We start from the raw sequence: 144,179 nt of genomic DNA on the forward strand, positions 1-144,179 counted from the left end.
GGGTTTTTGACTTTACAATATCAAGTTAGACTTCCATAATACATACAGAAATGGAGTTCTAACGGAGTCTTGTCAGATCTGAAGTTGCCTCCAGACTCAGGTTTGTCTCTGGATTTAAACTGATAATGTAAAACAGTACAAAAGTTCAAAAACACAGTGCCCCATTTATTGATCACCTGAAATACTATACTCAGTTTAGTAGTCAACTTTCTAACATAGATACTGTGTGATTGAATCCTTCCCTTAAAAGGCAATTCAAAAGTGGAGATCTAATCTCTGGGATTTATTTGCTGATGTCACTATAAATTCAAGCATAATGGTCTTACATGACCTTTTCTCTGAGGAATTGTAGTGCTACTGGTAAATAACATTGACTGTGGTTAGTGTCAGGTTATGTAAACTAATAATATCAGACACAATACCAATCTCGATGAAAAGACTGCTTGTTTATTTTATGCCATTACAGTATCTTAAATTCAACTTAAGTTCTCTGTCATTCACAAATTGTTTTCAAGGCCATAGATGCACAGCCACTGTGAATGCCTGGGGCTGCTAAACACATTGTGCACGTGCTGGAAAGAACTGTGGATAGCTGGACAATAATCCTCTGCCGTCTATTGAGCCTCTCCACAGTACCATATTGCACCACATGGATCATTCCTCACATTTAGTGTCTCACGCTGATACGACTTTAGTTATCTCAAATTGGCAACTAAAGTGGAATGTGTTAAGATGGTTAAATGGATCAAATGGACTCTTGGGAATTTATATTTCAAGACTAATTCATCAAAGACAATACATTGTAATTGCCTAATAACTGAAAATTTGAAGGATATTGTACATCTGTCAAGAAAAATGTCAACAACAACACATTTTCATTAATATACTGTCCTTCACATTGGGGGGGACATCCCAAGGAGATGAAAAGTTTAGACTTTGCACCTTGCTATGTAAATCTAATTGCAGAATGTAAAAGTATATCAATTAAACAACAACAGAATTACATTTGTAAACATTCACATCAGGAGGACGCCCCAAGGTGCTGAACAGTCAGGGATCAGGACCCGAGTGTGGGGTGGGGGGCAGAGTTGGGATGAGGAAGGGCAGAGAGTTAGGAGGGCAGCTGAAGGCACATTGAAAAGGCGAGTCTTGAGTTACATGTTGAAGACGGCAAGGGAGGGAGCAAGGCGAAGGGATTGTGAGATGGAGTTCCAAAGGATGGAGGAAGAGAGGCTGAAAGCCCGGCCGCTGATGGTCGGGTGGGTTGGGCGGGAAACATGGAGCAGACCAGAGCCTGCTGAATGGAGAGAGCAGACAGGTTGATAGGGGGTTAGCAGGTCAGAGAGGTAGGAGGGAGCAAGGCCGTGGAGGACCTTGAAAGTGAGGATGAGGATTTTGAATTCTATCCTCTGTGGGATGGGGAGCCAGCAGAGCCGGGCAAGGGTGGGAGCGATGGGGTCACAGAGCCTGGTGTGGGAGAGGACACGAGCTGCAGAGTTCGGGATGATCTGCAGCTTGTGGAGGGAAGAGTTGCAAAGGCTGACAAAGAGGGAGTTTCCGTAGTTGAGCCTTGAGGTGACGAATTAGTGGTTGAGGGTTTCAGTGGCCTGAGAAGTGAGGCAGTGGCGGAGTCAGGCAATGTTGCAGAGGGTGCTAGACATAGAGTGCAGTCGTTTTTCAGCGACCACCAACCTCTTTCCACTATCATTGGTGGTTGAGCTTCAAGTTATTATTCCCCTAACCTCTGGAACTCCCTTGCTCCCCGTCTCCATCTCATCACCCTCTCTATTTTTAAGTCCCACCTTAAAACTTCTCTTCAACCACACCTATGGTTTAATCCCCTCACCCTCAGGGTGCACCTTTGTTATTATGAAGTACTCTGAGACATTCTGCTATGTAAAGGGTGCTATATAAATGCAAGTACAGGTAGTTGTTGTTTACATTTGCACCATTAAAAAGTTAATACTAATTAGTGCTGCTTGCGGATATGATTATTGGCATATGCATAACGTTCCTGAAGTCTCGGAGAAAACAATTGATAGAAATAAATATGCATCCAGCTTCCTGCTCTGAATCACTTCATTGCTGCAATCAATGTCAGAGGATAAGAAACAATAAAAATAGTCACAGGAAAACAATGAATTAAACATAAATTAACAAAAGTTACATTTGTGAGATTTTCCTTATAAACAGGAAGGAACAAAGTTTTTAATCAAACTCAAAACTTGCCTGATGTTTTAGTGAGTAAAGTCAAAGACTCATCACCCAGTAATAAGCATATTGGCCAGGTTTGAATTCTGAACTGTGTTGAGTTAGCTGAGACAGCATTTGGAGCACTATATAGTGTGCTGTGCTGTAAAATTCTATAATTCTATAAAAATGAAAAATCGCAGGGCTATGAGGTAAGAGCGGAACAGTGGGACGAGTTGGTAACCCTTTCAAAGAGTTGACATAGGTACATTGTGCCAATTGGCCTCCTTCTGTGCTGTAAAATTCTATCATTCTACAGATTAGTCAGTGCCCCTGGATTAGGGAGGATATTTTCACTCCGGAGACCATACGAATTATGTGTGCGTGTATATCTGGTAAAGGTTTGAATAGGTTTGGCTGTGATGTCCCAAACACCAAACATTTACCATCAAATCTCACACATAAGTAATGGCCACTTAGTTGAGGTACTGGAACTAATATTGCTATAAATCTATGACAAGCAGGGCATATCGATATTGCCTTTAATGGCTATTTGTTCATTTTTAAATTTCACTTTCTTAATGAGATGCCAGTGAGCAGATGATGTTTCTGGGCTTCCAGGCTTCTGCTAATGTATTCATCACCACAAGACAGCAGATGCAGGGTTCAGTTCAGTTCATCTGATAATCTCTTGCTCCTTTTCTTTTAATTCTTTGAAGACATGTTGGATGAAATTTTAGAAGGTTATGCTTGAAGGCTTATTTGATAGAAGGTTATGCTTGAAGGCTTAGTTGAGGAAGGGCAGGAGGAGGCTAATATGGAGCATAAACACCGAGATAGACCAGTTGGGGCAAATGACCTGTTTCTGTGCTGCATGTTCTAATGTATTTTAATATAAATTTAGCTAGTTGGTGAAATTTCTGCATAAGATTCCCATTATATGCTTCCCATAATAATGGCAGCATAACTTTACCAACCAGCAGCATTTCTCTTTGTTTATTTTTCTTGCACATCAAACCAACAACTATCGCCTCTTACTTATCTCATATTTTCTCAACTCATATTTCTTCATCAGGAGATCACAAGAGAGGTTCAGATGTCCCTTTAGTCCATTTAATCTCATCCTTCCAGAATTCAGTTCATCTTCCCATTACAACAAGCTATTTATTAAATGAGCTAAGCATCCTGGCATCAATCACCCTTCCTGGTAATCTGTTCCAGCTGTTGGTTATCTACAAGTGGAAATTCTTGGTCCCAAATGAAACTCTGAGATCTCCTCCTTTGCTACAGATGTTTCCAGGAACCTCTAATTCTTCTATTAACTTTTAACTCTTTATATTTTAACTTTTAACTCTTTTTATGGGTGATTCATGACAAATCAGTTGATAGCCTGTACAATTCCTTCAAATCTTTCTCTCTTCCTAGCATCAAAGTCACGTTCACACTATAACTGTCCCTCGCTCCATCCTGGCTGCATTTCTACTGGAAAAAATAATCCTTTTAAAAAGGCAATTAAACCATCAATAAATTAATGCAAACATCTTCCGAGATGACTTGTAGCAGATCTAAAAGGAAGTTTGGGAGGAATTTCTTCAAGGAAATGTGGACGAGACTATAGAACTGTTAACACTGTGGTTGAAGTAAACAGCATTAATATATTTAAGACAAAGCATACAAAGGGAGACAGGAATAGATGAGAGGGGATTAGGAGGCAACATTTAGAGTATTAATACCAACATTGACTAGTTGAACCAAATAGCCTATTTCTATGCTATAACATTGTATGTAATACAGAGTAAAGGGATAAAAACCACCAGCAGGTGCACAAGAGTAAGCAGGGCAGATCCATCCTAAAATTTGACAGGTTTCAGTTTTTTGTTTACATTTGTATTAGACATGTTTCAGTTTCTGTTTACATTTATATTGGTCATGTTTCAGATTTTTGTTTACAAATACGCAATATATTCTATAAATTACAATGAAGCACATCATTGTTCTATCTGCGAATGACATCATGATAACAAAGATGATGTGCTAATAGTCTGGGTCTTCTTGCACTGCAAATAAAAAAGTGTTTAATATAATTTTTTTTATACGACTGTGTCCCTTTAATAAAACTATTCCTACAATTTCATTGAAAGAATGGATTACCTGGGAGTTATGAGCAACTTTAATTTATTATAATTTAAGTCTGACTGTGCGCTAATGACGGTGCAGCAATTTGATTAATTAATGAAGTACTGTCACAGGGGATTATCTGAAGTATGTGGTTGCTCCAGAATTGGTATGAAATACGACAAAATAAACAGCCAAATGTATCAACGTATTTTGTGGCCTCTTATCACTAGATAATAAAATAATTATTGGCTCCAGGAACTAACGTTTTTCGATAGAGTTTATTTAACGCAGTTTGATTTTGCATACAACTGATGACATTATTTAAAAAAAAGTGTCTCCTGGTGTCTTGGCAACTTCTTCTAGATTAATTGGTCATTCATTTTATGACTACTTGTGGGACCTGTTGGTGCAAATTGTTGCCATATTTGTCCACAAAAACAGCAATTATCTGTGAAACACTTTAAGCCCTTTTGATATGATAAGGCGCAATAAAAATTCATGTTCTTTCTTACCGAAACCAATTGGATTTTAAAATAAATAAAAATCTTATATATAAACAAAGGCTAATGCTGCAGTGTCTTCATAATTACATGAACAGTATTGTAATCAGGAAATGATTTCTGGTATCTCATTCTTTCTCTTAAATTTCTATCTTTATCCCAACTCTATTATTTAGAATCATATACTGCTCGGATCCCTGCCTTTGGACGTCTTCCTGACATGAAAGGCCCTTTACAAATGTAATTTGTTTATCTGTAGCTTTACTCCTGTTATTTATTGCTTTATTGTTTTCAACAGAAACTTCTCCCACTTGATGACGCTTTCTCTTTAATGTTATATCAACCCTTAAAATGAGCTGGATAAGTAAGTTATTACTAACAGTCATGTAAGTTATAGGTTTAGATAATCACATACTCTTTCACGGTTATGTGTCCAGATTGGAATAATGTAAAGTTATCAATCAACCAGAGTAGAATTAAGCAGTGTTAAATAGATAGCCTGGATTTCTTTCTTTGATTATCTCCAGTAGTAGACAAAATGCACTGTGTGCAATGATTTTTAAAATTCTGACCTGGCATTAGTCACTTCCCACAAGAGATTAAATAAATTCCAAAAAATGACCATATAATGTTCAATATGTTCTTTGTATAATGGAGGGTATACAAGTTCCAGAAATACAGTTGATCAAAACAGTCAAAAGCATTCAACCATTACTGAACCAAACATTCTAGGGGACTATAATGAGTTGTGGTTGAGTATTATTATTTAGAATCATATACTGTACAAGAATATACAGTCAATTCACTTAACTGTATATTCTGTGAAGCTCTTTGAGATGTCTCGAAGACATGATTTGGTGCTATATCAAGTGCAAGGATTATTATTAAAAAAAATTGCGCTAGTTGGAGCAGAAATTCAAGAAAGGTAGGAAATAGGAGATGATTGAAGAGCGATGAGTGAAAGCATGGTTGAAGGGGAAAATCTTGGGAAGGGTTTTGAAAGCAGAGGGAGGTTGTGAAGCAGAGAGATTTTGGGAGGCAATTTCAGACAGTTGAGGGGCTGCGGTAGCTGCTGAAAGCTTCGCTGCGAATAGTGGGCCCAAATGTAATCTTCGTTTATATTTTTCTCTCTATATATAATCCAAGTGTCTAATGATTCATAAATACTTGTTTTATAAATTTCAGAGAGTAAGTCATGAAATGTTTGCAGTGATAATAAGTAGATTCTGATGATTTAGCGATGTTTGATAATCAGTTTATGTTAACAAACATAATCATACAGGGGAGGAAAACAACCACAAGATTACATTTGTATAGCGCTGGACAGAATACAGCATTTCAGACCCGAGCTGGAGTCAGTGGGGGGAGAAGGGAGGGGAGGGGAAGAGGGGTGGCCGATGGCATGGTCGAAGAGGAGGGTCTTGAGGCGGGATTTGAAGGAGGCTAAGGAGGGGACGAGGTGGAGTGATTAGGGATAGAATTCCAGAGGTTGGGGGCAGAGTGGCTGAAGGCTCTCCCGCCAATGGTGGGGCGGGTGGGTCGGGGGACGTGGAGCAGGCTGGAGCCGGCTGAGCGGAAGGAGTGGGTAGGTTGGTGGGGGTTAGGAAGAGACATGAAGACTCTTCAGTAGAATGGCCAAATGGAGAGAACATCACTTGTGGCGAAAATAACAAAACAAACAACATACTTTAAATAGCTGCAGATAAAGAGAGGAGATTTAAGAGATAATTGAATGAGTTTAATAATAATAATGCTTGCATTTGATATAACGCCTTATCACGTCTTCAAGACGCCTCAAAGTGCTTCACAGGATATACTGTAAAATAATAATAATAATAATCCTTGCATTTGATATAGCGCTTTTCACGTCGGGAGGACGTCCCAAAGCGCTTCACAGAAGACACTGTAAAGTGCAGTGACTGTGTGTTTTGTGGGCGAAATGCAGCAGCCAATTGCACACAGCAGTGTCCCATAAACAGTCATGAATTGAGTGATCATATTTTTTTCTTTTGGAGGGATTATTACAACAACAACAACAAAATTACATTTGTAAAGCACCTTTCACATCAGGAGGATTTCCCAAGTCGCTGAACAGCCAGGGATCAGGACTCGAGCATTGGGGGAGGGGGGGGCAGGGTTGGGATGAGGGAGGGCAGAGAGGTAGGAGGGCAGCTGAAGGTATGGTCAAAAAGAAGGGTCTTGAGTCATGCATTGATGGAGGCAAGGGAGGGAGCAAAGCGAAGGGAGTGTGGGATGGAGTTGGGGAAGAGAGGCTGAAAGCCCGGCCACTGATGGTAGGGTGGGTTGGACGGGAGATATGGAGCAGGACGGACCCTACCGAGCAGAGGGAGTGGACAGGTTGATAGGGGGTCAGCAGATCAGAGATGTAGGAGGGAGCAAGGCCATGGAGGGCCTTGAAAGTGAGGATGAGGATTTTGAGTTCTATTCTCTGAGGAATGGGGAGCCAGTGAAGCCGGGTGAGGGTGGAGGTGATGGCGTCATGGAGCCTTGTGTGGGAGACGACACGAGCTGCAGAGTTGTGGATGATCTGCAGGTTGTGGAGGGAAGAGTTGGGGAGGCCGACAAGGAGGGAGTTTCCGTAATTGAGCCCTGAGGAACACTGCATGAGACTGTCCTGATATGGAAGAGAAGACGTTGGCGGAGATAAAGTGGAGACGGTGTGCGAGATAAGACCTCAACCTTCAAGGACAGAACCTTGAAGATTGAGAAGGAGAGGCGGTACAGGAGGATGGAGTTGTCCACGGTATCGAAGGCAGCAAAGAGGAAGGGGAGGACTAGGAGGCAGAGGGAGCCCTGTTCACAGATAGACAGGATGTCGTTTGTGATCCCGACCAGAACAGTTTCGGAGCTGTGAGCAGCGCGGAAACCCGATTGGAGGGGCTCGCGAAGGGAGTGGCAGGAGAGGAAAGAGCGAAGCTGGGAAGCAGCGACTCTTCCCCTGAATTAAGAATAAATTTTGAATTAATGATGAATTAAGAGTAAATTTTCGATTGGAATGTCGTTACATTTGATTCCGAAGACATCTGTAACATTGGCAATGTTGACAACAACAACAACTTAGATTTATAGAGCGCCCTCCACGCCGGACGGCGTCTCAGAGCGCTTCAGTTTGTTTATTGTGACATTTTTTGTTTACGGAGAACACTTTGTTGGTTACAACAGCGAATAAACACTGCAGTGCAAATGGGAACAGGATTCCCACTCCAGCTCGTGACTGACAGTCCACTCGCCCCGCCCACAAATCTGGATGCCTGTCTACCGTCACCACGGCTTTCCCCGCCCACCACCTGTCAATCCACCGCGATGCTCCGCCCCACTCCTCACCAAGCTGCGCCTGGAGGGGCGGGGTCCGGGTCGATGGGCGGAGAGGACTGTTGACTGACAACACTGTCGACCAACCGACCGCGTCTTCTGATGATGTCACGCGCCAAAGAGACCAACAGGATTCGTTGCCGCGGAGAGCAATAGGAGCGGGCGGGGGGGGGGCGGGGGAAATGTTAAAGAACTGCGTGTGATTGGTAGTGGAAGGAAAGAGGGGCGGGGCGGAGGCGTGGCAGATCGCTCCACCCCTCAGTCAAGCTCCGCCCACTGCACCAGCCAGCCCTGCCCCCCCCCCCACACTCCTCAGTCAGTCAGTCAGCCGACTAACTCCGCCCCCTCTCCGCCCCGCCCTTCGCTAGTCCCCGCCCCGAGCCCCGCGATCAGGGACTGACTGTTTAACGCGCGCTGGAGGAGAGTTTTGAAGCTGAGAGCGCGCGGCGTGTTCGCAACTGTCACGGCGGCGGCGGCGGCGGCGGGAGGAGGAGGAGGAGGAGGGGGAGAACGGGGCAGAAGAGAGCACGGACGGGGCTCAGAGAGCAGGTAAATAACGCCGTGTTTACACGCCTGCAGGATGCCGTGCCGTGCCCAGCCTGTGGCTTGTCTGTCTGCCCCCCGAGGGTCCCCCTGGTCGCTCTCTCTCTCTCTCTCTCTCCGGGGGCTCCGCTCCTGCTGTTTATCTCTGGCGGGGGAGGGAGGGAGGGAGGGAGGAGGAGGAGGCAGCGCCATTTTGGGTTGTGATCCGTGATTTTTGCCCTTTTTTTTTAAAAAAAATTTTTTTGAGGGGGGGAAATGCGTCAGTTTGGTTTTTAAAGGGCTCGGGGGCTCGTCTCCAAACAAAAAAAAAACGGATGCATCGCCGGCAAAGTGAAAATGTATTTGTGTTCTTGTTTGTGCTGAGGGGGTGGGGGGGAGAGAGGGAGAGAGAGAAATAACTCCGCAGAGCATTTGTCTTTCACATGTTGTTGTTGTGTGTGTGTGTGTGTGGGGGGGGGGTTGAAAAAAGTTATCGCATGTTGTTGTTGTTGTTATCTGCTGCTCTCTCACTCACTCTCTCTCTCTCTCGTCCCCTTGCCTTTCCTCTCTCGCTGTGTAACGGTCCCTTGTTGAGTAGGGACGAGAAACTCGTCGGGAGGAGAGAAGGGGTGAGAGAAACAAACCACCGCTGTGCTTTGCAGCTGTGTTTTTAAAGACCCGCGTCTTCTTTTTGCCTCGCCCACAATCCACGTTGACTTACAAGAATCGTCTATCATCTTCTCCCCCTCCACCATCCCCTCCCACCCTCTCCTCTCTCTCTCTCTCTCTCTCCCCTTCCCTCCCTCTCTCCCCTTCCCTCCCTCCCTCCCTCCCTCCCGTTAAACCGAGAAATACATCACTTCTCCTTCGATTTTGTTTGGCCGGGTTTTCAAAACCGAGGAAGAAAGGGGAAAAAAAGTCATCCCGTTATATATCATTAGAAAGGTTTTTTTTTCTCCCCCCCCCCCCCCCCGTGTGTTTTTTTTACACGCGCAAGAGAAGTTTTTTTTTAAAAGAAATTTATATATATATATATGTGTGTGTATAAAAGAGAAGCTCGGAATGTATAGTTTTTTTTAAAAAAAAAGATTTCGTTTCTTTTTCTTTTGCTTTGTCGGCTTCTTTTCTTTACGGCAAGAAGAGCGGAAGATTGGTTGCTCTCCGAGGTGTGGAAGTGTCGTGTTCGTTGCGTTGCTCGTGGAGTTGGTGCAACAACTCGCACGTTTTGTGCAGTGTGTGTGTGTATGTATGTGTGTGTGTGTGTGTGTGTGTTGAAGCGCTGGTGTGTATAAACGCCGAGCCGCCGTGCCGTGTCGCAACCCCTCATACCACAGTTCGGATTATTTCCACGAGGGTTTTGACTACTGCGTTTATTTTCGGTGACGTTAAATTGAACGAGTTCACAACCGGGTCTGCCCTCTCGGTGCGGATGATTGGAGAGACATGTACACCGGCCGCTGAGACGCCACAGACGGTCTTTGCTCGGCGCCGCCGCGCTGTTGGTTATCTGTTGTGCTGTTGTTATACTGCATATGTTAAGTGTTTTTAGTAATTATTTTTTTTTGGGGGGTGGGGGGGGGGAGGGGGCTTCTTGCGACTTTGGGAAATCGCCGGTCAGAAATCAAAGGTGGAAAGCAGCGCCCACCCACGTGTCCATTTATCACCTTCAGTGAGCAATTCTTTTCAAAGATTGTCCGAATAGCAAAATGTGTATTGCAATATTAAGTTTCTCCCACTTTTTAATTCATGTATGTGCATTTCTCTTGCGTTTTACAGAACATAAGGTTGTAAATTAGCATTATAAATTTTGTAAATCCAGTGTTAGGCACTGCATATACAGTAATGCAACAACAAGTTGCATTGTATAGCGCCTTTCATGTTGGGAAGACACCCCAAGGCGTTGGACAATCAAGGGTTTGCACCCGAGCTGGCGGTTGAATTTGAGAGGGGTGGGGCTATGTGAGGAGTGGGAAGACGGCCGAAGGAACAGTCAAAGAGCAATGCCTTGAGAGGGATCTCGAAAGAGGTGAGGCGATGGGGTTCCGGAGAATGGAGGCAGAAAGATTGATGGCCTGATTGGCGATGGTGGGGCGGGCAAGGCAGGGGCATGAAGCAGACCAGTGGCCGCTGAACGCAGGGAGCAAATGGATGATCTATTGTCTGATTTAATAATAATAATAATAATCCTTGCATTTGATATAGCGCTTTTCACGTCAGGAGGACGTCCCAAAGCGCTTCACAGAACACACTGTAAAGTGAATTGACTGTATATTTGTGGGCGAACGCGGCAGCCAATTGCGCACAGCAATGCCCCACAAACAGTCGTAGATTGAAAATGACCAATTTAATTATTGTTTTTGTTTTTTTTGGAGGGATTATTATTAGGCTCTGTGTGGAGTAAGGAAACTTGCCCAAGGTTTCGCCCTCTGCCTGGAATTGAACTCAGGTCTCTCACTTGCAAAGCGAGTGCTCTAACCACTGAGCTACAGGACTCCATTAATTAATTAATGTAATTATATTAATGTTTCTAGTAAGTGGGTACCACAGATTCATTTACAACTATTTCCCATCTCTATTTGGAAGAAACTGTAGTTCCAAAGTATAAAGCAGTAGTAAAGCAAACATTTTGGAACTGTAATTCCAAAATGATTTGCTTTAAGTTGTGTTGCTCTTAGTAAAACAAATGTGAACAAATATTTCCCTCAAGGCACTCTTTTCTGCTGTTATATGTAATCTCTCTCGGTAGCTCATCTATCTAGACTTCTAGACAAGTGATTCAAGTACCAGTAAAATGAAAGGTGAATTATACCTAATCTAGTGTAGTCCTACTAAATGACAACATAAGGATTTGTTGTGCTTTATCTTCTATTTTGCCAGCCGTGTGTCATGCAGAAACCCATTACGGTGTTTAAGAGTATCAAAACCAAACCCATCTAAACATTGGAAATTCCAGCGATGTTTAATGGAATGTCCTGTCTCTTCTTGGAGGCCCGCATCCTGCTAATCTAATTCCGGAAAGTATTAGCCACAGGTTATAACAATATAGTAATATAATCCTTGCATTTGATATAGTGCGATGTCACATCTTTGAGATGTCTCAAAGCGCTTTGCAGAATATACTACAAAGTGAATTGACTGTATATTTGGCGGTGAAAAATATACGGATGGCAAGAGCCAAGGCTTGGGGACTCCAGAGTGTGCATTTTGGGTACTGCTGGAATCTTAACCATTCAAAACTGCTTTGAGAGCATTGCCTGGCAAACTTCCCACTGCTTGCTCAGCAAGGACTACCCTACTCGTTAAGGCTATCACTTACAGGGCTAATGGGAGCTGAGGACGAAGAGTTCCTGCGGCCAGTGACTGGTCCTCTTTGATAGGAAGATGTACATAATGTGCAGATGAAGCTGAATTGCTTAGTGTTTTTGTAGTGTTTATTATTTGAACAGATGTTCAAATTTGGGCAGACGTGACATGATGTGACGTGATTTACTACAAAGCAGAATGGTTACATTTTACTGTAGGAAGTGAAAAGGTTGCTCTGTAATTTTTACCTTGCTTTTTGAAAATATAAAAGTTGTGGTTTTGTGTTTTGGAAAGTTTTAACTTAAACAAACCAGTCTGATTTGTTTGCTATAAACTGCTAATATTTCTTGCAGACTCAGTAGTTTAAATTATCTGCAGTTGTTAGCTATGTCCCAGAAATGGTTCATATATTACTTCACTTAAGTGTTTCTAAGTGTTTTTCACTATTGGGCCAGCCAGACCAACAACACTGCTATATTACACCATGAATGGATATTACTTTTCTTAGTAAATTTGAACTTTCAAAATTAACTACTTTCTGCAGCAGGTGGACATTTTGTACAGAATATCTTGTCAAGCCATTTCTGAATTGTCTTATTAACAGTTCCAGTTGTACCAATGCTTATATGAACTACTGTATGATTGTCCTACTACATGTATTCAATTTGTAGGTCAACATTTTTTCTGATCTTCTCTAATTCCGTATTTCGTACATTGTCATCCCTTTGGGAGTGGGGCAGCGGGTTATCTAGTTTACTACCGATTACTGTTCACCTGTATGCACTTGTGAGTCCCAGATTATTGTGATGTCACTTTTGTTGGTTGATGTTCACACCAGTTGATGTTTACATCAATATCAAAGTGTTTACAGATTGTCCAATGGATATACTTAGCTACATTGTGTCGATTCAGGTATTCTAGTGGCCCTATGGCTGGACTTGATGACAATATGTGGTCTACTGTTTGTGGTGCTTGAAGGCATATTTGGCATTTCGGATCAGTGTTTTTTCTTCAAGATCTTTTCATAATAACGGGCAGTATTATCTGCAATTGGCTGCCGTGTTTCGCCTACAAAATGTCAAGTCAATCCTCTTTACAGTATATTCTGCGAAGTGCTTTGAGACATCTCAATGACTTGATACAATATTATTAATATTATCAGAGATAAGCAACTGTTAGTGTGACTGTTTTCAGATTCAAACCAGAAAAAAAGAACTAATGGCTGGATTTACTCTGAAAAAGTTTGTGTTTTTAATTTAGAAATTGTAAAATAAATTTATATGGGAATAGTAATCCTGATGAATTCCAGCCTGAATTGAACATCATTGTGGCCAATCAGAAAGAAGTTACTCACAGGTTACTGTCAATGACCAGTTATTGGCATCAAGAACATGTCTAGATGTATTTTAACTCTGATTTCAGTAGGAAAATATGGTGAAAACATGAACCCCAACACAAATGGAGGTGCTGAAGATGAGGGGCTAATGACCTGAGAGCGAGGCATCTCTGAGTGGGCACAGATTATAATAGTGGGGGCTGTTGTGGAGCTTCATTGATCTGTCTTTCTTGTATGGCTGGCCGCATTGATAGAAGAGGCATCAGAAGAGAAGCCAAGAAAGTCAAAATCAGTGGGTGAATGTGGTCAGCCCTACCAAACGGAAGTGCTTTATAATGTATGTGTTTACTAATGGGGAAAGTGTCATTTTATTAGTGTCTTCTTCCAATGTGATTTCTCACATATGTAAATGTTCAGCTGAGTCATCACACAGGCCAAGGATGCTGAGAAACTTGCCTTGTGAATGTCAGAACTCACCTTGTGAATGTCAGTTTCCCTAAATATTGTACTTTGTTATTTTGGAGGAAGGTCAAAGAAAGTGAGGTGTAGAGAAATGCTTTTTGAGGAGAGGAAGCTCACTGTGGAGGAGATGCTTCTTCCCCTGATCTACGATGAGCTCTCTGGGACTGAAGGGGAAGAAATGGGTATGTCGCAAATGAAAATGCTTTGTTGAAAATCACAAAACGCTCATGTTGTGATAAAAGTTTTGTCATGTTTTGTTGTGGTGAGCATTAATACAGATATCTGATTTATGAATGGTACTAAAGTAATATTTTTAGGGTAACTTTCTTTAGTTGAACATCAACAAGACCGAGGCCCTCCTAATTGGCTCCTGTCAAAGCTCCACACCTCAGGGGCTGACAACACCACCATCCATGGATGCACACTCCACCTTACTAAGCTTGACTACGCAAACTCCTTGCTTGTCGGCCTCCCCAACTCCTCCCTCAATAGGCTGCAGATCATCCAGAACTCTGCAGTCTGTGTCCCGCACCAGGCTCCGTGACCCTATCACCCCCATCCTTGCCCGACTCCACTGGCTTCCCATCACTCAGAGATCCTGGTCCTCACCTTCAAAGCCCTTCATGGCCTTGCTCCCCCTTACCTCTGCGACCTCTTAACCCCCTACCATCCTGCCCACTCCCTCCGCTCAGCGGGCTCCGGCCTGCTTCATATCCCCCACATTGCCTGCTCCACTTTTGGTGGGTGGGCCTTCTGCCACCTGCCCCTGCCCTCTGGAACTCCATCCTGCAGTCCCTCTACCTCGCCCCCTCCCTTGTCTCCTTCAAGACTCATCTCAAGACTCCTCTTCAACCGTGCCTTTGATCACCCTCCTCCCACCCCCAGCCAGGCTGATACATATGGAGGACTGTGGGTCAGGACATTGGGATGAAACACCCTTCGCTTGAGCAGTGCCGTGGGATCTTTAACATCCATCTACTATTTATCTGAAGAATGGCACCTCAGACAATGCAACGGTTTCACATTCTGCGTTGAAGTGAGGGTCTGAACTTTCTGAGGCAAATGCTACTAACCGCGATAAATTAACAATTGATAACACAGGAATTTTGCCATTGTCGGTTGTATTTCCTAAATTTTTATTATTAGCAACCGAGGACAGCAAATATGCATCCATTGGAGTCCTGTAGTTCAGTGGTTAGAACATTCGCTTTGCAAGTGAGAGACCTGAGTTCAATTCCAGGCAGAGGGCGAAACCTTGGGCAAGTTTCCTTACTCCACACAGAGCCTAATAATAATCCCTCCAAAAACCCAAAACAATAATAAATTGGTCATTTTCAATCTACGACTGTTTGTGGGACATTGCTGTGCGCAATTGGCTGCCGCGTTTGCCCACAAATATACAGTCAATTCACGTTACTGTATATTCTGTGACGCACTTTGGGATGTCCTCCTGACGTGAAAAGCGCTATATCAAATGCAAGGATTATTATTATTATTATTCATTGCCTTCAAGTCGCGTTATCCAGGATATCACCTTCCCAGTAACCACTGGTACTATAATGAAATGAAAATAGTCCTCCATCCTTACAAAGGTTGGCCATGGTTTACACAAATTGTTTGTTATTTCATCCTTTTAATGCAAAGAAAGCAATTTTGTCTCATCTAATTATACTCACCTCAGAAACTCTGGCAACATCACTGCCCACAAGACGATCTCCAAATTTGCCTTGGGACAAACGTGTCTGATTTGAAAGCTTCAATGGAAGTCTCCTACTTCAAAATTAATTTAACTTCACCGAATGATGAGACAGTATGGATTCCTGCTCTAGAAGCCTTGAGAGACTGCTTTTAGACCACATTTCACCAGACAGTTCCCCCATGGCTAAATATCTTTTCCCAAAAATGTGAATTGGCAGAAAATCAACTGGAATGTGAAAGAAACAAGCAATATCTCTTCAGGGACAAAGGATAAGACCAAATTCATGCTGGATATTAAGCAATGGTTGTAACGTACACCTGAAGACAATATATACTATAATGAAATGGAAATAGTCTATCCTTACAAAGGATGGTCATGGTTTACACAAATCTAATGCAACAGATCAAAAATAAAACAACAAGGAAATGTAGCTCATTGCACAGGCTAAGTTCAGGGCAATAGATTAAGATGAGTAACTATTTATTGCCTCGCTCCCTCCAGCCCCCCCCCCCCCCCCCCCCCCCCCCCCGAGTTTGGGTAAATAATAGGATTGATAAGGATTAGGAGTTCGACACGTGACACATTTGCCCACAAAATATACAGTTCTACTTTATCTTGTGAAGCATTAAGATATATCAGTGATGAAAGGCACAATTGCAAGAATTATTATTTTTATTAATTGGTAGTGCATTATTGAAAATCTGCTTTATACTTTATCAGACCCTGGAGAAGCTTCCAGCCTCCTCTAATGTAATCTGGAGTTGCATGTTGTCTGGCAATTTCTGTATAATACTATAGGAGATTGATTCCTTCAATAATATTGCCATCCATGTTAATCCACTTCATTGCCCACTGACACTCTGTGGATGCCCTGTGATTGACTTCTGTGATACATATTGGAATGTCTCACGTTATCCATGGTTTGTCTGGAAAAAATACTTTAGACATATTCTTCCTTCTGGTGTGAGGATTTGCAGAACATTCTTGATCTTATTATTGAACAATCCAAGAAATTGTGATAATTCTGTTGTCTCCAAAAAAAATTTATTCAGATCCTAAAGTAGAAAAGACCTATTGCCAAATAATAACACATAAAGCTCTTCAGAACAATGTGATCATCTAACTGCATCATTGGTTGGTTTTAATTTTTTTTCATATGAATAACATATGCATTGCTTGTTAAACTACTGGGATATTATTTGAGCTGAATTATTTAGGGGTTGCACTGAGTATTGTGAGTAGGTCACTCATACATGCTGGATGTTTTGGTTAGATTTTAGTGATATGTAGATCAGTAGATATGGAATCAATGGGATATTCAAAACTGAGATGGACAGATATTTGGGTAGTAGAGATGTTAAAGGGATTCAAACCCCATCACAAGGATTTTAAGCTCTTAGTGTACTCTGACATGCAACTCCAGATCAATCCTATTACTTACCTAGCCTCCTGGAGGAATGCACTTTACTCCAATGCTGCATTGAAGGAACGTGCCATCCATAGGATGAGACTTTTAAACCAAGGTCACGTGTACCTGTTCAGATGGATGTAAGATTTAAGTTTTTCTTGGTGTCCTGGCCAATAATCCTCCAGTTAAATTGGTTTTCTACCTATGATCTTTAATTGGAAAATTGATTTGCAGGGGTTGAAGTGAAATGAACAGAGGAGCTGATCTGGGTTATTATGCAGGGTATATACGAAGAGGAATCTAGGTTCCAAAGGAAACCAGAAGAACCTTGAGGCATTTCAAAGTGATAGGGTGCAATGTCAACTACAAGGATTTTTTTTAACGTTTGGAAATCGGAAATCAAGCTGAGCCCTGTAGCTGAAAGATGTCCAAAGAGGTGCAAAGTTATTTTGAATATTTTGCCTACAAAATACAGTCAATCCACTTTACAGTATATCTTGTGAAGCACTTAGCAACGTCTTGATGACATGATAAAGCACTATATTCAACTCAAAGATTATTAATAATAAATTGTCAAAACAACAAATTGTCAAAACACTCCCATTTGTATACAGTTAAGGAATTGTGTTTTGCTGTTGACTCAGAAAATATTTTGGTGCTTCATGAACACAATAGGACAGATTCCTTTTAATTTCTTACCCATGCAGCATCAAACAATGCTCATTCATGATAACCAATATATGAATTACCAATTGTAAATATTCTTTTAAAAAAGTCTTATTCAAAACGTAAGTAACTTGGTTATCAATAGATTACCTTGCATTCTATTAATTCACAGTGAAATTGATAACTTGCCACGGGGATAAGTTGTCGACACATAACTTATCACTTGCTCAATATCCTGGCTATTTCCCATAAGAAATCTTAATTATGATCCTTTAATAACTAGTCACCCTGGATATCTTGTAACTTGTCAGGTTTTCACTTTAAAGACAGTGTTTGCTCATAAAATACCTCTGATAACTGGTCAATGGAAAAAGCAAATCTGCAGTTGCAACAAGGTATAAAGTACCCAGGATTACACTTAATGATTAGATGGGAAACTAAGATAAGGTCATTTTATCTCTTCTTGGCCAACACTTGGCCTGCTTGCAGTTTATGTATCCATGTAGTAATATATCAATTATTGCTCAGTATCCTGTATGTGTCTTATTCAGTTGTTTGCGTCCATCCGTGTATGAGCTAAATGTCTTAAAAGACTTATGTGAGCATTTTGAATAAAGAAATTTAGAAACTTCTTTCTTGCGTCAATTTTGAATACCCGCTTGTGCATTTGGTAGTGGATACTGATACCTAATTTTATATTCAGTTAAATATCTTATGTGGTTGTATTGGGTAATAAAATCAATGTCTTCACTGGTAATACTCTACTCGTGCATATTGCATGATAAAATGCTTATGTATCAGTGTCCATGCTAATTTTAAATAAAACAGCCAAATACAGTATGGCTAATAACAATGGTACTTTGGATAACTTGTCAGCTCTATTAAGTTTATTTGGGGTGAGGGGTTATCAGGGTTTTGCAACCTCAGTGTTAATTATGGGAAGGATACCCATCATTAAATACATTTCCAGCAAGTATTTTAAAACTGAGACTTACAATAAAATTTGTTGGCTCATTTCATAGCACTTTCAACTGGGTCAGAAAGTTGTGAGTTCAAGACCCATACCTAGGCTGATATATCCAGTGCAATGCATCGTTGGTAGTGCCTTCTTTTAGATGAAGCATATTTCAGTCTGGTTTCTCATGGTGTCAGAGCCAACAATCCTCTAGATTATTTTTTATCATTCACCTCATAGCTGTTTGCTGGGCCTCGTTGGTGCAAATGGAAGCCACATTTGCCCTAAAAAAAGGTAACTATTTGAAAACCTAAGAATAATTAGAAGTTCTTTCTTTTAACGTTTACACAGATCTACACAGTACCAGAGCTACACTTCATTAATCCTAAGTAAAACATTCTAGTCAGGCAATTAGTGTAGTGCACAGAGTTCAATAAATGCATTTAGTGTATTTAATTGAAATAAAGTTCATGGTTGACTGATCACATTACTGCAGATGGTTAAGAAATACTCGACGGAGCATCCATTTAAATCTGATTGAACACCAATCACCTTTTCAGTTGCGTACTCCACATACTATAGCAATAGCTAAATGAAATATTTATTGGCTTCCCTTTCCTCATTTCATTCCGCTCTAATACATCAATATTTCTTCCACAAAAAAGCAAATCAGGAAGTCTACATCCTTCTATAAGGACAGCAGTGGTCCTGGAGTCAAGGGTGGAGGCAGAGAGATACAGTTGGGTGTCATCTGCATACTGTGGAAGTTGACCCCATGTCTGTGGATGATGTCATCAAGAGGGAGCATATAGATATTGAGGAGGAGGGGCCCAAGGACAGAGCCCTGAGGAACGCCCCATGAGATGGTGTGGGGGCTAGAGGAGAAACCGTTTTGAGGAGATGAAGTGCAGGCGGTGTGAGATACGATCTGAACCAGTCAAGGACAGCGCCGTTGAGGTGAGAGGAGAGGTGGTGGGTGAGGATAGAATGGTCACCGATGTCGAAAGCAGCAGAGAGGTCGAGTAGGACAAGGAGGCAGAGGGAGCCCTGGTTGCAGATGGACAAAATGTCATTTGTCACTTTGACCAGGGCTGTTTCTGTACTGTGGGCGGCACAGAAATCCGATTGTCCTGCATATTCCATTTTTCTGATTATCCTGCCTATTCTGTTTTTGTAGAAAATTATTCCTTCAGCAATACTGCCATCCACACGTTCATCCATAACTCATGGCTGTTTCAAAGCAATTCATAAAGTTTGTGATGTTAAGTGACTGCACATGTACAGGGGAACGCAGAAGTCAATATACAGCTTTCCCTTTGAACTTGCTTACTGTCACCTCCCTCCTCATGGTTTGGCTTCAGGCTCTGCCAATGCTCAGCACTCTGAGATGGTACCCCACATGAAGGGCACTATATAAATGCCAGTTGTTGGACATAGCCAGTTGGGTGTGGCTCAGTATCACGTCTTATAATGATCGTGGCATTTGATATAGAGCTTTATATCGTTCTGTATAGTGGAGTCCTGTAGCTTAGTGGTTAGAGCACTCGCCTCCTCGCAAGCCAGACGACCTGGGTTAGATTCCTGGCAGGGCGAAATGTTGGGCAAGTTTCTTTATTCCACATGCCTGTGTTCACCTAGCAGTAAGTAGGAGCCAGGTTGTTAGTCAGTTGGCGGATAGCTTTTCCGGGGGTAATAATCTCTCCAATAAATAAATAATAATAGTTTGGTCACTCAATCCACAACTGTTTGTGGGACACTGCTGTACGCAATTGGCAGCCGGGTTTCGCCCACAAAATATACAGTCAATTCACTTCACAGTATATTTTGTGAAGCGCTTTGGGACGTCCTCCCGACGTGATAAGGTGCTATATCAAATGCAAGAATTATTATTATCATTTTGCTGAGACATCTCGTAGTGCTTCACATGATTTACTGGAAAAAATAGTGACTATTTTGTGGGCACATGCAGTAGCCAATTTGTGCACAGCAATAGCCCACAAACGGCCATGGAGTCAATGACCAATCTTATTGGGGATTGTTTGCCGGGCAACCAGGAAAAACTCTTTTTTTTCAAATAGTGCCATGGGATATGTAAAGTCCACCTGAGCAGGCGGCCGGGAGTTTGGTTTAACGTCCGAAGTACGCCATCTCCGACATTACCCAGCATTACATTGGTAAGAGTGCTACCAAATGAGTCAGGATGATGCACAAATCTTGAGATGCGTTTACATTGCAAAATAAAATACTATATAAATTTACATTTATAAAATGCCTTTCATGTCAGGATGACATCCCCAAAGTGCTTAAGAATCCTGGCTTGAGGGAAGGATGGGAGGAGAAAGATGATACAGTGTGGGTCAAGAGGTAGGTGTTGAGACAGACCTTGAAAGAGTTGAGCGAAGGAGAAAGTCGGACTCGGGGATGGAGTTCCAAAGAATGGGGGCAGAAGGGCTGACAGCCAGGCGGCCAAGACTGGGATGGGTAGGACAGGGGTCATGAAGCAATCTGGTGATTCAGCTTGCTGAATGAAGGTAGCAGTCAGATCGGTTTGGTTTGAGGGTGTCCCAGAGGTAGGGTGGGGGAAAACCATGGAAGGATTTAAAAGTGAGTCTTGAATGTGATCCACAAAGAGTTCTGGAGCCGAACAAGATTGGGTGAGAGGCACCTGGAGTTGAGTGCAGGGAAGTTGCGAACTGCAGAGTTCTGGATAGTCTGCAGCTTGTCTAGGGAAGAACTAGATGTAATTGAACTTGGATATTCTAAGTAGATGGGTGAGAGTCTTGATGTCCAAGGGATGATGTAGTGGCAGAAGCAGGTGATATTTTGGTTGTGGAGGAAAACTGAGCTGGTCAGCACGAATGTAGAGTTTAAAAAATAGTTGTGACTCAAACAAGCAACTAGGTTCTGCACCAGCTCCACAAAGTGGACTATGCTTTACCAACTGAAATTTTCTGGATGATTTTTAATTGATTTTTAATTTAGTTTTTTCCATGTTAATGTACGTGTCATTATGTTTTCTTTTTGAAGTTTTCACTTTCATTAGGTTGGTTCGAAAACATTTCATCTCAAAGTACTAGTAACTTTTTTTTTAATGACACCTCATTTGTTGACCATGGTTGGATATGAACTTTGGTATCCGTATCATTTAGTCTTTTTTAAAATTCATTACAGTTTTATATTTTATAGGGGAGCATAGAATGAGTTTATGAGATCGGAATGTTTTTTCTAATGCCCTTTATTTCATGGAAAATGCTACATTCAAATAAATCAAACTTTCGCAATTCTGTCTTGAGGTTCTCCAGCAAATGGTCTGGGCCATTTAATTCCAGCTGTATTTCTATTGAACAAGGCTTCGCCTTTTGAGTTCAGATTTTCTTTGATGGAGAAGCCAACATTAGTAATGCTATTTATCTAAACCGTTCGAGAAACGCCCCTTTGTGGAGAAATGGTTGCTTGTTATTTCCATTCTTGTACTACATTATTCTGTTTTGGCTTAGTTGACTAGTCAGTTCTAGCATTTAGAAAAAATAATTCTTACTCTGATTACTTGTCAGCATCCTGTAAATATTCTAGTAATAATAATAATTATCCTTTCATATAGCACCTTATCATGTCATCACTGTCTCAAATTGCTTCACAGTATTTTACTATGAAGTGTCATCACTGTATTTCTAGGTGAGTGTAATGGCCAATTTGCCCACAGTAATGCCTAACAGATATGAAGTGGTTGATCAATTTTTAATCTGGGGGATTTATGGCCATGATATTGGGAGGAACATTCTTCTATTTTCAAGTATTGGACGACATCTCAAAGGGCTTCACAGGATGTACTGTAAAGTGATCGGGTGTGTGTTTTCTGGGCGAACACAGCAACCATTTGCAGTGACGTAAAGCAATGTCCCTCAAATGCTCATGAAGGGAGTAACCAATTTTGTTTGAGGAATTGTTGGCCAGCACACCAGGAGAAACACCCTTCTCTTAAACTTTTTATTTTGGTCAGCTGGGTATTTGACACATGTGGAAACACCACTATGCTTAAGAGTATCGAAACAGGATATGCACAAGTTCATTTTGATTTATTTGAATGTAGCATTTTTCCATGGGATCCTTTACCATTGTAGGTTGAACCACAGAGTTCAACTGAACTGGCAAAGGATCACCGAGGGGCTTGAACCTACAACTTTCTGACTCTTAGGCGAGAATGCTTAGAACTCCTTTATCCCAGACAGCAATATTTGTGTCTGCTCTATGGTGCATGCTGAATATAATATTTTCAAGATACAATTTACTTCCCAGGTTTTTCTGGAAGCACAGATTTTAATTGTATTTAAATCCAATAATTAAATCTAATAACTTAAGTTTTATTCCAGTTTAATTTGTAGTATCTTTTAATTACCTCATCTTATATTCATGGAAAACATCTGATGTGGAAGAAAATTGATTTGATGCCATCTGACAGTAATTCAAATCAATGTTGTCAGATGGATAGAAGGGTTACATAAGCAAGCATTTCCTGTCAAATGCAGCTTTGTTAGTAGTTCTCATCACTGTACTTGTTTGGGCTGTCTGTTTAGGCAGAAGAATTGAGCATTTGTTAGGTTGTGATTGTATTTGTGTAATTGAATTATGCAACCTTTCAAAAATCTTCATTGAAAGCCATTTATCTGAAAAGTAGTGTCATATATTTATGATATGTTTGCATATACTTTTGCTATCTGTACTCAATTTTTACATTGGATCAGAAAAATTGTATTTAATCTGTGGGTGTTATACAATTACATGTGTGATTCTTCCCATTCCCCAATGAATTTCTGGCTGGCTACAGTTCCAGGTTGCATTTTGCCATACGTATATTTTACTGCTAATAAAAGGTACACTTCTTTTCATAATTAAAACTTTGATTAATTTTATAATTTGTATTGCTACATTGTTAAAAACATTAGCTATGTGATTTTAATAAGTTACTTTTTATTAACACATTTTTCTTAAAATCTTGGGTGGGGGTCGGGGAAAGAGGAGATTATGTTGTAGAAGAACATTAGTTTCATAGCCAAAGTCCAGCTCAGCCAGTGTAGTGCTTGCACAAGGACCCCTTCCAAGCATAAATTGGTTATCCAGATCACTCCAGAATGGGCCATCTAGGAAGGCAAGATGCTTAACCTCCATAAATTATTGGTTAACACCAATATTGTATTGCATCTAGTTTTGGTCAACTGTCTTCAGGAAGGATATCAGTGCCTTAGTAAGGATATAGAAAAGATTTACTGAAATGATACCAGGGCTGAGTGATTTGAGCTATGAGCAGAAACTGGACCTATTTTTATTTTCATCCGTCTTTCAGATAAGATGTTAAACTGAGGTCCCATCTGCCTGTTCGGGTGGAAATTAAAAATCCCACGGCACTATTTGAAATGAGAAGGGAGTTTCTCTCGGTCTCCTGGCCAGCAATCCAACAAATAAAAGAATTAGTTATTCATTTCTTCACTGTTTTTAGGACATTACTGTGTGCAATTGTGCTGCCTGGTTTTCACTCCATTTGGCAGTAAATCCTGTGAATTGTCCTTCCAACGTGATAAGGTAATATAGCAAATGTAACGATTATTATTATTGGGAGGGAAAAGGTTGATGTGGCACCTGATAGACGTCTTTAAAATTATGAGGGGTTTTAATAGCGTATATGGGGAGAAATTATTTCCATAGTCAGTGACTGGAGTGTATTAATTTAAGATATTTGGCAATGGGTAGATTGAGTTTTTTTAAAATATATGTAGAGATACAGTGGAAGTCGCTTTAACCGGGCACCAGTTAAGCTTGGACACCAGGTAAATTGCATAAAACACCCGGTCCCGATTCAATTGTATTGTTATCTGTTTTAAATATGTTAATTCGTACAACAATCTGGTTGATTCAGACAAAATGCTGTACTGGTCGCTGCTGAATGTATTCACTCGCGTCTTCTGTTTCTCGAGTTTCCCATTCATTCACAAAGTGCTCCAAGGCTGTCAATCACCTTGGAGTCACTGCTAATTGGTCCCCTTTCTGTCCAATGGGAGCGGCAATGGTTGGGAGTAGGCACTGCGCCTCTGCTGGACAGGAAGAAGTAATGGAACTTTGGTTAACCTCGGATGCCGATTAGTCCGACAAATGGCCCCGATGTGTCCATCTTAACTGGCTTCCACTGTAGTTAGAAATAGAATGTCCTGCAGTGCCCAAAAGTGATTGGAGCAGAATCCATATTAGCTTTCCAGAGGGACTTAGATCGATATCTTAAAAAGAATTACTTGGTAGGGCGGGGGCTATGAGGAGAAGGCAGATAAATGAGATTAAATGGATTGGTCTTAAAGAGCCAGTTTAGACGGGATGGGATAAATGGTCGCCTTCTGTGCTATACATGTGTATTTCAATGTTTTCTACATGTCACAAAAGGCATGCTGAGGATTGAGACTTAAATGAACTTCCAGGCCATGTCAAAATTTTTCAATGTCAGAAGTTTTCTGGTAAAGTTTGAAACTTTTATATGGCATTGAAATAAGTCCTCAGATGATACGTACGGTGGATCAACTACCTGTCCTAGACCATTCTTCTAAACCCCATCTTAGATTAAAACTTCAAGAAAATCATCACATGAGATTTTTAAAAAGAGATAATTCGTTATAAAACTATTACATTTTGGTTGCAGGGCATTTAAAGGAAAAATGGCACCCTAAATATTTTATTTGGCTCAAATAAGTGTATGACACATGAGGAAATCCATCGCTGTGCTTAAGAGTATCTTAATACTTAACATATCATATGTATGGAATCCATATTGTATGGAAATTTCCTTTTGTTGGGAATGGAGTGCGCACTCACTCCCCAGAGGGATGTACCTTGCTTTCCAAACAACAAACTGGTTAACGAGTTAAAATTACATATCTTACCATCGTGAATATTGTCTAGAAAGTTTCCCACGGCTTGTTCAGCTAGGACCATCCTACTCATTACAGCTTTGGCTTGCAGGGTTAACAGTCCAGCTGAGTGGGAAGAATCCCTTGTCTGTGCCTGTAAGTGTTCTTAATGAGCTGGGCTGCCTGATCTGTGATCAAGTGCCTTGCAGAATTATGGACCTGTCTGACTCAGGGTCTAGAAATATCGAGACAGCCACAGAATACCAACTCGGTTCTGATATTTGATTGTTGAGCACAGCAACTTGCAGCCAGCTCTGTCCCAAGTCCGCTCTACTTGTCTTCTCTTAGCCAACTAACCCAAACCCCTCCTCCGCACCCCCACTCCCGTATCCGAATATAGTCAACTGTTGACTTTCACGTTTTCCTGACATGAAAGGCACCTTACAAATGTAATTTTGTATTATATTGGACTTTAGACATCTGACAAGTGCATTTTGAGGGTGAAGATGACCGTAGGCATGGACCTGAGGATGGGGAAGGAAGGGGAAAGACGGAGGGATACAGGAAGAGTGTTCCAGAGTTTCAGGGCGTAGTGCTGAAAGCGCGGCCACTGATGGTGGAGCAGAGGGCACGAGGGACATGCAGAAGGCCGGAAGCAGCGAGCAGTAGGTTAGGGACTAAGCAGGTTGGAGAGGTAGGGAAGTACCAGTGATTAAAGGGATTTGAAAGTATATTGTAATAGTCTTTTCGTTTGATATACTGCCATCACATTGTCAAAGTCTTATGTATTTAAAACAAATACAGCAGGCAGTTTTTGTACAGCAATGTCCCTCAAAAAGTTATGAAGTAAATGAGTAGTTTTATATGGGAGATTGTTGGACAGGACACCGAGTGAAGCTCCCATCTCTTTTTAAATAGTGTTGTGGGATCTTTAACATCCATCTGAACAGACAGATGGGACAAACAAACTTAACCTATATTGGGACTTTGTTGTCATTGAAGGAATATGAAAAGGAGTGTTCTTTGTCCTTTCTCAACATGATCCCAAAGGGCACGTGAAAGCAAAAGTTAACGTTCACCACAAACACCCGATATTGATGACAATTAAATGTTTAGATGGATGCTACTTGTAACTTCCATTCGATATCTTCAAGGTCACCTACCAGGCGGTGCAAAACCATAATGCCACACTTGGGGGCACCTACCATTGGGTCCAAATGAGTGACCCAGTGCTCAAGATGGTGAGTGCAGCACACACAATCCTCTGGTGAGTCTGCCAACATAATATTATTTTAATTCTTTAGGAACTGCCTAGAAAAGAACCAAGCCTGTCCCTCTAATGTCATCTATCATTGATGAGTGCATTGGATAGAATGGGTGACCATGTACAATCTTGCCTTACTCCCTTTTGAGAAAGAAAGACCCTAAATAATTGTTGCCACATCTGTTATAAAACCAAACCTTTTCATTTTCTCTTTGAATCCCAACAAAATATTGGGACCAAAAACAATATTCCTAACTGTAAGGACCACTTCTAGGGATGTAGTTTTGTACATACAGAAGATAGAAATAGTTATAATGAACTTTTATTTCAATATTTATCTTACTGCTGTAAGTGGCTAGCTATGAGTTTTGGCATGAATAAAGTTATTTAAGCAGTGCTGGATTTAAGCAGATGAAGCCTGACAATTCTGTCTGTATGAAACCAGATGTTTACCAGCTCAGATGTGAAATCCTGGGTGTGACTTTAAAATGGACTTGAAACTTAGCTGTGAGGTCAACCAGCTGAATCTAACTCCAAAAATTCCTTTTTGCATTGCTGACGATTTCATAGAAAAAGAGAAAACAGTCTGTCCTTTAACAAGAAACAGATGCTTGGTGGGAGGTGTCATAGGGATTTGAATCAGAGGAAGTTATTTGTAAACTAGATGGAATGTGTTCCCTTGTTTAATGAAAACTAAGGAATAACTTCACCAGTACTAGTGTCAAATTTCCTCTATCTGAAACTACTAGTCCTCCAAAACCTTAGAAACATAGTGTACAGGATTGAATAACACCATTGTCGCCCATCTAGAAGCCGATTAGAAGTGTTCGATATAATATAGTGCAAGTCTTATTTATGTACATCCATCTGAATCCCATTCAGCTTGGTGGTTAGAACAGTCGCCTGGCAGGTGAGATGACCTGGGTTTGATTCCCGGCAGGGCAAAACGTTGGGCAAGTTTCCTTGCTCCACACGCCTCTGTTCACCTAGCAGTAAGAAGCCGGTTGTTAGTTGATTAGCGGATCACTTTTCTGGGGGTAGTAATCCCTCCCCAAAAAATAATAATTCGGGCACTCAATTCACGACTGTTTGTGCGCAATTGGCTGCCGTGTTTCACCCACAAAATATAGTCAATTCACTTTACAGTATATTCTGTGAAGCACTTTGAGGTGTCTCGAAGACATGATAAGGTGCTATATCAAATGCAAAGATTATTATTATTCAGTTTCCTAACAAAACTGCTTAAGATTTCTTTGTACTAGTCGAATCAATCATCTCCTAACTCGTAACTCCGCTCCCTTATCCTTTATTTACCCGCTTACCCGCTGCATTGAATTGCATACTGTTGACGCATGGGGACTTACCGGCCAGCTGCATTGAATTGCGGAAAGCGTTGGCTATATCCATCAACGCATGCGCAGAAGAACCTCATATCCCATGATTCAATGTGATTCCAACACTTGACAGTAAGTGCGCACTTACGGGCTGCAGCGACGAAGTTCCACATGCGGCTCACATTCCAGCTGCAGTGAAGAAGTACCGCATGCACACTTATCGGCTACATTGAACTATGCTTGCGAGGTGTAGATTATTGATCGAATTTATACCACTCATACAAGTTTGCATAGAAGGCAATTTTAACTTCTTGTAAATCATATTAAATGTTATGGTCACGAAAGATATGAGTTTTACCGTAATATAATTTTTGCATTTGGTATAGCTCCTTTCATTTCAGGAGGACATCCCAAACTGCTTCACAGGATACACTAAAGTGGAATAACTGTTTTGTGGGGGAACACGGCAGCTAATTTACATATAGCAGGCTCCTAGAAACAGCCATGAATTGAAAGACCAATTTTTTGGTGGGGGGAGATTGTTGGCCAGGATACCAGCTGAGCTTGATTTTTGCTCTGATCTGACTGTCCTGACCTTGCATATTTTCAAGGAGGTATAATTTAAATTCAATACAAAATTTAAACATTTAATGTGCAAATAAACTATCTATTGCAATTGCAGATTAACTATTGACTAAAAAAAAAGAATTATGTATTGGAATTTTACTTCTATGAAAGTACATTTGGAGTCCTGTAGCTCAGTGGTTAAAGCACTCGCTTTGCAAGTGAGAGACCTGAGTTCAATTCCAGGCAGAGGGCGAAACCTTGGGCAAGTTTCCTTACTCCACACAGAGCCTAATAATAATCCCTCCAAAACCAAAAACAATAATAATTTTCAATCTACGACTGTTTGTGGGACATTGCTGTGCGCAATTGGCTGCCGCGTTCGCCCACAGATATACAGTCAATTCACTTTACAGTATATTCTGTGAAGCGCTTTGGGACGTCCTCCCGACGTGAAAAGCGCTATATCAAATGCAAGGATTATTATTATTATTATTATTATTATTACATCAAACCTACAGTCCCTTTCCTTCCTTCCTGGCTCGGCGCAAAGCTCCCCCATTCTAAAGCACTCCCGAGAATGTATCCAGAGGATAGAGTTCAAAGTCCTCGCCTTCAAGGCCCTCCACGGCTTTGCCCCACCCTACCTCTGTGAAATGCTGACCCCATATCAGCCTGTCCGCTCCCTCCACTCAGCAGGCTCTGGTCTGCTGCACGCCCCCCCCCCCCCCCCCCCCCCGGCCTGTCCTACCATTGGTGGTCGGGCCTTCAGCCTTTCTGCCCCCCCCACCGTATGGAACTCCATTCCACATTCCCTTTGCCTCCCTCCCTTGCCTCCTTCAAGGCACGCATCAAAACCCTCCTTTTCGGCCACCCTCCCGGCCCTCCACCCTCCCCGAACCCGACTGCCAGTTTGGGTCCAAATCCCTGACTGTCCAGCACCTTGGAACGTCTTCCCATCGTGAAAGGCACTACACAAATGTTATTTTGTGTGAAGGGTGCTGTGGTTGTAAATGATGTACTCCTGCATTGTATCAGCCGAAGGATTCCAAAGCCTATATGGAAAATAATCTATAGGTTTTTAAAGGAAAGAAAAAATAAATGTTAACATCTCGCTTTTAAAATCCACAATATAGCTTTGGAATGGAAACTTAATAAAGGTGGTCTCAAATGGGGTCCATCTTTGTGGTTCTTTATAAACTGGTTTCCTGAAGTTGAAAATTGAGTTGATAGAAATTAAACATCTGTTGTTTACACAACTATATAAGTAAGCCCTACGAAATTGTTCTAAGGTGGTTTTATTACAACAGAATCATGACTGGAATTATAACTTTATAATATTTGGCATAAATGGCAGATGTTTTTGTGAGTCATTGTGTGATCACACTTCAGTTACTAAGGAAATACAATATGAGGGAAAATTTTATTTTGTCCAAAATCTTAGAAATTGTTGATTGGGAGCATTCCAGAAGTTACAATTTTCTGTGCCACAATGAAGTTTAAAAAAGGAAACATTTCCCTTTTAACGGGATACGTAAAGAATTAAAAGAGCGGCAGAATTAAAAGAGTGGTAATTGGAATGCAGAATTTTCTGCCTCAAACTTTTGAGACAAAATCCATAAATTATTTAAAAAGGGAATTAGATGGTTGAAAGATAATAATATGAAAGAGTTGAGGAAATGAGCAACAGAGTAGGATTAGATTAGGTGGCAAATGCACATAATACTTGTGAACCCAATTTCTGTACTTAAGACTTTCCAATTCTAGGATCACTTAAACTATCCAATCTTCTAAAGATTTACCACTTCTAATTTTGCTGATGAGGGATACCATAATTCCTGTAAGAAAACACAATTTAATGTAATGCTAAGTTTTTCTAAAATGCTATTGTGAAATTTATTCTGTGAAAAGACTACTCATCTCTGCCACTTTGCATGCCTTATTTGTACAGTGTCTGTCAGTGCTTGGTTGGAATAGCATTCTTCAGTAGCCTATTTGTTATATTTCTTGGAATTCCAGTGTTCATCTTGTGGTGGATGGGATGGTGCCAGATTTAACAACAAATTTTATCTTCCTTCAGTAGTTCTTAATTTCATTGGTAGTTTATGGCAGTTTAAGGATTAGTTTGTTATATAGGGCTAAAGTTAAGGATTATTGTAAAATGTAGGGTTTATAGTTTTTTGCCTGGATCAATTTTCATGTAGTTACAGTGCAATTATTAGTGTTGTGGTCAATATTGTCTATCCAGCCACTACAAAAGAGGATTTGAAAGCATAAGAGAATTTTAATTGCTGGGTCTGGTGGGCTTGTCAGTGATGGGGATGATTATGTTTTGTGACGTGTTTTGTAGTTCTCTATCTAAAATAATGCAAGATCTGCAATATCTCAATTCTGCTTACTACACACAGGTCAGTGCTTGTTTGTTGTGCAAATACAGACGGACCAGTAAAGTTGCATTGTTCAGCTGTAACTTGCTAAAATTGTATATTTTGAATGCTTTCAGGGATGCTGTCAGCTTTCTTATAGGCGTGAAGAAAGGTGACTACATAATTAAGAGACAGAAACTTTGTCAATGTTCGTGAAGTGAATGACTAATTTTATCTGAGGGATTGTTGGCAAGGAACCCGGGAGAAACTCCATCTTCTTTTCGAGTAGTACTATAGGATCTTTATTGTCCGTCTGATCAGGTTGAACCTCAATTTAAAGTCTCATCTGAAGCACTGCACTGCATTGGCGTGTCAGTCTACCTTGAACCTATAAGCTCAGAAGCATAAGTATTGCAAGGTGAGCCAAGCTGACACTTGACAAATATGACCTTATACTAAATGGCAGATATTTACTCTGCCACAAGTTTGTGTTAAGTACTGTGAAACTATTTAATCCTTCCTGGATTTGCACTTTAAAGATGTATGTTCTATAGTGTTTACTAGAAATAATTGATTTTATTTCTCAGCTGAGAGAACTTGAAAATATTCATGGGACAAAATTAGTTATTCAATTTGAATATAGTAACTATTAAACAGTCCCCGCCAAAAGTTGCCTAATGTTGGACATTAGAGTACTTGCCTGATTGATGCTGGTAATCTATACTCTGTGCTTAATGAATAAGAAAGCTCTCTGGTTGGGGAGGTAAACAGTATGTTTTTTTAAAATAAAAACCCTACAAACCAGCTGGTAGGGGAGGTAAACAGTATTTTTTAAAAATAAAAGATAGCTAAGGGTTACTAAACCTGTGTCCCTTGCCATGTTATAGTAGTTAGAGTTTACTCCATGTATGTTTTATATCAGGATGTTCCAACCTTTTGGCTGCCGCGGGCCGGATTCTCTATTTGAGTTTTTGTGGGGTTTTTTTAGACAGATTGGTGAAATGGACAGACACATGGCAGATGAAGTTTAATGCAGAGAAGTGTGAGGTGACGCATTTTGGGAGGAAGAATGGGGAGAGGCAATATACACTAAATGGTTCAGTTTTAAAAGGGGTTCAGGAGCAGAGAGACCTGGGGGTTCACAATACACGTCTTTGAAAGTGACAAGACAGGTTAATAGAGATGGTAAAAATGCGTATGGGATCCTTGGCTTTATAAATAGAGACATAAAATACAAAAGCATGGAAGTTCTGCTAAACCTTTATAAGTCACTGGTTACTCCAGAATTGAACACAATACTCAATTGTGTCCAATTCTGGGCATCACACTTCAGGAAGGATATTAAGACCTTGGAGAGGGTGCAGAGAGATTTACCAGAATGGTACCAGGGATGAGGGCCTTCAGTTATGTGGAGAGACTAGAGAAGCTGAGAAGATTGTTCTCTTTAGCGCAGAGAAGGTTAAGGGAAGATTTAATAGAGGTGTTCAAAATTATGAGGGGTTTTGATAGAACAGAACAGATAGGGAGAAACTGTTTCCACTGGCAGGTAGATCGATAACCATAGATGTAGATTCAAGATAACTGGCAAAAGAACCAGAGGGGAGATGAAACAAATTTTTATTACATAGAGTTGTTAAAACTGCCTGAAAGGATGGTGGAAAGAGATACAATAACAATTTTCAAAAGAGAATTCGATAGGTCTTGAGAAGTAAAACACGCAAGAATATGGGGAAAGAGCGGGGGAATGGGACTGATTGGGTAGCTCTTCCAAAGAGGCTCGATCAGCTGAAGGGCCTCCTGTAATATTCTATGATTCCTTTCCAGAAAGATAACATTTAAACAGTAGCTTTTTATGTTGGAAACGCGTCTCACAGCGCTCAACACTCACCCACACACTCTCTCACTCCCCATCTCTCCCACACACACTCTGCATCCCCTCTCACACTCTTTCAATCACTCTCTGCTCTCTCGTTCTCCCTTTATTTGATTCTTTCTCTCCCCTCTCCCTCACATTCTTTCTCAATCTCTCCCACTCCCATCTCTCACTCGAACTCTCATACTCTCCCCTCTCTCTGAATCACTCTCTTCCCCCCCTCCACATTCTCGCTCTCTCACACACTTTCTCTCTCTCCCCCTCCTCTTGAAGTCTCTCTCTGCTCCCTCCCTCTCTGAATCACGCTCTCTCCCGTTCTCTCTCTCTCTCTCTCTCTCTCTCTCTCTCACTCTCTCACACAGTCTCTTTCCCATTTCTCAACAACAACAACAACAACTTGCATTTATATAGCGCCCTTCACATGGGATAGCGTCCCGGAGCGCTTCTCAACTCCCTTTCACACACACAGACACACACTCTCTCATTAAATCACTCTTGCCCCACCACCCCTCGCCCACCCTCCCTCTCGTGCCGCCCCTCCCTCTCGCCCTCCTCCTCCCTCTTGCCACCCCCTCCCTCTCGGCCCCCCCCTCACTCTCGCACCCCCCCCCTCCCTCTCGCCGCCCCCCTTCCCTCTCTCTCCCCCCCTCCCTCTGACACCCCCCTCCCTCTGGCCCTCCCCCTCCCTCTGCCCCCCCCCCCCCCCTCCCTCTGGCCCTGCCTTCCTCTGGAAGTCGCAATATTGCAAGTGGCCTTGGGATGGATAAAATCACCTGGCAGGCCGCGGGCCAGACCACGCTGTTTTATATGATGCAAGCCAGCAGTACAATTGGATTCCACAATAACATACCCCGTTGTAGAATGCTTGTAGCACAGCCATACTCTGGATGCACAATACACCGACTAGCTGGCTTCCCGAAGCACACAAAAAACCTCTCAGTGTCTCGTTATTTATTAGTTACCACTAAAAATGCTGGAGAAAACACTTGTCAGCAGCAAATTGACGAAACAGAAGTCCTGACGAGTGCCCTGATGTAATGGAGTGTAGCCTGGTGGCAAAGAGCAAATGTGAAGCATATTGGAGTGCTTATATTGATCATCATAGTTCTCCACAAGGGCTTTACCCCTCACCCCCCACAATTTCAGGGTATTGAGCCTAAGGAAAGAAATACTTGCAATGAATAAGTTGAACATTTTAAAACAGTATTATGGTGCAGTTTTCCTGTCAGCAGTACTTTGAAGGTACAGTAATATATTCTGTGAGGAATAATGTGAAGAGAGGCCACAAATCTATTTTAAATTTTACAGCATTTTTCAAATTAAAGTGCAGATCTTTTGATTTGGTCAGCTGTATTGAAAAAAAGACATTATGACAGGTAATCTGATCATTTCTGTTCTCCAAGAAGGGTGGGGAGACAACTCTTGGTGTTTCACCCTCACCCGACTCCACTGGCTCCCCATCCCCCAGAGGATTGAATTCAAGATTCTCGTCCTCACCTTTAAGGCCCCCTCCTACCTCTCTGACCTGCTGACTCCCTACCATCCTGCCCACTCCCTCCGTTCAGCAGGCTCTGGTCTGCTCCATGTCTCCCGCCTGACCCGCCTTACCATCGGTGGCCGGGCTTTCAGCCTCTCTGCCCCCACACTCTGGAACTCCATTGTCCCATCGCCTCGCTGGTCTCAAGACCCTTCTCTTCGATCGTGCCTTTGGTCGCCCTCCCACCTCTCTGCCTTCCCTCACCCCTATACCATCCCTCCTCCATGCTCGGGCCCCAACATCTGACTGTTCAGCGCTTTGGGACGTCCTCCCGACGTGAAAGGCGCTCTATAAATGTAATTTTGTTGTTTCTGTAGAATAGATATGTCAAGTTTGTTATTTCTCCAGGGGCCTCGGTGTTCCTTTCTGCTGTATAAATGCAAGTTGTTGTAGCTGAAACATTGAAACAGTCTTTCATAACTAATTTTTGCCTCAGTATTCTGTGGTCAAGCCACTCTTACTCTTAGAGCAGGGGTGCGCAATTATTTTTGCTGGCGGGCCGCTTCACGAGTTTTGGTAAGCTTCGCGGGCCACACACTTAATATAGATGTAAATGCTTAATAATAGCTCAAAATCAAGTCTTACACTTGTACATGCATAAAATAAAGTATGTAATTAACATTCATTAAAATTAGGTTAAATAAAAACAATTAATTGAGCAGACATTTATTCGATATTTATTAATTTATTCACTATTTTATTCAATATTTATATTGATGGGAATGTGAGAAGCTCACTCAATGGGAAGAATGAAAGTGCTGATGTGCGTTAACCAGACAATTGAAGTCAGGCATCATCTCCGTTGTTGCAATGCGGAGGACTGCTGCAAGGTGGTCATCAGTCATCACAGATATATGTTTTGATTTATTGAACTTAATCACAGAAAATGTTTCTTCGTATATGTATGTTGATCCAAACAACACAAGCATCCTCCGGGCATGAGCCTTTATTTTTGGAAAGGTATATTCATTAAGAGAGGTGTAAAAACTGGGAAGTGGCACTGATTTGAATTGATTCCCAAACAATGGATTACATTGCAGGTCAATAAGCTCGAGTTGGAGGTCAAATGGGGCTTTGTCAACATCAAATGAGAAAGGTGAAGAGACCAAAGACAGGTCATTTTCGATCAAATTGAAATCCTGGAGTGAGAATCCTGGTGAGAAAATTTGGCATGTAAGTCAAGTAGTGAAGAGTATACTTTTTAAGACTTTGATCGCAAACAGTAATCTTCTGCAAAGTTGGAAAGTGGGCGAACAGCCTGTTTCCTATCTGAGCGATAAAATAAATAATTTTGACTTGACACTGCAATACAAATCGTGCACAAAGGCCCCCTTCCGTTGCAGTTTTGAATTCAGTTCATTCATGTGGCCCATGATATCAACGGCAAATTCTAAATCAGAGAGCCAATTTGCATCATTCAGCTGTGGGAAATCCGAATCTTTTTGTTTCATGTCCAAAAATAAATCAGTCTCTGTTCTCAGTTCCCACACTCTTTTCAAGACTTCTCCTAAACTAAGCCATCAACATTCATGTGATACAGAACATCTGTGTGCTCGGATTCCAATTCCTCAAGCAGAGTTACAAATTGCCTCTTGAATGTAGTTCACCACTTTCGTAACTGTGTCCACGACATTACTTAGTTTTAGAACACTCTTACAGAGGATCTCTTGGTGGATAATGCAGTGTAGAAAAACAATATTCTGTTCTGGATTTGTTTATTTTACTTGATCTTGAATTCTTTTCAGTAACCAAACATTTTTGCCTTTCAGATTTGGGCTTCTATTGGTGAGCACATTCACCAATTTTTTTCACTTCACTCCTAATTTTAAGATATACTTATTTACTGCTTCCAAAAAATCTTCTCCAGTTGTCGTATCTTTCATTGACTGCATTGATGCCAATTCTTCTGTGAGCTCAAAATGTTTGGTGATACCTCAAATAAAAATTATCAACTGGGCTGTGTCTTTGACATCACAACTCTCATCGAGTGCCAGTGAAAAACGTGCAAAATTGCTTACTTTATTTTGTAACTGCAGTTACAGGTTCTCAGAGATATCCTCGATATGTCTCACAATAGTTCGCCTTGACAAGCTAATGTTCTTGAACTGTCAACCATACATTCCTTTATAAATTCTCCTTCAGAGATCCTGTTCTTGGCGATTTTGTGTGCAGTCACGTAACTCACTCTTGTAATCTCATCCTGGGACCCAAATTGTTTCGTGAAAATGCTTTGCACTTTTTGCGTTCGAACAACCATCTCATCAGCTTTCTTTCCTTTTTCTTCGGCAGAAATGTTCTTATATTTACAAGCATGTTTGCTCTCAAAATGGCGATTCAAGTTGTAGTCTTTGAGTACTGCCACACTTTCTTTGCAAATTAAGCACACAGCTTTTCCACCCACACTGGTAAAAAAAACTATTTAGACGTTCATTCTTTGTTGAATATTCGGCCGTCGGGAACCACTTTCCGCTTCTTTGATAAAGTCATTTAGAATTAACGACCTCTTCAGTGAAAAGTATTGCCACGGTTGCCGCCAGCGTGTGTTTGAATATTTGCCGATCCCTACATTTCTGACTTCAGCCTGATTTCAACACTTAAGGGAGCGTGCGCACAACTAAGCAGTGTGATTGGCTGATGTTCCCACACAGATTCAAATGTGAAATTTATGCGACTTTCTGGAACTGAACGAACTATAATTTTTTCTATTGCTAGACACAATGTCGGGATGGATAGAATCATTTAGCGGGCCGGATTTGGCACGCGAGCCGTATTTTGCCCACCCCTGTCTTGGAGCCTCAAGAAAAGAACAGCACTGTAGTTTAATGTTAGAGCCATTTTATCAAAGCAAAGTTCATTTTATTCTGGATTATTGTGTAAATATACAACTGTTCATTTGAAAACTTTGTGCTTGGGAACATAACCCTTGACAAAGCTGACATCCTATAGCTGAGATGAACCTGGCATCTACAGTAGTTTGCACAAACTGCATTGATTAAAAATCTTTCTGTTTAGCTTGACTGAATGTTCAGTCAGACATGCTGCATTTAGCACTACTGGGCTAACGAAAGCACACTGGTGAAGCATACAAACTTGATAATTGGGCAGCAGTCACATGATGTCTTAATAGAATGTTTTTTCTTGCAGATTTCTTTCATCCCTCTCAACTGGAACATCTTAAAAATAATCCTTATTGTTACCCCGACAATTTTTAATAAATTGGGAAATGCCAAACAATAGTGAAATAAAACAACTTGCATTCTATTTTTTCTTGGTCAGTTGGGTGTCTGGCACATGCGGAAACTGGGTGTCTGGCAAGTGCGGAAACCCATCACCATGCTTAAGATTATCCAAACTAATTCCATGCATCCCACTTAGACATGGAAATTCCCCAAATATTTATTGGAATGGAATGTGCCATCTCTTTCTGGAGGAACGCATCCTGCTTACCCAATTTTGGAGAGATTTAAGCGTAGGTTGGCAAGCGTCAAGGCTAGGAGATCACAGCATTGGGGTACTGTTGGAGTCTAATCAGCTAAAACCACCATTTAACCTAAGAATAGGGGAGCAAAGGGATCTGGGGATTCGGATTCACAAATCTCTAAAAGTAGTTACACGGATAGATAAGGCCATAAAAAGCCCAGTAGAGTCCTGGGCTTTATATCCAGAAGGCATAGATTATAAAAGTGAAGAAAGAGGTGATGTTGAATTTATACATAACTTTGGTCACATTCGGAGTGATGTATCCATTTCTGGTCTCCACACTGTAAGAGGATATAATAAGAATGGGAAGCGTACAGTATAGGTTTACTGGGATGATATCGGGGCTGGCATGTTACTGCTATCATGATGGACTGGGATAGGTTGGGTCTTTTTTCACGAGAGAAGAAACATTTAAGTGGGGGGACCTAATGAAGTGTTTAAAATTATAAAAGAGTTTGGTCTGTTAACCTAAATAGGCTTGTGTCTACTAGGTGGAGAGTCCGTAACTGGCAGGTTGATGGGGGTAGGAGGTCGCAGAGGTAGGGCGGAGCAAGGCCATGGAGGGCTTTGAAGGTGAGGACCAGGAGCTTGAACTATATCCTCTGTATAATGGGAAGCCAGTTGAGTTGGGCGAGGATGGGGTTGATAGGGTCATTGAGCCTTGGTGCGTGAGAGGACACAGGCTGCAGAGTTCTGGATAATCTGCAGCTTATGGAGGAAGGAGTTGGGGAGGCCAACAAGCAGAGAGTCAAACCTGGATGTTATGAATGCTGGATGTTATGAGTGCGTGAACTTTTACCCTCTTTTGATTCCCATGCATGTTGGAGGTTGATTATTTTTCAAAGAATAGGTATAATTGCAACTAGAATGTAATCCACATACCCATAAATCTTAACAATAGCTACATAATACAATGATCTCATAGCAATTTATCTACAGAAAAGCTAAGTTAAATCACCCAAATAGGAGATTTGCAGAACAGCAACAAAAGTTGCATCTATATAGCACTTTTTGCATTGGGAGGATGTCCCAAGGACTGGATGGTGAGGAGTTTGCACCTAAGCTGCGGGTTGGGATCAGAGAGGGGTGGAGAGCAAGGGGAATGGAGGAGGGAAGATAACCAAAACCAGTGTCGAAAAGGAAGATCTTGGGATGGGCCTTGAAAGGAGGGAAGGGAGGGGATGAGACAGAGGGGCTCCAGGATGGAGATTGACAGGGTGTGGGCAGAAAAGCTGAAGGCCTGACCGCCGATAATGGAGCAGGCAGGACCGGGAGTGTGGAGCAGGCCAGCGCCTGCATAGCGGAGAAAGCGGACACGTTGGTGAATTTTTAGTAGGTCGCAGAGGTAGGGAGGAGTAAGATCTTTGAGGGCTTTAAAGGTGAGGACAAGGATCTGGTTCCAATCCTATCTTTCCCACCGTCTGTACTTCATGAATACCAACGGCTTTTCCTTTAGCCCCCGCATCGTCATGTGTGATGTCCCTCAGGGTTGTCCTTAGTCCCCTCCTCTTCAGTCTATACATGCTCCCGCTCGGTGATGTCATCCGCAGGTATGGGGTCAATTTCCACATTTATGCGGATGACACCCAACTCTTATCTCGCTGCCTCCACCCTCGACTTCACGACCGTTGACGTCCTGGCAAATTGTCTGTCTGATATCAAGTCCTGGCTATTGATGGGTGCTGTTCTCAGCCAGATTTTATCTAGGAGTCCTTATTTTGTCTCCAGACTGATGTTGAAAAGAACAAATATTAGTCTAGGAGGGGCTATTGAAAACTGCCTGTTGCAGTTGTAAAATAATCAAGGAGCAAAGGCCTTACAAAGAGAGCTTGATAGGATATTCACTTGGGCTAACTGCCAACTGAAGTTCAATGCTGTTTAACCAAGGTCCTTTATTTAGTTAGAATTTTTTTGGGTTGGCCGGGTATCTGACACATGCGTAAACCCATCACCATGCAACCCACCTACGCATGGAAATTCTGGTGATAGATTGTTGGAATAGAATAGAACTCTTGGAAAGAGTTGTCGCCTCCCAACTGCGCTCTTTCCTCTCCACCCATTCTCTTTTCGAACCCCTTCAGTCAGGTTTCCGTGCTGCTCATAGCACAGAAACTGCCCTGGTCAAGGTCACCAATGATATCCTGACCATCTGTGACCAGGGCTCCCTCTGTCTCCTCGTCCTCCTCGACCTATCGGCAGCATTCGATACGGTCGACCACACTATCCTCCTCCACCGCTTGTCCTCCCACCTCAACCTTCAAGGCACTGTCCTTGAATGGTTTAGCTCTTACCTTTCCCACCGTCTTCACTTCGTCTCAACGAATGGCTTCTCCTCCACCCCCCGTACTGTCTCATGTGGTGTCCCTCAGGGCTCTGTCCTCGGTCCCCTCCTCTTCACCCTCTATATGCTCCCCCTTGGTGACATCATCCGCAAACATGGGGTTAACTTCCACATGTATGCGGATGACACCCAACTCTACCTTTCCTCCTCTACTCTCAACTCCACGACCACCGATGTCCTGACAGCCTGCCTGTCCGACATCGAGTCCTGGACGAGAGACAACTTTCTTCAGCTCAACGTGCGAAAAACCGAGGCCCTCCTGATTGGCTCACGTCAGCGCCTCCGCACCTCAGGCGCTGACACCATCAGCATCCAAGGCTGCACTCTCCACCTCTCAAAGCCAGTCAGGAACCTCGGCGTTTTGTTCGACCCTGAGCTGTCCTTTCTCCCTCACATCCGCACCACAACTGGCACCGCCTTCCATCACCTCCGGAATATCGCCAGATTACGGCACTACCTCACCCCTCACGCTGCTGAAACCCTGGTTCACGCCTTTGTCACCTCAAGGCTGGACTATGGGAACTCTCTCCTCGCCGGCCTTCCCGCCACCTCCCTCCACAAGCTGCAGGTCATTCAGAACTCTGCAGCTCGTGTACTGTCCCGCACCAGGCTTCGCGATCACATCACTCCCACCCTCGCTCGCCTCCACTGGCTCCCCATCCCCCAGAGGATTGATTTCAAGATCCTCATCCTCACCTACAAGGCCATTCACGGCCTCGCTCCCTCCTACCTCTCCAACCTACTATCCCCCTACCTACCTGCCCGTACCCTCCGTTCCTCTGGCTCCGGTCTGCTCCACGTCCCCCGCCCCAACCGCCCTACTATCGGTGGTCGGGCCTTCAGCCTCTCAGCCCCCAGGCTCTGGAACTCCATCCCCCAGTGCCTTCGCCTTGCTTCCTCCCTTTCCTCCTTCAAGGCCGGTCTCAAAACCTTTCTCTTTGACCGTGCCTTCAGCTCCCCTCTCGACTCTCTTCCTCCTCCTCGCTCCCTCCCTTCCCTCCCCTCACCCTGACCATTTCCCCCTCCTCTCTCCCTCCCTTCCCTCCCCTCACCCTGACCATTTCCCCCCTGCTCGGGTCATGACCCAACTGTGTAGCGCCTTGGGACGTCCTCCTGACGTGAAAGGCGCTCTATAAATGGAATCTTGTTGTTGTTGTTGTAGATTGTGCATTCTCTCTGGAGGAACGCATCCTGCTTACCTAATAGCGGAAAGCATTCGGCGCAGGACGGCAGGAGCCGAGGCTTGAGGACCCCAAAGTGTGTGTTGGGATACTGCCGGGTTCTAACCAGCTAAAACTGCACAGCTTGCCATTCATAGCACTGTTTGGCAAGCTTTCCCATTGATTGTCGAGCTAGGTCCACCCTCACCCATTTAGGGCTTTGGTTTGCATGAGCTGTGTAGGAGGCTTTCCTGCCCCCTGTGACTGGTCTGTCCCTCCAAGTATTGCTGAAAAGCCAGGCTGGCTTTGCTGTTAGCAGTTCCTGGAGTACTTTGGACCTGCCTGGCTCAGGTACCGGACTACTGAGACAGCCGCAGAGGGCTGGCTTGATTCCGATATTCCGATGCCAGACATTCACCTTGGAGCCTGTTCAGCTCCAAGGAGACCCCCTCTCCTTCCCCCCCCTCCCCCACAACCACTGCCAAGGAGGGATAAACCTTGCCAAGGTGGAAATGAAAGAGATCTTAGGACATTAGTTGATGCATTGCTCACCATGTTAAAACAGTATGAGGCAGCAATAAACACGGCAAACAGGATGCCTGGCTATTTTGCCAAATCAGTTTTCAGATCGACAGATGTCGCACTCGTGTTGCATAATAATAATCCTTCCATATGATATAGCATTTTTCATGTCTTCTAGATATCTCAAAGCGCTTCACTGAATATACTGTAAAGTGAATTGACTGTATACTTGTGGGTGAAACGTGGCAGCCAATTGCGCACAGCAGTGTCCCACAAACAGTCGTGGATTGAGTGACCAAATTATTATTGTTTTTGTTTGAGGGATTATTAGCCCGGAAAAGCAATCCGCGAATCGACTAACAACTGGGTTCTTACTTACTACTAGGTAAACAGAGGCGTGTGGAGTAAGAAAATTTGCCCAACATTTCGCCTTGCGGGAATAGAACCCAAGTCTCTTGCTGGCAAGGTGAGTGCTCTAACCACTGAGCTACAGGACCTCACGATAGTGATCTGGTCGGGCCACACCTTGAGTATTGTGTATAGTTTTGGTTGCTGTGATATAAGAGGGCTGCCAGACACCAGGACATTTTTCGTTACTCAGTGTAACTAATGACAAACCTGTTGTCAGGAAATGTGGTTGAGACCAGGGTGCTGTGATGTAATGGTGGATTTTCTGGAGTGTGAGATTATATGGGCCGAAACCAATAGTGGTATCTTGTGATGGTACTATCTAACATGCAAGATGTATGTTTTCTATGTGCAGATGGTCCAACTTTTAAAATTCAAACAATTACATGACATTGTAATGACATTTTTACATAAAATCATGGAGGCTGACAACAACAAATGTGTAGACTGAGTGCTAAAAGATGGTAGAAAATTATAGAAATGTATTTTAAGATTATTTTAGTACTTAATTAACCATATTAAATCTGACATTTTCTGCAATTCTTTTTGTACTCCCCCCCCCCCCCATCTCATGAAAAGGTGTCTTCTATTTTTGATGATAATAATAACCTTTGCACTTGATACAGTGTCTTATGTTGCTGAGACATCTCAAAGCGCTTCACAGAATATATTACAAATTAAATTGACTGTGGGCGAAATCAGCAGCCAATCGCGTACTGAAGTGTCCCACAAACAGTCGTGTATTTTTTGGATCTGGTTGAGATTAAAAACTGTGTAGATTAAATTTTCTGTGTATTTCATTTTTAAACCTACAAATTTAATTTACATACTTTTGAAATGTAAATATAACAACAAGAAAATTACATTTGTATAGCGCCTTTCACGTCGGGAAAACGTCCCAAGACGCTGGACAGACAGAGTTACGGGGAGGGTGGAGGGTAGGGGGAGAAGCAGGGAGATCGAAAACTCGGTCGAAGAGGAGGGTCTTGAGATGGGTCTTGAGGGTGGCAAGGGAGGGGGCGAGGTGGAGGGACTTCGGGATGGAGCTCCAGGGGGTGGGGGCAGAGTGGTGGCAGGCCCGACCGCCAATAGTGGGGTGAGTGAGGCAGGAGATGTGAAGCAGGCTGGAGCCCGCGGAGCAGAGGGAGCAAACAGGATGGGAGGGGGTTAGGAGGTTGCAGAGGTAGGGGGGAGGAAGACCGTCGAGGACTTTGAAGTTGAGGACCAGGATCTTGAACTATGTGATGGGAAGCCTGTGGAGTTGGGCAAGGATGGGGGTGATAGGTCGCGGAGCCTAGTGTGGGAGAGGACACGGGCTGCAGAGTTCTGGATGATCTGTAGCCTGTGGAGGGAGGAATTGGGGAGGCCGACAAGCAATAAGTTTGCATAGTTGAGCCTCGAAATAATGAAAGCAGGTATGAGGGTTTCGGCGGCCTGCGGTGTGAGACAGTGGCGGATCTTGAAAGTTGATGGCATCATGAAAGTTGATGCAATAACTGTTAGAAATCCTGCGCATCATAATACATTTATTTAACTGAAAAATGGCAAGTATCAGGTTTCCTTTAACTTAGAGTTGAGTATTGACATTGTGATCCTAATTTGTAATCTTCAAAGTTTTCTTCTAATTCAGTATCAAATTATGAAACTTTTTTTTTCCAGTTCAAGTTGTCATCATGGCAACTGATGTTGGATCTAAACCTGAAATAAAGGAATTTAAGGAAACTGAGCAAGATCAGCCTCAAGACTCAAATCTGAAAGATTCAGTCAATGCAAAACAAGAACAGAATGACACTAAGGAAGACCAGCAGTCAGTGTCTACAGAGCAACTTGTTTCTGAACATGAACCAAGTTCCCCTTCAACTTCAACTGCAAGTCCATCCAGCAGTGAGAGAAAGGAGCAGTCAGGAGGGAAAGGACTATCACGTTTCTTGCCTGGATGGCTAAAGAAGCAGAAATCGCTGACTCTGGTGCAACCTATAGAAGACAAAGTGGCCGAGAACACCAATGACACTCCACCTGAAGAAAGCGAGACTCCACCTGAAGAATGTGAGCCTCTACCTGAAGAAAGTGAGCCTCTACCTGAAGAAAGTGAGCCAGTAGAAAAAGAACAGCTGGAGCTAGTGAAGATTCCATGTGAGAGTGAAATGGTGAAGGAGGCGGTGCCTACAGCGGAAGTGATTAAGGTGGATGATAGGGAAGAAGAGTGTCCATTGAGCTCTGCGGAGATACAGGCAAGTAAAATGTCCACTGTAAACTGTTTATAATGAACTGTAGTATTAGTTGTGTAATAAACTAAATTTCTGTAACTCAGGCAATCTGGAATGGAATTGTAATAGCAAATAATTTCTGCTTTGTCTATAAACGTTTAAATATTTAACTACAAATGGTAGTTTTAATATTTAACTACAAATGGTACAAAATAAACTTAATTTTGAATACGAAATAAACTTTCACCATGTTTCATTTGGAACCATAGAAAGTTATAGCACAGAAGAAGGCCCCCTGGAACATTGTTTGTGCTGATTCCCTCAAGCAATCCTTTCAGTCCCATTTACCTGCTCTTTTCCCATACCTATATCCCTGTAGCTAACTCTTTAAGATAACTCTCCAGTTTCCTCTTGAAAGCCAATGTAGATTTCGCCTCACCAGATAGCTCTCAACAGGGCTTCCATATCTTAACTTCTATGGGAAAAAAAATCAACCCACCCCCTCCATTTGCTCCTTTACTATCTAACTATCTTAAATTGATGTCCTCCATTTACTGGCAACCAGTGCAGATAATTTCTCCCTATTGTCTTTTGTCAAAACTCTAAAATGTTAAAGACCTGTATCAGGTCACCCCTCAACTTTTGTTCCTGTGGAAAAAATCCCAGTTCCTCTCGTCTCCGCTCATAAGCCAAACTACTCATCCCCAGTAAAATCCTAGTATTTAGAGTTAATTTCTTTTTTGGGAGAGGGGGGAGAGAACTGGGGTGAAAGGAAGAAAAGAAACTGGACTGAGAATTCTCTTGGTGGGTGGGGTGAGAAATGGGTTAATGTGAAGAAAATAAACCATACTGTACTGAGAATTCTCAATACTGAGAAACTTGCAACAAAATACAACAAAATTACTTTTGTAAAGCTTATTAATAATTATAATCCTTGCATTTGATATAGCACTTTTCACGTCTTCTAGATGTCTCAAAGCGCTTCACAGAATATACTGTAAAGTGAATTGACCGTATATTTGTGGGCGAAATCAAATTGCACTTAGATTTGTATATAGAATCCCACCCCCTCCATATTTGACCCAATTAGTGCTTTATACTTCACATGGGCAACTACCAACTTAACAAGCGCAAGATTTATTATTGAAACTGAATTCCCTTCCCTTTGTGAAAATTATAGACATTGCCTTGGGCCCCCTCAGTCTCCACTGCATCATTCTTTCCACTTTGACTTTTTTTTTCCCCCCAACCATCTACTTCTTCTCTACTATTTTTCTTCCAGTTTCTCTACTGTCTCTGATAAGAATTTTCTCTGGTATGAAACCCACCATCTGTTCTCTTTGACCCACTCCCAGTTGATGTACTATGAAGAGAGGCTGAGTAAAATGGGTTATATTCTTTGAAGTTCAGGAGGTGAGATTTCCTTGGGTAAAGTCGCCAGTGATTGTGGTCGTGTCTCCCCCTAACTTGTCTTCTGAATCCCTGACCAAAAAACTCTACTTTGTAGCATCTTTGCTTGCCTCCAAACATCTTCAAATACTTCTCTTACATTGTGCCTTTTAAATCACTGATTACTTTGTTCGGTGTGCCCCACTATATTTGCCAGTTGGTTTGAGAAATTGTTTGTGTGAAAAGTACTACTTAATTCCAAATTATTTTGTTTCTATCTATGTTGCTGATGCCACAGAGTGTTTATACCTACTTTTGTACAGTGTAAGGTTAGTCAGAGAAAGTGGTAGACCGAGGCAGAGAGAACCTTGGGGAAAGAGATTGTGTGTGTGTGTGTGTGTGTGTGAGAGAGAGAGAAACGTTTTCAAAAATTAACAAACTGACCTCGTGCAAGGTGCTATATATAGCATCCAAGAATAGGAAATACACATACTTTATGAATGGGATTGAATTTCCAAGGGGGAAGCTGAAAGAGATCTAGGGATGTTGGTTGACTCATTTGCTCACTATGTCAAAACAATGTGAGGCAGTAATAAACACGGCAAACTGGATGTTGGCCTATATTCCTAAATCAGTTGAGTTTAGATCCCCAGATGTCATTCTCAGGCAGTACAGTGCTTTGAATACTGCATATAGTTCTGGTCACCATAACATAAACGGGTGCAGAGGAGAGGAATGAGGATGATGGAGTCCTGTAGCTCAGTGGTTAGAGCACTCGCCTCACAAGCAAGAGACCCGGGTTCGATTCCCGGCAGGGCGAAACCTTGGGCAAGTTTCCTTACTCCACATACCTGATAATAATCCCTCAAGAAGAAAAAAAACGATGATAATTTGGTCACTTCAATCCACGACTGTTTGTGGGACACTGCTGTACACAATTGGCTGCCACGATTCGCCCGCAAAAAATGCAGTCAATTCACTTTACAGTATATTCTGTGAAGTGCTTTGAGATGTCTAGAAGATGTGAAAAGTGCTATCAAATTCAAGTATTATTATGATAGTTAGAGGAATGAACGATTAGACAAGCTGGGGTTTTTCCGTTTTGAGAGAAGACGACATTTTAAAGGTGTACAACATTTTAAATGGGATTGAAAAAGTAACCCCAAATCAATACTTTTAGGATGTATCAAGACAGTAGAGTAACAGGACATGGGTTTAGAGTTTAAAGGGCACTTTTATGACAAGACACCAGAAAGTTTTTCTTTACGCAATGGGTAATCAATGACTGGAACAGGTTGCCAGGAAAGGTGGTAGAGGCCAGGAAACCTGCACTTGTTTGAAAAGCAATTTGATGCAGTGATGGGGGAACGTAGGGAGGGAATTCTGGAGGGATGAGATGGGATGGGCGAAGGGCCTTCCTCATCCAGACCAATCTTGTGATCTTGTGAACTTTTATTATAAGAATTGATACTAAAAATTAGAACCAGTCCTCTCTGTTTTTGTAAGCATATTTCTGTTAATTTAACTTGCATTTTCACCATGTATGATTGGGCAGAAGTTTTTTTTAAAGGAAGACTTTACAATCTTTCAGAATGATGATGATCTCATTCATGCCTTAAATTTGTGTTGGACTCACTTTAATGATTTCCACTTTTGACATGAGAAGTAGCTATTGAAAATATCTAGCGAGTCCAAAGACCTAAGTGAATTCGTAAAATTACAAAAACTTGCAATTGGACAAGCTAATTTTACTGTGCAAGATTTGTGTAAGTCATATTGCAGGACTCTATTTTAAGTAAGGAAACAAATATAGATGATCTTTGCCTGATATGATTAGTATTTAATGCTGCATTTCTAAAACTTGGATCCTCTGCAGCCTGCTAAAGAGGAGAAAAATGCAGCAGGAACTTTGGAAAAGGATACAGACTTGAAGAGTGAAGAGATAACCATTGAAGAGAAAGGAAGTGGGGAGCCTAAGAAAGATGATGACAGCAACAAAAAATCACCTCTGAAAATTCCAAAAATGATGAAGGCTGTGCAGTGCAAGGTACTCATGCTGGATGGTTCAGAGTACACCTTCGAAATTGAGGTAAGGACAATATCAGTTAATTTCAAACTCAGTAAGATTATATATCTGCATGTGTATCACAAAAAAACCTTGAAACATACATTTGTGTTATTGAATGAGGTGAATAGTTTTGGGTAACTACTTCAAATCAAAAATTTAGTATGTTCACTATTTTCAAGATATTGTAAAATATGAACTTTAAATGTTTTATCTAAACCCAATCACAACAAGTTGAACCCACAACCTGGTAAGCTTGGTCCCATTCTAGGCCTAAATGCATAGATTGACACAAAATAACCATTTAATTTCAAAGGCAGAGAGTATTGACAGTGAATTAGTATAGTGCACATGCATTTTTTAGTACTGGAAGCCAACTAATCAGTGATAATCTAACCAGAAGCTGGGTGCGCTGTGCTTTCGGTTAGTGGATAGCCTTAGGATACTCGTGCTATAAGCGAGACAGTCTACTGAGGTGACATTATAACCGGGTTCTTCTGTAATCTTCCCTTCTTCAAACGCAATCCAAACAGTCGTTTGGTTCATTGTTTTTTGAGGGATTGAGTCAAGAAAAATCTGGAATTGATTGATTCAATCAGGAAATTTATTTTTTTGGTCGACCAAAAAGATTGGCCACCACTGCTCTATAAGGTAGAAGTGTTTAAATACTTTGCAGAAATATGTTAACAGTTAGGAGTATCCCAGCAAAGTGATTTTCAGTTATAAATGTGAATGTATTCTATGTTACTTAAATTTTGGCTATTGGGGATATGGAGGGCAATCTTATACAAGCATTCCATTCATTTGCAAAACACTGTTTATATGTTCGTGTAGTTCTTTGTTAATATTAATGGCCCTGTGATGATGTTTTCTTGGAATTAAAATGTGAACCAGCATGACAGAGGTTCTTTGAAATTAAATCTGTGTGACTATATAACAGTCAAATGTACAATTTGAACAAAGCAGTGTGTAGATTTTTCTTTTCAAAACAAAGATGAAAATGGTGGGAGTGCTTTCATGAGAATAGCTGCTTATTAATCCTGGTTAATTATAGTGAATTTGATCAGGGTTTTTTTGTGTCTATAAAGATTGAATAATCTTTAATGTTCACTTTGGACATGGTAGTTTCCACGGCTTAAGACAAATGAGGTGGCTTAAGCCAAGTGAGGTTCTAATGATTTCAGAATTGAGTTCCCTGTTTGATATCTTATCACATGATAATAATAATCCTTGCATTTGATATAGCATTTTTCACATCTTCTAGACGTCTCAAAGCGCTTCACAGAATTTGCTGTAAAGTGAATTGACCATATATTTGTGGGTGAAACGCGACAGTCAATTGCTCACAGCAGTGTCCCACAAACAGTTGTGAATTGAAAATTACCAATTTATTATTGTTCTGTTTTTTGGAAGGATTATTATTAGGTGTGTGGAGTAAGGAAACTTGCTCAAGGTTTCGCTCTGCCTGGAATTGAACCCGGGCGTCTCGCTTGCAAGGCGAGCGCTCTAACCACTGAGCTACAGGACTCCACGGACTCCATATGATCATACGGGACCACAAGAATCTGCACAAATTTGTATTTATCCAGCGCCTTGGGACGTCCTCCCGACATAAAACGCGCTATACAAATGTAATTTTGTTGTTGTTGTTTTCCTCCCTGCATTTATTTTGTACAGAATATATTGTAAAGTGAATTGACTGGATTTTGTGGGTGAAACGCGGCAGCCAATGGTGCACAGCCATGTCCCACAAACAATCATGGATTGAATGACCAATCTTTTTTTTGAAGGATTATTACTCCCTGAAAGCGATCTGGGTTCCTACTTTCTGCTAGGTGAACACAGACATGTGGAGTAAGGAAACTTGCCTCAGATTTTACCTCGTCGGGGAATGGAATCTGGGTCCTCTCACTTGCGAGGCACTAAGCTACGGGACTCCATGTAAATAGGTGGGTGTGAAGTATAGATAAGATGGGGTGGGGAGAATAAATTGAACTAACCACTCTAAATTTCTCGTCTGCCGGAAGAAATGCGGTTTTGCTTTCAGCTTTGTTAAGCACTTTTGGTGGCATTCTTGGCTCCATTTGGCACTTGGCCATAATAGTGTGAAGAGGAAGCTGTGAACTAATTTGTAAACCTTATTTTTGAAGTCTTTGTGAAGCATATGTTTTAAAGATCAAAAATACGCCTTGTAGCAGTGTACTCATTGTATTAAGTCAAATTTAAGTCAATAAGACAAATACAATAAAACAAAATGGACGACAGCCTGGTTCAGATGGTACACAACTGAGTCTGTAGGTTCTTGCTTCAAGCCTCCTGTCCGGACTTTGAACTCGATTAGTAAAAACTGATACTCCAATATATTGTTCAGGAATTGTTCAGGAGGTACAGTCCTACAGATGAGGCATTAACCAAGGTCTTGTCCACCATCTGTTCAGGAGATGATAAAGATCCTATGGCACTATTCAAAATTAGAAAGGGGATTTCTCTCAATGTCCTTGCCAACTATCCACCAAAAAAAATTGGGTATTCACTTCATGGCTGTTTGTGGAACAATGCTTTGTGCAACTTGGCTGCTGTGTTTGCCGACAGTGGATCCTGTGAAGTGCTTTGAGATATTCTCCCGAGTTGAAAGTTGCTATATCAAATGCAAGTAGTATTAAATTAAGATGTCTAAAATATGAAATGTTCTAAAATTAGAGATATCCGATAACCTATTCCTTGAAATAACTATCACAAGGAGCAAGTTATTGAATGCTGCAAATCTCTGCCTTAATTATTACAACAACAAATCACATTTGTATAGAGCCTTTCACGTCGGCAAGACGTGCCAAGGTGCTAGAGTCAGGGATTTGGATCAGAGCTGGGGTTTGGGATCTGGAGGAGTGGAGGGCAGGGAGGATAGGTTTAAAAGGCTGACCGAAGGTGCAGTCGAAGAGGAGGGTCTCGAGGTGAGCCTTGACTCATAGAACAGTCAGTACAGCTCACTGCATTGTTCCCCAAGTCTGCAGCTCACATGCCTTTTTGAAATTTCTAAAATGAGTTGTATCATTTCTGCAAGCATCCAGATAGATCTGCAGAATGGGAATTTATTTCCTAGGCTCATTCGATCTTTGAATTGAAGTGCTTGGGAAGTGTTGCAATGTTGGAGGTGTTGTCCTTTGGATGAGACAATAAATCGAGATCCCATCTGCCTATTCCGGTGAATGTCAAAGATTCCGTGGCATTATTCGAAAAGCAAATTGAGTTTCTCCCAATATCCTGGCCATTAATTTTTCAAGTAACAAGTTGGTTGGTCCTTGACTTTTGTGGCTGTTTGTGAGATATTGCTGTGTGTAAATCGGCTGTTGCATGTGCCTGCAAGTAAACAGTCACTGCATTTTACAATAAAATCCTCTGAAATGCTTTGGTGTTCTAACAACATGATAAATCCAAGGATTACTATATTAATTCTTGTTATGAATCACTGCAAACTTCAAATTGAAAGTCTTTTAAAACCTGGTTTACATCAGAATTCAGGTTGGAATGAATACAGAGAATAAATTCTCCTAGAGATAGTGTATCAGGATAAACTTGTGGAGGGAAGCGAATGAATGGGGCATTTGAAAAGTTGAATCTGAAAGAATCAAAGGTGCGTATAGGGTTTTGTCTGCCTTGGTGGTAGAGACAGGCAATGTTGTTGAGATGGCGGAAAGCTAATTTGATCAGAGCCCAAATGAAGGGTTTGAAGGAAAGTTGAGGGTCGATAAAATGCCGAGTTTCCGTACAGGTTCCATGATTTGGAATTTCTTTATTTCTTGGGGGGTGGGCAGGGTGGTTTTTGACACAGGTGCTAATCCATCACTATGCTTGAGAGTATGCAAACTAAATGAAGTTCCACATATGTATGCTGCTTACACACGGAAATTTCCCTGTCTGAATGGAATTTGCATTCTCTCCCAAGAGCGATGCACCCTGCTTACCTACTTTAGGAGAGAATTCAGCACAGGTTGGCAAGACCCCAGAATGTGCCTTCAGGGTTACTACTGGAGTTCAATCAGTTCAAACCATGTAGCTTACTGTTGAGAGCACTGTCTACCAACCTTTCCTCTACTTGTAAGCAGATGATGCCTAACTCTCTCTCTGTCTCTATCTTCAACTTCTGGACTACTGCTGTTTGATTGATTGCCTGTCAGACATTAAGTGCCAATGAGCTCCAACTTTCTTCAGTTAAATATAGACAAGATTGAGGCTCTCCTGCCTGGCTCCCTCAGGCCCTGGCGCTCTATCTTGCGGAGCTGCTGCTTGCAGAACCTCTGACTTGTTTGATCTTGAATTCTTTTTGAGTCATATATCTGGGCTCGCATTTGCTCACCTCTGTAACTTGGCCCAGCTGTACCAGTACCTCTGTCCAGCATGCAGGGTGACTTTGGCTTGCAGGGTTAACAGGAATTGAGTTGGAGGAATCGCTACACCCAGTAGTTAATCAGCTCCTTCACGTTCTGCTAACAAACCAGGCTGGGGCTGGCTGATCTGTCATCAGCAGTGCCTTGGTGTACCGTTGACCTGATTACTGAGACTGCCACAGAGGGTTGACTCAATTCTGACATTCCACTGCCAAGCACGTCACCTTGGAGCCAGCTTAGCGCCAAGGAGAGCTTGTTTACTCCTATCCCTCCCACCAGGCCCGTTGGATGTTCCTATGGAAATAGCACAGTAAGAATTTGTCTTTTTAAGCAGTTGTTGAGACAGCAGACAAATGACTATTGTTTCCTACAAAACCACTTAGTCATTGTATTATGAAGGTGCTATTTATGATTGTACAAGCTGGTGTTTACTTCTGCTTACAAACAGTAATAGCCATTTCAATAAAGTTAAATATACTAAAGCAACAGCTGAACAACAACAACTTGCATTTATATAGCGCCCCTCATGCAGGGTAGCGTCCCAGAGTGCCTGACATTGGCAGAGCACCACTATGAGCATGGGGGTGGTGAATAGTCGGATAGTAAGGTCTTCAGGCACGACCTAAAAATGGGGAAGGAAGGGCAAGGTGGAGGGATAGAGGAAGAGTGTTCCAGAGTTTCAGGGAGCTGGAAGCTTAATTGTAATTTTTTTAAAAAAATTTAAAGTATGGACCAATCCTCCTGACATTATTGGCTTTTTTGCAATGTTTGCTACTCACTCTTGACTTTCTCAACCTTAGATTTAACAAAAATGTGTTTTGAAGTTTTTAAAAAAATATATTCTTTGTTGTTATTGTTTAAGATTGACTGGTATGCCATTGTGATTATATGTGTATATAATCTTAAATGCATTCAAACCAAAATAATTGTTGCCAGAAACCACTCAAGTGAAGAGAATTACAAGAGTGTTGTGGCGCCTGCTCCACTCGCTGCATTAGGTTTCATGCATTTCCAATTGAAAAAAGCAGTGTTTTTGAAGTGCCATGTCCCATGCTTCCTCACAGATGCAGCAGACCTACTGTTTCAACTGTAGAGTGTGAACTACAAACAGGGCATCAATAAATTTGGAATAGTTAACATTTGGTCTCCTTTCAACCGTACAGTAGAAACAGTACATGTTGTTCCTTTCACAGTACAAAATTCATGTCCATTCAATTGAAGCCATTTTTTTTCAAAGCCATTAAAGTAAACTATTTTCTTACTTCACCTTTTGTGTGCTGTGTTACTAATTCTTTTGGCAAGTCAACTTGATAATTTTGTCCAATTAGAATAAAAACTTTATGCTGCTCTCCCACACCACCTTGCTCGTTGTCATTTTCTCATCTGTGACTCCGATCTCCTTAATATCGCTGACCTATCCCTCAGATTTACTTAAACCTGTGCACAACCTAGGCACTAGATTTGATTCCCAGCTGTCCTTCCTACCCCAGATGCAGTCCCTAACCACATAGCCACCTCTACCACATAGCCACCTTCCAACCATATCTCACACCCATTGCAGCTGAAACCCTTATTTGCAAATTTGTTGCCTGCTGCCTTGATTTTTCCAATGTCCTCCTTGCAGTCTGGTTTTCGCCCTGCCCACAGCACAGAGACAGCATTTGTCCAAATCACAAATAACGTCCTATCTGACGAGGGCTCCCTCTGCCTCCTTGTCCTCCTGGATCTCTCTGCCACATTTGACATAGTTGACCACGCCATCTTCCTCCAGCGCCTCTCCTCCCACATCCACCTTATTGGGGTTGCACTAGAACTCTAGAACTGTTAAGTGCTCTGAGACTCTACCCCACGTGAAGACTGCTACATAAATCCAGGATGTTGCTGCTTACCTGGTGTGTGCGCTTATAGACAATAACTTCCTTTCCTCTGCTATTTCTGTGGTCATTTCTATTTTAAAAGATAATACGTAGAATTTTTGACTGTATAGCAACAAAATGGACCATTCAGCGCAACTAGAAATTATAGTCTACATGAGCCTCATTCCCTCTCCCTATCCTCCTCCTGCCCAAGTCTTCTTTTCCTCATGCATGCATCAAGTTTCCTCTTCAATTCATTAAAGCTTTCTGCTTTAACCACAGTGTTTGGCAATACGTTCTACATTCTTAACCAGGTGCTGTGTAGAAAAAAAAGTTTTTCCTTTACTCTTTTAGTAAAACTTAGCCATTTAGCTAATGGCTCTCTTACAGTAGCAATCATATCTCACTTGCCCCCTTGTTGTGAACTAACAAACCAGTGGATACAAGACATGATTTGACATGATCAGTTTTAAGTTCTTTCTTGCTTCTGGTTACTACAAGGAGTCCTCACTCTGATTTATCTACTTTGAAACATTTATTTATGTTCAACTCTTAGAGCTTATCTAGTACTCAATCTCCTTTATCCAGAACCTTGTTAATGTCAAGGCTCCAAACCACACCCTTATTGGATGCATGTATTCATTTCCTTGTAAAACCTACAATATTGCAGTCCTTTTTAATCTATGTCCTATTGCTCTTTTTCAGCACCTTTTTTTTATCTCGTATGATTTTTCTTCCCTAATAGCCTCATACTGCTATAAAAAAAACTCTTATTGTTTTAATGTTTAATACTCAGCAAAGAAATTATCAAACTTCGATGGTCTATTGTGACTATTGCGTACAAGAGGAGTAAACATATCAGAACAATACTCAATCTTCAACCTTCACATATATATTCAGAGAGACATTGGATCATTGTGCAGTGCAGCTTTTAGCTTGATTCTCCATGCAGACCCTGACCCCATTTTGTTACCGAGTTTAGATGGAGTGCTCGATATTGTTAGATAAAACAAAGCGAGTTTATTGAGATACAGAAAGGCAGTTTATCAATCAGTATAGGCAGTCCACATGCCATATTGGTAGCAATCTTGACATTGCTTATAATTCGGCCTGTTTCACCAGGCTCTCTTCTGAACACAGCTAATTAAGGATTTTTGATTCAAATAAATGCTTGTGTGTCAAGTACACAATAACACAGAATGAGATAAAGCCATCTAGTTCATTAAACCCACTCCTTGCAAAGACAATATTTGCCATCCTATTGCAGACTTACAACAACATCCTACAATAACAACAACAGCTTGCATTTATGTAGCCCTGGTCTCAGAGCACTTCTAGTCTCTTGGCAAAACATTCTCGAGATATATAATTCAATCCCAGCTTCACAATTGTGTCCATTGACATATTAATTTAAAAAGTCTGCATCTATTTCCAGCGCCTTAGGATATCCTCCTGCCGTGAAACGCCCTATGTAATTTTGTTGTAGTTGTCATATCTTTTAATGTTCTTCCCAAGGAATTAATGTTTAGTTTTTTGAATGAGTTCATCATTCGCCATTTGACATCTTAATTCACTGTAATATTGCTACTTGGAACTTTCTTTCCCTGGTGCATTGTACATTGTTTATTTAAAGGAGGCCAGTTCCAATTGCAAGCTGTAACTGGGAACCGAGCATCTCTTTTGTTCTGTTTAAACTGGGGGGAAATATAAATAACATACATCTCAAAAACCTGTTTCTCACTTTTTGGATCTGTTACTGTTCACATTGTAGTAATAATGGATGGACTTTGACATTACAATCACCATTGTTTATAGCGCAAGAAATGCTTTTGTATTTGTTAAATTGAAGAAAAGAAAGAATAACCTAACTTGCTTTCAAGCTAATCAATTGTTTTTGCACCTACCACAAAGGCAGCACTAAGCTTTGATGTTAAAATGGTGTTCAATGAATTATTGTAGAATGACCGAACAATGGCCCCTGAAGCTTGTGTTTAGACATGTTCCCACTTGCTGGGTTACTCTGTAACCGTAGAGCTGAACTAGAAGGTTGTCCTTACAATGAATGTGGAAAGTAATTCAGGATCAAAGAACTCGGTGAGAAATCAACAATTCCCAAATGTTGTATCTACTTTGTCTACTTGTTGATGACTCTTACAGTATCTATCAACATTTCTAGAATTGCCACGGTAAAAGTCGCTGATCTCTCTGATTTGCTGGCAAATATAAAGACCCAATTCCTTGACAGGGTAAGACTGGATATCATTTGAATATAGCTCCTCTAAAGATTGCTGTATCAGTAGAAAAAGTCTTAAGCTATTACAATCCATTATTATTACATAAAATTGGCTGCTGCATTTCGCCAATAAAATACACAATCACTACACTTTACAGTATATTTTGTGAAGCGCTTTGAGACGTCTCGAAGACGTGATAAGGTGCTATATCAAATGCAAAGATTATTATTTTTAGTTTTCATTGGAGAATTCACCATCCAAGAAACAGTTCTGCTTACGTTTCAAGCAAGTGTTGTATTTTAATGAATAGTAGCATTGAATGTACCATCTGCCACTTTTTGGCTATGAGTGTTCAGCTTTAAATAACTCTCACTGTTTTATTTTGTTTTATTTTATTTTGTATTAATGTTTAATACTCACCAAAATAAATCACCAAACTATGATGGTCTATGACTCTTAAAAGAGTCAGCTGGAGGGATATGGAGAAAGGAAAGGTAAATCAGACTGAAAGGATTGCTTTTGAGGGAGCCAGCACAGACACAATGGGTCGAATGGTCCCTTTTTTGCCGTAACTTTCTATGATTTCTATGAACTTTCAGCGCTTTGGGACGTCCTCCCAACGTGATAGGCGCTCTATAAATGTAATTTTGTTGTTTTTGATGGTGATTCTATTGAGCAGTGATGTGCTTTTCATCATTTTCAACTCTGTTTCTTCAATATATTGTACATTAATAATAACAATTTTATTTTGTAATTACTAATACCAATGTTACTAATGATACCAATGTTGACACTGTTTATCACTACTTTAGATTTTGTAATATTAATGCAGATACTGATTATTGATTGAAAATATATTGATTTGGTGTAAAAAAAAGCGCTGCAAAACTCCTTTTGTGTTATTTTAAGATTAATGTGCTGCAAATTGACTGAGGTCAATTGAGTGGGTTAGCTCTCACAAAGGGTATGGAAATGTTCCAGGACGCACAGCCTCCTTCCATATCGTGCAGTGGAAATAATGTTTTTTTGTGAGACAGGAAAAAAGATGCATTTTTCTAAATAATGCAATATATATTTAAAACTATTCAGATCAAGCTCAAAGAATGCAAATAGAAATTATAATAATAATCCTTGCATTTGATATAGTGCTTTTCACGTCTTCTAGACGTCTTCTTACCTCCCCTATCTCTTTTAAGCGCTTTGGGACGTCCTCCCGACAGGAAAGGCACTCTACAAATGTAATTTTGTTGTTGTTGTATCTCTTTTAAGGAACCAAATGCTTAGTACATTATGCTTTTGGTACAGTGTTTCTTTATTCTTTCCAGGTGTTGTATTTCTGGTTATTAAAACTATACCTAGCCATATTCAGAACATATCAATCTATATTTGCCAAAGTACATTAATTCAGTACGAACAAAACATTAGATCCAACAAATTCTCAAATTATTCTGGGATACAGACAAAAAAATCTAATGGTGATGACTGAACTGGAAAAAATGCCTTATGAATGATACTTAAAGTATGTAGTTGTGTCTCGGTCATAATCCAAAAACAAAAGTATAAGCTGAGCACTAAATGCTTTTTCTGTTCATTGTGGCATTTGTCAATGGACACATGTGCAACATTTGGCAGCCTTGTAAGAATGTTACAATTGCTTACTTTGCCGAATTTCACAGACTCCACACAAGTCTGAAATTCCTCAAAGCAGTCAAGTACTGTTGGTGTAGGCCAGCTGACACTAATAGCATTGTGTACAAGTAGAGACTGAAAGAGGAAAGAAATAAAATGTCGAGCAGAACAGACACCCTCCCTTTCCTACGCAATATACATTGCAGTAAATACAAGGCTGCCACTGACAAATGTATAATAAAATGAAGCCACCACGCACCCCTCTCAGCTCTTTTCTCCCCTTTCTCCGTTGCTAAGAGGCAATCCCAATAAACCTATTTATGAGAACTCTTATTTGAATTTGTCAGTGTTCAATGCCACATGTACATGTTTTACTAAATCAGGGATTCTCTCCAGGCTTGTTGAGAGGATCTGTTGCTACTGTAATTGCCATTCATCTCTGGCAAATAGTGTTTTCTTTTAAATAATCTACCGTTTAATCTGAACCTTTTAATTGTACCATCTGATTTATCAAATCTTGATGGTCACCTTGTGGTCAGAGACTGGAAATCAACTTTGATGACTTATGCACACTACATATTACAGAATTTCAATTTCTCTTCAGTACCAAATTGTAATTTAAATCATCCCAAGGATGGGGGTAGGTGAATAATTACCCACACTCATAGTTTCCTAAGAAATTTATATTCTGAGTGTTTGGGTGTACTTCATTCATACTTATACATCAGTTTTATTTCTGGGACACATCTTTAACTCTTTTTCTCCCTTATCTATAACTGATCAGCTTTGTTATCTCCCATACCAGCAAAAAGCCAAAATTATACAATTTACCAGTATTCTCTGTATGGAAAATTTTTCAGAATGGAAGCTTTCTTTCAGGTGAAAAACTGCAAAATGAAACAAAGTACTTGTGCATTTCTACCAATATAATTTGCAGTGCACCTGTACTAATTGGGCCAGTCTACATTGTGGTTCCTGACATTTCACCTCTGGCTTTAAATTTCTGAAAATATCCAGTGAACACTATGGAACCATAGAAATTTACATCACAGAAGAAAGCCATTGGGTCCATTGTGCCTGCTGGCTAAGATCCGGACTGGGTCAAAGCGTCCCGGATGTGTGACATATCCAGTTGAACTGTGCTGTTTGGTTAGATGGGTGGAGAGAAGGTCACCAAGGGCGTCACCCTGGCCTAGTGCATGCTTTCCACTGGCCACTTGTACAGCAGAATCTGAGAGAACTTTGGCAGCAAGGTTTGCAATCTGCAGATGAATGTAGAAATGTAATGCTGCAGGATGAAGGATATGAACATATTGTTAAGGATGATCCCAACCTTTCGTCACAGAGTAGAGCTGGAAAACTAACATCTCTTGCAGAGAACAGCTTGAAGCTAAGAAGAAAAATAGCTGTCTGGTGTTCCAAATGCCTTTGCCAACCAGTAATTCACTGCTCTGGTAACAATGCATTACTGAAAGGGATCCAGCTGCACAGGGTAGGGGTGGGAAATTATGAAAATGGCTGATTAAGGAATAGGTTGTGATTTGATGTATGAGTGGGAGAAATCATAAAAGAGAATTCCACTTGCTGACATCCTTTCCAAAATTCAGGGGATTACTTTCTCAGGACTCGAGCTGTCTCATTGGGAAGTATGCAAACGCTTTAAGCTGTGCAATGAAAAAAATATCTTGTGTCCTGGAAACTTTCTGTTCACATTGCTTTATAGTGCTGAACGATTAAGGAAGAGGATCCAGGTGATTTTACTCCTAGAATGATGGTAATACAGGTTTATTTAACTTTCTTTCCCAATAGAGAGGTTTCCTTTTAAAAAGCGTTGGCCTGTTTCAGTTCCTATAATAATAATAAAAGTTCTTGCATTTGATATAATGCTTTTCACGTCTTCTAGACGTCTCAAAGCACTTTACAGAATATATTGTAAAGTGAATTGACTGTATATTTTGTGGGCGAAACGCGGCAGCCAATTGCTCACAGCGGTGTCCCACAAACAGTCGTGGATTGAGTGACCAAATTATCATGCTTTTTTCTTGATTATCAGGCGCGTGGAGTAAGGAAACTTGCCCAAGGTTTCACCCTGCCGGGAATCGAACCCAGGTCTCTCGCTTGTGAGGCGAGTGCTCTAACCACTGAGCTACAGGACTCCTTGGTGACTCCTATGATTAAATCAAAGTGGCAACCTCTGGAAAAAGTGCCCTTGTTTACCCCTGTATAGCCATTCTAGTAGGAACTCTATTGTGCAATTAGCCTAGAATTTAAGCTTATCGTTCAGGAATTCATAGTTGATGTGAGATACTGGATACGTCACTTGCACATCTAGAAAACTGCGTGCTAGAAACAGAAAATGTTAAAATGACAACCACCTTCCCAGAAGATGCAAAATTTTGCTTTGAATGAAGTGCTCTGGAACGCTTCCCTATGTGAGGGGCGCTATATAAATGCAAGTTGTTGTTGTTGCTTGCAATTCAAAAGTATATACCTGTGGAATATCTAAGATATTACAGTAAATGAGTTTGTTTTTAATGCATGAATGATGTTTCTATGGTCAATTAAATAACAAACCTTTCAAAGTATATAGCATTATATCATTAAAACAACTTTGAATATGTTCTATATTTCCAGCATAAAGTTTAACACTGATGTGGGCTTTTGTTTTTCAGAAACGTTCAAAGGCCAGCTACTGATGGATAAAGTGTGTGAGCAAATCAACTTATTAGAAAGGGATTATTTCGGCCTCACCTTTCGGGATGCTGCAGACCAAAAAGTAAGGTGGAAAATTAAAATAATACTACTTACAACTTTTATGCTGTAATAATTGAAGGTGAAATGAAAGGATTTCTGAATACAGAGCAAAGTGCACTTGGGACAATGACAAGGAAACGAGATTTCTGAAGGTCCTTTTATAGAAATTTTCAAAGCGTTTATTGAACTGTGGTATAAGATGTAAACCTATCATTTAGAATACAATAGTAAAAGTATGTTTTGAATCCCATTGATTAAGAGCAAAACTTGTTCATCCCTCATTATAACTATTCATAGATGCAGGAATTCCCAGCAATAGTTCTCTTTAAGAGCCTTTGTATATTGGTGTTCAGTTACCATGATTCTGGCAGCAAATTGCCACGAAACCTGGAGCATAATCACAGTCAAGCTCCATTCCTTGAAAACCTGTAGAATTATATCTTGGAATTCTCTGGGATATTTGAATTGAAAGTATTTAATGCTATAAAGAGTCAATCATTTAGCTGGTTCATGTTATGCATCCAGCTCTTTAATAATAATAAAATGCTGCCAAGGTGAAAAGTGCTATATATTGTCCTCAGTGGCTCAGCCCCATCTACGTTCTGTGAAGCGCTTTGAGACATCTAAACAACATGATAAGGTGCTACATCACGTAGTAATACCTTCAAACAAAAAATAGTAATAATAATTTGGTCACTCAATCCACAATTGTTTGTGGGACATTGCTGTGCGCAATCGGCTGCAGCATTTCGCCCACCAATTCACTTTACAGTATTTTCCGTGAAGCACTTTGAGACATCTCGAAGACACGATAAGGTGATATATTAAATGGAAGGATTATATCTAATTCAAGGATTATTAGCTTTCCTCTGCTTGGCCCTCCCCTAAAGCACTCTGCAGCACAGCAACCCTTTGAAGTAAAACCATTTAATTTCGATGTGTATGATGTCAGAGCTTACTTTCAAAAAAAAATTTTCTGTCTGTCAAATGTCTACATACACAATTCCGTAGGGACCTACGGCTTGCTCCTTAAGATCTAGTACACTTAGGCTGATTTTAGTGTATTTCTAACGTTTCATTTCTTTTATCTAGAACATGGTATACACATTAAATATAATTACTGGAATGTTTCCATGCTCTTGCTTTTTTCTAAGGCTTTTCTCTGTTTAAAGAAATGAGAGCTTACTTCAAAGGGTTGTTGTGTTGGAGAACAGTTTAGGGGAGGGACAAAGAGAGGGAAGATAATAATCCTTGTATTTGATATAGCGCCTTTCACATTGGAATGACGTCTCAAAGCGCTTCACAGGATTTATGGTAAGGTGTAACAACTGTATATTTGTAAGCAGCAGCCATTTTGCGCACAGCAATGTCCTGCAAACAGCCATGTTGCAGAACTAAAAGTAAGGTGGAAAATTTAAATAATACTACTTACAACTTTTGTGCTGTAATAATTGAAGGTGAAAATGAAAAGATTTCTGAATACAAAGCAAAGTGCACTTGGGACAATGACAAGGAAACGAGATTTCTGAAGCATCAATGAATGATTTTATCTGTGGAATTGTTGGCATGTAGAGAAACTCCCTTGTTTTTCAAGTAGTGAAGTGGGATCTTTAATGTCCACCTGAACAGGCAGATGGGACCTCAGGGAAGGTACCTCAAAAGGTGCAATGTAGCAAAATGATGTAGGAAAACCACTGAAGTTGGAATTTTTTTCAAGTAATGAACCCTGTAATTCTCTGCATTATAATTTGGGTTATTCTTAATGTGTAGAAAGGTATTCTTACAAAGAATGGAGGCCCTTTGGGGCATCTAATTTTAAGTTAATGTTGTTGCTTAATACTTGTGCAGCCAATTTTGTTAGAACGTTCTTAGGTTTAATGTCTATTTGATTGCTGGCAATAGTTCTTAATTGGCTAGAAAAGAACAAGTTGTCATAAGTTCAGCTGCTTCAATTTTCCATTTATCCAGGAATTTCTTTAATTCTAGCTATGACATTGTTGGAATGTAAATGTTTACGACATGGGATATAGCTGACAGTAATTTTGCACAGTGTGAAGGGTCCATCTGCGGTATCATATAATCTTAACACACAGGCTATTTTTTTAAAATTAGCTCAGAAAATATATGGCTGTGTCCAGCTCATGAGCTTTTAGGTTTGGCATTAAATAAATAGTCTAAAAAACCTAAAATAAAAAAGAATTTTGTATTTTTTAAAAGAATGATCTTGAACACCCTTGATGGACTAGTAGGTAAAGGCACTACCAACGCTAGCACCAAGCCATACAGACAAGATTGCAAGTTTTGATATCCAGTCTGCGCACACTTAGCTGATTTCAGATGGAAGAATTTGGGGGACACTAACACTCACCTAAATGCTTCTGAGTAATCTGGCAATCTTTGCTGATGGATTGGAAATATATTTGTAGAATTTGAATTTGGAAAGAGTGCCAAACTTTTAATATTTGCCTTTTTAAAAAAAATTTGGTTAAGATCTGTTGAGCCAGTGAGTGAATTGCAAGTTTGATTAAGTACAGCCTGGCAGTCAGATTGCCCCTGTGTGTGCAGTTGGAGATTTTCATTGTCTGTCTTTAATGAGATGTTAATGGGAGTGTTGGAGATCTCTGCTTTTTCAACTATAAAAGTAGAGAAAATGTCATGTTTTACCATGCCTCCAAACAATCCTTTAAAATTCTTATTGTCTATCCACCCACACACATACACACACACATCCTGGCATAACAAATTCTATTGTGCATCTCCTCCTAATCCTCTCTGATTCAAACACCTCTTCATTTCAGATGTTTTCAACCAACACCATTGCTGCCTAACCAATTTCTGCTTTCTTCCACCTACAACGCATTGCCCGTCTCCACCAATACCTCTCCCCAAAAGCTGCTGAAACCCTAGTCCATGCCTTTGTCACCTCTCGGCTGGACTACTCTAACGCCCTCCTCGCCGGTCTCCCATCCACTACCATCCATAAAATCCAAATCATTCAAAATTCTGCCGCCCGCGTTCTCATCCGCACGAAACTCCGCTCCCCGATCACCCCAGTCCTTGCCAGACTGCACTAACTCCCTATCCCAGAGAGGATCGATTTCAAGATCCTCATCCTTGTATTCAAGTCCCTGCGCTCCTCTGCACCCCCCTACCTCTCTGACCTCCTCTCTCCTCACAACAGTGCCCGTTTCCTTCGTTCCTCCGGTGTGACCTCCTCCTCGTCCCCCGAGTCCTCCGATCCACCCTCGGCGGCCGTGCCTTCAGCAACTATGCCCCGAGGCTCTGGAACTGCCTTCCTCACTCCCTTTGTCTCGCTCCCTCCCTTCCCACTTTCAGATCTCTGCTGAAGACCTTTCTTTTTGACCGTGCCTTTGGTCACCTTCCTTCCCCCCTCGGCTTGGTCCCGGGATCCATTACTGTAAAGCGCTCTGAGACGCCGTCCGGCGCGGAGGGTGCTATATAAATCCAAATTGTTGTTGTTCTGCTCATTTCTCCCCTCTTCTCTCGGCCCTCAATTGTACTTTCCACAAGAATAACCTCACCTGCATTCATGACCATTCCATACACGGCAGAGAAGGGAATTAAGCGTATTTGAGGTGTGGGTTTGTGGAGTATAAAACATGTGAATGGACCTGTTTCCATCCCATATCCATTCTATGTAATTCCCTTGATCTGGTAATTACACAGTGCCTCTCCATCTCTGACAAAGCCATCTCTGATCACGTCATTTACCTTACCTCCCTCACCCCACTTCCTGCCAACAAACCGGCTACCATCACTTTCTGCCCCAGAAAAAAAGAACCTGCCACTCCCTCACAACCTCCGACAGTTCCACTGAATCCCTGTTGCTCTAGCCTGCTGCCTAACCTGAACTTACCTCCTCCATTCGTCTTCGACAAAACTCTCTCACTACCCTGCTCAATTCCAAGTTTCCTCTCACCACCACAAATTCCCTAGTATAACTCCATCTCTACTCACTAAGTCCCTGCATCCAGCTCTTTGACCTATGCTGCTGAACCATTTGGCTTAAATCTGGTTTTGCGATACATTGTCAAACCTGGTTGGACCACGAAAGACTATCTCCGCCCTCGCCTCTGCTAAATTTGCCTTTTACTCCAGGATCATCCTGGAGGCCAAGGGCAACCTACAGCTCCCGATTTCCCTCAACTGTCAACCTCCTCCATACTCCCTCCAACTCCAAATATGAGCAGGTTCAAAATCCAGCAGATTTGCTTAGTTGTCTCCATTACCCCAATTCTCCATCCTTCCTCTGAGCATGCAGTCACCCGTTTTCTACACCTTCAACCCCGTTTCTCCCTCATCCCTCTTCTCCCTCATCTGTCTCCTGTAAGAAACCCACCACCTGCTTCCTTCACCCCCATCCCTACACTGCTCCTGGTAACCCAACTTCTGTTCCTAATTCCCTTGTTAGCTAACATCCAACCTCTTCCTCTCCAGTGACACAGAAAAGAGCTTCTAAAAAGAAAAGAGGTTTCACCCCCAGAAGCTCTCTCTTGACCCTTTCATATTCTCCAGCTACTTATGCATCAGGATCTCATTGGATTAAAAAATATATTTAGAATTGTAGGGACTGTATTTTAAGAATTCGCTATATAATTTGAAAATATTTGTCTTCCTTGCACTGTTTTATATATGAAGAAAGTATTAATTTTCCACTCTTGGTGCAAATAATGGTGTTTCCTACCATGCTGTGCCTGTTGCTGTAATATGTTAAAATACTACATATATTTTATATTCAATCTATTCCTTAGTGAATGTTTAATGATTCTTCTTATTCAGTTATCACTGCCAACCATTTATTTGCCAGGAATTATTCTCAGTTGCAGCTGGATGGTGTGTGAGCTGAATACCAAGAACCCATATGAATTTCCTAGAGTTGATCCCTGACATGTGACAGTGCTGCTTCCGTAGGTGATTTTAGGAGACCTTGGTGTCATAGATATTCTGCCACACTTGCATGGAATAAGCAGGGAATATTGCACAATTTGAAGATAATAATAATAATAATAATAATTCTTGCATTTGATATAACGTCTTATCACATCTTCGAGATGTCTCACAGAGCTCCGAGCTTCCAAGTGAATTGACTATATATTTTTGTAGGCGAAACGCGGCAACCAATTGCGCACACCAGTGTCCCACAAACAGTCATGGATTGCCCGTCTCCGCCAATACCTCACTCCAAAAGCCGCTGAAACCCTGGTCCATGCCTTTGTCACCTCTCGGCTGGACTATTCAAATGCCCTTCTCGCCGGTCTCCCCTCTACTACCATTCACAAAATCCAGGTCATCCAAAACTCTGCTGCCCGCTTTTTTACCCGCACCAAACTCCGCTCCCCGATAACCCCAGTCCTTGCCAGACTGCACTGGCTGCCTGTCCCTGAGAGGATCGACTTCAAGATCCTCACCCTTGTCTTTAAATCCCTCCATTCCTCTGCACCCCCCTAACTCTCTGACCTCCTCTCACCTCACAACAGTGCCCGTTGCCTTCGCTCCACCGGGTCTGGCCTCCTCCTTGTCCCCCGAATCCTCTGCTCCACCATCAGCGGCCGTGCCTTCAGCCACTACCCCCCGAGGCTCTGGAACTCCTTTCCTCACTCCCTTCGCCTCGCCCCCTCTCTTCCTATTTTCAGGTCTCAGCTGAAGACCTTTCTTTTCAACCGCACCTTTGGTCACTTCCCACCCCTCCCCCTGGCTCAGCCCCAGGATCCATTACTGTGAAGCGCTCTGAGACGCTGTCCGGCGTGGAATGCGTTATATAAATCCAAGTTGTTGTTGTTGTTGATTGAGTGATGATTCTATAGGAAATATTTTTGAAGCCACAATACAAAAGAACATTTGATCTCTGTTTCAAAAAAATCTAATTGATACTAACTGTTTACACCCCAATTAGGCTGCCCACAAACGGCCAACATAAATTTTAAATTAGGCTTTTTTAATTTTCTCAAATGTCTTAAGATAGCCACATATGCAGTATTTAACTAATTATGTGGATTTCTGTAGCGTATTGGTTAGAGCACTCGCCTCGCAAGCAAGAGGACCTGGGTTTGATTCCCCCTGGGTGGGGCAAAATGTTTGGCACGTTTCCTTACTCCACGTGCCTCTATTTACATAGCAGTAAGTAGGAACCTGATTGTTAGTCGATCACTTTTCTGGGGGTAATAATCACTTCATAAATACATAAATAATAATAATAATAATAATTCTGTCACTCAATCCATGACTATTTCTGGGATACCTCTGTGCGTAATTGGCTACCGTGTTTCACTGACACCATATACATATATTGAAAGTGGATTGACTGTGTGTTTTGCGAGAGAAATCTTCCCATTTTAAAACAAAAATCTACAGGGCATGTTACTGTATCACTTTGTTAAACACTAATGTACAACTCTTTTTCTTAGAATTGGTTGGACCCTGCCAAAGAAATCAAGAAACAAATTAGAAGTACGTGCATTATTTTGTTAATGTTCCATAGTGTACCTGACAAAAGTAACCATCCATTCAATGCCTATTCGTATCCACATTAATCACTGTGTTCCAATAATCGTTGTAATTATATTGAGCGCATTTTTGATGCAGTCCCAAAGTTTACAAGGCTTTTGATTTTTGACCCTAGAGCTTGGTGTTTTGATTATATTAAAAAGAATGTCAAATTGAAACATTTATCAGATGTAAAATTTATGATTTTCAAAAATAGTTTATTTTTAGAACAATCAAATAACAATAAAAATTGCCAGTATAATTTATTGTAATATCACAATCTGTTTTAGCTTGAAATACTGACCAGTTATAATCAGAAGGTCAAATCAATGTTAATAGGCAACTTGATCCAGAGCCTTGGGACTTCCTCCCGACGTGAAAGGCGCTATAGAAATGTAATCTTGTTGTTGTTGATTAGCAAACCATTGTCAAAAATTTCTTTGGTTTGTGATCAGCACACTAGATTGAATACCTCATGAGAGCTGATCACTTCTGTTTTGGCGATCAAAATAAATTCAGGGACAGCTATAACGTTTCTCTCCTATTCCTTTCAATCTTTCCTCTATTGGTTGTCATGAAGGAAGTTGGGGGGAGGAAGAGAGACGGGATGGTGGCAGCAGGGGAAACACCATAAAGAATTAACAGGCAAAGCCTTCCCCATTTTTCTATTTATAGGATGATAGTTGGAAGTCACAAGGAAAAAATTCAGTAAAAAGTGGATAAATTGGTAAAAATAGAAAAGGCTACATCAGAATCTGCATGCTTACTCTCATCCGCTGCTCTTCTCCCATTTGTTACGCTTTATACGTACTTTCTTCAAGAAACTATCACATCTGGAAACAATTTGTAAAAAAATTCTTCTAAGCTTTCCTTTATGTTTTTAGTAATGGATAATTTTGGCAGTTGAGAATACAAAATGCTATACAATATTCGTATATTTTTTTTGCCAACAAGCCGATAACTTTTAAATTTATTTACAGTTAACTGGTGATGGAAGCTTTAATATTCTGCATTATTGCTAATTTGGGGGTTCAAAGCAGCTCTTATAGTTCTGCATGTGCCACTATTATTCCATATGATATGGAACAATAGATTCACAAACATTTAGTAAATTTGTTTAAATTGCAGTATCCTCCTTAGTCATAAAAGTACTATTTTGCAGGTTGGCCATGGCAGTTTGCATTCAATGTAAAATTCTACCCTCCAGATCCTATACAGCTGACTGAAGACATCACAAGGTAATTGTTAAGTATGAGTAATTTAGAGAAAACTTGATGGAAATTAGTCATTAAAGTGACCTTCAGTAATCATTACAAATGTTAAATGAAAAATATTCAAAGCATTTATTTATTTCAACTAGTAGAATACACAATGGGTAATGGAATACCATTTCTGTCCCACTTGGTTATGAGTGGGATTAAAGCAGTACTTTACCCTTGATGTAATGATAGCTGAGCATTCCATAAATGCTGGAAATCTGAAATAAAACAATGAGAAATTCTGGAAATGTACAGCTTGTTAAATGGCATCTGAAAGAGAAAGACAGTGTTTCAGGTATGTTCCTTTTTCTCAGGGATCATATTTGCCTTTCTCTCTCCTGCAACCAATTATTTCATTCCATGAAGACTCACACCCAAATTGTTTTCTCTTTCAGATGCTAATTCACCTGCTGTGTATTTTTGCATTTATATTTGTTAATTCAATTACAGGAAACTGATAACTCGTCACTCCAAGGGAAATGGGCTCAGTGACCAGCTATTTGGAGTGGAGAGTTAGGCAAATGTCTAAATACATAAATAAATGCAGCCAGGACATAGATAGCATGATGACTTAAGTGGTAGTGACAAGTTAAGCTAGGGTGGAAATATCAGGAGTTTACTGTAATTGAAAAGATAAAAGCTATTCTACTCAGCAAGTTGAGTTGATTACTTGCACAAATATATATATTTATGTAGCCTTCCGACAAATATATATATTTGTGTAGCCTGTCCTCCCGATGTGAAAGGCGCTATACAAATGTAATTTTGTTGTTGTTGTTGTATATGACAGCCAGATGTACGAACTTATTAATTTCATGAAGATCCATGAAAAGATCCATTTCTTGATAACACTCAAGACACTATGAGTTCTCCGAATTTATTCAGAAACAGATCCTTTGAATTTGAATTAATTCATTATTAATACCTAGCACTGTGGTTGTATGTGGGAAGTTACTGTGTTTGCACACAGTAACACACTTGACTGCCCCATTCACCTATAAGAACATAGTCATTGCACTTCTCAGAAAACTGAAGCACTTTGAGCAATGTGGTAAGGCGCTAAATCGAATTCAAGGATCATTATTAGACATTGAAAGAAAATTAGAGTATGTGGTGTTGCAGTGAAAAGGGATTTCAAAGTATCCGATTGCATTTTTGAATGGAAACTGTTGTCAGTGGAGTTTATATTTCAGATTATTCATTGAATGATCAACCAGTTAATTTCAGTAAATTGATGAATAGGACAGAACTAGTTAGAGCTGTTACAGTACAATAATATTAAGATTGTGAAAATTAGCTTTTGTAGTAATGAAGACTACTTTTCCTCTCTTCCCAGGTATTACTTGTGTCTTCAACTCCGTCAAGATATCATATCTGGCCGTTTACCATGTTCTTTTGTAACTCATGCCCTCCTTGGTTCTTTCACCTTGCAAGCTGAACTTGGGGACTATGACGAAGATGAACACAGAGCAGATTATGTTTCAGAGTTCCAGTTTGCTCCAAATCATACAAAAGAATTGGAAGAAAAAGTGGTTGAACTTCATAAAACACACAGGTGCAAGTTAATGTCCTGTTTCATATGCTTACAACAATAAAGTCAATTTGTGTTTAGTGATTTCCATTGATGTGAGCAATCATAATGGAATGGAAAGTAGCAAGGATATCCCTGGAGGTTTTGAGTCTAGGTACAAATATAGAATAGTTGGCTCCAGCAGATGAGACAGTTTAGGCTCAAGAGGCTATGTGACTTCTTATTTCTAAGGTTCTAAAGTGCTTTGAAACATCCTCCTGACGTGAAAGACCCTATTCCGAATATAAACATTATTATTTAAATATTTGAAGGAACAGATTATTTTATCTGGAGGTTAACTAGAGATTTCATAGAACAAAAGAAAATATAGGTATATACCATAATCTAGTAGCATCTTTTAACATTTATTGGCTTGTTTTTATTTCAGGGGTCTAACTCCAGCACAAGCTGATACTCAATTTCTGGAAAATGCCAAGAAACTCTCCATGTATGGTGTAGATCTGCACCATGCCAAGGTAATTATTAACAATCCTGAGGGAGAAAAAAAAATTGTAATCATAGAACTTGTTGGATTGTAATATAAACACTTAATTTTGTGCAGCATGAATGCTAAACATAATGAACATTTCCATTCAAACCAGTTGGCTATATATCAATTTGCTTCTAAAATTACACTTTTGGCAGCTGAGTCATATTTCATGCATTGAAATAAGTGTATGAAAGTCGAGTATTGATTCAGTGTTGTGTAAAAAAAAGAATCAGAACCATTGTAATTGAAATATTCTGATATTTTTGTTGGCTCTGTGTAAAGCAGCACCCCTTAATGAGAGTAGGAGAATATTTCTGTATTCCATCAAAGTACCAGTTTTGTAAAATATTTTGAGGTTGCAAAATTAAGGCCTCATTTTAACTTCAGTTTTTTTATATATTATCAATTTTTATTTATTCAGTTTAAGAAAAATAAATGCAAAAATACAGAAGGACGAAATTGTGAGAGAGATAACTTTATAAGACATCATGGCAGCTTGAACATTGCTGTGTGCTCTCCCCTTGACCCCAAGGACATAACATTAATGTCTCACACAATTGACCAGGTGTTTATTCAGCATCAACATTGTTTATTCTGCATCAGCAAAGCCACACTGTAGACTGGTAAAGTCCCAAATTTGATTCTCAGTCTGTGCTGTGAACTAAAAATTAAGTAAGTACTTCGAGCACTACAGTTGGATTTGAGAACTCAAGTTAAGAAAATCCAGATAAGCCTAGATTATCCTGCTGCTGATGGCTATCCAACAGTCACTACTTGGAGGTGTGTGTAGCCATCAGACTTGCATTGATGGCTCCCAGCCACCACCACCCCCCCCCACCGGATGACTGGTTATGGATGAATAGGGAGATGCTGAAGGGTCATTTGTGTTCATGGACTATGATCTCCGTTAAAAGTTGTTGTCTTCATATAGCGAGGGAAGTAAATTGGTAAGGAGAAGATGTTTTTTCCTATGAAGTAACATAAAAGAAGTACTTTTATTACTGATTTCTTTACTGATATTTTAATTATGCTTTCGCAACATCATTTTAATTACGTTACCAACTACTATGAACATTGTTTTATGAATCTATTTTTGGTTGTTTTTACATTGTTGATCATCAATACATTTTAATATTTACCTGGACTGAACTCCATACCTCCATCTCACCAGTTCTGCCAGGCTACACTGGCTCCCCATCACCAAATAGATGGACTTCAAGATCCTCAAACTCTTAAAATCCCTTCAATCCCTGGCACTCCCTACATCTCGCACCTCGTCACTCCCCAATCCACCACCCAGCGCCTCCGCTCGACTAGCACCATCCTCCTTGTTCCCTGCGCTCTCCGCTCCACCATTGGAGGTCGCGCATTCAGCCACTAAGGCCCGAACCTCTGGAACACTCCCTCAATCCTTCCGCCTCGTTCCCCTCGCCCCTTTTTCAAGTCCTTTTTGACCATCTTTACACTCTCCTCCGCCCCCCGCCCCAGGAGTCAGGCTCCACCACTATTAAGCGCTCTGAGACGCTAGTTGTTTGACCACTAATATTGTTTTTGTGTATTGATTTTTATCTAGGATTCAGAAGGAGTGGATATTATGTTGGGTGTGTGTGCCAATGGACTGCTTATCTACAAGGATCGGCTCCGGATCAACCGCTTTGCTTGGCCTAAAATTCTTAAAATTTCTTACAAACGAAGCAATTTCTATATTAAAATTCGACCTGGAGAGGTAAGACATTACCACTAATACTTAGTGTTAATAGTTTATGATTTAAATTTTCATTTTTATTAAAGGCTGACCAAAGATGCAACTTCCAAAACTCTTGGGGTGCAATTCTGAAAAATCAGCTAAGTAAGTATCAGTGTATTGTTCATGCTTCCTAACTTATAAGTAGGACTTCTGTTTTTCGGGTTTAAAAATTTAATTTTTCGGGATTTATATCTAGTATTCCAGTTTTAAAAGATTGTGGTCTATCAGGGTTTTCACTTACTTGTAATGAGAAGATTTAGATGCGACTTGCACACAGAGGAGAGAGAGGTGTCTTCATGCAATGCACAATGCCTCCCTCCTCTCAAATGTGTCACACGCCTGCGCACACAGAAATGAGAGGCGGAGAAAGAGAGTAACAATGCACAGTTGATGTCAGGACAGGTAACCATTTACAGCGTTTTCCTTTTTTTTATAAACACCAAATTCATTATTTTTTCATTGTTAAAATCGAAAATCAGAACCTCTATTTATAAGCTGCAACAAAAATAAACAAGAGAACCTTGTTAGTGCCCTCCTCTAGAGCGCTGCCTCTCGTATAGCTCACGTAGTCCCTTGGTAACGGGAAGTATGGTACATCTGATTTCTGGTACTCATTTACTGCTTGGATCATCTGATTATCATGCAGGTAAATAAACATATTTGGCATGAGAATAAACTTGAGTTCTATTGTACATTATTTTTATTTGGCATCTTGACTGGTGGACCACCATTTAGATTCCTTAAATCTAATACTACCACTTATTGGTTGAGGTCCCAGTAATAAAGTCTCACGCTATTAAAATTATACGTATGTGGGAAAGAATTTCAGGTCAATGCATTTTACATATCCATCAATTGATTCATTAAGTTGTAAAGCTATAATTGAATAACAACACACATGCATGTGCACAATTAGCAGCATACTGATCAAATTAAGCACTGTATCTGTAATCTCTTTCATTTGGCATAGTCTAAATTCACTCTTATGGGTCAGGTTACTGTACTGCAGAATGCTGCTGCCTTTGATTAATCTGCTCACATTCACAATAGTAGTTCCTGTAAAGTATTAGGTCTCCCATTCTGCTTGTTAAAAGGATCTGATTTAATTGCACTGATTCTTACCAGATGGAGCAGTTTGAAAGTACTATTGGTTTCAAGTTACCTAACCACCGAGCTGCAAAAAAATTGTGGAAGGTTTGTGTGGAACACCACACTTTCTTCAGGTAAAGTTTTCTTGTTATTGTTTAATAGTTTAACCAATGAAAGATAACTTGAATTTGCCAAATTTCACATATCCAATCCTGATATGAGCAACTTTGTGAGGAATAAAATGCAACCTAACACTTATTGGACCATTTGTTTAATTTGCAAGTTGATTTGTTTTAACAAACTGTGAAGATAACAGATTGTCCCTTTGCATTGTCATTTTCCTGTTCCTCTACACACCAATAGAGATGAGAATTACTATTCAGTTTGGGAATAATGATAAGAACTAAATTTTCCTTTTTAATATGGTGATATTATTTTGGGAATATTCATATTTTCTTTGTCACTCAAGGGTGCCTGTGACACTATCCCAGATGATCTATGAGGATCCACTGCCTGTGATTCTTAAGAAATAAACAGGGAAGATAATGATGGTTTGATAAGACTGAGTTTTTGAGTCATAAAAAAGGCAGACCATAAAATATCATATCTGTTTCTTCCCAGAACCTCAAGAAAATAACAAGATAAAATGTCATTTATATAGTACCTTTTTGACATCAGGAGAATGTCACAAAATTCCACTCTATCCTTCATCTCTCCAACAATCTGCAAGCGTTTGAAAATTACTGTTTGATTCTTCTTATCCAGTGCCTTGGGATGTCCTCCCGATGTGAAAAGCGCTATACAAATGTAATTTTATTGTTGTCGTGCTCTTTTAAGCCTTAATATCCTGCTCAGTAGGTCTCGACTTTTCACCCAGCTTTCTCAATAAAAGAGTTTGAAACCAAAGCAGCTAGTATTTGTACTGAACAATCCTTATCCAAGTGTGAATTCATATACACTTCAAAAAGATTAAGAAACATAGAGAAGGACGTTCAGTGTAAAATGCAACCCTTTTGAAGTAATGTGAAAAATGGTTGGAAAGTAGTGGAAAGTTTGAATTTCTTTCATAAGTATATACAGCTGATCCCTAACTCCTATTACTGACTATTGCATCATTTTGATAAAACTACATCCCCGCTTTTGGATTTAGTTGCACCACAGAATTGGGGTCAAAACTTGTAAATTGCAGAACAAAACCTATTATAAGGATTTAGAACCATTTGAAATATTTCCAAGACCACCTAAAATTAATACCAATTAAGCCTCCTGCAGGAATGTTTGGGAATTGTAATTGAGGTGGGGGGTGGGGGGGGAAATATTGATCCTTGTGCTGTGTCAGTGTTAGAATAATAACAATAATAATAATCCTTGCATTTGATAGAGCGCTTTTCACGTCGGGAGGACGTCCCAAAGTGCTTCACAGAACACACTGTAAAGTGAATTGACTGTATATTTGTGGGCGAACGCGGCAGCCAATTGCGCACAGCAATGTCCCACAAACAGTCGTAGATTGAAAATGACCAATTTATTATTGTTTTTGGAGGGATTATTATTAGGCGTGTGGAGTAAGGAAACTTGCCCAAGGTTTCACCCTGCCTGGAATTGAACTCAGGTCTCTCACTTGCAAAGCGAGTGCTCTAACCACTGAGCTACAGAATAAAATTGGTATCATACTTTCCCATGTTAACACAGGCTCTAAACTTTGCCCTCACAGTGGCTGGGAAGGAGCTTCAAGACAAGTGCCAGGCCTTGAGTTTTGCCCCTACTGTCATCCTCAGTGGCCAGGCATGGGTTGGGCTACAGAAGGGCCAGTGGTATCAGGTGCCAGCCATAAAAGATAGCACCAGACATAACCATTAACAACATTATTCAGAAGCTGTATTTAATGGGTGGAAAATCCACTGCATAGTAAAGTACAGCACTCCTGGTTCAACCAAATGTTGTCGGGAGATATAGTTCCAATACCGCATTACTTGGACTACATTACCTGGTGAGGAGGTAAAGTGTGAGAAAGTGTTTCATAACCATATTCAAAAAAAGGATGTTTTTTTGCTAAAGCCTAGTTATTGAATTTTCTTTTAAAAAATGATTTGGTTCATTCGTACACATTCATTTACTGTGCAGTAAAGAATTTAGTTCTGACCTTACAAAATAAATCTTAACTTTTGATGTATATAGATTGGTGTCTCCTGAGCAACCTCCAAAGACCAAGTTCCTGACGTTAGGTTCAAAGTTCCGCTACAGTGGTCGAACCCAAGCTCAGACACGACAGGCAAGCAACCTCATAGATAGGCCTGCACCATATTTTGAGCGTACTTCAAGCAAACGAACATCGAGAAGTCTTGATGGAGGTAGGTTGAGATTTTGGGGCAATATTGAATTTTAGAATTTGTATAGATATAAGGATCACATACCACCAGCTGTATTACCAGATCTCAGCCTAAAACCAAACCATTGACTCTTCAACCTAGGCGTCAGGTTCGACCTCCAATTATCCATCCTCCCCCGCATCCGGTCCCTCACCAGCACTGCTTTTTTTCACCTCCGATGCATCGCCCATCTCCGCCAACACCTCATGCCAAAAGCTGCTGAAACCCTGGTCCATGCCTTTGTCACCTCTCGGCTGGACTATTCAAATGCCCTCCTCACCGGTCTCCCCTTCACTACCATCCATAAAATCCAGGTCATCCAAAACTCTGCTGCTCGCTTTCTTACCCACACCAAACACCGCTCCCCGATAACCCCAGTCAGACTGCACTGGCTGCCTGTCCCAGAGAGGATCAATTTGAAGATCCTCATCCTTGTCTTCAAATCCCTCCACTCCTCTGCACCCACCTAACTCTCCGACCTCTCTCCTCACAACAGTGCCCGTTGCCTTCGCTTCAGCGGGTCTGGCCTCCTCCTTGTCCCCCGAATCCTCCGCTCCACCATCGGCCACTTCAGCCTCTACTCCCCGACGCTCTGGAACTCCCTTCCTTCGTCTTGCTCCCTCTCTTCCTATTTTCAGGTCTCAACTGAAGACCTTTCTTTTCAACTGCGCCTTTGGTCACCTTCCTTCCCCCTCCCCCTGGTTCGAGCCCGGGATCCGTTACTGTGAAGCGCTCTGAGACGCTGTCCGGCGTGGAGGGCACTATATAAATCTAAGTTGTTGTTGTTCAAATGCTGGGCTGATTGTAGAATGTTGTAGAATGTTGAGAAAATAAATATGTTCTAGCAAGAATATCAGCGGAGTCCTGTAGCTCAGTAGTTAGAGCACTCGCCTCGCAAGCGAGATACCTGGGTTTGATTCCCGGCAGGGCGAAACGTTGGGCAGGTTTCTTTACTCCACATGCCTGTTTACCTAGCAGTGAATAGGAACCCAGTTGTTAGTCAATTGGTGGATCACCTTTCCGGGGTAATAATTCCTTAAAAAAAAATTGGCCACTTAATCCACAACAGTTTGTGGTTCTCTGCTGTGTGCAATTGGCTGCCGTGCTTCGCCCACAAAATATACAGTCAATTCCCTTTACAGTATATTCTGTGAAGCGCTTTGAGACGTCTCAAAGACATGATTAGGTGCTATACCAAATGCAAGGATTATTATTGTCATCCCCTTCCCTCCCCTCCCTTCTCCCCCCCTCACCCCAGCTTGGGTCTGAAATGCTGTACACTGTCCAGCGCCTTGGGACATCCTCCCGACGTGAAAGGCACTATACAAATGTAATCTTGTTGGTGGTGGTGTTGTTATCAAGTCAGTATGTCAGTCTAGAACCAGTCACGTTCTGCAGTAGTTTACCTAGGTATGCAGACCCAAATCTTCTCTGATTGATATCAACTGGAGCTTCATTCAAATTAATTTAAAGTAACAGCTCTTTGCCTGTACCTTTGCTTAGCTCTTTCCTTCCTCTTGCTTGGTGATACCCATTGTGTTTGCAAAGTCATTCAAAATGTTTATCTACCCGAAAAATCCCCTTTACTTCAATTCACTTTACAGTATATTCTGTGAAGCGCTTTGGGACGTCCTCTCGACGTGAAAAGTGCTATATCAAATGCAAGGATTATTATTATTATTATTTATGTTCAAATTGATTTTGGTAGTGCTCATTTTAGTCTGGATTATAAATGAAGGAAAATTTTCCTGCACGTTTGTAAAAGTGACTTTGTGTATTTGGTGCTAGTCTTGAAATAAAGTTTTAAGAGTAAAGTGAAGTAATGTTTGTTCATTTTTGTGACAGCTCCAGTAGACACCATGAATGATGTGCAGGATTCTTCTACTCCAGCAGTTTCTCAGAGCTCCACAGCAGAGGTCACTGTTACAACCACTGATGAAAAGACAGCAGCAAAGGACAAAACCACTCCTTTCAAAACTGCCCAGTTAGACATGCCTGTGGAAAAGGTACTGTGCATGCATCTGAAATATATATGTTTATAAGTTTTGCTGCTTCAATATTCAATAATTAGTACATGCACATTTTGTCACTGAAATGGATGAAGTATTGATCAGCAATGAACATAATATGCAGCAATGGAATTATTGGTTTTAACTATTTTGATGCTGCAACATTTACTTTGTCGGGTTGTTGGGACTGCTAATTTCTCTTACTGGCTTGATGGATAAAACATGTCAAAGATTGACTGGGATGCAACAATATCAGGACTATGTCAATCAGCAATATCTAGAATTCTGATTTTCTTAATTAGGTCTGATTTCTAGTCTCAAGCTCTAAACTCATTCCACTTATTGGTAGCCCAAGGGTAAAGAGTTACTCAGCCCTTGCTCTCCTCACCAACCTCGACCCCACTACAAGAAACAAAAACAACTTGCATTTACATAGCGCCCCTCATGTAGGGTAGTATCCCAGAGCACTTGATGGTGGCAGAGCATGACACCGAGCTGAGAGGAGGGGTTGGTGACCGTAGGCATGGTCGAAGAGGAAGGTCTTCAGGTGCGACCTCAAAATGGGGAAGGAGGGGGCAAGGCGGAGTGATAGAGGAAGAATGTTCCAGAGTTTTGGGTCATAGTGGCTGAAAGTATAGCCACCAATGGTGGAATGGAGGGCACGAGGGACAAGTAGGAGGCTGGAGCCAGTCGAGCACAAAAGTCAGGAATGAGAAAAGACCATTTCTTCCACCAAAAGGCCATAATTTTCCCATCATGGTAATTAATTATAATTTGAATTCCCCAAATCTTCGTATTCCTATCCTCTTGTTTGGTAAATTGCAACAGTTATTCCTTTGAGTACATAATTTAATAATATTATTACAGAATTTTCACCTGGTACCAGTTCTAAATTTACTGTTTATAATTTCCTTCAAAATGTTAAACAAAAAAGGCATGTAAGAGAGATAGGATGGTGCAGAGACCTTTCTCTTGGACCTGCTCTAAGATTTATCTCAGCCTAAAATTAAAAAAAAATCCAAGGCAAAAAATCCTGTGAGAACTGCACCTTGTAGTTTCAAGATTTAGCAGCATTGAGTTTATTTTGTGCTTGTTCAGCACTTCGGTGGCAAGCATGCATTATTCTTCACTTTTACGTAATTTAGCCATCAGACCTTATAAATGGTACAGTAATACACAAATAATTTTAGTTTTCAAAATAGTTAATTGGTGAATGAAAGGAAGGAACCAATAACAAAAGTATTTCCTTTCAGTTGGGAGAATTTTTTACTCATTCGTCTTTATCATGTCTTATAGCTGGAGTAAATCTTCCTCCCACTTTTCAATCACAAACAAGCATGTATTGATTTTTTCTTGAAGAAAGGTGATAAACATTGGGAAAAATATACCTCTCGTGTTAAAATTGAATTAAACGAGGCAGGGAAGAGCCGAACAAGCCACAAAGGATTAGAGAAAATAGGAAAACCAATAACAGATATCAATATCAAAAGTCGCTTTTAAGTAGGAAAGTTGTTATGTTTTTCAACTTTGTCAAACTGGAAACTGCTTTTCTCAGGTTTTCCAGATTTTCATGGAAGAGCTCGTCTTTCAGATTTGTTGCCAATAAACTGCCTTGTGGTCAAATGAGCACAATGAATAGAATTGCTATAAGTGATAAATAACTGAATATAACTGTAAAATGGTGACTAACCTGTTTAATTATCATGGGTCAAGTGCTGATATAAAATTCCAAGATACACATAAAAGTTAATGAAACAGAACATTGACTTGTACCGTAGTTGAATTTAGTAAATAGTAACAAACCAGTTTCCTTTTCATAAACTAGTCAATGGTTGGAAAGGTTTCTGTTCTGCAGGAATGGAATTGACAGTTAAATAGTAACCAACATAAAATATAATGAAAATCCTTTATACAAAACCTCAGTATGCTTGCTTGTTTTCCCTTTGTTGTGTGTATACACCCTGACACCATCTTGCAAAGCTAAAGTTGTTGTTTCCATTTGTATAAATTTGTAGCACTTCTTGAGTGACTTGCTTTCTGACTAACATTGTTTCTCTCCTTTTCCTTTCTGTACACTCTATGCTTTCTTGAACATATACATTTATACATTTCAATTGTGTTTTAATTTAGTTCCATTACATATATCCCTCATCACCCACATATTCCCTCTCTCTGAATCTCTTTTCGATTCCAGAGGCAGATTTTTTCTCAGACATTTCAGAGGACAGTCTATTTTCAAGTGGGGAATTTGACGAAGATTATATTTTTGAATCTAGTTCCTCCAATCATAGCTTACACATAGCATCTCTAGAGCCTGAAGATGACCTTCCAGTTACTCCTGTTACTCCTGTTCATTGCCCGGATCCTATATTCACTACATCTGCTCAGGTTCCTCATCCTTTAATACTTCAGAAGGAAATAGAAGTTGACTCAATTCCTACAGTAAACACATCAGGTCTTGCATTGCTTAATCTATTTAAATGTTTTCCTCCTAAATTCCCTTCACTGCTTGATGAAGATGGTTATATCAGTTTTCCCAGTCTTCCTGATGACTGTGCTGCTATGATTCCACTACGTTTTCAAAAGTACATTCCAATCACTTCTCCATCCCTTATTCCCTCCATAATCCTCATTTTTGTGCTGCTTCTCTCTGCATCACAGTCTGTCCCCTTCTCACTCACCCTTTCCCTTCCTCTTGCTCTCTCTCTCTGCTACCTGGAGCCTAAGGCGACCTCATTAAATGCCTGTTATGCCAATGACCTGAATGAGAAAGCAGAGGAAGAGAAGGTGTGTAATATTGTCGGTTAATGCCTAGTATTAAAAAAAAATGCATTTGAGTTAGACACCTGGAAATGTAATTGTTAATGTGCCTGATTTGGGGGACGTGGGGGGGAATAGGATGGGCGTAAGTTAAAATTTGGGCTAACATTGAATAAAGGTTATGTTCTATAGTTGCTGAAACATCAAATAAAAAAGGCAACCTTATATTGCTTAATTGTGTGCTATTTGGGATCTACAGACAAGTTGAGCTGGGATGGGGGAGTAGTTAATTGCTCATGGTAAACCCTTTGCACCATTTTACCTTTCAACTACAATTAAGCAGATGTTTTCTTCTCTGTTTCATGGTTTATAAACCACAATGAACATTGATGCACTAAATCTATATCTAACTTTTTTAAAAATTAATTGTACAATATGAAATCTGTACCTAAAGCAAAATCACATTGGTCAAATAAACCACTAAAGGTTACAAGTACTGTATGTCCATTGTAGTGAAGCTACATTTGGAGATAAGAACTGGCCTACCAGAACTGTACGACAGGTGGTGCTGTTTCACTTGAGACCAGATGATGATAACTAAATACATATAGCAGTGATTTTCTTTTGCCTCATTTTTCCTTCTTCCCCATTCTGTAAAAATTCTAGATGAGATAAAACATTTTATTGTTGGGTTAATGTGAACACCATTGTGTCACTTAAATAACTTCTAAAATTACTTCAGAAATATATTTCCTTGTCAGACGAGGTCTTGTTCTTAAGAAAATGGGCATGATCGAACTGTCTAAATGAGCATGGATGTATAGAGCAACATTATATAGGAAACTTAATGATGTTAACAGGTTTGACTCCTAGTCATAAATGTCTCTTTCTTCTCATTTCCCATCCTCCTCCCCCAAAAGGGCATGCTTTTAATTGTTTTCATTTCATGTCTGTAATAACCATTTCACAAGATCAGAATTTCCCCAAATATGATGAGTGAGTTTATTTCACTGGGTGGTTGATTTCTTTCGATAATTTTTTTTCAATATCAGATGAGGTATCGATGAGTTTCTGATAATTATGCATGATTGATGCTGACCTTTGGTCTCAATAAATGGAGGATCTCAGTGTTTCTTAGAATTACTTCAGATACTATGAATAATAAATTAATAAACTTAACATATTACAGTCACTAAGAAACAGTTTGCTAAAAAGAAATCACAATCTCTCCATTCTTGCAACTTTTAAAAAAACACACATGGTCCCATTTTGGTTTCAAATAACAGTTGGGACATGTGTTTAGTTCTGAAGCTGTATGATTGCTCATGATTTCTTTTCAAGCCTTTATATTTTGCTTACAGATTATTGTGAATATAATTTGCATTTCAAATGTTTCTATTGTTAGGAAAACAACAACATCTTGTTTTTATATAGTGCCCTTCACGCCAGACGGTATCTTGCAGTGCTTAATAGGCAGAATATAGTATTTCTGTCAAGAGCAATATAATAGACTTACTTATTACTTAAGCAAATACAATGCAACATCACAATACAAAATTACACTTGTATAAGTTTTTCATATCGGGAGGATGTTCCAAGGCGTTGGGAAGGGTAAGGTAAGGTTGTAGGTAAAGTTGAAATTGGTAAAATAGATAATGTTGAAATTGGTAAAAGATCTTTCATTAGCGCACTGCCCAAGTTATATTACTTTGATTTCCAAGTATTCAAAATCTGCTTTAATGCACAGATTTTAGGGTAGTTTTTATTTCTGTTTATAGAATTAGCCAAAAAATCAATAAAAAAGGAATCAAATCGTAATGTTGGTAGCGATTGCTGCTCGTTTGTCTTTGCATCTCTTTTCCCCCCAAATTAAAGAAAATCTATTTTTACACATCAAAACACTAATGTTTTTGAACCGTGGTAGTTTGTGAAGTTGTAGGTTCTGGATCGGTTTACCTTTAACATTTTTTATTCCTTGTAAAATAAGTTGGGAAGTAATTTCAGTTAAAGGAGCTTTGTAGAGTATTACTTACCCGGACCAAACTCCGTACCCCCATCTCACCAGTTCTGGCCAGGCTCCACTGGCTCCCCAACATCAAACAGATCAATGTCAAGATCCTCACATTCATGTTCAAATTCATTCACTTCCTGCCACCTCTCTACCTCTCCAACCTCCTCATTCCCCAATCCACTGCCCGTCGTCTCAACTGCCTCTGGCCTCCTGCTTGTCCCTCACACCCTCCACTCCACTATTGGAGGTCGTGTTTTCAGCCACTATGTCCCAAAACTGGAACACTCCCTCAATCCCTCCGCCTTGCCCCCTCTCTCCCCTTTTTCAAGTCCTGCCTGAAAACCTTCCCTTTCGACCGTGCTTACGGTCACCCCCCACCGCCCCCCCCAACCACTGTTAAGCGCTCTAAGACGGTACCCTGCATGGAGGGCATTATATAAGTTCAAGTTGTTGTTGTAGTAACAAGTATATTGCAAAAAAAAACTTTTTTAAAAAAAGAATGTTGCCACTATACTCTGTCTAGGCCACTGAGAATGAACAGCAGAAATGTAGTTAAAACTTGAATCTGCAATGGTCTGAACATTAGTGCCAGTAGCAAAACACAAATTTGATCTTATACCAGTATACATTCTGTGCCACTCTGTAGAGTATTAACAAGACACGGGTACAGACTGAATCAATTAACTGAATTCTTTGCTTACTTACCTAGCGCTCTTATTTCAGAAGCAATATCCATACTGCAAAATAACTTTCTGGATGCTTTTAATGAAAGATTAAGTTGTACTAACTTCAGCTTTTGTCATAGGATGCATTAACTCTGTGAGGGTATTTACAGTACCATGCATTATTTAACTGGATAGCTAAAAGCTTCCTGTCTTTAGGAAATTTACTTTGACATGTTTGAGTACATTGTCCTGTATTGCTCCTTTCAATCTCTGGATACCTTTGAGATCTCTTCCTTTCATGTTATCACTAGTTTTTGATTAGCTTCCAGATGTTTTAACTTTGCATACTTTTCAAGGCCTTTTTTTTCAGCTTTTGCTACAAACTGCCATTATTCATTTCTTTATTCGGAGACTTTTAATCCTTGTGTTTAATAGAGAAGGTTACCAAGGTTGCTAGAAACTGTAATTGGTCTCCATATTGTTCTTCTCTTTGAAAGTTTTGGGAAGTGTTTACCCAAATCAAGCTACAGTATTTAGTAAAAAGATCAGGAGAAGATTATTCAATTCATTGAGCCTGGTACTGTGAAGCACAGTTGCTAATTATGCTTACTTATTTTAAATTATCCTTTTCCGCTAACCTGCCATTCGACCAAATTTAGCCCTTTTCATATTGATTGATGTACTACTATTATATTCTGCAAGGATGTGATCAAATTAGGCTACAGGGTTTCTTATTAAGATCTCTTGTAATTTCACTGAAAATAAAACTAGCACCAGTTTTATTATGTTTTATGGAGTTGCCAGCTCCAAAATAGTGGACATTTTTTGTTTAGGACAGTGGTGTGTTTGACGAATCTTTGTGGATTTAGGTACTTAGAATATCAAAAATATTTTGAGAATTTAATAAATGGACTTCTTTGTACAGATACATTTCTGCAGAGATTTACCAATCTTATTTTCAAAATACTATTTTCAAAAATACTTCAAAACAAATAAAGTTAACAAAATATTCATAGGTGAATTGGGACTCAACTTAGGAATTGTGTCTCAATTAATAATGGGTTGTTTTTATTCAATGTACCATGCTGTTTTAAAACTAACTTTTGCCAATACTAATTTGAAGAATATGATTATTTTCTTGGTCATAAACCATAAATAGTCATGTTTGAGTAGTTTTATGTGTGCAACATTTGTATATGAAGAAAACAGAATTTAAGTTGTTTTGTTTAACTTTTGCAAATATCCCATAAATATATAATATTTATACACACATATACATATATTAAAAATAACTATAGAAGATTAGGTAGCAGAAGAGCAAAATGACATTCCAACAACAGAAAACATTGAAGCAGGAACCAAAGTCGGATGTAGCACACATTTTGTGGTTAAAATGTTTTTGATTTTTATTTGTATTTATTGCAATTTTTCAGTTATAATTGCCACAGTTGCTACAGTGAAAAATAATATAAAATATTTTCTTTTGCAACTTGCTGGATGCATTCAGACAGAAGAGGAAGAAGTGCAACAGCAAAAGGTTGATGTAATTTCAAACATTTGGATTCTTTCACTCCTTTTCCCATTTCAACTAGTGTGCTTTGTGTGTTTTAGAATGCTGTAGAGGGTGTGCTCGTGGTTTGTATTTATTTTATTTTTTTATTCTTGGAAGTTTTTCTTGTTTGGGGCTCGATCTGTTTGCTGCATGTTCCATATTATTGTTTTATTTTTTACATTGGAATTTTCTTTCTTTCAATTTCACAGAATAAGTCATTGGGCATAGACGGGGGAAATATTTATATCAGGCATAGCAATTTAATGTTGGAGGTTTGTATAAAATCTAAGTTTATTCTCAGATAGGCTGATGGTCTGCACTAATTGACCTTTCATAGCAGGCTGTTGCCATGGATTCTGCATGCATTGCATGGGAATGGAAACACTTGAACGCATGCAATATATACTGCAGTTTATTCCCAACTGTTGTACTGTCTGTGATGGGATTAGTTTGGGATATCAATATAGGGTTATGACTGCCTACCAAAAGAGAACAAGGTAGAGATAAAATCATTTTATGAATTGATAAAATCATTTTATTGCATTAATGTTGAGATGAATGGGCATGTTTACTAACAAGATTTCTGCAGACTTCAGTAACAAGATTAATTGGCTATTGTTGAATAAACGTATAGTATTACCAGCTAATGACAAATTAAACCCAGCACCTCATCTTTACAGAATGTGTATCCTTATCTCATTGATTGTCTCAATTTCAGATCTTAAATGCAAATTTGGTACCTACAATTGATTATTATTGATTCTTAATTCAGTATTTCTACTCTTGTAATAACGTCTAAATCTATATTAAGTGCAAGCAGTCTCTTAAGAATTGACTGGCTGCCCTGTAAATTGCCCTCAGTTTACTTGGCATTTCCTTTGAGCTCCAAAACAAATTGGCAAATCAATACTAAAATAACATTGAATCTTCCAAGATATTAAAGTGTAATTTTGGTTCTGGCTAAATCATGCGACAGCCAGAGAGCCATCAATGTGGTGTGAAAAAAGATTAATATGTCTAATTTTAAAACCATTATAATGAGGCTCACAAAGGAATAAACATTTTCTTCTGATTATGCCAATGAAGAATTGACTTTCACTGAGATCAAGTTTCCTGTGTGTTACTTATTTGTTGACTAATTTAGTTCTGACTGTCATTCTCATTATGTACGTGTGTAAATTAGGATCTTGATAAGACCCAGGAGGATGTATTGAAACATCAAGCTAGCATTAGCGAACTAAAACGCAGTTTCATGGAATCCACACCTGAACCACGTCCAAATGAATGGGAAAAGCGATTCAACTCACCCTTATTGCTGCAAACAGAAGGGGTATGTGTCAGAAGCAGAACTTCAGGACATATTTGAAGACGTGATCCAACTTCAAGAAGTGTTGTTTATGGCTTACAATATCTATATGTAATACAATATATGGGTCAATAATTATTTTTTACTACTAATTTGTAAATCAGCTGCATCTTTATATTCAGAGCACATTAACAAAGAAAGATACTGACAATTTACCAATCATTTCTAATTCATCATATCTAATTATTTGCTAAACCGAATGATTAGAGATTAATGCTTTGTCCAGTAACTACAATATTAGTGTTAGTGCACACACCAGAGGAATGCTTCATTTTGTAATTAGGTAGCTTTACTTTTGAATTAGGAGGGAATCAGTCAGGTCTCAAAACTGTTTCAGAGGACTTAACATTATTGATTCAGCACTTCCATTCCCTATGGCAAATTCCAAATTAAAACCACAGCAGATTCTAGATCTGTTGAAGATGTTCAACCTATAGATGAAATCTGGAAAACTTTGTATACTACATTAATTGGACATCTTGCATTAAGTCCACCAGGAAATATTTACTTTATGTAATCTTTTTCAGGGTGTAGATCTTCTGAATTCTTATTTATTGATGTCTTCTAATGTTTATCACATAAACTTTTTCATTTTTAGTATCTACAGCAACGATTGTGATCTTATGTCTTTGTTTCATGTTCTATGTGTTGTTGCTTGTTACTGTGTTTTCCAATGTTGTTGGTCTGATGTCTGTTCACTTTCTTCTTTTGCTTTGAAGAGGGTGGGGGAACTCTATATTTCTAAAAGATCCAAGAAGTGAAAGGCCACAGGAGTGCTGTCTGTCTGATCTTTGCAATCCTGTCTCATTTATGTGCCTTAGTTTCAGCTGCAGAAGAGCACCCCAGCTCTAGTACTTTGCTGTTTCTATTTTCCACACCAACAATTTCCCGAGCTTCCCTGAGCCAGAACGTGAGGTTAGAGGGTGTGTTGTGCTACATTCATACCCACTAGAAACTGGATTGAGAATCTCCAAAGCCTTTACCTAAAATCTTTATAGCTAACAGTGAAAACTTTTATTCCAATATCTTGGCTGGTTTCTAACTTGGGTCAAATCATCTATTACTCCTCAAAGCAAATCTTAAATCTTAGACAGCTACATCTGTCTTGTCCTTTCAAAATCTTTCTGTGATTTGTGTTCAGCCCAGTTTCATCTTTTTGTTACCTGCTGATCCACCCTTTTTTGTTGCTTCTGTGGTAGTTCCCCCTTCCTTCACTAACTCTTGTCTCCTGGAGAATTCTGAATCTTTTTTTCTGCTCGGGTACAGTTCACAGATGGAGGGTACAGTTCACCATGCGGTACTTTGCTCAGGTGACCATTATTCACGTTTGTATAATATGTGCTGAGGTCAATTAATTGCTCCCCTTACTACCAGTAATTACTCAGCACAGCCAGGGTTCAACCTGTAACTTAGTATGTGTGGTTTTGTGCTGCTTACTTTTACCCACGATGGAAGCCCACTGTTATACTTTAACTATTTGGCAGCAGCAATAATTTGTAATAGAATAACATCTAGGAGTGCTTTACAGTGGCAGGGATGGACCCTGAACAGTAGAGCAGGGGGAGCTGACCATAGCCAAGGTCAAAGAGGTTAAGCGACAAAGTTTTTAAGGCAGGACGTAGGTGAATAGAGAGGGGAGTAAGATGAAGGGGCCGAGAGTAGGACAAGTGACGCCCGAGTTAGATGATAAGAGGAGTGGGGCAAGAAAATAATGCAAAATAGGGTGTAAGGATCTATAGTTGAGAGTGAGGATCTTGAAATCTATCTGCTGAGGGAAGTGTAGTCTGGCAAGGACTGGGATGATGGACATGCAGAGTTTTGTGGGAGTGAATATGTGATTGGTGGAATTTTGGATGAGTTGAAATTTATGGATGGTGAAGCTAGAGAGATGGTGTTGAATAAGGGTTTCAGAAGTATTGAGAGTAAGTTGGGGGTGGAGGTTGGTAGTGTGGTAGTGGTGAATCTTGGTCAGAGAACAGATATGAGTGAGAAAGGAGAGCTGAAGATCTGTCTTGTCTGTTTAGCTGCAGGAAATGTTGGCTTATCAAGGCTTTGTCTGACAGACAAGCAGATGGAACATCAGAGAACCTGAAATTGAGAGTGGAGATGGAAACCTTGATTTGGTTGTCACCTGCATACATGTGGAAGTTAACCCAATGTCTGCAGATGATCAACATTTTGATCTCCAGTTATTTTATTCTAAAATGTTCAGTATCAACCATGCTTGATAAAATATGTTAATGTAATTATATTGATTCTCTTGTATGCAAAAAAGGTATCACAAGGCTTCTCCTTTTTTGTCAGTTTTTTTAAGCTTTTTTTTAATGTAGATTGTGTATGCCTTCTCAAAGTAACTGCAGACCAGAAGAGGAAAAAAAACATTTGTTCTCATGAGGTGTTGTTTAATTGTATATGTTAATCTCAGAGTGGCATTAAAATAACAATCTTAACTGGGCAGAGTTCATTACTTTTATCTATTAAAATAAAGTCTGACTGGACATATCTGCACTCTGAGCAATGACTGCACTAACATAAGTTATTTATGTGATTAGTGCTGGTGCGTACATATTAAATACAGTTGTATGATGAGGAATGATTAATAATAATCCTACCATTTGATATAGCGCTTTCACATTGGGAGGATGTCTCAAAGTGCTTCACAGAATATACTGATTGTGACTGCATTTTGTAGTCAAATGTTTTGTAGGTAGTTCCCAAGTTCTGAAGGCTTCATCCAGGAGTGATCTACGATAGAGGAGGCTACTTGAACCATTGTATTAGTGCTTCTTCAATGATGCCATCTATCCTAATTTCAATTTTGTGCCTTTTCTCTATACCTTCTAATAACCGTCCAGCGTGTGCTTCCTTAATTCCCTTTGAAATACCCCATTCATTTTGTTCCAACAGTCACCCCTGGCAAACTGTTCCATATTTTAATAATCCTTTTAGGAGAAAAAAAATCTTCCTAACTTCTCCTTTCATTCTTCATTTCTAATCTTAAATTAATGCCCCTTTTTCCTTGAATCACCTACTAGCTGAAACAGTTCCTTATCCATTTAAACCTTTTATTTTAGATATTTGATCATATCAGCACACAACCTTCTGTGATCCAATGGAAAACATCTTCTTCCCAGGTTCTCTTCACAGCTATATCTTCTTACTTCCATCGTCCTTGTGAACTTGCTCCTCACCTTCTCCACTCATTGAGAATGTTGTTACTTAGGTTATATTTCCATTCGCTAGAATAGAGATAGAAAATATATCCATTGTGTTTGGATGTATTAAGACATTTATTTTCTCCATTTCCAAAATGTATTACATTCCATTTTTCTGTATTGAATATCATTCTGTATAAATCAGTGCATTTCACTAACCTGCCTATCTGCCTGGAGTCTCATAAATGATTTGCCACTTTTAACTCCTCAGATATTATTCAAATCTCTGTAGGTGCTATTGTGTTTGGAATAATGTATTGCTGCATTATTCCAAACATTAAAAGCAACAAAATTCCGAAAAGTCCATTGAAAGGAGTCTGTAAAGCTCTCAAAGAAATTATCACATCAAAGCAAATACTGTACTTTGATTTTAAATTAAGTTGTCTTAATTTAGTTTTGTGATCATGAAGGCCTGGAGCATCATTATAAACTGCTACAAAATTTAATGTGAGTTTAAATGATTGCAGATTTCAACTTGAGTGGTATGCTTCAGATCAGGTTCATTCTCATGGGGAGGAGAGAAAACGAGTCAGCTGATTGTTGAATCTTGTACAACCTTATTCATGCAAAATGAGTCAATACTCACCAACTTTATATTCAGAAAATACGATTGTCTGAAAAATCAAGCAAAAATTTACAAAATGAGTTTATATAAACCATTGGTAGTGGAAGCTTTTTATGATTGTCAGGATGACTCTGAGATGTGACAGTCTTGACCCTGAACCAAGCTCACCAATGACAGAAGCTTTTTACTTTTGGGGTGGGGGGATACTATTATTCGGTATGTAATTGGATATATTGCACTAAAACTAAAAGTATGCTCTTTGTGTTTCACTTGCTGATCTTATGGTCTTAAAACATGTTTGTATTTTCAAAATATTGTTATGCTTTGGTGTTTGTTTAAGTCATGTCTGTGTTGCTTGTAAGTGTATATGATGTGTAATTTGGTATAACTTCTATCTTTCTTTTTCCTCTGTTAGACTGTGCTGTACATGTTGTCTTCTTCGTTAATCTTCTCAATTTTCTAACTGCGTAGAGCTTAGAAGAGGAGATAACATCGCTTTTGTTTAGTAAAGATTGCTTCTCAACGGGCTTGGTGGCCTCCTTCCCATCAGCTATTTCTCCGGCATCAGAGGGTGCTGTATTGAAAGAAAAAACTGCTGCTGAATCTATTACTCTCTCACACTCCAAGCAGTTGTCTGAGGTGCTTTTAGAATGAAATTTGTGATTGGTTGTTATAAAAGTAATTCTGTGCCTCACATTCTGCTATGATTTCCCCCCACGTTTTGTCTTTAGTCATTATGTGTTTGTCCTTTTCTATGTTTTAAGTATTTTTTAATTTTTGATTTCATTGTATTTTCACTATGTAAAATGTTATGTAAAATGTTGTCACAATTTTGTATAGTGTATGTGAATTTTTTTTGTGAGATTTTAAAATATATCATAGTTGATAACTTCTCCCTTCTTGCCTCAGTAGGGAGGAATATTCATTACATGTTATGACTGCCTTTTGTTCTGCAGGATCTCACTTCAAGAGCACAAGGGCTTCCAGCTGGACCTAGAGATGTTGCTGAGGTGGTTAATTAATATAATACTTCCACCAAAGCATAGCCAGTGTAGCATCATTCACCAGTCGTTATGTTGTTTTCAGCGACCATCATCTTTTTATGTTTGCATGGTTGTAGTTCATGTTGCTTGCAAACATTTGTCTCATCCATTTTTATTATTTTTTTCATTCATTTCCTTGTGTAGAGCTCAGATGAGAAACAGAAACCCGAGATGAAGGAGCAGGCAGAGGTTGTAGTAGAAGAAACAATAGTGATTGAAGAGAGAAAGAGAACATCCAATCGTTCAAAAGTAAAAAAGGAAACAACTGTTGAAAGCAATACAGTTATGCCCCCCTCTAAAGTTACAGCAAAAGAGGGTTCAGTTTCATCATCTGATAGCAATAGTGAGAGTGAGGACGAGGCTGAGTATAACCCACAGACCAAGGAAGGAGAAAATGAAAACCAAGAAGAACAGAATAAATTTGAGATGCTGAACAGAGTGGCAGTGGAGTTCAAGATGGTAATGAAAGCAACAAAAGAACCTCGAGTTGATGAAATTAGTGACCAACTGGAAAATGTACAAGAGGAGATGCAGAAGGGAGAAATCCAGGAAGAAATCCAGACAGAAGAGCAAGAGGATACAAAGCCTAAAATAAATGGAGATGTTTCACATGTTGATAGTGATTCTGATCCACAAGTTGTATGTTACTCAGAGGTAAATGTTAGATCAAGTGGATCCTGTCCAGTATCTCCTGCATCTTTCCCCGGTCTGTCAAGGGATTTTCTGGAGTATCTACAATTCACTTAGAATAAACATTGATTTTATTTCCCCCAATAAAGGAATGCAAATGTTTATCCGCCACCTCTCTGCCTGCTTCAGTCTTGGTTTCTGGCTGCCTTGCTTGCATTGGAGGCCTAGGCATCACTGAATCTTTCAATCTTGATAGTCACTGTATTTCTCATTTTATTGAAACGTAAAGTTATCATTCATTTTATGTTTTGTCTTTTTGTTGTTGTCATGCCATCGGTTTTTATTGTAATCATCTTTGTATTTGTGATATTATTCCTCTTATGTGACCAGCAAAGAATATTTTTCTTTAAAATTTGTTTTTTTTCTATCTTTTGGTTTTAGCTGTTTCCTTGGTAGTTATAACTATTATGAACGATGTTTGTTCATTCTGTGAACTATCTTGTTTTATTTTACTTACTTGGGCTTCTTTTTATTAGCCACCTGTAGTAAAGACTGAAATGGTGACGATTTCTGATACAGTGAGTTCTGACAAGATGGAAATTGCAACTAAAGAAGTTCCAATTGTTCAAACTGAGACGAAGACCATTACCTATGAGGCTGCTCAGGTAGACTTAAAAAGATTTACAAATAATGTATAGTACAAAGACATATTATGATCTCTCAAACGTGTGTGAGCCTAAATGTTGAGTGACCAGAGATTAATTCACGAAAATGTGGGAGCAGCATAGCTGACTCTGATCGTGTACTTGCGGGATGTAATATTTAAATTGCCTTCCCTCTTACCTCCCTTCTCTTCCCCCATAACAAATATTCATAATTATTTTACTCTTCTGTTTTAAAGGGTGATGGAAGTGGAGACAATGATCCTGGTGTTCTGATGAGTGCTCAGACCATAACTTCTGAATCCGTCTGTACTACAATGACAACTCATATTACCAAGGTTCGTAACATGAAATTTAGGCTTGCTGAGCATTTACTGCCCTCTTCACACTGCCACTGGGGGTCAACCCTTCAGATTCTTCTCCCTAGCCTTTCTTTTGGTCAGCCGGGTATCTGACAGATGCTTGACAACCAGATGTCTGACCATCACGCTTATGAATATCTAAATCAGACTGAGAGTTCCGTGCATACCCCCTATATTTAGAAATTCCTGTGTTTGGAAAGAAATATGCAATCTCCCTAAAGGGTTGCATCCTGCTCACCAAATTCTGGAGACTCTTCGCGCAGATTGGCAAGAGCCAAGGTTTTGCTATCCTAGATGTATTTGAGTACTCTTGGAGTTTAACCAGCTAAATCCATATAATTTACTATGAAAGCACTATCTGACAAGCTTCCCGCTGTTTGTCCAGGTAAGATCACCCCACCCATTAGGGCTTTGGTTTGCAGGATTAACGGGATCTGAATTGGAAGAAGCCATACCCCAAGTCCTACCGATGAGCTCGACCAGCTGGTCTGTCATAGCAACCCTGGAGTACTGAGGGACCTCCTTGGCTCAGGCACAAAGGATGGACAATTCTGACAATTCATTGCCAAACATTTCACCTTGGAATCAGTTCAGACCCCCCACTCCCTGAAGCAGGATAATTTGGTGTCTATGATAACTTTCCCCATTACAAGTGCTAGTTATTAATTATCAGTCTTTATCCTCCAACTGTCCTTTCTCCCCCACGTCTGTGCCATGATCCACTCTGCCTTCCCCTGCCTTCGCAATATTGCCCGACTCCACCACTGTCTCCGCCACTGCCTCATAGGCCGTTGAAACCCTCATACATGCCTTCATTATATCTAGGCTTGGCCCAACTCTTCTCTCCACAAGCTGCAGATCATCCAGAACTCTGCAGCTCGTGTCCTCTCCTGCATCAGGCTCCGTGACCCTGTCACACCCACCCTCCCCTGGCTTCACTGGGTCCCTGTCCCTCAGTAGATCGAGTTCAAAGTCCTCATCCTCATCTTCAAGGCCTTCCACAGCCTTGCCCTCTCCAACCTGCTAACCCCTTGTCAACATGTCCTCTCACTCCGCTCAGCAGGCTCTAGCCTGCTCCATGTGCCCGCCTGGCCCACTCTACCATCAACAGTCGGGCCTTTAGCCTCTCTGCCCCCACCCTATGGAACTCCATCCCACATTCCTGTCACTTCGCTTCCTCGCCTCCTTCAAGGCACGCCTCAAGACCCTCCTCTTTGACCGTGCCTTCAGCCACCCTCTCTGCCCTCCAACCTCCCTGATCCCAACCCCCCACTCGGGTCCTAATGACCCTGGCTATTCAGCGCCTTGAGACGTCCTCCAGACTTGAAAGGCACTTTACAAATGTAATTTTGTACAACCCATTTTTTTGTTCATATGTCTTTTCGAAAATATATTATTCATTAATTCTCTTTTCTCTATTGTTTTAGAACTTAAAGAACAAAATGCATATCCCTCTATTTAACTTTTTAATGATTTAATTAGCATTTTTATTCTCTTACAACATATCACTTTACTGTAAATCCTATGAAGAGCTTGAGACATCCTCCCAACATGAAAGGTGCTATATTAAATATAAAGATAATTATTATTTCTAGTTTGTCTATTTTTCTTCCTGACTGAAAGGCCAGAGCAACCAGAGGTTCCTCACTACAGACACCAACAGCTATATGGTACCTTCCTCAAGTGGGCATTATTCTCATGTAAATGTATCACAGCCACAACAACCCAGTGCTTTTCTCACCACTTTCCAGCAGGGGTCACAGGATAGTTAGCTTCTTTTCTAACTTTGAAACCTATAACATGTCTGATTCTTTCTTCTGGCTTTTTTTNAAAAAAGGTGAAAGCCATAGAAATCTGCGATAAAATAGTTTGCTATTTAACCCACTGTATTAATAATGGTGTTTGCTCCCTCACTGAAGTCACTGTCCTAATCCCAATGCATTCTAAGCCATCTAACACCCTTCCTCACTTGTTAATTCCTTTTTAAATGATCCCAGGTTGACTTGCTCCAACACTCATCCTGAGTCCTTCATTCCGTGAATGTCATTCACACTGTCTTTAATTTTATTTTCGTAACTTTTCTATTCACACTCTTAATTAACTTAAATTCTGAGAGTTGCCCTCTTGTCTTTGAATTTTGTTCTAGTAGAAACAGTTCCTCACCCTTTATCTTCTCAAACCCTATTATTATCTTAAATACCTCTAGAATATGTGTTCCCTGTACAAACCAATTCTAGCCTCTCACAGTTATAATCTCACAGTTATAATGCCTTCATCTCCTGAATCATCTTCATGAATCTACACTGTACACTCTCTGTAGCTGAATATCCTTTCTATAGTGTCACACCTATTTCTGTGCATGGTATTCCAGCTTCATCCCCCCACCCCCAAGATCTCCACCCTACCATTGGGAGGTGAGCTTTTAACACTTTGCCCTTGCTCTGAAATCCCTTTCATCTTTCAAAATTCATCTCAAGATTTATCTCATTGATTGCACCCTTGGACACCTTCCCCCTAACCCAACAACAACAACAACTTGGATTTAAAACCCCTCCCCCATCCTCCTCATAGGTAGGGCTGCCATTCATTCCATCTTGGTAAGATGCTTTGAGATGTCCTTCAGCACTTTGCCCTTGCTCTGGAATCCGTCCAGTTTGCTCCCTCTCAACTTTCAAAAGTAGAGCCCTACTATAACAAGAAACTTTGGGTCCATAAAATCGCAACCAGTCTGACAACTGAATATCTTTTCTGTAGTACCGCACTTATATCTGCGCACAGTATTCCAGTTTTATTCTTAACTGCACTAGAGCCAATCCATCGCATCTCAGTGCATCATGTTTTTGTGTCACATGACCAATAGCAACACACAATGCATGCAGAAAGCTGTCCAGCTTCCAGTGCTAAAAAGGCCTACTTTTGGGTCGTTGGATCACTGCCAATATTACTAGTGTGCTGCATGTGTGATAAATTATTGAAGACTTTACCCGTTGTTGCTGCATGGGGGGTTGAGACTACAGGAAACAAAACAACTGATTGAAACAGAATGAGTAGTATATTAAGAATTAATCAAATAATTTCATATTACGTTATCCTTTGTGCAGACAGTGAAAGGTGGAGTGTCTGAAACAAGGATTGAAAAACGAATTGTTATCACAGGCGATACAGACATTGACCATGACCAGGTCAGTTTTCGTTTTTTATCATTTTGTGTCTTGATTAATATTTTAAAATAATATGTTTAAATCAAAAATAACTCACCAGTAACTCTTGAGTAGACTGACTATTTGTGAATATTTCACACAATACATGGAAGTTCAGCCACATATGATGGGATTTAATGTAGAACTTGAACTGCTCCCAACTGACATATTTTTGAAGCAAACTGACATCTTTAAAGCATTGTATGCGATATTAAGTTGTTATTTTGATGAATGTGCTTCAAAGAGCTCATTTAGTGTTGCCAGCATTCATATTTACACTGCTTGCAGTTTTTTTATGACTTCCATAGTCCACCTGTCCTGAAATACCTTGCACTGCCTTGGGCTGCGCAGGCTTCTGTTTACCTGCCATGCTGTTTATCCATGCTATCTTCCATTCTCGGTCTTTGCCATTGGACTGCTGCCACCCCAGTGTGTCTCCTGGCTCCGCTTCCCCGCTGAAATTATTTTGGGTCTCCCCACGGGTCCATGCTCCAGCTTGGGAACCAATGCCTCTGTGTATTCTGCATCAACATTAACCTTCAGATTGCTGGAAAGGTTAAGGTGTCTGGGCAGACCAGTTCTGAACGTTTTCATACTATATGCAGTTGTGCAGAAAGTACTAATGTTGCAGTAATGAGCTATGAAAACAGCTTTGTTACTGTTCAAGTATTATCACTAATCCATGTCTGCATGGTTCAGTTAGTAGCACTCTTGCTCTGAGACAGAAGCTTACGGGTTCAAGTCCTATGTCGGGACTTGAAGCTCATATAGTCTATGCTCCAGTGCAGTCCTGTGGGTATGCTGCATTTTCAGTGCCGTCCTTCAGATGAGATGTTAAACTGAGATCCCGTCTAAGATACCAGGTAAAAGGTACCATTCCATTACTCAAAAAGGAAGGTGTCATTGGACAACATTCCCCAAATAAAGTTGGTCATTCATTCCTTGGTTGTTTGTGGGACATCACTGCGCAAGTTGGCTGCGCTTGGAAAGGATTGCATGCTATCTCCCTGAAGGGACTTGTCCTACTTACCTAATTACAGAAAGTAGTAGGCAAACGTTGGTAACGCCAATGCTTGGGGACCCCAGAGTGTGCATTAGGTTCTGCTGGAGTTTAACCAGCCAAATTCTAATGGTTTGCCATTGTGAGCACTGTGACACTGCTTCTCACTGATTGTCCAGATAGAATCAACATACCCATTAGGGATTTTGCCTGTAAGGTAAAACATTTCCAAGGGGATAGAATCCCTGCCCCCAATTACTGGTCTACTCTTCCCCAACCTACAGACAAACCATGATGCTGATCAGTCATCAGCAGTGTCTTAGGTTACTGCAGACCCATTTGGTTCAAAATACAGACTACCAAGGCTATCAGAAAGGGTCGACTCAATTCTGATCTATCGTTGCTAAGCACGTGATCTTGGAGTCAGTTCATCCCAAGGAATCCCTGTTTACCTTAAGCAGAGTCTCTTTCAGACTCAAGTGGCTTTATCCCTGGAGGATAGATGCTAGTTAGTCATTTGACATCCGACAAGCACAAATTTGAGTGTTTACTCGGTGGATACCAGGTACCAGGAACTTGGTGATGATAATCAGTACAACAACAACAACAACGAGATTACATTTGTATAGCGCTTTTCACGTCGGGAAGACGTCCCAAGGAACTGGAATGAATACATTGCTAAAATGATTTTTGAACTGGGCATTTGCATAGCTTTTTTTATAAGAAGTGCAGAAGTTGGCAAAACCATAATTTCTGAAAGAAACCTTCATTACGAGTATAGGATTAGTTCACTTGAGGTTACTAAACTATTTGCGTCAGATTTTAAAGATTAGTGCTTTTCGTAATGCCTCATTTGTTATTTACTGTACCCATGTAAATAAACTTAACTTATTGTACTCATGCCAATATTTTTCATGTATTTTGATTTGTGAAATGTGTGGTTTGTTTCAATCCCATCATTATTGTTTGTAATTCTGGGTAGGCATTGGCCCAGGCGATAAAAGAAGCCAAAGAGCAGCACCCAGACATGTCAGTCACCAGGGTAGTGGTACATAAAGAGACAGAGCTCACTGAGGACGGGGAGGAATAAGTTAAGGTAAGGGACCACAGCATCCACCTAAGCACCCAAATGTAGTGCCTGCTGAGGGGCAGATGTTCCTCAGATTATCACTACTCTTTTGGCATGCTTCCATTGTTTTAGTGCAGGTTATCCTAAGTAAATTAGAGGAGAAATGCATTTAACATGAATTGTTCAGAGGTTGGCCATGGGCCAGCATTACCTGCATTTAATTTTATATTTATCTTTCTGTTTGCAATTTGTTTTAAATCATGTGCTTGTACTGCAGTTGATCTCCTTTAGCTGGTTTATGGACTTATTACCTCCAATGTTATTTATTTGACAAAGTGTCTATTATATTATACAGTTATCTGACTCGCAATATCTATTTAATGAGATGAAACCAAGGCGTTTTCCACAAATGTTTTGGAACTTCAATGACCAATGATTTTTAATTGACTATAGTACAGATCAGTATAGATTTTTTTAAAATTGCAATAGGAAACCAAAAAGCCAAAAAGAATTTCCAATCTGGCTTCAATAAAAATCATTGCCTCACCATTAGACTGCTCAAAATATTTAAAAGCTACTGTAGGATAACAAGCCAAGTGATTCAATCCTCGATTATGTTTGCCTTAGTTACTCAAATTCTGAGCGGTCATTTTATTAATATGATCCATAATTATTTATTTTAGAGAATCACAAAGTTGGAAGCTTCCAGTTAAAAAAGAGATACTGCAGTAAACCTTTCTTAAAAATCATATTTAAGTTCTACTATTTCTTATGCTTTCACCATGCATGTTTATGATTTATTTTCCTGTGAATATTATGTTGATTTTGTTTGTTTTGTTTGAACAACAATAAGATTACATTTGTATAGCGTCTTTCACGTCGGGAGGACGTCCCAAGGCGCTGGACAGTGTACAGCATTTCAGACCCAAGCTGGGGTCAGGGGAGAGAAGGGAGGGGAGGGGAAGGCGGGTAACCAATGGCATGGTCGAAGAGGGGGGTTTTGAGGCGGGACTTGAAGGAGGCTAAGGAGGGGGCGAGGCGGAGTGATTGGGAGATGGAGTTCCAGAGGTTGGGGGCAGAGTGGCTGAAGGGTCTCCTGCCAATGGTGGGGCGGGTGGGTCGGGGAACGTGGAGTAGGTGAGCGGAGAGAGCGGGCGGGTTGGTAGGGGGTTAGGAGGTTGCAGAGGTAGGGTGGGGTGAGGCCATGGAGGGCTTTGTAGGTGAGGACCAGTATCTTGAAATAGATCCTCTGAAGGATAGGGAGCCAGTGGAGTCGGGCGAGAGTGGGGGAGATGGGGTCACAGCATTCTACCAGTACATTCTAGTGGCTGCAACTAATAAGTTAATGTTGTGTTCCAAATCTAAAGGTGCTGTGTCCCACAATTCAGATATATTTTCATTTGAGCAGCACTTACAACTGCAAATCAGGCTTAAAGATTTTTTTTTGCAATTTGAGCTTTCTCCTATTTGCTTATATAATCGTTCGGGACTGGTTAGACTACACAAGTATCATGTTTCTATTATTGATTATTAGGTTTCAAGTTTCTCACTTTCAAATTATCTTCACGAACTAGGATATACAACGACTTTGGCAGAAAAATTGCATTTTCAAAAGTTTTTGTTGAGTATTTTTTCAAAAAAAAGTTGAATCATTGCATTAAATGAAAGGCACAGATAAACACATGGAGATGAGTTGTATTGCTGATGAAAAGAAGCCACATTTATCGAATTCCAGCTGTAATTGAATTTAAATGTTCCTTTCACTTTTTTTGGAAAATGTTCCTTTCTGTTAAATTAGAGTGGAGATGCCCAAGGCACTTCATCATCTGAACTGAACTCGACCAGGAAAGATAAAAACAGGCATATAATTGTTACTTTAACTTGAATATTTGTTACTTAAAAGAGGTCATCTTGGAAACCCTCTTTCTTAACTATTAACCTAGTTTTAGTACTCAATATAATGTTCCATATCTTGTCCACTTCGATACACATCTATCATGTATAAGGAAGGACGTTCCATTGTAAGATGTATATTTTCTTAGGGTAGTGTCATCATAAGTGTTCCTTTCCTCCCCTCCTTTCTTTACATCACTTCCTTTTTATATGTAATTTTTTTTGTGAAGAATGAGAACCATAAGGTTAGTTTGCCATGACTTGACTTAAGATACAATGAGGACCACCCTGAAGAACCCTTCACAATTAAATCTTGAAATGGAAAGTAACAATTGAAAATGAAAAATTGCAAATGTGGAAATAAAATCAGAAATTGAGGAAATCATTATCTGAAAGAGGTGGTTTATTATTTTTGCTGGGGGAATTTAATCTAATTTCCTGAACAATGTTTTGCTGCATTTTCCCCTTGCTCTCAAAGATTCCCAAAATGCCACAATAATCAGTGGAACTGATCATTAGAAGCAAACTGTATCAGTGCAAAAATAACCAAAAATAAAACAGCTAACATGCTTTAGAAGGAGATCTCACAAATTGACATTGGAAATTCATATGATTTGATGTACCAAGTATCCAAAACATCTTTGATGTACCAAATGAGAAACTCCCGGAGACTTGTTTACAAAGTGGTCACTGGATATTGAAGGGAAGGAAGCAGAGGGTAGATTAGGGGAACTGAGTTTAAATGGGGGATAGTTTTGAGTGGAATGCCTCAGGGCGGCATGCTGGGATGCCTCCTGTTCCTATTGAATTTCCAGAATTAGTGTCAGGTGGTTACATTTGCAGATAATACCAAACAAGTCTTCTGCAAATGGAGGAGACAGACAGACTCTTACAAATAGACCTCAACAGGTATATGCACCTGATTGATCACTGGCAAATAAAGTTCATTGGAGATGAGTGCAAAGTAAATCATACAAGAAGCAAAAACATGCACATGTACAGTACTCATTAGGTGGGATAGAAGTTGCTTATGGGGAATTTAAATAGATGTAGGAGTGTTAGTTGATTTGACTCAACTTACAATATGCCCAAACAATAGGAGGCACCAATAAAGGAAGCACATGGGATATTTGGTTACATTGGCTATTTAAAATCTGTTAAATTCAGGTTTTCAGGAGGCCTACTGAATAGTGTACAACAACAACAAAATTAAATTAGTATGCACTATTCAGGCTGCATAGGCTGGATGACTCTATAATTTTGATTTCCACAATGTAAGTGTCCTATCCAAGTTCTCGGTAATGGAGAGGAATGAGTTATGAGCAATGACCAAATAAATTGGACAATTCAGCCTTGAAAAGAGATGCCTCAAAGCAGATTCTTGATCAGTGCTCTCCCAGATCCTGAACGGGATAAAGCATGCTAATGCAGAATAATAGTTTTGGATAATCCCAGGTAGTAGGTTAAGACTGCACACTTTTAGGATTGTGAAGGATAATTTTAGTACATACCAGGATGTATTTATTGATACAAAGGACACTCAACAACAACAAGAAGTTACATTTGTATAGCGCCTTTCACATTGGGAGGACGACCCAAGGTGCTGGACAGTCAGGGATTTGGACCCGAGCAGCATCAGGAGGTCGGGAGGGTAGGAGGGTGACCGAAGGTGCAGTCAAAGAAGAGGATCTTGAGACGTGCCTTGATGGAGGCAAGGAAGGGAGCATGGCAAAGGGACTGTGGGATGGAGTTACAAAGGGTGGGGGAGGAGAGGCTGAAGGCCCAGCTGCTGATGGTGGGGTGGGGGATGTGGAGCAGGCTGTAGACTGCTAAGTGGAGGGAGCGTATAGGTTGATATGGCATTAGCAGGTCACAGAGGTAGGAGCAAGGCCATGGAGGCTTTGAAGGTAAGGACAAGAATTTTGAACTACCCTCTGGGGGATGTGGAGCTGGGCAAGGGTGAGGGTGATAGGGTCACGGAACCTGGTGCGCAAGAGGACATGAGCTACAGAGTTCTGGAGGAAAGCTGGAAACGCCAACAAACAGGGAGTTGGCGTAGTCGACCCTAGATTTAATGAATGGATGAGGATTACCAGGATGTTTGCAAGAGGTCAAATCTTAAAATTTATTTTAAAAATGGCTCATTGCTGCAATGGAAATACTGTATGATTTGTATTCTGTGAGGTTGAGATCAAATTGGCTGAAGATCTTTTACCCAAACATTTTGCTAAAATGTATTTAGCTTGTAGGCTGTTTAAAGACTTGCTTAAAGGCCTTCTTCTGCATTTAATTTTACAAACTTCAGATGCAATGAACCCTATTGCTTTAAGAAAGCTAATCAGATTTTAAAAATGTGAAATTGATCTTTCTTGATTGAAATTTGGAGGTGGAGGCTCAAAAATGTCAGCCTGGCTCAGTTGGTAGCATTCTTGCCTGAGTCAGAAGGCTGTGGGTTCAAGTCCCATTTGGGGCTTTGACATAATATTCCCTAGGGTGGCACTCGAGTACAGTGCTGTAGATGCACTCTATTGTCAGAGGTGCCATCCTTTGGATGAGATATTGAACTGCCCATTCAGGTGGCACAATTTGAATAGAGTAAGCAAGCACAATTTGAAAAGATTAAGTATTTTTTTCCCAGTGTCCTGGCCAGAAATCCTACAAATAAAATTGGTTACTCACTTCACAGCTGTTTGTGGAACATTGTTGTGTGCAAAATTGCTGCATGTTGACCTATAGATACAAAAGCACTACAATTTACAGTGAATTATGTGAAGTGCTTTCAAATATTTTAGATAGAAAACAGAAGTATATTATTTTGTGAATATTTTAGTTGAAAGGGTTTTGAGGAAGGGGATAGATGAACATTGGCTCATAACCAAATTTAGGAATTGTTCTGGTTCAAACTGGGAGGGAATTCACGATCATATTTTGCATAATAAAGATTGATTTGCATATTTGAAGTCAACAAACTGCCCTAAAACAATAATTACCAGTTCAAAATCAAACCGGAATGTCTGGTCAACTTTCAAAGGGCATTTTCTTGACCACAGGTGCTTTTCAATTTATTTGTGTCTTGAGTTTTCACTTCTACCTACAGTTATTTTTATTGTATTTCTATAACTGATATTGAAACTCTTTTAAAGACTTGCTTAAAACTGATGCTCATGTAGGAAAAAGTAAATGGTGGCTGACATTATATTGTTTTTCTGTTTTTGCTCAAAAGGGTTGCCTTGTTTGTAAAAGAACTGTACTGCCTCAGTCACTATCTAAAATAGTTAGCAAAGATTAATTGTTAAAGTGATGTGATTTTCTACCTCCTCTCCTTTAGGTTTGGACTTAGGCACACTGGGTCTCAAACAACTCCAGACTCTGTATAATATACCCAGACATCATCCAAATTAGAATGCAAAGTAAAATATTATAAATTTGAACATGTAACAATATAGGCTTGCAAATCCAAATTAATGCATCTTTGTACTATTTCAAAATGCTTACTAGAATCTAAAATACTGCATTTTGTTTTTTTAAATCTGGCATTAAAAGAGTTTCAGTATTTAGAAGTGAACAAATTGATTGTTTATAGTACATTATTTCTGGGGATGCAGTGAAGAAAATTGCGGCAATAAAAGTTTAATGGGAAAATGGGAAAGCAAAGAACTGAATGAATTTTCTTCAAACAAGTTGAGACCTTTGGAAATCATATTTAAGCTTCCTCTGATTTGGGCAATAGCTACCTGTAAAAAACAAAAGTTTAAATCTAACTGCATTTGATATTAAACTTTTGAATTTCAAAACTCACTCTCCACACAGGGAAGATCACAAGCATTTTACTGTTTTTGCTCTAGAATTAGTGCCGGGACATGATTTATAGCACTTCTTCTCCCACAACCTCCAGCATAATGCAAGTGCTGAAGATTTTTTTATTACCATCAGCACGTAATACTTTGATTGCAGAATTGGCAGATACTAGAATAATGCTTACAAGTATGTTTTCTGTGTCTGTTCCGAGGAGTTTTTTTTTTGCTTTTCATGTTTGTTATTTTAGCTGTTTTATTAACTTATTGTGCTCTTTACTTTCAGAAATGAACATTGCTCAAAACCTTAACTGAAGGAGTTTATTCCTTGCAGTGAACCGTCATTGGAGGAAAATCATCTTTCAGCATTGGCAACTATGACTCTCACCCCCCCATAGCAGTTTGCAAATAGCATGGATATCGAAGGGATTGGAGGTCAACGCAAACATTATCACAGTTAGATATTTTTATTATTGTTTTGAACGGTTAGCCTGTAATTAGACCATTCCTCCGCATCTAATGTTTCCTTGAGCATGTTTGCTGATTAACCTACCATATTTACACACTATTAAAATTAATTGATCATAAATAAATATTACAAAAAAATAAAAGCAGGATTCCTTGTATAAGAGAAACTATTATGTACAGAATGTTGTGACTAATTTAGATACAGTAAGTGGCTCACTTTTGAAAGCTGAATAAGGTGAATATGTTGAAACCTGAATTGAAGAAACTTCTAGGTTTTGAGCGTGATTAAGTAGTTATCAAGTACTGTGAACAAAGTAATCTGAAAAGACTTGGATCAGACTTTCTAGTGTTTTTTACACTCTTAACATGTCTGCTTAAAGGAATCAGGTTTGCTTATAAAGCATCTTTTGGCACATCTATTATGGCAGACATTTGAAGGGGACCTAATGCCAAGCAAACATTCCATTAAATACTTTGCACTAGAGTGCCATTTATCATTCTATTTTCTTAGTCATCAACAGAACTGGAAGATCCATATTGAAGAGGAGCACTTTTCTGTTTACTTACCAGTTCTACAAATATAACTTTCTAGGCAGCTTCAGATTTAATACCTTTAAATCATATTTCCTCAATTTAAAAACAAATCACTATATTGAATACATTTCTATAAATTCTTTTAAATTCTTGCTCTTCATATGAAAACTCAAGCTTTATAGTATAGCTGTTGATGAGCAAATTGTGTTACATTTTTGACTGCTTTGCCTAATGTTTGGAGGAGATTTTGAAGAAAAATTATCTGTTTACTATGTGATGGTCTTTTCTGTAGATAATATGGCAGAATATTTTGCTTAGCATTTGTTTGAAGACTGTACTGAACCTGATGACTGTGTCATTATGCTTTTGGCCCTGTGTATAGGAAAACAAGCAAAATAGTACTTTAGCAGCTTAAAAGTTGTATTGAGTGATATTTTTGCTCCCTGTAATGCTGTTGAAAATAAATTTCACTTAAATAAGTTTGTTCTTCTTTTAACTTCAACACTAATCACTTAAGACTATTTACAGTTTGAAGTTTTAGACTCATTTGAAATTTATTTCATATTGCTTAGTATAGATAATGTAATCTCAATTTAAAAAGCTATGTTTATACTTCTGGGAGTGAAATCACTTCAGTAGTACAGTGATGTGCAGCAGTATATCATTTCAGGAAAAAAATACTGCATGATGGCAGCATTCTGCAAATGAGAACCTTGAGCATGTGTAGAACATCAAAAATTGGTTTGTTTTACACTAATATTAACACAGCTGGTCGCACAATCACCTCTGTAAATAACATGAAACTAGTACTTTTGTTCTCAGACCATCTATGCCCACATGGAACCATATCTCTTAGATTCATGCCCACCATACAAGAGGAAGCTAAAGCTGGACCTGAACACGAGGGAAAGCGGATTAGAAGGGTAAGGGAGGGAATAAGTAATGGGTGAAGACTCATAAGACTATAAACACCGTCACTGATTGTGCCAAGTGGCCTGTTTCCATGCTGTACATTCTTTGTAAATGTTTTTACCGCCTGGAAGCAAATCACATTGTTTCTTGAACCACTTCCTCTAGGCGTTGTGAGGAGCAGACTGCAGTGTGATTCACGCTGCTTTTATATTAAATTGCAACCGTTTGCAACATTTTGTTTCTATAAGAAAGGAAAATTTAATATCTGAATGTTATTGTGGTAGATTGGAACATTATATCAATTAAATGTTTTCTAATTTGCCTCATATCATAAATTATCATGCTAGTCTCTGAAGTAAGGAATCGTGCTTCTTCAACTGAAATATTGTTTGAAATGTTTCCAATAATTAAAGAAATGCTTAACATGTTTTGAAGTATAGATTCATGAAAGAATAATATTTACAGACAGTCCACAAAAAAGCTTATCTTCCCTGCAAGTAGAACCAGAAGCAGAATTCAAGTTTCATGCTCGCGATTATATAAAGTGACATTAGAGAGATTGTTTAAAAGGATCAAAGAACACTGAGTTCAGAAGAGGGGAGAAGAGTAAACTGTTGATAAAGTATCTGTTAGAAATGTTTTAAATAGTTTAAAGTTTTCAAGTACTCTTTATTTATCAGCCTAATTTTATGACCTGGTCTGACTTGTTTTTATCTTCTGTTTTATCTGCTGGGAGAATAATATTAGCTGTTTTTATTCCGAATTCTCGGAAGCAAACTGCTTATCAGTTGAAGGAAATCTTTTACATTCAATTCTATTAGAAAGTGCAATTGGTAATGCAATTGTGGAAGTTGTGAGGCTGCTGATTAATTACTAGGCAATCAGATTAATAAGTGACCTCTGTAGCTGTTAAATGTATTCTCATTCAAAGAGCAGATGTCCATCTGTTATCAGGGCTTCCTCTGCCTCCTCGACATGTCTGCTGCCTTCGATACCGTAGACCACTCCATCCTCCTCCACCACCTCTCTTACCTCAACCTTCAAGGTTCTGTCCTTGAATGGTTCGGGTCTCATCTCTCACACTGTCTCCAATTTGTCTCTGCCAACGGTTTCTCTTCCAGCCCCCGCACAGTCCTGTGCAGTGTTCCTCAGGGCTCTGTCCTTGGTGCCCTCCTCTTCAACCTGTACATGGGGTCAACTTCCACATGTATGCGGATGACACCCAACTGTAACTCTCTGCATCCACCCCTGATTCCAGACCAATTGACGTTCGGACAGGCTTGCTGTCTGACATCAAGTCCTGGATGAGAGCCAACTTTCTGCAGCTGAAACACTCAGTATGAGTGTTTAAGAATTCTTGCAGTCTAAAGTATGATCACAAAAGCATTGAAGAGTTGGAGATTTTTATTTTATTAAGGTGCTTCGGAATTAGGAAATGAAGACCGGCAACAAAATCAAATTGATTACATGTTACCAGTGGGAATTGTGGATCAATAGGTTTCTGTTATAGATATGTAATATCAAATACATTTTCTGTCTTGATATTCTCTGCTAGGTCATCTTGCTTCATATTGCCTTGCTCCTGTTTGTACTTCTTCCTTCCAGTTTTAGTGCTATTACAGAACCCAACATTTTTCGAATAAATTGAGCTTTTAATGAATCAAATGGAAGTTTCAATACAAAATTAGTAAATTCTTAGAATCCTCAACTCTGCTTACCTACTCTTACATTGATTAATGAAAATAGACCAGCATTCAGATTTAGATCTTTTGTGGTATGTCCTAGAAGAATATTCTGCAATTCAAATTCAAAACCACTAACTATTAACATTGCTCCCTAATAAAATTGGGAGACAATATAAAGTGAAAAGTATGTGGAATTGGTAAAACATGATGCATGTTTAGACTTTGGTCTGAAACCAATTATTTTGCCTCTGGGTAGAAAATCCAAAGGTTATCCAGACTGATGCCTATGCAACTGACATACTGGACACACTGTTGCCCTCTCAGCTCAACAAGAACAACAAATTACACTTAATTAACAAAGTAAATTAATTAATACAGTCAAAGTGAACAATTTAATAACAATCTGGTTGTCACACTTGAATGGATTGAACAACTGAAATGACAAATTCTTTCCAAACCTTAGGTTTTGGAATGGATTATTTCTGAACAACAGTCAACATGGAATCTGTCATTTAAGAGTCACTTGTATGCAAAGAGAAATTCAATGGTGTATTGTTCTCATGGAAGTAAAGGATTTTATCATTGATGCCAGAATAATGCTCCTTTGAGTCTAGTTGTATTGAAGATTTCTTTAGTTTGTGATTAGTAAAATTGATTCCACAGCAACTTTAAATTCCTAAATTATCAAATATATATAACTTGCCAAGATGGCATATCATTTTACATTTGCATAGTCATGCCCTCTGTAGCCATTTCCTTTATTGGTGGTGATTCAAATGCCTTTGATATAAGCACTGACTCATTCTGATTATGATTTTTTAAAGCAGCCACTTACGGAAAAGCATTATAATTTAATTGAATTATCATATCTGAATGTGTCTTCTCCCATCTTATCTTTGACTAAAAAGGAAAAAATATTTCAGCAATTCTCATGAAAACAGCTTTTTTTAGGTATGAACCATCTCTCCTGATTTCAACTTTCAATTAAAAATGATGTATGTACATAAGCAGAATGTATTCTTTATACAGTTATTTGCATCACATGCTTCTTTGTAATATCGATTAAAACTCTCTTTGTGGTAAAATATCATGCAATCTCGGAATTGTCACAGTATATGCATTGCAAATTTATACAGCGCCTTTCATGTTGCGAGAACACCCCAAAGCACTTGATGCTACTGGCTAGGGATGGGAACCAAGGGTTCTGGAGAGGCGAAAGATGACTGAAAGCATCATGGTCAAAGAGGTAGGTTTTGAATGAGGTGAGGGAGTAAGTCCGGGATGGAGTTCCAGACATTGGGAGCAAACAGGCTGAAAGTGAGGCAGATAGGGCAGCTAACATGAAGCCGTTTGGTGCTGAATAAGCAAAGGGAGTAGCCATGTCGGTAGTTGTAGAATGTTGCAGAGATAGGTTGGGGCAATCTGGTAGAATTTAAAGGTGAACTTGAACTCCATCCACTGGTAGATAATAATAATAATAATCCTTGCATTTGATATAGCGCTTTTCACGTCAGGAGGACATCCCAAAGCGCTTCACAGAACACACTGTAAAGTGAATTGACTGTATATTTGTGGGCGAACGCGGCAGCCAATTGCGCACAGCAATGTCCCACAAACAGTCGTAGATTGAAAATGACCAATTTAATTATTGTTTTTTTTTTTGGAGGGATTATTATTAGGCTCTGTGTGGAGTAAGGAAACTTGCCCAAGGTTTCGCCCTCTGCCTGGAATTGAACTCAGGTCTCTCACTTGCAAAGCGAGTGCTCTAACCACTGAGCTACAGGAGCCAAGAGAATATATATGGCCCTAAAAGTGTTTAGTCTTCTAATGTATTACACTAAGTTATATCCTTTTGCTTCTACATCAAACCAAGGAGACACAATCTAGAGCTGAACACACTTAAAGTTTAATTATCTTTCATTAAATACCCACTGACAAATTGAAAGGATGCACAAGACACAAGAGGTTTTTGAGCAGTGGCATAAATAAAATTTCACAATAATTTAAAAATCCTAATGAATACAAAGCAAAAAGGGAGAGTTTCTCCACCTATCTTGGCCAACAATACTCTAGATGAATTCTACACAAAAACTGCAGTATTCTATGAACACAACTTCAATTAATATATAGAATAATTCTATGGAAGACTCGTACTTTAATTTTCCCAAATTTAAAAAATGGAAGAAATAAAGTAATGTTAGTAACACAGTATTTTGCTTTCTTCAGTCTGAAAAAATAACATGGCAGCAACAATATATGAAACAATAACAAGGCACAACCCCTACATGGTATAGATACAGTAGACTATGGTATCACCACTAGCCATTGGCATGAAACATTGACATTATTTTAGAAATCAGCTTCCAGTGAAATAAAATCAGTGGTTTATTATCCATTCTTAAATAATTGCTGATTATAGCCATTATTTAGCAGCTGGAGAGTAAGGAATGCATTTGAAAGGGATTATTAGCCAGATACATTAAGAAAACCAATTCAGTATAGGCCATTAAAGGTAATATTTTGTTCAAATTTTTTATATTTAAACAATTCTTTAAAACGGAATATGAGTCATTGCAATAGGGACTCCTTGTATGTTCACATCATCCCACAGGGATCTCTGATACGATGCAAGGAGAAGTTGATGGAAATTCTAACAGACTTACTGATGAAGAATTCCAGTCGAGAAATACCGTTCTATCAAATGAGTCAGTGGTGAAAAGTATTATTTACTGCTAATGCAGCATTTGCCAAAGCTTCATTATTTTGCCATTGTTCATTGTCTGATTGGTCTCTGCCTCTTTTCTGCTACTACTGCAGATGGCTAGGTTAAACAACAACAAGAAGATTACATGTGTATAGTGCCTTTCACATCGGGAGGACGTCCCAAGGCACTGATGGTGTAAAATATTATCTTATTAAAAAAAACTTTCTAATCAATCCGTTTTGAATCCTTTCTGTTCTGGACTCTAGGTTTCTTCCCATTTGATTGTCGACTCTTGTATATGTTGAAGCAGTTCTCTGTGTTTTTTGAATGATGAGCCGGTTCATTATTTACTGTTAACAAAGCCGTTTATTAATAATTATTGTAACACATTATTTTGTTATACATTTACAAAAGGTTTGGAAGATTTTCAAAGCCAACTCTAATTTGTACAAAAAATTAACTCTGTGGAACAAACTTGTTCTGCCTTTTTTTTTATTTTATGATTTTAATATTTAATGTCACTGGGAGTGATCAGATTGATATCAATTTGGCAAGATGGGATTACTTCTCATACTCAATTTTTTCCCATAAGTAGGGCTCCATTTTAAAAGACTGATTTTCAGTCCATTTTAAAAGACAGATTTTCAACTGGGAGGTTTTATAATAATAATAATAATAATCCTTGCATTTGATATAGCGCTTTTCACGTCGGGAGGACGTCCCAAAGCGCTTCACAGAATAGACTGTAAAGTGAATTGACTGTATATTTGTGGGCGAAACGCGGCAGCCAATTGCGCACAGCAATGTCCCACAAACAGTCAGGGATTGAAAATGACCAATTTATTATTGTTTTTGTTTTGGAGGGATTATTATTAGGCCGTGTGGAGTAAGGAAACTTGCCCAAGGTTTCGCCCTGCCTGGAATTGAACTCAGGTCTCTCACTTGCAAAGCGAGTGCTCTAACCACTGAGCTACAGGACTCCGAATCTGAAGGCACAGTATCAATTCCACCCTGTGGGATTTTTTTTGGCAGGATTTGGAAGGACAGACCAGTCACGAGCAGCAGTAACCCTGGAAGCCACAGCACCTAACAGTTAGGCTGATCCTGGGTAGACAAGAAGCAGGAAACGTTCCAGTCGGTGCATTCACTGGTGAGATATGTTTTTCAGCTGGTTGAACTCCAGCAGTTCCCCACATCGGGGTCCCCAAGCCTTGGCTCTTGCCAACCTACACCTAATACTTTTCAGAATTAGATAAGTAGGATGCATCCCTCCTGGGAGAGAGTGCACATTCTGTTTCATACATGGGAATTTCCACGTGTAGGTAGTATATGTGAAACCCAATTTATACTAAACTCATACTAAAGCATGATGATGGGTTGTATTGTGTATCACACCTGGATGACCAAGAAAAATCTCATAGGTGTGGGTTGGTTTGGAGTGGAACAAGGTGGAAATTACAGTCAGTAATAAGGACATATTGCCACTATAACATTATCCTGATTAGTGACCTGGTCAGATTAGCAAAGATTAGCATGGTATTTTACAAAGATTTCAGCAAAATAAGCATTGCAATGTTACACAAAAAATGGAAATATGCAATGTCACCATATTTTTTCTCCCATGCACTTTATAAGATCCTTTATAACATTCAAATGCACATACAGGTTTATAGATTGGTTGGGATTCAGAGTACTGTTCTGTCTGGATCTGTGATAATAGGATTAGTAGTGGACTTTATAATCTTTGTATTTCCATTCTAAGACAGCAGTCTTAATTTTAAAAAATGCTGTGACTAGTGTTTTGAATAACAGACCGCCACATTTTGGAATCTAGCCATCTGGTTTGGGAACTGATCTTCTAATGACTGTATTTGGAAACAGATTGCAGAAGAATATTTTAAGATGGGTTTGGTACCAGGGATGTAGACAAATCACAAGCATATTTTTTGTAGTCTGTATTTTGGTTGATAACTGGACAGATACAATTGAATCAAAGTTTTTAATTACAGCTTTTGATTGTAATTATGGTTAGTTCATTAGTGAATTCTTAAGGTTTAGCAATAAACACATTCCTAAATCCATAATTTGAGTCGAATGTGTTTGGAATATCTTAATGTTTGTAAACAAGTACACCATGCAATGACTTAAATTGCATCAAAATGCAGTATTTTATTTCATACATGATGCTATTGTATTGTGAAGGACACGTGATTTTTTTTNCTCAAGAAAAATCATAATATGGGAACCAGAAAGGTGATTTCTGTCTATGTAAAGTGAACATACAATATATACAAGAAATTCCAAATCGATATTGGGCCATTTCAGGAACATTGCTGACTCTCTGTAAGGTTTTTGTGATCAATTTTGTACAACTTAAATGACTGCAAAACAAACAAACGTTATTTAGTTGGGAGTCATTATTCAAATTATATAGGCTAACTAATTCCAATTCCCTGTTCTATCCCCATCCTATGTTACATTCAAATGATTATCCAATTCCCTTTTAATTGTTATGGCTTCAGCTTCAATAACTAACTATGTGTGCAAAAACATCTTGCCCTCTAATCACTCTCTGATAGAGGAAAAACATTCTTAACTTCCCCCCCCTTTACTCTTCCAATGACAATCCTAATTTAAAGCCCTTTGATATTTCTTATTGGTAATTCAATAAGCAAGAATAATTTTTCACTATCAGTTAGATAAGCTTGTGGAATTAGATACATATAAAACCAAGGAAAATATTGATATAGTCATCACAGAAATATGGCTGATTGCACAGGTTGGCCATGAGATGGGGCTAAAAGAGTATAAAAAGCTTTGCAAAAATGGATCTGAAGCTCCACACATGAGAAGCAGCAGTGGTAAAGGAATTAATTGAAGTGTGTGAGAGGGGAGAGGAATATAACTGCAGAAACAAGATCAACCGGAATAGAGATAAGCAAATCAGGAACGCAACAAAATGGTAATTTCAACTACTGTTGACCCACTAGCAGTTAACTGCTAGAGAGACATTAATAATAATACAATAATAATCCTTTCATTTGATATAGCTCCTTATCTGTATTCAAGACATCTCAAAGCTCTTCACAGAATATACTGTAAAGTGATTTGACTGTATAGTTTGAGGGTGAAATGCGGCAGCCAATTGTGCGCAGCAATACCTCTGTTTAACTAATACCAGTCGACTAACAACCGGGTTCCTACTTACTGTTAGTTAAACAGACGTGTGTGGAGTAGGGAAACTTGCCCAACATTTCATCCTCTTGGGAATCGAACCCATGTCTCGCATGTGAGGCAAGTGCTCTAACCACTGAGTTACAGGACTCCAATGTAGGGAGGAGAAACTCCAGGAAATTGGAAGGTGACAACAACAACAAATTACATTTCTATAACACCTTTCATGTCGGGAGGACATCCCAAGATACTGGACAAATATACAGTACAATTTACAATCCTTTAAAGAAGGATTCCAGACCAAATGAAGCTGCCGTCAACAACATTCATCAGATCCTAGATTGCATTTCAATGTCAAGGTGATGGGGAGCCAGTGGAGCCTGGCCAGAACTAATGAGATGTGGGTACGGAGTTTGGTCTGGGTCAGCATGTGGGCGGGAGAGTTCTGAATGAGCTGGATCTTTTGAATGGTGGAGCTGGGGAGATCGGTGAGGAGTGCGTTTGAATAATCCAAGTGGGAGGTGTCAAACGCATGCACGAGTGTTTCGGTTGCATTTAGGATAAGATACAGTCGGAGGCGGGCAATGTGGCGTAGGTGGAAGAAGGCGGTCCTGGATGTGGGGGAGGAAGGATAGCTGGGGGTCGAACTGGACGCCTAGGATGTGAGTGCAGTCCCACTAAGGTGGATGTAGGAGGAGAGACGATGGAGGAGGACGGCGCGATCGACTGTCGAACGCGGAAGAGAGATCCAGGAGTCGAGGAGGCAGAGAGAGCTCTGGTCACAGATAGAGACGATGGTGTTTGTGACTTTGACAAGCGCTGTCTCTGTGCTGTGGGCAGGGTGAAAACCAGGCTGCAGGGGCTTGAGGAGGGAGTGGAGGGAGAGGTGTGACCGAAGTTGACCTGAAACAATGCATTCCAGGACTTTAGCAAGGTATTCCAACATTGTATAGATCACTATTTGGGATAATGTGTGCAATTTATGGAGGTATCTACCTCCAACAGGATTTACTGTAATAGTAGCGACAGTGTATTTTATACGCAATATTCAAAAGAATATGAATGTGTTGGAAAGTGTTCAGAGAAGGACAATGAATGATTAGGGCTCTAATTTGTTAATGAGAATCTCGCAGAATTTTTGTTTTATTGTGGGGAAAGAAAATTGGAGGGACGTGGGAAAACTTCTGGGGAGTATTACTGCAATGTCATTGGTGATGCACAATTTTAACAGGAAATACCTTCAAGTGGTCAACATTGCCAAAAGCATAGCAAACAACTCTTACTGGAATTTTTCCCCTAAGTTTTTCAAAACTCAGAAAGGTATAGATGTAGAAAGCAGACTATTTGAGCTTGATATGAGCTATGAACCAGATGCCAGCAATAGCATCTAGCTTAGCCTGCAATATAATTTTGTTTTAAAATATAAAGTTATGCAGAATTGTGAACCATTCGTAGATTCAGTCTTAATTGGAAGCTGTTTTTTCACAATACTAAGACTAGGTAGAACTTTGTCAGAATCAGAAGGTTTAGCTTTAAAATTAAGTCATATTATTAATAATAATAAATAATCTTTGTATTTTATATAGTGCCTTTCACATCTCCCATTGGGAGGATATCTGAAGGCTCCAACAGGATTTACTGTAAAGTGCAGTGGCTGTGTATTTTGTAGGCAACTGGAAGAATTTATTCACGCAATACAAGCTGGAAAAGGCTCAGAGACCTTGCTTCAGCGAGAACGTGTGTGGAGGGAAGGAGGTTATCACAGATCAGTAAAGTTGTAAGATAGATGAATATTCTGGAATCGTGATTGATTTGGGAACAAATGAGTTGAACTTGAATGAAAATGCATTAGAACTTTCTCCCAAGGAAATGAGTAAAGGGAAGGCATACAATTCATGAGCTGAATGTTTTTTTTCTCAAATCATGTAATCATTTTGGAAGGATTTGTCTGTAATGTTAACTCAGTCCACGCTGTACGGTAATGTAGGTGGCCTTCGGTTTAGCTGGATTAAGCCTCCAGCGTTCTCCGTGCTCTTCTTTATAACCAGCTCAGTGCAAGTTGAAACTTCTTCCACTGGAGCAGGGAAGATTGAGGGGTTAGTTTGGAGAATCTTCACTTTTGGAAGGAGCATAACAAGGTCAATAGGGGGAAAGGTATTCAGGTTGGAGAACGTCTTCACTCAAAAAGTGTGGAATTGACTATCACAGATGGTAATCGAGCTTACATCAATGCGGTCATTCAAAAGGAAATTAGATAAGCAATTGATTATTAAAAACATTAAGGGAAATGAGAAAAGAGTTGGAAAGTAGGATTAATAAAAATGATACTTTAGATAAACAGGTAGTAGGGCCCAAACTGACATCAAATAACCTCCTGTGCTGAAAATGTCTATATTTCTATGCAAGCTCAGCAATATATCAATAGATTAGAATTACTCAAACCTTTAAAAGCTAACACCAAATAGATAGCTTCAATTTGGAAAGCTAACAGCTATTTCATCATGTCTTCAAGCAATCACCCAGCATGAATTTCAACTAGTTCAGTTAACCATATACCCTGTTAGTTGTCTAATGGCTTTGAACACAATTGTCGTTCAAATTAAATATAAGTGACCTTTGAAGAAAATGTCCCATAACATTGGCTGGTTGCCAAAATCACCACTAGGTCTAGTATTTATAAATGCAACACTTTAAATTATGGAAGACTGAAGCTGTGCCTCCCATCAGGATTCATGAGGCTCAGTCCCTGGTGCTGCCAGTCATCACAGTTGGGGGAGTGTGGTGCACAGGGAAAGAATCAGCAGCTGACGTGCCTGGATAGTGTCTCTCTTGCATCTATTCATGAGAGTTAATGCAGAGGACTGGCAGCATCTTGCCTGTCGGGAATGCTGCACAATACAGAGACCATTGAAGAGGGGACTATGAATTAATTTAAAATAGATATCAAACCAGAACAAAGTGAATCACTGCATTGTGGTCCTACTGACCATGAGCTACAGAGGGCAGTATCAGGTCACTGACCTACACTCTCAGCTGCTACTGTATATAGTGTCGGGTGGTTGGAGATCTCAGCATAATAATAATAATAATCCTTGCATTTGATATAGGGCTTTTCACGTCTGGAGCACTTTCCCAAAGTGCTTCACAGAACAAACTGTAAAGTGAATTGACTGTATATTTGTGGGCGAACGTGGCAGCCAATTGCGCACAGCAATGTCCCACAAACAGTCGTAGATTGAAAATGACCAATTTATTATTGTTTTTGGTTTTGGAGGGATTATTATTAGGCGTGTGGAGTAAGGAAACTTGCCCAAGGTTTCGCCCTGCCTGGAATTGAACTCAGGTCTCTTGCTTGCAAAGCGAGTGCTCTAACCACTGAGCTACAGGACTCCACATAGGAACAGTTCTGGGGTGTGTGTGTGGGGTGGTGGGTGGGGGCGGTGGATGGTGGCAGTGAAGGAATAGTGTCTGGAGGTGGAGACATGCATCTGGTTTTGATAAGTTAAAGTAAAAATTTTGACCGCTCCTTGAGACGCACAAATGCATTATGATAAACAACTGTATGAAAGTTCATACATTGTTTACAACCACTTCGGTTAATGATTGAAAGATCCCCATGGTCTTGTTTTGTACTATTCTGATTGCAGAAACAGGATTTGAATCCTGTCCTTCACATCGATTTGTTTTAGAACAATTGTTGCCTATAAGAATAAGCTGTATCTTCAGAATTATCTGATGCCACTTACTTTGCTCTTTCCTTTTCTCCTTTGACATTTTTGACATTCATTCAAATACTGTCCATGACTTACCTTCCAATAGCTTCAGTCTCAGGTAAGCAATAATCAGCAACAAGAGCAGAACAACCGGGAGGAATATTCCAAGGAAAATAAACCATGGTGGAAGTGAGAAAAGGACATATGTGAAGGCTGACAGTCTGTAGATCATGGTGCAGTCTCTGTTTTCTGGTCTCTGTGTTTCTCTCGATTAGATCAGTTACTGAACTGAATTATTTGGACTTTGTCTTGTTTGAGAAAGCTTGTGATTTATAAGAGCATTTATAACCTTGTGCCCTTAGATAGACCTTACTGATTACATTCCAATAGACGGTTGGTAACATTTTCTTTCCTATTGTATATTCTTAACATTGTTTCTAAAACAATTGTCTACAATCAGGTATTTTATCATATTAAGAACAATAGCAAATTCAGTTCTCAGTGGGACTGCCAGATGCCCACTAGTACTTTACCTAGTACTACTTACAACGTCAAAAATGTCATTTATGAGTTACACAACTTTGCAGTCTATTTTGTGATGATTTCAAATGGGATTCATTAATAAGAAATCTGAGTGGCGATTCCTTTCAGTAAATGGAGCATGCCAAGAAAGTCATTGCTGACCATGGGAACTTTGCTCTGGAAACCGATTATCCTGAAGCCGAGTTCCTGAGATTCCGGCTGTCTTATTAAGTTAGAAATTGCTGAAATTGCTGTCTCATTAAGGAATCTTGTTAGAAATTGTGTCTTAAGGCTATTCAACTGTGGAGAGCATCAACAGCTTGAGCTCAATCCTGCACTCACTTGATATCCACACGTGTACTTTTCCAGTAAGAGCTAATTGGTTTACAAATATTTAGAAAGAAATTGCAGCGTGGAAACAGGCCACTCAGCAACTAATCCTTGCCGGTGTTTGTACTCCACACAAGTCTTCACCCATTCCTTACTCCCTCCCATGCCCTTCTCGTTCCCTCTCCCTCATGTGAAGTGATCAGAAGTGAGAACACTGGTTAATTTATATCTTCCTAGCCAAGGGGCATTAAGAACATTTATAACACTCCAACTGACAACTTGCCAGAGATCATCTAACTCACTACAGAGAAAGCAAAGACTTCCTGATGGTGTGACTCATTACTATATTGAGCAAAGCACTTTGCCAATTCAACTATTGAGGGAATGCTCAAATGTAGAATTTTATCATGGTTGCCAACTACTATTTCCAGGTATCAACTGGTTATCACTTCGTCTGTTGAATCGATTATTTTCCAGTTATTCAGTCTTCATTGAAGAAGTTCATCATGCATCAAATGTCAGTGTTCACACCCAGCACATAGAACTCCACATTACCAATTCCAAAATACAATGGGCACAGAGAGACATTGTACACAAAGATACGAGCTACTTACTGATAGGTACACAGAGGCATGCGGAGTAAGGAAACTTGCCTATGGTTTCGCCCTGCCCAGGAATCGAACCAGGATCCACTCGCTTGCAAGGCGAGCATGCAAACCACTATCGTATGGGACTCCACATACAGACAGACACATAGCCTCTCTTTGTCTTGCACACACAATCAGATTAATAAATTATTATTAAGTTAAGCACTTAATTTGAGAAAACGTACCTGAAATCTTCGATGGTTATTGGCCTGTCAAATAATTCACCTTAAAGTGTCATTCTTGTATCTCAGTCTGACACTTAGTGAAGGGAAAGCTCTTTATTTCATTATGTTTTTGATGCAGAAGCATGGCAGTTAAATTGCAGTTGCTGCTGGATGAGACGCTGTCCAGGGTGGAGGGCGCTACATAAATCCAAGTTGTTTTTTTATCTGTGGCACTGCTGGGTGCCTCAGTATACTTAAGGATCTAGTACAGTATTCCCACTGGCCTTACATCAAAAAATTAAAGAAACTTGACCATTGCTATTATGCAAAATAGTTTGTCAACCAACTGACAAAGGTAAATGGAACACATTGATCTGTGGAAGGAATAATAATTAAATGAAAGCTGCTGTACTTCAAGTAACATTCTCCAATTTATTTCCTTGTCCTCCACAGGGAATATTGGAGTGGAAGGTAAACAATTAACGCATGTTAGTAGAGCGGAGAGCTTTCGTAGAATGCAATCAAAGGAATAAGTTATGCCAGATATAATATTAATCTGCAGTGTGGCTCATTTTTATTTGAATAACCTTTACCTTGTTTTCCACCTGAAATATTCTATTCCCCAATTCAAAGAATCAAAGGAACTGCATGATTCATTTTCTAAATTTGCAGATGCCTTCTGGCAGCATGCTCCAGATAGTAAGATTTTGGATTGAAGATTCTGTCTGTGGTGTAAGTAATATGATGTATCGACTGCTTACTTGCTTGTGAGCATGAAACAGTCGCATCTGTTTCCCTCTGATCAATGCAACTTTTGCTTGGTTACTAAGACATGCAGAATATGATCTACCTTCAACTGGTTGCATGCTCCTTATAACATTCCTGTTCTGATGATTTTGTTGATGCTCCAAAGTCTAGTCCATGGATGGCTTGGAATTTTGAGTTTCAGTTATGTGGAGTCTATAAATGTAATAATCCCTCCAAAACCAAAAACAATAATAAATTGGTCATTTTCAATCTACGACTGTTTGTGGGAAATTGCTGTGCGCAATTGACTGCTGCGTTCGCCAACAAATATACAGTCAATTCACTTTACAGTGTGTTCTGTGAAGCGCTTTGGGACGTCCTCCCGACTTGAAAAGCGCTATATCAAATGCAAGGATTATTATTATTATAAATGTAGATTATCTAACCCATGTGTAAAGCTGTGGGTGCAAAGGAGTACAAACTGGTGCACTTAATTATGGAACTGGAAACCATTGAAAAGAATTGGATATCAAAGATATAATTAATAAATATTATTGCTGGCTTTTCAATGAGGTTTGGCCAGTAATGCTGGAACCTCTGGGGATTTTGCTCCATAGAGATTGCACAATAAACTAACACCATTAAGTTACAAGTTTGTGTAGAAATAAACAAAACACGAAATGTTTGTTCTTCCCTTTTACCCTGCTCTCCTTTGCTATCTGTTTCCCTTCTTGTATTTGATGATGTTCTCACTAAAACCTGTTTTCACAGCCCCATCTCTTTCCTCAGAAACTCTGCTGAATGTCCCCAGCGACTTCTGTTTTTGTGTGTAGAAATAAAACTTGGCAAACTCAGGATGTTTAGATATAAAGACTGGGGCTGCAGATTGTCAACAAATGCTCGTAGTACAGAGAGACCCAGTATAAACCCAACATACGAGAGGAATGCCACTGATATTCAGTGTGAAAGGTTTAGAAGTTAAAAGTCGTCTGGAAAATCTGACAAAATCTCACGTCAAAAGCAGCCGAAACCCTTGTACATGCCCTCGTCACTTCCCCACTTGTAAGATTCTGTAATTAATATGTTAAATAATATCTCAAATTATATTTGCAATGTTTATATTGACATATGATTAATCTCATATGGTGGGAGCTGATTGTAACTAGCTTCACAGAAGAAATGAAAGACTGTTTATAAACAACAATGTTTTCATTCCTGATCAGTCATTTTCTCATGGAAAAATGGTCTGCAGCTGGTTTAACATGAGAGAGAGTTTGTTGATTTTTTCTTTACAAAGGCACCATCTTCAAAAGACAATAAGTGAAAGGTCACCTAACAAACTATATAAATGGAGATCGATTGGGAAGAAAATCAGAAGAAAGAATTGAGAAAGAAGAAATGATCGAATTGGACGTGCCATAATACCTGGATACTTACTTTTGGGTGCTCAACGTACAACAATATTTGGAGACCTTTTAAAGAGCCATTAAAAAGGACACATTAAAATGGATATTAAATTGAATATTGCTCCTCTATCTCTTCTGCAGCATTTGATTAGATCAATTTAAATCGTGGTGAACTGTCTGTCGATACATAAGCATTATTGTGATGTATTCCTATAATTACTTATAACTATTACTAAGCTAAATTAATAAACATCTATATTTTTGGTACAACATTTATGTCAGTCCTTACTTCACTGCAGGGTCATGAATTTGAATTAACACTTACAGGGCTGGACTATTCCAATGCCCTCCTCGCTGGTCTCCCCAGCTCCACCGTACACAAAATACAATTAGTTCAGAACTCCGTCCCCCGGATCCTCACTCGCACAAAACTCCATACCCCCATCACACCAGTTCTTCCCAGGCTGCACTGGCTGCTAATCACTGTACAGATTGGTTTAAAGATCCTCTCACTTATTTTGAAATCCCTTCATGCTCTCACCTCACTACCTCTATAAATGAAATCTTGTTGTTGTTGTACCTACCTAACTTGTTTACCCCCACTCCCTGACTCCCCCACCTCTGCTTGGCTGGCTCTGGCCTTCATCGATGGCCGTGCTTTCAGCCACTACACCCTGGAACTCTCTCCATCAATCCCTCTGTCTTGCCCCCTCCCTCCCCACTTTTAAATCCTGCCTAAAGATCTTCCTTTTTGATCGTGCTTACGGTCACCTCCCACTCCCTTTCCTCCTGGCTCGGGGTCAGAGTCCGTCACTGTCAAGTGCTCCGGGACGCTAGCCCACGTGAAGGGCGCTAAATAAATGCAAGTTATGTTGTTGTTGGATGCAATTCCCTCAGCAGTGCTCTGTGTGAGATGAAATTCTATCTCAGTACGTAATGTACCTGTGAAAGCAAGAGTCCAATTATTTCAGTTATTCGCTATCAAACCAGGAGGGAAATGTTTTTCTTCCAGTATAGATCTGTGCAATTCGTTTTTATTCCAGTTATCGAAAAATAATTACGACCATTTACGTTTTTAATTTAGACCAAGGAAAGCAGATTCTGGGGATTAAATCCCTGCAACAAGTATCACTGATGCTAGGCGAATTGAAAATTACTTTGAAAAAAATTTAATTTGTGTATTTAGTAGAATATTTTTTGTCAGCTGGTTATATGACATACACAGAAACCCATTACCAGGCTTAAAAGACTTCAATCTAAAGTATAGAGAATTCCACATATGTATGATTTCTGTTTGTATAGAATGGAGAAAGTACTCTCCCTAGAGGGACACATCGTGCTTATCTAATCCTGAGAGGTATAGAGCAGGTTGGCAAGAGCTACGACCCAGAAAACTCATAGTGTGCATTGGGGTATTGTTGGAATCGCATCTTCAGATTGCATTTCAAGACCTTCTTTGACTGGTCACCTCCCCTCTTATCCCTGACTTGGTGTCAAGCTCTGCCACTGTAAAGCTCTCCGAGACGCTATACCAGTGTGAAGGACCCTATATAAATGTAAGTTGTTATTGTTGTTGCAGTGACGGCTCACAATTCCAATAGGTGGAATCACTGCTTCATGGATAGAGGTGTGTTTCCGAGCCCTGGGCAGAGAGATGGTGGCAATACTTTCACACACTTTACGTTGAGTTGCACTGCTCACCAATCAGCTTGCAAGGAATTCCTGTTATCTGTATAATAATACAGAATTTGAAAATGTGAAGATACCGGTGTTGAGAGACTTTGTAACATTCACCTCATACTCTCTCCATCTGAATAATGAGGCAAATAAAGTGAGAAGCCAGTTGTTTGGAAATGGATGACTAATGAAAAGTAAATAAGTGTAGCAGTGATCATGATTACTAAAGGCAGTACTGTATAACGGCTTCCTTACAGCACAGCAAGGAAACAAGAGAGCAATCTTATCATTGCAAGAACACCACCTCAGAGATCCCCTCCATAAACTATGTTGATTTGGACACGTATCACTGCTTTTTCATTGATACTGAGTCAAAACCCTGGATAAATAAAATGAATCTATTTGCATTGATTATGAAGTCAATAATAATAATAATAATCTTTGCATTTGATATAGCGCCTTACAAAGTTTTCGAGACATCTCAAAGTACTTCACAGAATATACTGTAAAGTGAATTGATTATATTTTGTGGGTGAAACACAGCAGCCTATTGCACACAGCAGGGTCCCACAAACATTTGTGGATTGAAATGACCAATTTATTATTATTTTTTTGAAGGAATTATTACCCCAGAAAAAGCGATCCACCAATCGACTAATAACAGGGTTCCTAATTACTGCTAGGTGAACAGAGCTGTGTGGAGTAAGGAAAGTTGCTCAACATTTAGAATGCTTTATCACAAACCCTGTTGAAGTTTAGTTCATAACTGTATTCAATAGGGAAAAATAAATACCGTACTTAAGCAAAAATATGACTGTATTAAAGGATACGTAGAAGTATCAGAGAAAGGAATTGGAGCAGATGGCTGCAGAAGGGGACATAGCACCAACATGCACATGATTGATTGAATGACCTAATTCTGTGTTGTGAACTTTCTGTATTTCCATGAAATGAAGAGATTAATTTCTGCTGTTTGACAAATTTATCGATCTCAAGAATGTATACTTTGAATGGGGGAAATTCCCAGTAAATACATCAACAAGCAGACAATCATGTCTTATCTTTCCTTTTCTTCCTTGTATTTGGGACAAAGACCCTGTTTCATCAAAGATCACAATGTTTTGCATTGTGTTTGAATTGGGTTAGTCTGATGTGTATTGCTGACTGCAGACCTGCTGAGTCCAAGACAGTTAAATGACTAGATGAAATTAAGTTGAACACAGATCACATCGTAAAACAAAACACAAAATACTGCTGGAAATCTGAGACAAAAACAGAAGGCGCTGGGAACACTCAGCAGGTCAGGCAGCATCTATGGAGAAAGGAAAGTGAGTCAAACATTTTGGGTCCACGACCCTTCGTCAGAACTGGGGCATTTACATGACATTCCCTCCTCACCCACACCTAAAGCAACATGAAAACTAGGTTCTTAATTAAAAGATTTCTCTTAGTCCTGCACGTGATTACATTCAGAACTGTACAATTTTGACCCCAAGTAGTTTGTGCTTGAATTTAAAATATTAAAATTTACATGCCCCAGTTCTAATGAAGGGTCGTGGACTCACTTTCCTTTCTTCCTAGATGCTGCCTGACCAGCGACTCTTGTTTTTGTTTAGAGATCATATCTTTCCTTTTTGATTTAGCTTATTTAGGTTCATTGCCACGCTTTATGTTCTGTTCAATGTAATTTGTTGCAGTATTTATGTGACTGTGTGTATGTGTGCTTGTTGGGCGCATGTATTTTCTATGAAGCTCATTAAAATATATTCCTTTCAGAATCGTTGCGGCAGTTTGTGGAAGTTCTAAATACAAGATTCCTTGTCTGCTGTGAATATGCACCTATAATGGTAGATACCACAAACTACTTGGGGTCAATATTGTACAGTTCTGAATGTAATCACGTGCAGAATTAAGAGAAATCTTTAATTGAGAACATAGTTTTCACGTTGCTTTAATGTCATTACATGTATAGAAAGCAACTTTCAGGCCATTAGTTTAAAGGCCACATTTATCTCTTTGGTGGAATCTATGGCTGGGACTTGCCTCGAGAGCTTGCCTGACAGCAAATGTCACCTTCGTGGTTCTCGCATTTTACTTTCAACCAATACAGCTCTGAATACAGTAATTACTGGCAGACAGTGGGAACAGTCTGATTCTTTGAAACAAGTGCAAATTTCTTTCTGTGGGTGCTCTAAATGTACTGAACAACTCACCTCAACAATCACAGTGCTGTTTTTTTCACAGATACATTCCAGTTCCAAATTTTAGTATATCATCAGAAGCCATACATAATAAAAATGCTCTGTGTATTTTAATAATTGCAAACTATAAATCAACTCACAAATAATTTGTGGTCATGTTCTCTGCTCTGTGTGTCTGTTACTCTACAGTGGAAGTACTTACATGTCTTATTGCTAATAAGCAAACTAAACTGCTGCTTCTCGAAGAACATTAGGTCATCTCAGTATGTTTGCTCTGTGTCTGTGAAATAACTCCATAAAGGTTTAAACTTTCTTAAACGGTTCTTTTATATAAAAATTACAGTTTGTGCACATACTGTGGGTTAGCCTATTATATTGTGACCTATATTTCATTCTGTCAGGGTTTAACTTATTGTGGTTAAAAATATTTGCACTGCACTCAGGTCATCTAACACAGCAAACACACACATAAATCTACTACCAAAATTTACTTTAATTTTACAGGAATCTATTCCTACACGTATATACAGATAATAAAGTCCCTGTGAATGTTATTAGTGAATATGTGAATACAGTATTCACATATACACATTGATGCACACACATAGAATGTGCATCTATGCACACAGAGTGGAATGACAGCAGAAAGAATGTGGATCTGACCTTTTGGTGAAATTATTTTTTAGGGTGCTTTAAGTAACTGGGGAAAAAAAACATTGAAATGGCAATGATAAAAAATAGCCATAACACCAGCACTCCTGTCTCACCCCAATAGCCAGCCTCCTCTCTCTGCTTAGCAATTTTATCCGTTCATTAAGTTAAATTGGTTGATCTTCCTCAGTCTCCTGTTAGGGCTGATAGCATCAACCTCTACCATCATCAAGTGCTCTGAGAAACTACCCAGCATTAAGGGCACTATATAAATGCAGGTTCCCACCTGAAGACTTTCCTGTTCAACTGTGCTTACAGCCACCTCCCCCCTCCACCCAGCTCGGAGTCAGGCTCCACCATTGTTAAGCGCTCTGAGACGCTACCCTGCATGGAGGGCGCTATATAAGTGCAAGTTGTTATTGTTGTTCTTTTATTGCAGGCAAGATAGGCATCCTCATATCTAGCAAAGGAAGAGGAAAGGAAGACATTTTAAAAAAACATATCTAGCGCCTTTCATGTAGGAGGAATGTTTCAAAAGATATTCAAGTCATTCTACAGTTCCAGACCAGAATTTATAGAATTCCTGCTTTTACAGATTACACTGTGAAAGCGAGGAAGAAAGTAGACAATAGGTGCAGCAAAGTGTTGCTAGTCCAATGACATTCTTATCGATCCCTCCTAAAAGCTTGTTATTTGTTGCAAATAAAGGTTGAAATACAAAAGCTCCTGCTAAACATCTCTCTGCTGTCTCACACTCTCACACTGTCACAAAGATCACACAAACAATTTACCAAGATTACATATTCCCCTGAAAAAACAACCCCATGATCAAAATGAGAGTAGCCTTAGTCCTTTGTCATCACCTCTATATATGGGATAGAAGTTTACAAGGGAGAGTTCAGGGAGAGCTGGGGTTTGTTGTTGTTAGTTTAATGTAATTTATTGTTGTTCGTTGTTTCATTACTCACCACATCCAAACCGTGGAAGACAGGAATAAACAAGGTAAACACAATGCTGGGCTATACTGATAAATCAGTCGAGTTTAGATGTCCAAAAGTCATGCTCAAGCTGAACTGTTCTCTGACCAGGCCACACATGGAGAATTGCATACAGTTCTGGTCATGGTGACATAAGGTGGATAAGTGTTTCACCTTTATCAACAAACATGAATTGGCACAATGGACATTGTACTACATAATTCCAGTAGCCAAATTAACCTCAATGTGAGATGCAGAGTTCAGGTGAGGACTACAAATCATGCCATAGCTGCCCTGGTTGTTCCTTTTGATTCTGTCTTCCTAAGCTGTTGAGCACTCAGTTTCAGTGGCAGTGATCATAGTGATCCAGAGGACTGATTGATCTGCTGAGATTGTGCTGAAACTAACCAGGCAACTCAGGCTCAGAATTTTTTATCTTGTCTCATAAAAACACAAACACACCTAAATAAAAAAGCAGAAGAAAAGCAGCTTTGGATCATCTTCATTTTGTCTAATATGACCAGATATAATGTACACTTCACATCCTTTAAAATTGTCTTAAAATAATTTATTTTCCTGACTGTTATTTTTTGGTTCAACTTCCCACTGAATCCTCCATAGAACTCTCTCATACCTTTAAAGTTTGCATCCCTAAGGCCATGCACCTTATTATACTGTTATTTTTGTTCTTAGCCTTTATGAATATATCAAATCTAACTTTACAAGTCCCATTCACCCATTTCCATTCTATTGAATGGTTCTTGTGCGCTGCTAAACCCTAAATCTAATACAAGATCGGATCAGCAGTTTTGCTTCACCTACTGTCAGTGATTACCTTTATAAACGTCATGGTAAATTTTCAGATATCTATCTAGTTATTTCTTGAAAAATAGGTATTCTGTCTCAACCACCACAGGGTATTCCAACATCCTAACCATTCTGTGCTTTAAAAAAATCCTCCTTTTGCTAACTATCTTAACTCTCTTACATTGAGGCCCTCTAGTCATTCACTCACCTACTAGTGGAAATAATTTCTTCCTAATGACTAGCATAACACTCATGAATTTAAACAACTATATCAGGTCACCCATCAAAGGGAAAAAGGAAGGAAAAAGTCCCAGTTCTTCTAGTCTATTTGTTTCCTCCAATTTCTTGGTCAGAAATTTTTAATTTCTGTTCATATTGCTTCTGCTGTTACAATTATAAGGGATAAATTTTTGACATTGAATCTGTTATGAAACATTGCAGATTTCACCCCATCTTTTCTATAACTGTTATCTCATCACCTGCAAATCATTTTATTCTACTGCCTAGCAGCACAGTCACATTCTATACCCTCTCAGCTTCATCTCTGACCCATCCTGCTGTCTTCACTACTTCACTAGATCTGTTCTTGGTCTCAATATAAATGAAATTTAAGGCAGCTGACACTGTGAGTTAAGAGAGATGGAACCTCTAGGGATACATACTGTCAATGTTAAGTGCTTGGTGCTAGATTTCTGTCCTTCAAGTATCCCATTTGCTGAGAATAACAGAAAATTGGATGATGTCAGCTAAGGGGTCCGTTGGATTGGGTCTAGTTCCTGATGTCAGATTATGTTCATACCAGTCATATGTTTTGCCATTCAGTTACTGATGGGTTCTGTCTTCAAAATGCAATTACTTCAACCTGAGGTTCCTTTCTGAAATGAGTTCAGGTATCATCAATTCAGGTTCTAGCAGGTACGCATCCACAGCACAAAGAAACTTTTATATTGGTAATTGACATGACATTGACAATTTTGCTCAGAGAAGTTAGATTGATACTTGGAATAGTAGGACTGTTATTCTGAAGATGTGTTAAGACACCTTGTTAGACAAGGTATTTGCAGTACTTTGCATCTGCTCTTGCAATTCCTTACACGGGGGGACAATGGCAAATATAGTCACTGAGTGGCCAAAATAGGAAAATGTTTTATTAACCAAACAAGAAGTGTGTATTAAAAATGAAGTAGCTCACATTAACTGTGCTGCGATATTAAACATCAGGAGATTGTTTCAACTTTAGTTCAGAGATGGATCCCAGTCTTTGAGGGGTTAAATCAAATATAAATGAGCATAGATTATCCCACTTTCTTTTTTATGGGATAAATATTCCTAGTGTAGAGTATAGAATTCAATTGTAATCTTAGTACCTTATTATAAGCAGAATTGCAGACTCAGCATTTTGTTAATTGTACATAATTAAGTTGCTAATTATAGGGCATTGTTAGCAATAACTTGAGACAATGAGATATTTCGACGACTAAATTTTCAGTTAAGAAAACAAGAACAATTGAGTTAATTAAGTGGTATGAATAGTACACTGTTACTATGTTTGTACATTAGGTGTCAGCCTAGCTCAGTTGGTACCATTCTTGGCTGAGTCAGAGGTTATGCTCAGTCTAGGTTGACACTCCAATACAATGCTGGAGGTTTGTTGCATTGTAAGAGATTTATTTTCGATGAGACATCTTTGGCCTTTGGCTAAGATCAAGTGCAGTATCTATTCTTGTTGTCAGTTACTGCATGGGCTATTGCAGTTCCTGGCAATGAGCTCTGCCTTTTAGGTCTGAGATTGCCAGCTGTTCTGAACCTCCCCATGACTTATTGATGGAGGGAAAGATGCAGCTGGTTGCAGGAATGCCAGCCCTTTGCCCTCTGTTGACTGGGATCGGGATTGCAGGGAGCCCGATTTGAGGAGTTTGATCCGTTCTCACAAGGAAGAATGGACAAATTGGAACACTGATTTACCTTGAGCCCTTGGTCACCAGGCTCAGACCAGGCTTTCCTGGGCCAGAGAGTTGATCCTATCACTTAACTTGCTCAGAAGGTCATGAGTGAGCAATCGGGTCTCCATCTTCCTTTGATGTTTTGGGACCTAGATGTGGGAGAAGTAAAGCGTTGTCTGGCCAACAATCTTCATTCCTGTTTGAGGAACAAGATTTGGTGTAATTTGGGTTAGTGGGGGTGAGTGAGGGTTAACCTCGCACTCCACACAGAAAAACATCTTGGCCTTTTTGGTTAAGATCAAGTGCAGTATCTGTTAATTTCAGTTTCTCCTCAAGCTTGGTGTAATTTCTGGCAATGTGCTCACCCTTTAAGTGATTTTAGAGGGAAGTGGTGGTGGAGGGGGGTGGGAGGCAAGCAAATGAGCCTTGCCCCAGCCCTCTGTTGACTGGAATCGGCTTTGCAAGAGCTGTCGATCCTGAGAAGTTTGGTCCATCCCCAAAAGGGTCAATAGAGAAACTGGAACACAGACTGCCCTGATTCTTGTCACTCAGCTCAGGTCACTAGGTATTCCTGAATGGAGAAGCAACCCATCAACTGACTTGCTCATGAGGGATTCGGTCCGATAGCTTGGGGCACAGATTTGAGTTTTGGGAGTTTGAGTTGCCTGAGGAACAACTAATGTTTCCTTACTCCACACGCCTAATAATAATCCCTCCAAAACAAAACAATAATAAATTGGTCATTTTCAATCCACGACTGTTTGTGGGAAACTACTGTGTGCAATTGGCTGCTGCGCTTCGCGCCCAAGTTATACGGTCAATTCACTTTACAGTCTATTCTGTGAAGCGCTTTGAGATGTCGAGAAGATGTGAAAAGCGCTATATCAAATGCAAGGATTATTATTGTTATATTTTGCATAAAGTCTAATTCTTTACCTGTGAGTGGGTGGAATTTCTCTGAAATCTGTGGGTTAGATTTTGCACTTGACATTTCTCAATGCAGTTTCTAATGGATTTCTAATGCTGGTAATAATACCCCTTGAGAGCTTCAATTCAGACTTAATGTGTGTGTAATAGCTTTTGTAATGCCATAATTTAAAATGTGCTCTTAAAATTCTAGCAATGAATCACTGGGTTTATTAAAACCAATATTCACCTAGTTGTAATAACATCTTCACTAGAATAATATTCATCTGGTTTCATTAATATCAAGAAATACCTACCAGACCCATCAAGCACACCCCATGCACAGCCTTAGAAAGCTGCCTGTTTCATGGACCTGATCCCAACACTCTATCAAATGGAGGAAAATATTACAATAAAACATCAGGTTACTGACAATCTGGAAATCTGCTCATCTTCACCAGACTCTGATATGGAAATGAAGCTAGCCTGTGACGTTGGAAAAAGTTTTAGTTGTGTACATGCACACAAGGTTATTATATTATCAATGGGTTTTCCCGAGCAGCATCAGCTGGAGAGATCCAATCCAGATAAGTACAGGAATGTGAGAGGGAGAGACCCACATAGTTAGATAGGCAAAATGACAGCCACACATAATAATAATAATAATCTTTGCATTTGATATAGCGCTTTTCACGTCGGGAGGACGTCCCAAAGCGCTTCACAGAACACACTGTAAGGTGAATTGACTGTATATTTGTGGGCGAACGCGGCAGCCAATTGCGCACACCATGTCCCACAAACAGTCGTAGATTGAAAATGACCAATTTATTATTGTTTTTTTTGGTTTTGGAGGGATTATTATTAGGCTCTGTGTGGAGTAAGGAAACTTGCCCAAGGTTTCGCCCTCTGCCTGGAATTGAACTCAGGTCTCTCGCTTGCAAAGCGAGTGCTCTAACCACTGAGCTACAGGACTCCACATAGGCAGTTAGAGAAGCACATACAAATACACAGAGCTCTAATAACCCCACTATTTTCATAACAACAATCTATTGTTGTGGATGTTAATAATAATCTCTGCATTTGATATAGTGCTTTATCACATCTTCGACACATCTGAAAACGGCTTCACAGAATATACAGTAAATTGAATTGACTGTATATTTTGTGGGCTCTCTATAGAATCTAGATACTCCCTGAAATACAAAGATAAAACTGCAGAATATTATTCCATCTCCTACTAATCCCTAATCTCCACCTCTCCTTTGATGTGGCCTTTGTTTGATCTTATTCAAACAGTACGCCTGTGTTAAATGTCAGTACTAGGATCTGGAGAAGAACAAATTACCAAGGTGGAGAGGGGTGGTCACCCATTGGTAGCTATCCAATGTTCCTTACATAAGGAAAGGAATGGTCCAAAACTACAGCAAATATTACATTTAGAAATAAGCTTCCTGCGGTTAAAGTCAAGGACAGAGCAACAAAGTTCAATAAAATTGACAAGAAGGTTAAAAAATCAATAGTTGCACTTTATTGTTAATTAGCAATGTATTTTAGATCAACGATGAATAGAATGAATTGACTGACTTCAGATCTTCAAATAAACATTCCCAGAGACAATCAGATTTTAAAAACGTCCAATAGATTATCTTTTACTTGGTTTGAGAAGGCTTCAGTTTATAATTAATATAATTGAAATTAATAGCCAATTGTTTGCAAAGGTTGATGAAACAACTCAACTGAATAAGCCTCAATGTTTGGCTAACTCCTGGTGAATGAGATCCAGACACAGGAGTTTCCATGTGTGGGTGGCATGTATGGAATTCTCAGTTTAGTTTGGATACTCTTAAGCATGGCAATCGCTTTTCACGAGCGCTTCACAGAATAGACTGTAAAGTGAATTGACTGTATATTGGCTGACTAAAAAAACAAAAGTACATTCTTTGGGTTGAGGGGAGCGTTTAATTTCGCCCTCCTCAACAGATCGGTGTTGGCCAAGTACTATTTATAAAACACCGTAGAGGCACATTTATAAGATGAAAAAGTGCTTACTTGAAAACAAAAGGACTGTGCTAGGACCTGGAGAGTAACTATTCACCAGGAGAGGTGTGCCTGGTATTTATCAAACATTCCTTAAATAGGGAAAGGATTGGTCAACAACTACTGCAAATGTTGTCCCTTAATGATACAATCTGCTCCACTTTTCAAGTGATCATATATAAAGAGTGTGATATGTTGAAAACTGGAGCTGTCCACCCACTCTGTCTAGTGATGATGTAACTGTGGGCTGGTACCCTGAATTCATAGAATGTGACATAAGTCCCAAAGCAAAATGTTACATTTGCACCAGCCCACAGCACAGCAGTAAGTGATTTCACTTTGCGTAAATTACTGACCTTTAATTCCAGAAATTTAAAGGGATAAAGCTTCCACAAAACTGTGTTCAAGCAAACCTTTCATTGCTTGTTTGCAGAAACACTGGTGTCAGTCTGCTCAGCCCTCTCGCCCCTGGCTCAGAAGTTTGTGGGTTCAAGACTCACATCAATACTTTGATCTCACAACCTAGGCTAATACTTTAATGCAGGATGTGCTGCATTGCTGGGGGAGACAGCCTTCGGAAGAGATGTTAAACCAAGGTTCTATCTGCCTGTTCAGGTAGGTGTTAAGCATCCCATGGCACAATTCAAAAAGGGAAGGGAGTTTCTTCCTGGTGGCTTGGCCGACAATAAAATTGGTCAATCACTTTACAACAGGACTTTGCCTTACACAAATTGGGTGCTGTTTTTGCCAACACACTTACTACACTTTATAGTAAATAAAGTGAAGCGCTCCTGATGTGAAAAGTGCTATATCAAAATGAAAAGATGATTTTTTTTTACTGACATAAATGCCGTCAAAATGCACCATGGCATCCCTTACTCGTGAGTACCATTCTGATAAGGATGAGACACTGCTTCCTCCCTAAGGCAGTTTTACTTTTGCAGGTATACAGTCTTTAATCTAAAAGTAATGATTGAATTAGTACAGAGCACAGAACATGATTCCTCCCACTGTGAATTTCTCTTCTCAGTATGTAGCTGACTACTGGAAACAGTTTGAAGCCCAGGTCTGTATTGAAAATTATTACACCTAAATGTTATTTATATTATTGAAGAAAATTATCATCTGTTCCGAATTATTGGTGCTTTGCAATACAACCTTTTTACGTTTAGTGTGAGATCTTGATTATCTCCAGAGCTGTAAAGCACAAAGAGCCTCATTTATACTGAGGAACCCTTTCACTTACAACAGAGAGAACTAAGCAGGCACCAGTCTCCAGCTCCTTGTTCTCTTGTCTGTACCTTTCAGTCCTTCAATTGGGATGTCCAACTCCTTGTCCAAAGTCCCAGAACGCGTTGTTGCCAATCAACTCTGCGCACACCTCTCTTCCCATTCCCTCTTCGAACTCCTCCAGTCCGGTTTCCGCCCTGCCCACAGTACAGAGATTGCGCTTGTGAAAGTTTCAAACCACATCCTCTCTATCTGTGATCAGGGCTCCCTCTGCCTCCACGTCCTCCTGGACCTCTCCACCGCTTTCAACAAAGTCGATCACGCCATCCTCCTCTACCACCTTTCCTCCGTCATCCACCTCAGTGGGACCCCACTCGCCTGGTTCGAGTCCTACCTCACAAACCGCCAGCAGTACATCTCCACAAATGGCTTTTCCTCCTACTCTCACTCTGGTAACCTGCAGGATACCCCAAGGATCCATCCTTGGCCCCCTCCTCTTCCTAATCTATATGCTCCCACTTGGGGATGTCATCCGCAGATTGGGGTACACTTCCACATGTATGCAGATGACACCCAACTCTATTTTTCCACCTCTCTTTGCGACCCCCAGTCCCCTGATGTTCTGTCAGTCTGCCTGTCAGATCTCAGGGGCTGGATGAGCGCAAACTTCCTTCAGCTGAACTTGACAAGACAGAAGCCATACTCTTTGGCTCTCATCAACGTCTTCAATTGCACAGTTCTCACCTCCTCCACCTACCTGACCTGCCCCTAAAACTCTCTGAACCCATACGCAACCTTGGCTTCAGGTTCAACCCCAAATTATCCTTCCTCCCCCACATCCGGTCCCTCACCAGCGCCGCTTTCTTCCACCTCCAATGCATCATCCGTTTCCGCCAATATCTCACTCCAGAAGCTGCCGAAACCCTGGTCCATGCCTTTGTCACCTTTCGGTTGGACTATTCAAATGCTCTCCTCACTGGTCTCCCCTCCACTACCATTCATAAAATCCAGGTCATCCAGAATTCTGCCGCCCTCATTCTTACCCACACCAAACTCCGCTCCCTGATTATCCCAGTCCTTGCCCGACTGCACTGGCTGTCTATCCCAGAGAGGATTGATTTCAAGATCCTCACTCTTGTTTTCAAATCCCTCCACTCCTCTGCATCCCCTACCTCTCTGACCTCCTCTCTCCTCACAAGAATGCCCGTTGCCTTCACTCCACCGGGTCTGGCCTCCCTCCTTGTCCCTCGAATCCTCTGCTCCACCACAGGCTGCCGTGCCTTCAGCCACTACTCCCCGAGGCTCTGGAACTCCCTTCCTCACTCCCTTCGCCTTGCCCCTCTCTTCCTACTTTCAGGTCTCGGCTAAAGACCTTTCTTTTCGTCCGCGAATTTAGTCACCTTTTTCCCCCTCCCCCTGGCTCGGCCCCGGGATCCGTTATTGTGAAGCGCTCTGAGACGCCGTCCGGCGTGGAGGGCACTATATAAATCCAAATTGTTGTTGTTGTTGTCCCTTCTGTCTCACCATTGGTGGCCGAGCTTTCAACCATTATCCGTGCTCTCAAGAACTTTCTCCCCAAATCCCTTTGCTTTGCACCTTTTCTCTCTCTCCATTCAAAACCATCCAATAATCTCTCTTTGACTGTGAATTTGGTCAACATGTTTAACAGCTCTTTTTTCTCACCCTGCATGATGACCCATATCATCTTTGAAAGCTCTGTGAAACGTTATCCTACGTGAATGTATTGTATAAAGTGTATTTTGAGATGTCCGCAGAGTGATATTGCTTCCTCTGAGCTTTGTTTTGAGAAAGCTCTTGATCCTTGGAATGAATTATACCAGGCCAGTAAATGGGTTACTAGGAATCCCCTGCCACTTTTCATTTGTGGAGTTGCTCAATCAAGTACACTAGTCAAACTAGGGATGTATCATAGAAAGAGGAGAAAGTATTATCAGTTTGGTTCCACAAAATAGGGCACAAACATTGAAGTCACCAACAATTGAAAGATGCATTTCAAATGGAGAGCTCCACAACAAAGTCAGCTTGAGGATACAAGCTTCTGTGGCAGAAGTGTTTTGCTGCATTAACGCAGTACATGAGGGAGAAAGGAATACGGGGGTATGGGAGAGGGGATTATGGAAGAGTTGCTTTATTAATGCAAGGATTATTAGTTTTATTATGAACGGCTCAGTATGATAGCTCCCTAAGTTATGAGAGGGAGAGACCTTATGTACTTCCCTAAAATAGATTATTAGTCTTACCAACTTCATTAGAGTGAAGGACTAAGGGGACCCACCAGGATTTAAATGCTAAACCTCTGATCCCAAGTCAAGGGCTCAATTAACTGAACAATGTGTCCTGTGCTCCGAGACACTACCCCCCTGTGAAGGGCGCTAAATAAGTGCTAGTTGTTGTTGCTGTTGATTAGTGTTATGATGTAAAGATGAAAGGCAAGAAAATGGTTTAAATTCTAACATCTTATGTGAGTTATCCTCCCCACAATAATTCTTCAGAATCAGTTTCCGGCTGCCAGTCAGGTTTTTTTATTGTTTGTATTTTTGTTGTTTAGTCTCAGTGAGGGGTAAGAATACCACTATTGTTGTTAGTTTTACACTTGGTACCTGTTTTATTCCACTTGAGTGAAGATGAATAGAATTGGGCAACAATGAAATAGTTGATATTTACAAATTAACCCAACAATCCTTTCCCAGCACAGTGTGCCCTTGCATCTGCTCAAGCCATAGGTTAGAAGCTTCAATAATAAATGGCTTGAGCAAAAAATAGCAACTCAGCGCCAGTATAAAATGTGTAAAATATCTTATAATAATAATAATCCTTGCATTTGATATAGCTTTTTCACGTCTTCTCGACGTCTCAAAGCGCTTCAGAGAATATACCATAAAGTGAATTGACCGTATATTTGTGGGTGAATCTAATAAAACAAGCTTCACCGTGCATCAACACTTCTCATAATACCTGAAATATCTGCATGGTGTATATAACATTTATTGTATGCATTACACCATCAATAATTAAGATTTGAAAAGTGCTAATAACTCAGAGTCGCTGCTGACTTGTTTTGACAGTTATCAGTAGTGGATAAATTCCACTCTTAAATGAAAGTTCTAGATGCTGTATGTCTACATTACCTTGATTGCTAGAAGCAATTTAGAAATCTAATTTTCCCTGCATTAAAGGCTGTGTGAGCTGTCCAAAGGCCTTTACCTTACAATCACTGTGATCGTTCTTGAGAATAAAATCAGGCCACCGTTTCATTCTCTGGACAAATCATCAAAGTAAAATACAAACACTGTCTTCAATTTAAGATTCAGCTCACAGAAAAACAAATTACTGCCTGCCGGATAATTGCAGTTTTATTGATAGGAGTACAATAGTAATCTTGGATGAATGTAAAAACACTCATATGTTAAAGAGAAAGCTAAAAATATGTGGTGAAATTTGCAATGTTTCATAACGTGTCCTGTGATAATCAACAACAACAACAAAATTACATTTATAGAGCGCCTTTCACGTCGGGAGGTCGTCCAAAAGCGCCAATAATTACACAAGAATTATCAGAAGGAACATGCTATGAAACATTGCAAATTTCACTTGAATGTATCAATTGATATTATTCCATCTGGTTTACTTTGCCCAACTGCTGTTCTGTATCATATATGTAAAAGCCCCAATGTTTCTGTGTGACTATTTAGTATCAGCAACAAGACTACACCAAATATAAATTAGTAGCTCTAATGTAACCCTCCATATTTCTTACTTATACACCATAGTAGCTATGGGCCAATTGATGTGTTCACCTACATAATACAATAACTCCAATTTACAGTGTATTCTGCAAAGTGCTTTGAGACATCCTGCTAGTGTGAAAGGTACTTAGTCAAATGTAAGGATTATTATTATTTATAGTCAGGGTCTAGCAACTCAGACTGTTGACAGTAATGGGTGCAAAGACAGAACGAGCTAGTCTGTCAGGTTCTGTTTTCGAACCAGGACAAAGTGAGGTCAGAAGCCTGATGCTGGACATTCCTGTCATCACTTCCTCGCTGGTGGCTTTATTTCCATAGTGGCAGCAGACACAGGAACCAATTGCAATTTCACACATTATACGACTCAGACACTTAGCTGAAAGTTGAATGAAATCTGTGAACTCTTAGTGCTCTTGTTATACAACAATTTCCATGCTGTATTTGTTCCAGTAGCAGTTTGAAGGTGGCACAGAAATTCTAGTGCTGACGCACTGTCTCAGTCTGCCCCAACTACATCATTTCCACTCAGACCCACTGCAGATGAGATTAGGGCAATGAAGTGATGGATGAGCTCCAGTATATCAACAAGAGCAAAACAATGTGCCAGAACTGAATAGCTATTTAAATACAAGTTATTGTTGTTGTTGCTAGGTCAATATTCCTAAGATCGTGCAACAAGGCTTAAAAGGAAGCAGTGACTCTTGTCAGGTGAGGCTTTGCTCAGTTGGTAGCATACTCACCTCTGATTAAAAAGGTTGTGGATTCAAGACACATGTCAGAACTTTGAGCTCAAAGTCCAGGCCAACACTCCAATCTAGTACTGGAGAATAACTGCATTGTCAGAAGTGCCATCCATCAGATAAAACATTAAAGAGAGGTCCTATCTATCTGTATAGGTGGACATTAAAAATCTAATAGTGCTTTCAAAAAGAGAAAGGAGTTTCTCCCAGTGTCCTGGCCAACAATCCCTCATTTATTATTGGTTATTCACCACAATGCTGTTTGTGGGACATGGCTGTGTGCAAATTGATTGCCATGTTCACCTAGAAAAACACAGTCACTATACTTTACAGGATATTCCGTGAAGTGCTTTGAGACGTATTGAGGAGGTGATAAGGCACTATATCAAATGGAAGGATTATTGTTACAGAATTAGTGACCCATGATCCACAAAGATAACTCTGCCCGTTTCTTGTGTTTTTTTAAGGATTAACAATTTAACTTTTGGATCTCATATTGCAATGTTCAGTGGTGCTTTATGATTAAGTTTAGTTAAATCTATATCTTGTCAGCAACATCTTAAAGAATGTTCTGCCTTTGAAAACTAGATGCGCTTTTGACTCCAGTAAGATTTCACGATTGATGAGTCTTCAAAAGGATTTTTGAGAGTATACAAAGTGAAAGGTTAGTCCTGCTGGTTGATAACACAAGGCTGTAAGTTAAGCATCTTTGTTGTTCTTCTCCAATGCTACAATGTTGTTTGAAGGGTAGCGTCTCCGAAGCTCTACAAAATATTCAAAATAAAACTTTATACAAGATTTTAAAACTTCCTTCAAAACATTTAGTGGGTATTTATGAGAAACCTTTTCACACACAGGAGGATGGAATGATTTGACGCAAGCAGTGATTGAAGAGAATTTCATAAATATTTAAGGATCAGCAACATACATGAGTACTTGGAAACAACAAATAACTGGATTAGAGTACAGCGGTTAGCTTCAGTAGAGAGACTGGCAGCAGCACAGACTTGTTAGCCTTTCTCGGGGCGTAATTTCCATGTTTCTATTATTCAGTCTTCCTCAGATTTGTTCTGCTATATTGTCTCGTATTCTGGGATACTTGAAGCTGTATTTGTTTTTAAAACTGTACTTAATCCACATTAATTTTATCATTGATTATATATTTCGTCTTTCTCCTCTGACTGTAATTTCCAGTGCCTCAGTTTAGACATTTTCTGGTTGAAGGAGCTAGCCACACTCCATTGAACAATATCTTCTCAATTGGGTTGCAAATGTTGGGAGAAATTTTAACTCTTATCTGTATTTTTTGCTTCCCCTGGGTTCTCCTCTCTTTCAGTAATGTCAACAAAAACACTGTTTCTCAGCGGAAGATATTTAATGAGGGATTAGTAATTTGTATCTATTTTACTCTTTTGTTTTGTTCTTAAAATAGTTTTTTTTATTAGTGTTTGCTTCCTCTAATATAAACAACGCGCATTTTCTTAATGTGCATGTTATTCAGTCCGTGCTTGTGTTATCTTGCAATCAATAAGTTTCCATGCATGTTGTGATGTTGAAGGGGTTATGTAACACTATTAAGGTGAGTACAACATCGGGGGGACTTTCTATTAATCACATACACAAGAGGAGGCTGTCAATTCCAAATACTGAACAATTTGAACAAACTAGAGGAAATTACAATATCTTTTTGACTATCTTTATTTTTGAAACATTCGCGCAGTACACCTTCAATTCCCTGGCACCCCTGAAATCCAGGGCTGTTTCCAAACCCACCCGCTCCCCCTGGTACAACAGTCATCTTCGCTCATTCAAAACAGAAACCCGGATGCTCGAGCGCAGATGGCAGAAATCTGGCCTCACGATTCCCCGCTAGCTGTGACTTGAGCACCTCAGCACCTACCCCTCTCCCTTTCATAGGCCAAAACTGACTTTTACTCCAATATCATCCTGGAGGAAAACAACAATCCAAAGAGGCTGTTTTCCACCATCCATCACCTCTGTGCACCCCCTCAAGGCCCCGCTATCCTCAGGTCAAATGTAAGTGCGAAGAGGTCCTAGATATCTTTGCCTCAAAAATTGAAAACATCCGCTTGGCTGCAGTGTCCTCCCCCCAATGTCCCCTTTCACCCCACCCAGACCATCCACACTTCTCCTTCCGCCACGGCTCTTGCCACTCCCCCTCCTTACACTTCTTTGCCCCCATTTCTCCCTCCTCCCTCTTAACCACAAACACCCGGATGAAGTTCACCACCTGCTGCCTCGACCCCCTCCCCACCAGCTAATGGTCACTCAACTCCCCCTTCTCTCCCCCCTGCTGACCGACACGGTCGACTAGTCTCTCTCCTCAGGCTCTGTTCTACTCCCCCTGAAAATCCCTGTCATCACACCCCTTCTCAAAAACCCACCCTCAATCCATCTAATCTCTCACACTATCATCCCATGTCTAACCTATCCTTCCTTGCCAAAGTCCAGGAGGTCGACCACGCCATCCTCCTAATAATAATAATAATAATAATCCTTGCATTTGATATAGCGCTTCAAAGCGCTTCACAGAATATGCTGTAAAGTAAATTGACCTTATATTTCTGGGTGAAACGCGGCGGCCAATTGCACATAGCAATGTCCCACAAACAGTCATGGATTCAAAATGACCAATTTATTATTGTTCTGTTTTTTGGAGGGATTATCATTAGGCGTGTGGAGTAAGGAAACTTGCCCAAGGTTTCACCCTGCCTGGAATTGAACCCAGGTATCTCGCTTGCAAGGCTCTAACCACTGAGCTACAGGACTCCTCCACCACCTGTCCTCCCTCATCTACCTTAGTTGGACCACACTCGCATGATTCAAGTCCGACTTAACCGACTGCCTCTATTTCATCTCAGCAAATGGTTTCTCCTCCCGCCTCCACCCGGTCACCTGTGGGGTACCCCAGGGCTCCATCCTTGGCCCTCTTCTTTTTCTTATCTAAATGCTCCCTCTGGGCGATGTCATCTGCAGACACGGGGTAAACTTCCACATACATGCAGATGACAAACAAATCTACTTTGTCTCCTCCAGTTCCAACTCCAGGTCCACTGATGTTCTATCAGCTTGTCTCGCAGACATCAGGGCCTGGATGAGTGTAAATTTCCTGCAGCTGAATATGAACAAGATGGAAGCCATACTCCTTGGCTCCTGTCTTCACTCCTGTGGATCTAAACTCCTCAACCTCCCTGGGCTCTCCTTCAGACTCACTGAACCAGTGTGCAACCTAGGCATCCGGTTCCACCCCCAGCTGTCCTTCCTCCCCCATAGCCGGGCCCTGACCAGGACCACCTTCTTCCACCTCCACCACATTGCCCGCCTTCGACCGTACCTTACCCCAAATGCAGCCAAAACCCTTGTGAATGGGTTTGTCACCTCCCACTTGGATTACTCCAACGCACTCCTTATCGAGCTCCAACATTCAAAAGATCCAGCTCATTCAGAACTCTGCCACCCGCATACTGACCCGGACCAAACTCCGTACCCACATCTCACCAGTTCTGTCCAGGCTCCACCGGCTCCCCATTACCAAACGGATCAACTTCAAGAACCTCACACTCGTGTTCAAATCCATTCACTCTCTGGCACCTCCCTACCTCTTCGACCTCCTCACTCTCCAATCCACCACCCGCGCCTCCGCTCGACTGGCATCAGCCTCCTGCTCGTCCCTCACACCCTCCATCAGAGGTTGTGCTTTCAGCCACTACGCCCCAAAATTCTGGAACACTGTCCCTCAATCCCTCTGCCTTGACCCCTCTCTCCCCTCTCTCAAGTTCTGCCTGAAAACTTTCCTCTTCGACCGTGCCACCTCCCCCCTCCCCTCGGCTTGGAATCAGGCGCTGCCAATGTCAAGGGCTCCCCTGAGACGCTCCCCTACTTGGAGGCGCTACATAAGTGCAAATTGTTGTTGTTGTTGTACTGTGTTATTCTGTCATTATTATAGAGTATTGAATAAATTCAGTAAGTGCTTAATATCCATTTTGAATGGTTATGCTCAACAAGGATTAAATCACATCTCTAACATGTTGAAAATGATCTTAATATCACAAGATTGGTCTGGATGAAGAAGGCCCTTCAGGCCATCCGATCTCATCCCTCCAGTACTCCAACCGTATCATCCACCCATCACTGAATCAAGCTCCATTAGAACCTCCCAAGTCCTTATTGACTCCTTCATAATGTCTGTCTGTGATGCACAGATCTTCTGCTTCATTTCCATAAATACCCTGGGGTTCAGTTCATTCGTCCCAGGGGATTTGTTAGTTTTATGCCCATTGATCATATCCAGAATTTCAGCCTTGCTTATGTTAAAGACCTTGAGCTCAAACAATTTTTGCTGGCTATTGGTTTTAGTGTCCTCCCTGATAATACCTCTAAGAAGGTATTTATTATCTCCTGTTCAATACTATTTGAATATTTTAGGGTTTTAACATCTTCCCTGACTATCCTCTTATAAAATTGAAATAGATATGGGGTTTATGTTTTGACTTGCTGCTATGTCCCTTTCCAGTTCTCTCTTCACTCCACTAATCTCTTTTAGAACCTCTTTTTATACAGCCTTGTTTTCAGTCTAGTGGTCGCCCGTCTCCTTTGTCTCGATAAGCTTTATAAATCGTTTCTTCTTTATCCCTTTTTTGTTCCTATTGATCCATTTTGATGTATTTTTGTTTATTTTGCTCCTGCTGCATTTAGGTGTATATTTGCCCTGCAGGCATTGCATAATGTTCTTAAGGAATGTCCAGTCTATGTCTATGTCAGGACTTGGAATCGCACAGTTTAAGCTGATACTCCAATGCAGTTTTGGGGTGAATTGCATTCTTTGGATGAGACGTTGAACTGAGTACCAGTCTGCCTGTTCAGCTGGATGCTAAAGATCACATGGCATTATTTGAAAAAGAGAAGGGAGTTTCTTCCAGTTCCTGGCCAACAATCCCCCAATAAAATTGTTCACTCGCTTCATGGCTGTTTGTGAGGCATTGCTGTGTGCAACTAGCTGCCACATTTCACCCACAAAATACACAGTCACTCCACTTTACAGTATATCTTGTGAAGCGCTTTGAGACATCTCAATGATGTGATAAGACTCCATATCAAATGCAAAAAATATTATTATTATGTCTCTTAGCTCAGCCCTCATACCTCTGAAGTTTGCCCACCTAAAGTTGTACGCAAGAGTTTTGTTACATACTGATTCTGTTTCCCAAGTCAAACTGGATGTTTATTGTCTGGGTTGCTGACGAGAGATAAGTCAAGAAGGAACTGGCCCTTGTGGGCTTCGTGATGCACTGTGTCAGGAAACAGTCATGCACTATATTTACAAGCTCAGAATCTTTCACACTTGAGCATTCCCAGTTTATGTTGGGCTGATTAAAGTCCCCCATCAGTACTCCTTTCTCTCACATGCATTCGTAATATTATCAACATTACTTTAAAACTGAGTGCATTCTGTTCTTATTCTATATAGAATTATACAGAGGGTAAACATTGCTATAGTCAAATAAACTGCTGAAAAGCAGCTTTGGCAGTATTGTTTGTTCAGTGTGAGCCTCTAATACGAGTACAAAGAATGACAGGCATGAGAGTACTGATCTTATCATTTCAGTCTGTCTGTGTATACACAGGGAACAAATGTAGGTTTGTAATTAGATCGGGCATGGGGGGTCCTTTTTGATCAGCCGGGTGTTTGACCACATGTGAATACCCAATCACCATGCTCAAAAATATCCAAACCAAACTCAACTGCTAAATATTCTTGGAAATTTCCTTTAGTCTGGATTTAAGTGCATATTCTCTCAGGAAGGATGCAACCTGCTTACCTAATCCTGGAAAGTCTTTGGCTCAGGGTGGCAAGAGACAACTCTTGGGGACCCCACATTATGTGTTGAGGGTACGCTGGCATTTAAATTAAACGAAATAAATTTTAAATAATCCTGACATTTGATATAGCACTTCATCACGTCATCAAAATATCTCAGTGCCCTTCACAGGAGTTTACTGTAAAATGTAGTGACTGTATATTTGTAGGCAAACGATGCAGCCAAATTGCACAGCTATGTCTCACAAACAGCCATGACAGAAATATCCAGTTTTATCTGGGGAATTGTTGGTCAGGACATCAGGAGAAACTGCCTTCTCTTTTCAAAAAGTTCCATGCATCCTTTAATGTCCATCTGAACAGGCAGACAAGACCTCAGTTTAACTTCTAGGATAATAATAATAATAATCCATACATTTGATATAGCGCCTTATCACGTCTTCAAGATGTCTCATGGCGCATCATAGAATATACTGTAAATTGACTGTATATTTTGTGGGTGAAATGCGGCAGCCAGTTGAGCACAGCAGTGTCCCATAAACGGTCGTGGATTGAGTGACCAAATGATGATTATTTTTTTTATTTTTTTTGGAGGGATTATTACCCCCAGAAAATCGATCAGCCAATCGACTAACAACTGGGTTCCTATGGACTGCTAGGTAAACAGAGCATGTGGAATAAGGAAACTTGCCTAATATTTTGCCCTGCTGTGAATCGAACCCAGGTCCTCTCGCTTGTGAGGAGAGTGCTCTAAACACTAAGTTACCACTAACATCTCATTCAAAAGACTGCACCTCCAAGAATACAATGTTCCCTGGTACTGTATT

At 40.0% G+C, this 144,179-nt stretch overlaps 1 protein-coding gene and 2 non-coding genes across 3 annotated transcripts; 2 read left to right on the forward strand and 1 right to left on the reverse strand.

The window, feature by feature from the left end:
- The first annotated feature begins 8,548 nt into the window (after positions 1 to 8,548).
- Positions 8,549 to 105,053, forward strand: epb41l2 (erythrocyte membrane protein band 4.1 like 2). The gene is made up of 24 exons (XM_042333739.1): positions 8,549 to 8,690; positions 43,888 to 44,459; positions 47,701 to 47,913; position 48,212; positions 60,666 to 60,769; positions 67,173 to 67,215; positions 68,414 to 68,489; positions 69,847 to 70,065; positions 70,469 to 70,556; positions 72,144 to 72,296; positions 73,443 to 73,540; positions 75,585 to 75,757; positions 77,621 to 77,781; positions 84,728 to 84,757; positions 84,982 to 85,044; positions 85,956 to 86,102; positions 90,390 to 90,557; positions 90,875 to 90,928; positions 91,106 to 91,615; positions 92,128 to 92,256; positions 92,493 to 92,591; positions 95,717 to 95,797; positions 97,798 to 97,911; positions 103,858 to 105,053. The coding sequence occupies exons 2-23, from the start codon at positions 43,902 to 43,904 to the stop codon at positions 97,903 to 97,905; spliced, it is 3,276 nt and encodes a 1,091-aa protein (XP_042189673.1). The 5' UTR covers positions 8,549 to 8,690; positions 43,888 to 43,901; the 3' UTR covers positions 97,906 to 97,911; positions 103,858 to 105,053.
- On the forward strand, positions 46,573 to 46,644 carry trnav-cac. The gene has a single exon. It is a non-coding gene; the product is annotated as a tRNA-Val (tRNA).
- On the reverse strand, positions 60,078 to 60,149 carry trnav-cac. The gene has a single exon. It is a non-coding gene; the product is annotated as a tRNA-Val (tRNA).
- Positions 105,054 to 144,179: the final 39,126 nt, after the last annotated feature.

This window comes from Callorhinchus milii, unplaced genomic scaffold (genome assembly GCF_018977255.1).
Source record: "Callorhinchus milii isolate IMCB2004 unplaced genomic scaffold, IMCB_Cmil_1.0 Scaffold3, whole genome shotgun sequence".
Taxonomy (NCBI): Eukaryota; Metazoa; Chordata; class Chondrichthyes; order Chimaeriformes; family Callorhinchidae; genus Callorhinchus; species Callorhinchus milii.

Bases quoted from the DNA above. Each gene is read 5' to 3' on its own strand.
- epb41l2 (XM_042333739.1), top strand. From the start codon at position 43,902: ATGGCAACTGATGTTGGATCTAAACCTGAAATAAAGGAATTTAAGGAA. The intron at 70,557-72,143 runs GTAATTATTAAC...ATTTTTATCTAG, and splicing joins TAGATCTGCACCATGCCAAG to GATTCAGAAGGAGTGGATAT. The intron at 84,758-84,981 runs GTTGATGTAATT...TCAATTTCACAG, and splicing joins AAGAAGTGCAACAGCAAAAG to AATAAGTCATTGGGCATAGA.